We start from the raw sequence: 144,179 nt of genomic DNA, 5'->3' as shown, positions 1-144,179 counted from the left end.
CCCTTTGGTGTTGCAACACCATGGTGTCAAAGTTCATGCAACTGAGTTACCAAAATATTTTTTGGGGGAGAGGGACTATCTCATAATGTTTTAAGTAAGCTTATTATTTTGTGTTGGACTGCATTCATAACTATCCTGGGATGCATCCAGCCCATAAGCCACAGGCGGGACACAGCTGCAAGTTTAGACTATTCTTTTAGACCTGTTTGTCTCATATAGAAACATGAGGAAAGGAAATTTCTCAAGAAACCAAATGGCTACAGGGAACAAACCTCCAGCAATTGAGTCATAAAGACCCAGTTTTCAAAAAAGGACAATTTATCTCCATCTGTACCCCAGCAGCAAAAGATACCAAGTGGAAGCTCAGACCAAAGGCCAGCAGACATTTGAGAAAAGACTTAACAGGAAAAAGAGAGAGAGCACATTGTTGTGGAATATTAGTTTAAGATGTGTTACATTCATTTATGCTGCAGAATATTTGTTTAATGACGCAAAGATGAGTTGCATTCTTTTATGTTGCATTTGTTTAACTCTGTGAAGCTGTGTTACTTTGCCTGCCTAAAACACCTGATTGATCTAAAAGAGCTGAATGGCCCACAGCTAGGCAGGAGAGAGAAATAGGCAGCGCTGGAATGCAGAGGATAAATAGGAGGAGAAATCTAGGGAAGAAAGAGAAAGGAGGAGCAAGAAAAGGAAAAGAGGAGGATGCCAGGGTCAGCCACTCAGCCACACAGTCAGCCATGGAGTAAGAAGAATATATATATAAAGCCCAGAGGCAAAACATAGTTAAAGAGAAATGGGATAATTCAAGTTAAGAAAACTGGCTAGAAAGCAGTCAATCTAAGGCCAGGCATTCATAAGCAAGAGTAAGTCTCTGTGTATTTATTTGGCAGCTGAGTGAAGGGCCCCCCAAAGAGTAATTTTAAAAAAACTAACTACATTTTGGCACCCAGAATGGGGCCCAAATTTCCATATAGGGTCCTGAGAGAGCTTTAAAAAAAAAGTTCAGCTCCTTTAAGAAACTCTGCCATATAGCAGAGCACTTAAATGGCCTTTTTCATGCTAAGTAGAAACAAAAAAACTGAGTGAAAAACCACATACCTTGTTTTTAAGGTTTAGAGAAGTCAAGCTAGAACTAAGCTGAAGACTTCAGCTGGCCAGCCAGCTTTCATATTACCAGAAGGTGCTGCACAGGCTGTGGAAGGGGAAAATGCACCGCCATTCCTAAGCAGCTGTGAACTTTTTGAACTTCTATAGCAACCCACCAGGCACAGTGAGCCAACTCGTGCATGAGTGGCATGCCCATTGTGGGGGTAACCAGCTATGCTCTGCATTTGAGGCCGCTATTCCTCAGAGAAAGCCCACGTCTCAATACATGTTTAGGGAATACTGTCAATCCAGGCAAACATACATGTTTAGGGAAGCCACAGGTCCTGAGAGGAACTTACTACTGTTATTTAGTTAAATGGACCCAGCATCAAAATGTCTCCTAAACAGCTCTGCTGATACCCACAAGAACTTGCTACTCTTGGTCTGATTCAGAGAAGCATCTCTGCAGGAAATGGCAGTGGGTGCAGAGACTTATGGCTGCCTAAGCTGGGGGGATAAGTGACTGTTAAATAACAAGTCATACAGTGCCTTTTTAAGACTTGTGGAACATCACAGAAAGAAGGGGCTGGAAAAAATGGAAGAGCAGGAAAAAAGGGGGAAGGTGCTGTGACATGCTCTCCTCTGGGCATGGCATGGTCATTATTATCATGAACTCACACCAGCAAGAGTCACCTGCACTGGGCCTGCATGGGACCAGCTCTGTCAATGACCATCATGGATGGGACAGAGCTTCCTAAGCTCCTCTCCCTCCCTCCCTCCTGAACTGTTGGCTCCTGACAGGCTCTACTAGAGGGAGTCATTATCTTTAGTGTGTACCCTTGGTGGGGCCACCAGGCTCTAATGGATACTTCCAAGCCTATGGGGCACAAAAGAAAACAAAACAAACAAAAATGTGAATGTGGGAAAGGGGTCTGTGGGGAAGAAGAAGGAGGTTGTCAGGGGTAGGAGGGACATAAGAAAGGGTGGATGGTGAAAATAATTAGAATGCATTATATTAGCATGATGGAATTGTCAAAGAACAAATTTAATCACTTTAAAAATACTACCCTCTTCCAACTGAAAAAAAAATAAATAAACCACTAACATAGAGGATAGTTTTGCCTGCAAAACACAAATTTGTTGTCACAGGAGGTTTATGACTGCTTTTTTTTTTCAGATTAAATCATTCTAGAAGAACTAGAGATTTTGTTTACTTTGGCAAACTAGGATAAAACAAGCAATCCTCCAAAGTGTTCAAAATAAATTCTTTGTGGACAGAACTGACAGAGACTTGTGTTAACTGACCAGAGAAATTAAGTAATACATCCTAAGGGAGGAAGAGAAAAGCCACAAGTATTGCACAGACATATTTTCATAATAATTTAATGGATGGGGGGCAGGGGAATAAGAAACAGGACGATATTTTGTTTTCGATGACTCATTCATTATGCCCCGATGCTCAGGAATATGGGGTTAGCTGCTTTTTATAGAAATGGAATACATTTGAGGATTTTGTTTTATGTTAGTAGCTCCGAAAAATGGCTTCCTAGAACTTCATTTAGTAGCCGCCTTCGTAACCATGCCATCCATTGTTTTCAAACGCCAAGCCAGAGTTTGACCTCTCAATCCAAGAACCCTCTGAATACACTTAGCATGAAAGCCACAGATTAACCACAATGCAACGATAGGGGTGCTTTCAACACCCTATTTTTACCAACAGACGGGCCAAAACCAAACAGAGAAACTCTGGAGTTAAAGGATATCCTGAATCAAATGGAACTAACAAATGCCCGCAGGGCATCCCCCCTCAAACACTACAGAATACACATTATTCTCAACAGTCTATGGAACTTCCTTCAAAAATCAACCACATATTACAACACTTAGTTACTTTTCAATTGCTTTGACAAAACACCAGGACCAAAGTGACTTTACAAAATAAAGGTTTAATTTGGGGCTCACAGTTCCAGAGGGGTGGAGTCCATGCCCACCATGGTGAGGAGCGTGGCAGCAGGCAGGCAGACATGGACTAGAGTAACAGCTGAGAGCTCACATCTTGAAAAAACCACGAGGCAGAGGGCTTCTGAGTCAAGTCCTCACACTGCTTGGTGTCCCTACAGCCTCCTCGACAGCAGACCGCTGTTTTCTGTTTGACCTCTGGACCCAGCTCCCCTTAGTTCCTTTGTTCCTCTCTGGTGTTTCTTTGCAGGTATCTGTACTTGGCCTGCTAGCCAAACATGCACGCATGCACGCATGCACGCACGCACTCACGCGCACACACACACACCCTACACCTCAACATCCTGACTGTCTCCCAGACCCTTTAGCCTGAGCTGTGTGCATTCTCTCTCCTGACCTCTTGCCCCAGGGTGTCTGCTGCTGTATCAAGTGTTCCCCGCCTTGGAAAAAAGTGTCTGGGTTTCCACCCAAATGCTCAAACCCCGTATCAAGGAGTTAGCCCTGCTCCCTCCCTCTTCTCACTGTTTACATTGGATCAATTGCCAAGTTTTATCAGCCTGGCCTCCACCATCTATCTCTAAAGTTCTCTTCTGTGCCTTTAACTCCCCAGCCCCGTGCCAGGCTGGTATCATCCCTGCCCCAGAGCATTAGGAAGGGCTCTTTGATCTTCTGATATGATAACAGTGTTCAACCCCGCCCTTGTATACTGGACTGTTTACACTATGACAGAAGGATAAGGGCTGTCTTAGTTGATGCTTCACTTACAGTTACTAACCCCGCTTTTCCTACATTCGGTCCCCATCCCACTTCCTAACACAAGCCACACCTAACTCATAAATCTTTCATGGAACAAATCAAGGAACACAGATTTTTTCTTTTTTTAAATTCCTATCAACTAGTCTCTCATCTCAAACAAACACACCTTTACCTCAGCCCCAAATCCAAAAGCAAAGAAACATGCTACAAAGTGTTACATGGTCTACCTGCATTACAGTGTCATGTGGTCTAGCTGCTGTATCACAGTGTCACTAGTAGACATCATGAAGACCTCGGATCACAGAAGGAAATGCTGACAGGGAAACCATGTGACTTTCTGTGTAGTCAGTGTCTGTCACTGTGACACCCAAGATAAACTTATAAACAAGGAAAGGTCCAGCTGGGCTCATAGTCTCAGCCCATGATCTGTTTGTCCTATTGCCTTGGGCTGGTTCCGGCATATCACGGGTAGTGGTACATCATAAGTGCCACACATAACCAAGCAAAACCACTCTCCAGGAAGTGGAAGACAGAAGGGGGTCTTTCTTTAGTCCCTTCTAATGAATGACCCCAGTGGCCTAAAGGCCTCTGACTAGGACCCACCTCTTAAAGAAGGACACTGCCTCTCAGCAGCACGCCCCCCCCCCCCAGGAAGCAAATTATTAACAAATGGGTTTGGAGGGACACTTAAGGGTCAAACTGCAGCACTTGCCCCTGTCAGAAATGCAATGACTCTGGTCCTACACTGTCACAGACAGGACCTATTAATATAGCAATTAATAGACCTCTAATACAGTCTATATAAAATGATCTTACTGTCCTGACAGGTTTATTCATCTGATTTCCTCTAGAAGCCATGGCATTCTTCCTAGGTTACAACCTTAGTCCATGGGGAGCAGCAGAAAATGAGAGGCTTGGAAATAAAAAGCAGGTTCGTGTTATTTATTAAGTGGCACAAAGTTATTCGTTAAGCAGCACTGTTTACCATGCGAGAAAAGCCACGAGGTACAACAAAACCCACCATAAGAGTTTATTAAGGGAAGGGAACAGAAGGGGTGTGCATGGGCCTAAGGGATGACTGTTCAGGAAGAGAGGGGAGGAATAGGTGGAACCTGCTTTTATAGGTTCCCCACTGTACATGTGCATATGGGCTTAAGTAGCAATGCCACACATGCACATAGATTTCCCGACCACGCTGGGCCAAGATTACCTGATCACGCAGCACATGGATTACATAGGACGGAAGGCCCTGGGATGACTAAGCATCTTGCCCGGCTACTGGACAGCACGTGTGCGGTCATGTAGCTGGGGGTGTGGCTAGGAATTAGAACAGCTAGGACCCAGAGTTCTGTATGAGGTGAAGAACTAGACCGGGGTACTTATTGTTGTTAAACAGTGCGTGTGAGAGCCCGTGGTGGGTTTGGGCCCAGGTATCTTGTGGTGGATGAGGCACGTGGCAGCAGGGAGCAGTGGAAAGTTACTCAAGCCATAAAGTGTTGTTGGTTTGGGGGGCTGTTTTTGTTTTTGTTTTGTTTTGTTTTGTTTTTTGGCTCCTTTAGGAGGCCTGCCACCCAGCTCTCAAATAAATCACACATGAAGGCTTATTCTTACTTATGAATGTCCGGCCTTAGCTTGGCTTGTTTCTTGCCAGCTTTCCTTATCTTAGCTGTCTGGCCGAAACTCTTCAAGGAGCCATATCCCTTTTTTGTTGTTGTTGTTGTTCAGCTTTCTCAGGCTCTAGATGGATATTCGAGCCCCAAGCTGGTATGCCAAATTGTTGTTGTTTGTTTTTTGCTCTTTACTCTTTTGGGGGGCCTCCACCCAGCCACCCAGCTATAACGCAAGCCACGGAGTAAGAGAAAGATTTACAGAAGTAAAAGAACAGGAAAAGCCCAGAGGCAAACGGTAAATGGGATGATTTAAAGTTAAAAAAAAAAAAAAAACCTGGCAAGAAACAAGCCAAGCTAAGGCTGGGCATTCAGAAGTAAGAATAAGCCTCCATGTTTGATTTATTTGGGGGCTGGGTGGCGGGCCCCCCAAAAGAGTAAAGAGCAAAAAACAAACAGCAACAATGCAGACATGGCATCCATGTGGAAAGTTTTATTATTAAAGGGGGAGGGGAGAGAGAGAAGAGGGGAGAGAGAGAGAAAGAGAGGAAAAGAGGGAAAGCAGAGGTGTGCACTACCTCATGGTGAGAAAGGGAGGAAGAAGAAGGAAGAAGAAGGAAGGGTTTTTTTCTTAAAGGGGACTTCGCGTAAGATGACATCAGGATGCTTGGTGGGTCCCCAAGGGGCAGTTCAGAATGCTAACATTCACACTGGGAAAGAGCAAAATGTCTAGGTAAGGGAAGTAGTATGTGTTAGAGGAAAATAGTGCCTCACACTCCAGTAAGGTAAAAATCAGAATGTCAGACAACCACAAGTGTTGGAGAAGATGTGGGGAACTTGAAGCCCTGAGTCAAGCAGAGTCATGCTGCTGCTTTAGAAAATGGTCTAGCATTCCTGAAATGATTAGACTCTCAATTGTCATATGACCTAGCTACATGTACAAGAAAAATTAAAATAAGTCAATGTTTATATAATATTATGAATTAATTAGAAAACATTATTTATATAAAATTATCAAAGGTCCATCAATTGGGTGTATGTATTTTTTTAAATTTGATATATCCATATTGTGAAATATTACTTGACCATAAAAAGGAATAAAGTATTGTTATATGTTACAACAAGGAGGAATCTTGAAAACATCCAGATAAGAAACCAGTCACAAAAGGCCACATATTGCATAATTATATTCACATGAAAATCCATAATAGCCAAATACAGAGAGCCAGAATAGAGCAGTAGTTCTTAGGGATGAGCAGAGTAGGGGGTGATAGAATATGGAACTAAAGGGTACAGAATGTATCCTCAAGGTGACAAAAAAGTATATGTATACACACACACACACATATGGTGTACACACACACACACACACACACACACACACACACACACTAGGGTGGGAGTATGGACACATGTGCAAATACCCAGGGAGGCCAGAAGAGAGTGTCAGATCCCCTGGAGCTCAAGTTACAGATAGTTGTGAACTGCCCAACATGAGTGCTAGGAATTGAACTCAGGTCCTCTGGAAGAACAATCAGCATGCTTAACCACTGAGCCATCTTCCCAGTTCCTAAAAAAATGTCTTAAGTATGTTTATCTAAATAAAGTTTTGTTGTTGTTGTTGTTGTTGTTGTTTGTTAAATCAACAGAATGTGTTAGCTTGTTGTAATGGGGGATGAAGTGGAGGAATGGGTCCAAGACTATACCAAGGCAATCTGCTGGGTCAGCAGGAAAGGGCAGTATAATGACAGAGAAGGAAGCCAGGGAAAGGATGCTGGCTTAAATACTGTACCAGCTGTCACACATGTGGACTCTGCTGTCACTGAAGAATCCATGTGAATGAGTGAAGTGACCAGGTAACAAGGAATATGAGAATGCCCTTCTCACAGGCAGCCAGCGTGAACTGTGGTTTGTTTGAAAATTGGCAGAAAAACTACTTTGGGACCAGATCCGAGGGGCTGCCAATTCCACCCAACTTCAGAGCAGAAGAAAAGTTTTCGTTTTCCTTAGAAGGCTGGAGGGCAGTTCATTCACGACATGTTTCCGTTACTCCAAATCCCTGACCCCACAGGAATTCTGTCTGTGGTCCTGGCTGGCTCTTAACAATGTCTGCACTCCCGACCCACTTCAGCTAACTCAAACTTACTATCCTGCCTGTCAGCTCTGTCTGATACTTCTCAGAGTGATTTCAAATGTACATGTTCTCTTTCACTAATGTATCAAGTGTTTGAAATACTAGGAAGATCCACAACACGAACCCAACCAGACACAGTGTAAAACAGTGCAAGAGAGACCTTGGTGGGCTGGAGCCCAGGAGCCCCACAGTGGGTGAGGGAGACATGCCATGCAGGCATGGTGAGTGTGGTGGTCACAGCAGGTGGAAGCCTCAGGAAAGGTGTCATGCAGGTGTCACTCACGTGAAAAGTTTTATTCATAAAGGGGGAAGGGAGAAGGGAAGGGGGGAAGGAGAAGAAGAAGAAGAAGAAGAAGAAGAAGAAGAAGAAGAAGAAGAAGAAGAAGAAGAAGAAGAAGAAGAAGAAGAAGAAGAAGAAGAAAGAGAGAGAGAGAGAGAGAGAGAGAGAGAGAGAGAGAGAGAGAGAGAGAGAGAGAGAGAGAGAGAAGAGAGGGGGAAGGGGTTTTTCCCCCTTAAAGGGAGCTTTACATAGAATGACATTGTCAGGATCCTGAGTGGGCCAGGGTATTACCTGCTTATTGGCCTGTACTCCAAGAAGTGGGTCTGAATGCTAACACACAGCTTGGTCCATACCCCTCCAGATGTCTAGCCACCCATCCAAACTGCCTTTTGGGGGCCTTCAAATGCTTTGTAACACTGTTCTTTTTTATTCCAAGATATTTATATTTGTGGATCAATATCACAATTTTCTTCTGGAACTTCCTTCTCTCAGCTTTCAATTATGACACAAATCTAAGGGAAGCTGATAATTAATGGTACTCAAAAAGAAAATTAAACTACACTCCTTCTACTGTGCAGGTATATGGGGATTGAACTCCATTGACAGGCTTGGTGGCAGATACCTTTAGCTGCTGGACCATCACCAGCCCTCTGGAGTCTCTGCTCTCCAATGAAGGAAAGAAGCGCCATTTGGATGAGAGTAATCACTAAATGGCTTAAGTCTACAACCTGAAAAATTCAAACTCATATGACTTAAACTGCTCACTTGGCCTACTCCTTATTATGAAAGGCCCTCAAAGAGCAATACTAGTTAAGAAATTGGGAAGGACTAATAAGTGATCATCTGGAAAAACAGGGTGGAGGTAGAGAAAGAGGAGAGGCTAATGACCTGTAGGGACACTTTCAGGAAGAGGCTAGGTGCTGGAGTCCAGCTCCAGCAGGGCTCAGTCCCAAAGGGGAGGTGTGGAGTCAGGGAGGGAAGGAGACTGACGCCATCAGGATGGCTGCTGCTTTATTGAAAAAACGGCTACACCTTTTATACTCTGTAATTACACAAAGGAATAAATGGAATAGGAGAAAGTAGGCTTGTTAACTGGGGTGTGGTTTGTGATGGGAGTTGAGGAAGCTAGCATTGACCTTGACAAGTTAGTAGGCATCACAGTCACAAGTTAATGAAGGGCCACAAGTTCCTTTTGCCACAAGTTCCTCCAAGCCACTGGGAAATGGGAGCTTTTTTCTAAATGCCTGACCTCGGGGAAAGGAGTTTCTCAGGAGACCAGATACTCCATTTATAGAATGTTGCAGTTTTCTTTGTATGGCTTAGTTTATCCAAATAGCTAAAGCTTAAAGTGAGTGAAGAGGAAGCTAGACAAATACTACTGTGTAGCTGAAGTTTTCCTGCCTTGCCCACAGTCAGGACAAATCTTTGTCACCCGCCAGTCCCATAGCTGCTTAGACCCAACCAAGTAAACACAGAGACTTATATTGCTTACAAACTGTATGGCCGTGTCAGGCTTCTTGCTAACTGTTCTTATATCTTAAATTAATCCATTTCCAGAAATCTATACCTTGCCACGTGGCTCGTGGCTTACTGGCATCTTCACATGATGCTTGTCCTGACAGAGGCTGGCTGTGACTCCTTCTGCCTTCCTGTTCTTTCTTTTCTCCTCTCTGTTAGTCCCGCCTATACTTCCTGCCTAGCCACTGGCCAGTCAATATTTTATTTATTGACCAATCAGAGCAACAGATTTGCCATACAGAACATCTCACAGCACTACTGTGAAGACCAGTGCCTCCTACCTGAGTAGAATTTATAAATACTGATTATCAAATAGACCGTATTTATCAAGCATACGTTGCTTATCTAAATTTTCTAGCAACATGGTGCTAACTTGTGAGGGAGTAGGTAGAGTTATCATGATTTATGGTTCCACAGTGGTGGTGATTTTCCTCAAAGAATTACTTTGTTCGAAGAGGCTGCTGGTGTATACATCCACAGCCTCCACTGAAGCCCACACAAAATTCCCCAAAGGCAAGGCATGAGGGAACTCCCATAACACATGTGAGAATCATTAAAAATGAGAGTAAAAGGTGCTGAAGTGGTCTGCAGTGTCGAAATGCTGGAACTTTGTCAAGCAGTACTTCATCAAGTCATGTGGTCCATGCTCACTGGAAGTAGCATTCGACGGAGATAATAAGAGTTTCACTTAAGATATACCAACTGTTGTGAAATGGTGTGTGACTGGCCTTGGCGGGTTTCAGCCGAGGAGACACGCCATGCCGGTGGTGACCAAGGGGACTCAGCAGAAAGTTACTCCCACCGTGCAGACACATGTCCACATGCAAAGTTTATTGAGAATGGAGGGAGGGAGGGAGGGAGGGAAGGAGGGAGGGAGGGAGGGAGGGGGAGGGAGAGGGAGAGGGAGAGGGAGAGGGAGAGGGAGAGGGAGAGGGAGAGGGAGAGAGAGAGAGAGAGAGAGAGAGAGAGAGAGAGAGAGAGAGAGAGAGAGAGAGAGAGAGAGAGGTGCACACCTCATGGGAATAGAGAGAAAAGAGAGGCAGGGAGGAGGAGTTTTCTCTTAAAGTGGGCTTTATGTAAGATGATCCTCAGGACACTAGGTGGGCCAGGGTATTATCTGTTTATTGGCCAGGATTCTGAGAAGTGAGTCTGAATGCTGACATGAACCATCATGGAACTTGTCAATGGGACAGTGGTTTCACGCTCACCTATGCTGTCCTCTTCTGTGGCTCCTGAGGTCACAGGTAAAGTCCATCATGTGTTTTTTGTTATTTCTACAACTAATTTAATTTTAATTATACTGTCTTTAATTAGAGATGTTAAACTTTGAATGTGAAACATTTCCCCACAGGGTCATGTGTTTAAACAGTTGATCTCCAGCTTATGGTACTTTTTTTTTTTTGCGGTGTGGGGAGTAGCAAATTGTGAGCCCTTAGGAAGTAGTGCCTAGCTGAGAAAGTAAGTGACTAGGGCAGGTCTTGAGAGTCGTAGTCCAACCTGGCTTCTGGTCCAAGGTCTCTTTGCTTCCTGTTAGGCACCATGTAACCATGTTATTGTTACCTTTGAACTGTAAACCAGAATAAATTATTCTCTTCAGGAGCTTCTTTTATGCATTCTGTCACAGAAATGAGAAAAATGATCAATACAAAGATTCATATAGTTTTAGCTTTTATCCAAGGGGATGTCTACTCGGTTGGATTTCATACATACTTACTTAGATTATATTCTCTACCTCCCATACTAATAGTAGAATGTATTTACATTTCAATAATTTAAGGAATAATTTAGTTTATTTTCATGCTAATAAAATTCCGTTTTTATTTTGAGATGTTTGTGACAAATAAGAAAAGTCTCGCTGGGCAGTGGCACACGCCTTTAATCCCAGCACTCAGGAGGCAGAGGCAGACAGATCTCTGTGAGTTTGAGGCCAGCCTGGGCTACAAAGTGAGTTCCAGGAAAGGCGCAAAGCTACACAGAGAAACCCTGTCTCGAAAAACCAAAAAAAAAAAAAAAAAAAAAGAAAGAAACAAAGAAACAAAGAAACAAAGAAACAAAGAAAGAAAAGTCTCAGTCCTCTCCAACTCAAAGTCAAAATGAGCATATAGAATGATACATAATATATGTCACATCAAAGCAGGAATCTTTGACTGTGGACAAGTCAGGTTTCTATATTCTTTCCCCTGTAGCCCAGATTGAGATTTTTGCCACACCTAGAAGTAGAGCCTGTTGAAGGATATTGTTTTAAGATGTGTTACTTTTGTTTGTGTTATATTTGTTTAACTCTGTGAAGCCGTGATACTGTGCCTGTCTAACACAACTGATGGTCTAATAAAGAACTAAATGGCAAATAGCAAGGCAGGAGAAAGGATAGGCAGGGCTGCAGGCAGGGAGAATATATAAAAGAAAAAGTAGCCAGAGAAGGAGGAAGACTCCAGGGGCCAGCCACCTAGCTATAAAGCAAGTCACAGAGTAAGAGTAAAATTTACAGAAGCAAGCCCAGAGGCAAAAGACAGGCAGGTTAATTTAAAGATAAGGAAAACTGACAAGAAACAAGCCAAGCTAAGGCCGGGCATTTATAAGTAAGAATAAGCTTCTGTGTGTGATTTATTTGGGAGCTGGGGAGCAGACCCCAAAAAAGAGTAAAAAACAAACAACAAAAAGAGCCTCTACATGTGACATTTGAAGAAAGAGCCTCAGGGCCCCAAAGCAGATTTTCAGCTGTATACAGAACATGGGCCTCAGTCCCAGCTCTCCCCAACCTTGAATTCCCTTGTGGTGCCCACTGTACTCTTCTGGCTGCACTGTCATGGCCAATCCCACAACAAGAACATTGGACTCCAAGGACCACGTCTCCCGGATTTGCTGAAGGACTCTGCACTTGGCTGGTTCAGACCCAGCCAAGCCACCTGGAAGCAAGAGAGGTCAGCCGAGCTGGCTGAAAGAAGCAGAGAGCAGGCCAGTTGCCTGGAAGAAGCTCAGGTCAACTGAGCCACCTGCCAAAGGCACTCTCTGGCCATTTGAGCTGCCTTCAGGCTGTACAGTGAGTTCCAGTTTCCTAGTTTTTGTGAGCTGTCACCCATGCTGGGGTGGGATTTGGTGATGCAGCTGTCTATTTGAGTCCTACAGCTCCTCACCCACATTTCTGTAAGTAACCCCAATAAAACTCATTGATTCACTAAATTGGACTTCCTTCAGTAGTTTTCATACTTTGGTTTGTCATTGGTTCCCTTTCAGGGGTGAGTAGACCTTTATTCATGTCTCCCTATGAATAATGTCACACAACATGATTACATTGTCTAGTAAGGCTTCCTCTAACTCCTTCCTAAGAGTCCACTCTGCAAAATCCAGACTAAAGGTTTCTTAAGTAAGAACAAAAGTTCCCACTGAACAAAGCAAGCAGTCATATCCAAACCTTGTAGTGGGGCTAGGACCTCAGGGACTTCTGCTGTGTGGGCAGCATCTGTTCAGCCAACCCTCCCCCTTCAAAGGGAAAAATCTAGATTGGTCTTGCATCTTGCCATGTCCCCTTAGAAGCTGATCTTTAAAGCACGTGGATTTATCTCTTGCCTTTCACTCAGACCAAGAAACTCAAAGTGGAGGGGAGTCCTCAGGTCATTTTGTCCCCAATTCACAATGCTGGGACTGTTAAATGTGTTTGTGTTTTTTCTCATAAGGGACAGAGCAAGGAATGGTTCGAAGTCTTTAACCCTCATCTGGCATCTGGTGCCTGCTATGGAAACATTTGTGCAGTCGAGCATCCGGCCTCTGAACACCTACCAGAACACTTTCAGATGTGGCTTTATGAATAGAGCTTTGGGGGCAGAGTGGCACTGAGCCAGAAGGAAAGTTAAGTGAATCTATTAGAGCAAGTGCGGCAGTTTACAAGTAGATCGTTACCAGACTGATGTAACACAGTCACAGAGCCTTTGGCAATGAGGCCTGTGTTCAGATGTCACTCCCAGCACTACAATTGCTTTGCACACACAATATGGAGCTGGTTCACCTGTCAAAGGCTGAGTACTCTCCTTCCCCCGGAAGAAGAAAGTGCTGGGGTAGTTATCCTTGAAACAGGACCAGGGCCTTGTGTTTGAAAAAGGAGAACAGGATCACTCTTTGATGTCCATTGTTGTTACTCCTGGAACACTCTGGAATATCACTAGCCATGAGTCACTGGACCCTGGAAATCGTTTAGCATCGGCCACTACCCTCATCCCTAAGCGGAGGGGCCCATTCTTGATGTATGAACAAAACCCAAGGGGCAGTGGGTAGGTCTTACAGTGCTGCTGAATATTGTGGAAGCTTTCAGCTCTGCTACTTCCTAGTCTCTTTCTCTTGCTCCTCCCACTCCTACGTTACAGAAATGGAAGCTTTACTGAAGATTTCAGCACAGAGGAAGTAGTAAGAGATCAAGAGCATTCATCAAAACATCAGGCTGTTGGTGTGCCAAGGCACAGGCCCAAGACAGCCATTCAGATGTTTACAATCCAAGGTCTCTTTTACCATATTTCTTCTCCTTCTGAAGCTATAGCTCCTTTTCAGGGTTCTGTGCATGGAGTCCTTCCTTTGAAAGGATGTCTCTTCTTAACCAGAAAGAAAGAAATCAAGAAAACTAGCTCTGGGGAGGCTCACAGACGCTATCTAGTGAGACCTTACTCAGGGTCTGAGAATACCCAGCAGCGCTGCATAATGAGATGATTTTGCCAGGGTGTGTTTACCAAGTGTTTGGAGGGGTCTACACTTGCCTGTACAGTGTGCTTTGATCTTGCAAGGGGGAGGTCTTTTGCCTTTCCCCTTGGCATATTGTAAAAAAGCCCCTTTGAATAAAGCTTTAGGGATGGCTGGGTATTGACCCAAGGCCCTCCTGAAGCTATCCTGTATCTCTGTCTTTCTTATCATCTCTTTCTATCTTTCTACCTAATATTCCCTCATTCCTCTCTCCTCCACCCAAGAACCCTTCAAAAGGTGAGAGCAGGTCAGAGCTGGTCTCCCAGACTCTCCATAGCTCTGCTTGAATTAAACATCAATGGTTGAGTTAAAAACAGAGTGGTGTGGGATCCAGGGTACTGGTCTTAGAGAAAGGCCACAAAAGATGGGTCTACATACCCTAGTGAGGCCAATCTACTTCAGCTCACAACAACAAAGCAAGAGTTCAGAGGCCTCCAGCATACCACAGTTAGCTACTGACGGCCTGGGAAGGATGATACTGAGACCCGTTTGGTATTCTATGACTCATTAGCTAGTAAAATATTAAAGTAGAATTTTGAGCATGCCTCTGGCTCAGAGCCTCTAACATGCTCAGTTGTGACATTGCTGGTATTATCCAACTATGGAACAAAAGGATTTCTACATGACTTTGTGAAGTAGTCAATGTAGAGTCACTGAATTAACTTGTTGGTAACAAGATAATAGAATACTGACTGACAGCTACTCATGCATACTGGCGAATCAGAATGTTTATGAGCCAGAGTGAATCCTGGATGCCTCCTGTTGTATGAACTGTTCAGTTCTAATTGGGAGATGGCATCATGGGCTGCCCTTTGTCTCTCTAAAACTTGAAGTCCCAAACCCCAGTACCTCACAACTTAATTATATTTGGAAATAAGGTTGTTGCAGATATAATCAGTTAAAAGGGGGTCATCTTGGAGTAAAGTAGGCCCCCAAGCCAACATAACTGGTGATTATTAAAAAGGGGAAGTATGGAACTGGAGAGAAGGCTCAGCAGGTTAGAGCACCTGCTGCTCTTCTAGAGGACCTGAGTTCAAGTCCCAGCACCTACTTCGAGTAGCTCAGAATTGCCTGTAACTCCAGCTCAAGGGGTTCTGAAGCCTTCTTCTCCTGGCCACAGCAGGCACTGCTTTCATATGCACAAACCTGTCTACCCATGTCCAGACCCCTCCCACCATATACATAATTTAAAAATATTAAAATACGCCGGGCGGTGGTGGCGCACGCCTTTAATCCCAGCACTCGGGAGGCAGAGCCAGGCGGATCTCTGTGAGTTTGAGGCCAGCCTGGGCTACCAAGTGAGTCCCAGGAAAGGCGCAAAGCTACACAGAGAAACCCTGTCTCGAAAAACCAAAAAAAAAAAAAAAAAAAAAATTAAAATACAGTACTTTAAGGGGTAGTATAGACTAGGACAGCACATGAACCTGAAAAAGGATTGAGCAATGAATACACAAGCCAACAAACTGGTAGACACTATGGAGAGTTCTAGAACGGGACCAGGGGGGTATGGCCCAGCCAGTGCTTGGATGTTGAGCTTCTAAGTATTCTCCAGAACTGTAGGACAATGTCTGTTGCTGAAACAGCTTGTGTGTGGTACTTTGTTACAGTGTCTCTAGTGACCAAACCAGGAGGGCAGTCAGTTTTGGGGGTGGACCCAGCAGGGAGGAAGAACACTTAGGGGCTGGGGTGGCACCAGTGAGTATAAATCTACTCAGACTTTTACCTATCTATTTTGCCATCAATACAAGTTCTTACAAATGGTATATTAAGTATGTGGGGGAGAGTCCTGGGGGAGCTTAGGCAGAGTTTCTCTATTTCCCAGCTGCTGCTCCCAAATAAACTCATAGAAACTTAATATTAATTGTAAATGCTTGGCCCATAGCTCAGGCTTGTTACTAGCTAACTCTTACACTTTAAATTAAGCCATATTTTTTTTATCTACCCTCTGCAACATGGTGGTACCTTCTTTCAACACAGTACATTCATCTTGCTTCTCTCTGTGTCTGCTCTCGACTCCTCAGACTCTGCCCTTTCTCTTCCCAATATCTTTTGTGTCTTGCTGCCCTGCCTATACCTCCTGCCTAGGTACTGGCCAGTCAGCTCTTTTATTAAACCAATCAGAAGGCACCTTGGCAAAGGCATATCTTCACAATGTACAAAAAGATTATTCCAGGGCTGGAGAGATGGCTCAGTTGTTAAGAGCACTGGCTGCTCTTCCAGAGGACCCAGGTTCAATTCCTATCACCATGTGGCAATGCATAACTGTCTGTAACTCCAGTTTTAGGGGATCCAACAACTTGATGCAGGCAAAACATGAATGCACATGAAATAAAAATAAATTAATTAAAAAATTATTCCATAACAGGGAAGTCACAGCCTCTTACTTAAAAGGAAACAAAAGGAGAGAAGCCCCCATAGAGTTAAAGACTCCATCTACCTTAAACTGGGATCAGAGGACAGGAATTTTATTTGGGGTTCTACACTGTTTGTGAGTAACTCAAGGGCCATTCTTGATTGGACACCTACCACTTACAAGTTGCTTATTTAGCCTACACCATGACATTGAGAATAGACACCCAACACTGTATTTAGAGGAATTTACAGCTTGTTTGTTGAAACAAGATTGAGTACTTGAAGAGAAACCAATTAGATAAAGGAACTAGAACTTTGGTAAGATAACCAAATATAAACTACTACTGTCATTAAATTTAAGTAGTAGCTTAGATGACTAGGCCTGAAGGAAAGGCTCCTATCAGTACAGGAATTCTGCTGTAAGACACATGGTCCTGCCGGGCAGTGGTGGCGCACACCTTTAATCCCAGCACTTGGGAGGCAGAGGCAGGCGGATCTCTGTGAGTTCGAGGCCAGTCTGGGCTACAGAGTGAGTTCTAGGACAGGCTCCAAAGCTACACAGAGAAACCCTGTCTTGTAAAAAAGAATAGAAGAAGAAGAAGAAGAAGAAGAAGAAGAAGAAGAAGAAGAAGAAGAAGAAGAAGAAGAAGAAGAAGAAGAAGAAGAAGAAGAAGAAGAAGAAGAAACATGGTCCTGAAATGCTAGGACTAACAGTTTGCATCTCCTGTGTCAACTAGTTCCCCCAAGTGCTCAAAATGCTTGGGAGTTGTCAAATATAATAAATAAGCAGCAGTAGTCAGTCTAGAAAGGAGGCTCACTAAATTCTTCTCAGATATGAGAACTCAAGGAATCATGGGGCCTCAAGGTCGGGGAAGAGCAGCAGATAGAAACAGTACAATAAATGGAGAGATAAACCCAATGGGGCTTTAAAGAGAACGGTTCTTTTGAGAGTCTGGAGCGGAGTATCACAAAGAGTGAAGTGGTATGGGAAGAAGCAGGCAGAGGTGCCTTTCCCAGGACAGGATCTTTCTGGTTATAAAGCATGAGCAGCAACCAGCCCTCTTCTCGGCTCCCTTCCCCTCACTTGATTGGAACTGTCAGATGATCCTGGAGTTCTCTATAGAACCGCAGTGAAATCAAAGGTGTAGAAGCCTTGGGCTTCAAGATGGAGGCACACATATGTCATATGTGCACTGGAGAAGGGGGTGGTAAACACCAGGGCTTTCGGGAAGATTCAGGTCACCTGGGACTCTCAGAATTTATGATGCAGTCTTCCATATCAGGTTGTACATGGAACTTCTCTTGATGTGTACTTTGCTGACTGTGAAGTAAATTAAAACTCTAAGGAACACTTTGCAGTCCACTTTAACATTAGAAGGAAACCAGAGTGGGAGGGGCTTTAGGACATGGACAAAGGCCCTGGGTATACTTTTCAATCCTGTAAAATGTTCAAGTTTTGAAGCTGAATCAAAAGCAGTGTTAAATTATGGCAACATTTGCACATTGGGAATGAGTACCTAACTGTGTGATCCCACCCTGCAAATGCCACTTTGAAAGCTGCTAATAGACTTTGCAATGCACCTTTTCTTTGATAAGGCTGTATCATATGTAAATTTTTACATGCATCAGCTCTACAGGTAAAACTGAAGAAGGAAGAATGTAATTTTCATGAAAAATTTTTGATATGAAAAGAATCATTTATGTCTACAATAGGCTGGACTCACAGGGGTTTTCAGATTTGGTATCCCTATCATGGGATATGATTTTATTTTATTTTTAGCAGCAACTGTAGGTGTAGAATGACAGACATAACCGAATGTCTTAGTAAATGTAAATTTGAACATTAAGAAAAAAGTGAGAATGAGAGAGAGCTGCCATGATGGTGGGGAATGCAGAAAAGACCCTTTCGAGGCCAGCCTTCAGAACAATGTCCCAGAAGTCCTCTCATCCCTTTAACAATGGCAACATCAACAAGAGGATCTGACTTTCACAGCCTTTTAGGAGTGGTGGGGAGTTTCATATCAAATGATTTAGTTCAGCGTACTTACATGCCAAAGAGCCTGGAAGAGACTGGAAGAGCCAGGCATCATACTCTCAAGTTGGAGCGTAGCTGGCTTCTTAACTCTCTGCCCCAGAGAGAGCTGCCCAGACTGTGACTTGATTTGAGCTGTAGGATCTGGCCTAAAGGTTCAAGTCCATGTCCTAACTACAGTGAGCATGGTTTCCAGATGTGAGCTGAGAACTGACTCTTTCTCAAAGAACTGGAATTTCGCCCCATCCCTTCCCACTTATGCTTTTTAAGATCTCAACCTTGACAATTTTACCCATTGCCATTTGGTTTCTCTAAGACCTTGCTTGTGAATGCTAGAGTGGCCAGGCTATGTTTCATTAACCTCTCTGAAGCCCATTGAGTTTTCTTGCCTGCTGAGAGCATGTGGATGTATGTAGACCAGGCCCATAAATGTTGGTGGTGCATTTCTAGAAAAATCCAAAGGGAACTCTGCATGGTGAAGAGACCATGTCTGACTGACAGGGAGAGAAGGAAAGGGTGAGACTGAAACATAGCAATGACAGGTCTTCCCAGAAGGAGCAGAATCTGACAGGGACGCATCGGGACATGAGGCCTGCCAGGAACATGATGCACTTTTGAGCCCCTTAGGAGAAGGCATGCTCCAAACGGTCACTTGTGAGTGAGAATGTACATGGCTCCAGAGGCCAGGGCAGGTTCCAGTCTCACAGATGATTAAGCTGGGGAATCCTGAGGGATGGAAATATGGCCATGCAATTCTGGGAAGCAACTCCGACATCTGTTGCATGTGTTCCTGGGTTCAGCATGAAGTTGCGCCGAGCCAACTGGCAAACAATCGTTCTTCTCCCAGCCAGTTACATGAATCGTACAAATCCAAATTCACCTTGAATTCTCTCCTCCTTTGGGAAGTTATTTTTCTTTTTATTTATTCTTTGTGTCTTTCATACCATGTCTCCCGATCCCACCCATCTCTCCCCCACCCCAGAATAAAATAAAATAAAATTTACGTGAAAAAAGAAAAGAAAGTGTGTGTGTGGGGGGGAATCTCATCATGGAAGCTGGAGTGTGACACAGCAAACTCCTTTATCCATACATTTTTACATGCAGATGTTCATCGTAAAGAATCATTGGTCTGGTTCAAGACCCCTGGTCTCTGCTACGCCGATGCCGGGCCCTCACTGGGACTCTCCCTGGATATCCTGTTGCTCCCCCATGGGGTGGAGATCCTGCAGCCCCAGTTTCGCAGAATGGAACCCACCCTCATCCTCCACCTCTATGCTCCAGCAGATCACAGATGGGGTGGATGTTGGGGTGGGCCAACACATAACCCTGGTTCTGGGCCTAGATAGTTGCAGGGTTGGTCAGCCTGCCAGCTCTCCCCTGTCTTGGCCACCAGGGTGAGCTCTCCAGCACTGCCCCAGCTAGTTCACCCCTTGCAGCAATGAGCAAAGGGCAGGGGCAGTTCTCTGGCTTTCCTGTCTTCAGCGTCTCTCCTGTCCACATCTACACCTTCAGGGCCAGCTCTACTGTCTTGTCCAGGTGAGGTGTAAGGGCCACTCTCCCAAGTGCTGCAGTCAATGAGAGGCAAGGGACAGCATTCCGGATCTTATGACCTCAGGGTTAGCTCTTCCACCTTCCTCAGGTGTTGATGGGCAGGGGGTAGAGGGAGGGCATCTCTCCCCCTCCCATGCCACCACAAGACAGATGAGGAATGGGGACAGCTCTCCCATGCTCACAACTTTGGGGCTGGCTCACCCACACCTCTGCCGACTGGGTCGGCTCTATTGTGCTGCCCAGGTGAGGTGCAGGGTCCGCTTCCCCAAGTGCTGCAGCTGGTATGGGGGAGGGTCGGCTCCCTTGCCCACTACAGGTGGCAGGGTCGAGGGGGGAGGGCATCTTTCCCTCGCCCTCACCACCACATGGCAGGCGAGGGGGGTGTGGCCAGAGAGCCCACGCTCAGGGCTACCTCTGCCGACAGGGTCAGCTCTATGGTGCTGACCAGGGGAGGATCAGGGCCTGATTCCTGAGTGCTGCAGATGGTAAGGGGGAGGGTCGGCTCCCTTGTCTGTTGCAGGCGGTGAGGGGTGAGGAGTTGGGGGGGTCGCCTCTCCCCCACCCACACTGCTGCACGACAGATGAGTGGTGGGGACAGCTCTCCCACGCTCACGACTTCGGGGCTGGCTCACCCACACCCCCACTAACGGAGTTGACTCTTATGCTGCCCAGGTGAGGTGCAGGGCCTGTTCTCCCGAGTGTTGCAGCTGGTGGAGGTGTAGGGACAGCTCTCCCACTCTTATGACCTCAGGGTCAGCTCTCCCAGCTGCCTGAGGTGTTGTTGGGGGTGGCTGGGGGAGGGCCTCTCTCCCCTGCCCATGCCTGCCATATGGCAGATGAGGGGTGGGGCTAGGTCTCCCACTCTCACATTCTCAGGGTTGGCTCACCTGTCATCAGGGCCAGCTCCAACGTGCTGCCCAGACGAGGTGCAGAGCCCACTTTCCTGAATATTGCAGCTGGCGAAGGTCAGCTCCCTGGCCAGCTGGAGGTGGTAGGGGCAAGGGGGGAGGGCATCTTTCCTCATGCCCACCACCACACCACAGATGAGGGAGGCTGTATCAGCTACGCCCCTCTCACATCCTCAGGGCTGGCTCATCCACGCCCCTGTCTACAGGGTCAACTCTACTGTGGTGCCCAGGTGAGGTAGAGGGTCTGTTCTCCCAAGTACTACAGTTGGTGAGGGGCTGGGTCAGGTCTCCCACCTGCAGCAGCTGTTGAGGGGTGAAGGGAGGAGGGCATCTTTCCCTCACCCATGCCACCACATGGCAGATGAGAGGTGAGTGACCTGCTCTCCCATCCTCACCCACTCAGGGCCAGCTTGCCTATGCCTCTGCAAACAGGGTCAGCTCTATTATACTGGTGAGGTGTAGGGTCCTCTCTCCTGAGTGCTTCAGCCAGGGAGGGGTGGGGCCCTATCCTCTCTGCCTTCATCAGGGTCCAAGACCAAGTCATGGCCCTTGACAGCAGTCTAGACCCAGACATTGGCCCTAGGTGGCAGTAGGGGATCTGTGTCATCCAATCCCTCACCTCCCTTGCCTCTTGAAATCTACATCTCTCCTATGTGCATGACTCATTCTCTCTCTCTCTCTCTCTCTCTCTCTCTCTCTCTCTCTCTCTCTCTCTCTCTCTCCTGTATTCACTCACTCCTAGTTGAGTCCTGCCCCCACCTGCCGCATGACATGGCGGGGAGCTATTGCTATGTCATAGTCCGGGGCTAGAGTCCCCAGGTGGCTCCTAGTTGGATTCCGCCCCTGCCAGCCACATGGCATGGCAGGAAGCTGTTGCTCTTGCTGTGTCCTGGCCCAGGGCTAGCGGGAAGTTGTTTTTCTTACTGAGTTTTGTTTTCCTTCTACTTGAGCTTTTTTCCTAATCACTTTAAAGCTTGGATTTAGATAAATACTTTCAAAGAAAAATGCTAACACTGTAGATCTTGTGACTGTGGACGTCACAGTTTGGGGGTGTATGGAATAGAAATAGGATGCTATGTTGTTATTTATGACCATATTCAGTGTTTCGCTTTGCTGGGTATCTGTCTGCTGTTGGAGTAATGAGGGTTCTTTTCGGAAGGAAGTCTCACCTCATAGCCCAGACTATCCTGGAACCTCCTACTTAGCCCAGGTTGGCTTCAAACACCCAATCCTTGCACCTCAGCCTGCCACCACACCCAGCTACACTTGAATTTCATGGAGATGACACTTCCTCCTTTTCCCACTTGGTTTCTCAAAGTCCTTCTTGGTTGTGAAAAAGGCCTGGATCTTCCCCTGACCACGGGTGTCTTGGGGTACCACTGATGTAGTGGGAGCAATGCTAATCCCCTCTACCTCAGCTCCAGCCCTCTGACTCTGCTTCAGCCTCAGCTCAAAGTCCTTCACCAACTCTGTGGACCTTGACTTTCAGATGGGTGCTTTGCTTCCATAAACTAAGACCTATATATATAAGACCCTTCTTGTTTTGTTCCTAGTCTTAGAAGTGGAGTTTTACAATTTCTCTAAGGATTTTGACTGTTTGTGATTGTCTATGGCAAACAACATGCCTCAGTGTGGAGCCTTCCAAGGAGTATGCTGACTCGGGTGAATCCTTTCACACTGCCCCTACTAATTCAATGTTCTCAGTGTGTTTCTGTGAGGGGCAAATGATGCAGTCTCATTTCATTCCCAAGGGCACGATTTCCTGAAAACTCGGGCCAGTCACATAGGTCAATTAAAACATTGGTACACATGCCCACCAATAACAGAACTCTAAATGAAAGCCAAAGGACATAGAAGCATTTCTATGAAGAAAGAAGAGTACTTTCCTCCTGCTAGTTGATTTCTGTTTAGGTTGTTATGGATTTTTGATTTGTTCTAGTACGTGGTCTGTGGGCTTCCAGCCTGGTACCCAAGACAAGCAATGAGGAGGAGGAAGGTATACTACAGGGAAGAGCCAGGCTCTCCCGAAGGCCTTTGCTGTTTCTTGTGGACTAGTGCTTTCCAAATACTGTTGCACCCTATGCTTACTGAGGAGATTCAGTTTGCAGGATTAGGGATACTTTATATAAAGTCGTTACCTGACGGAAGAGCTGGGGGCCACTTTTGCAAGCTCTGTGGTGTCCTGCACAGAGCCCTGTATACAGACATTTCAGGAATGTGTGTCTGCTAAATTTAGATGAATTCTGAAAAGTTGCATGTGAATTCAATTTTAATAAGCTAAGCCATCATTTTAAAAAACATATGGAGAGCACATTTAAAAGAATACAATATGGAATCAATCCTCCAAAAGGAATACTTCCTGATTTATTTGTTTTGCAGTTAGAGCCTGGTTTGTCAGGCTTCTTTAAAGCTGAGTATGAAGGCCCTCCTCCACTCCTTACCTGATACATGAAGAGACTTAGTCCAGGACTAAGATGCCGAGGTCAATTAACCTTAGATTTTAGTACCTGAAATTTGGCCACGTCTCTGTTTTGATGTACAGATGAAGGAAAAGAATGCTTTCTTCAGCCTTCAAGTTTCTTGTGTACTTTGGACCCCTGTATCAGAAGACAGACTGATAACAGAAAGCAAATAGATTTATTATTAACCTATATATCATTGCTTGCAAGCAAAACATGCAGAAAAAAAAAACAGTTGAAAGGAAGTTGTCTTTTTACAGTGTCTTCAATTGAGAACAGTACTTTTTTTTAAATAAACGAGACAAAAGATTTTGAATCTCTAGTTGTGGTAATTTGTGGGAAGGCGAATAAATGGTAGAAAGCAGCCCAGGACTCTTTTTTAATTTTTTTTTTTCCAAATGCCGTTTATTGAAGGAGGGAGGAGGTCTTAAATACAGGCTTACTACACAATGAGAGAACCCCTGAGGGCAGAAGTTCGCTACTGATGTTTTACAATCTTGCATCTAAGCTGTTAACGCCCAATATGCAGGATACACAGACAAGGAACTTCCCTTAAGCATTCAGGAGGGTGGAACCCGGCAGGGAATTAGCATAGGGAGGATATTATTAAGGTCAAGGTCAGCAAGCAAGGCAACAGTTACCCAAAACGGGGGCCAGGGACCTACAAGTCTCCCCTTTTACTAAAAAATGAGCTTCTGACTTAGGTTGTGTGAGACATCAGCAGGTCACCTTACCTGTCATGGAGACACTTGCCCAGGCCACACAGGCGCTCTGCCTTAGGTTGGTGAGCGCCCCCCAGGCATTACCCGTCTCTGAATACTCATTATCATACAGGCTCAATCGTGTGTGAGCTGCAGTTAACTGCTGCCAAAGATCTCAAAGTGGCGCTGAAGCCCAGGACTCTTTTGTTTTTGTGAATCTGCCCCTTGACTACAGGCCATCACATAGAAGGCTAATGTAGGAGAAAATGCAGGTATGGCCTAGTGGCTAGCCTACCCAGCTCACTGCACTTCTAAATAAGAAGCATGGCTCACCATGCTCTTGAATATTCCCAGATGTCAGAACACAGAGTTCTGAAGTAGCTGGTGCCTGGCCAGCTGAGGAGTTGGCATTCTTTCACATCTCCTTCTATGTGCTTAGAGACCCTGGGTGTATGGTGCTCACTGTCCAACCAAGGTGATATGCTAACACTGGAGAGATGGCTCAGCACTTAAGAGCACTGGCTGTTCTTCCAAGGAACCCAGGTTCAATTCCCAGCAACCACATGGCCGCTCACAACTGCCTGTAACTCCAGTTCCAGGGGATCTGACTTTCTCACACAGCCATCCTCACATGGACATACTTGCAGGCAGAACATTGATGTACATAAAATTTTTTTAAATATGTGTGTGTGGTCTGAGGTGATATGCTAAGCAATCACAGTCCATGGGCTTCTACTATATAAGTGTCTGCTCACGTGCCGATCCTGTTCCCTGAAGCCATCTCCAGAGTGGTTCAACTCTTCACCCTTTCCTGACACACAGGCATTGTGGTCTTGTTGGGCGGTGCCCTGCAGCAACATCAGGGTAAAGGCTTTCCTGTGTCTACTCCCTAAGTCCTTCAAACACAACAGTCTCTTCACCTTCAAGTAGAACATTCAAGTCTCCCAAGAATAGGAAGTACAGTGGTTCTTCTTGGGTTTCATCTTCATTTATTCCTAACCAGCCCTCTACAGTGAATGCATTAGTCTGGAACAATTATTTATACCAAGTCAAATTCACCTCTCACATGAGCAAAGCTGTACCAGGATTCACTTGGCTGTTTGCTTTTTTTGTTTGTTTGTTTCTTTATTTATTTTTATTTATTTATTCTTTTATTTTTTGGTTTTTTTCGAGACAGAGTTTCCCCTGTGTAGCTTTGCGCCTTTCCTGGAACTCACTTTGTAGACCAGGCCTGCCTCTGCCTCCCGAGTACTGGGATTAAAGGTGTGCGCCACCACCGCCCGGCTGGCTGTTTGCTTTTAAATGTGTCTACTTCTTCATTACAAATTAAGTGCACTCTGCTGTTTGAAGACAAGGGTACTTGAGTATCCCTCCTGTGGGAGCCAATGGTAAAACAGATGCTATGTTCAACAGAAGAATCACAAAATCAATGCACTCCATGTGAGAAAATACTTGAGTTCTTTAGTTTTTATTTTTCATTATAAAGCAACTGCATCCTGGGCTTAGAGAGATAGCTCAGCAGTTAAGAGCATTTATTGCTCTTGCAGTGGATCTGGGTCTGGATCCCAGAACCCACATGGCTATGGTGGCTGTGGTGATTTGAAAAAAAATGGTCTCCAAAAGGAGTGACACAATTAGGAGATGTGGCCTTGTTGGAGTAGGTGTGGTCTTATTGGAGGAAGTGTGTCACTGGGGAGGTGGGCTTTGAGGTCTCATATATGCTCAATCCACACCCAGTGAGACAGACCGCTTCCTGTTGCCTGTTGAGTCAAGATGTAAGAACTCTCAGCTTCTTGTCCAGCACCATGTCTGCCTGCATGCTGCCTTGCCTCCTGTCATGATAATGGACTAAGCCTCTGAACTGTAAGTGAGCCCAATTAAATGTTTTTCTTTATAAGAGTTGCCATGGTCATGGTGTCTCTTCACAGTAATAGAAACCCGAACTAAGACAGTGGCTCACAAGTGCCTATAATTCAAGTTCCAAAGGATCTGACTCCCTCTTCTGGCCTCCACAGGCTCCTGCACATACATGGTATGCATGAACTCACACAGGCTCATACAAATAAATAAATAAATAAATAAATAATTTAAAATAGGCTTTATAAAAACATAGCTGCATTCAAGTACTCTGATGGGTTATGGCAATTTCTTGGATCCTTATACCGTTATAAGATCAAACAGTCTGCTGGTTCCTACACTGGTCCCTGAACAGTGCTAGGGTGTTGTTCGGTTTCTGGTGATTTCCATCTCTCAACCACCTCATTTAAATAATACCGTAGCTTTAATATTTGGATAGAAGTCACGTAATTATTAAAAATAAATTTATTATTCATTTATTTATTTATTTTTGTTTTTTTCAAGACAGTGTAGTTTTGATGCCTGTCCTGGATCTCGCTCTATAGACCAGGCTGGCCTCGAACTCACAGAGATCTGCCTGGCTTTGCCTCTCGAGTGCTGGAATTAAAGGTGTGCACCACCACCTCTACCCGGCTTTTTTTTGAAGGGGTGGTTAAATAATTTTTAAAAATTCAGAGAATCTTTATAAATTGCCCTCTGCAGATACATTAAAATGGGGTAAGGAGCATTACAGGTGTGTTTCTGGGTGTATATAGAGATGGAATTATAGATGAATGGTAACAAAGGGAGGAAGAAAAGAAAATCATACTATATATGCCTAAGGGGGCTCGTAAAGGTTAATTGTAAACATTCATAAATTTCAAGGCAACTGTGGGTTTGCAGAAGTACATAGTCTCTTGCACCCAGCACCCAGTTACCCCTATTGCTATTATAGTATTTTATAATCATCTAAACTACAAACACACTACAGTGCACTAGCATTAGAAAGGCCACATTTTGTTTGATTTTGACTTGATGCTCTTACTAACCCAGGATCCCTGTATGACCCCACAGCCCATTAAACCACTGTGGCTCCTTAGACTAGACTGTGGCTGCTTCTCTCATCTTCCTTGTTTTAGATAGTCTTGACAAGATTTTGAGCTCAAGGTAGGATGTCCTCAAATTGAGCTTCCCTTTCCCACCTCATGATTGGACTGGGTGGGTAGAGGTTGAGGTTTTTGGAAGGAATAACAGGAAAAACTTATTCTCATTGTTGGGGTAACTGAACCTCCACATGAAGCTTTCTGAAAGCTGGCAGGCTTAAGGACAAGGAAGCCTGCAGAAGGAAGACTTACTGGGTGTAGACTTATGGGAAGTCCTTGCTCCCCAGGCTCCTGCGCCAGGCAGAGATCTCACTGGAGCCAGCCTTCAGTATTCCAGCAGTAGCTGTCAGGGAGGACTCATTCCCGCTTCAGGGCTGCAGAAACAAGTCCTTCCCTGCAGCTACTTCCGGCCTCCACTGCCTGCTGCAGACTTCGGGCCTGAAGTTTTGGAAGCTTGGGCTTCAGACCTGCTACCGTCAGCAACTGTCAGACCTGCTCTGTAAAAGGTTGCTTTTCATTGGGTTTTGTTGTTTGTTTGTTTGTTTGTTGACTCTCACCGTATCTCTGGCTGGCCTTCAACTCATATGTAGACCAGCTTGGCCTTGAACTCAGGGAGATCTGCCTGTCTCTGTGTATGGAGTGCTAGGATTAAACACATGTGCCACCATGCCTTGCTTTCTCCTAGAGCTTTTGAGTTACAATATTTCCCAGAGCTACCAGGGCTCTGGCTAGCATCCTACTGCTAATAAAGAGTTGAAACCTGTTTCATTTAGATCCTGTACGGCAATTTGTTTTAAGTTGTTCTGTTGAAAGGTTAATTCTGAAATGACAAATAGAGAACTTTCTGTCTTGTCTTTGTTTTCTGTGCACTCCATTCTTGGGGAGGGTGGGACAACAACTTACCTGGAGACTGAAGACAATCTCCACCAACCGCTTCATTAGCATATCATACTCGGGGCCCTGGCCATCAACAGCCCCTGAGCTCCTGGCCTAGACTACACAGCTGAGCAGCTCCTGGCCTTGACCACACAGCAGAGCAGCTCCTGGCCTTGACCACACAGCTGAGCAGCTCCTGGCCTTGACCACACAGCTGAGCAGCTCCTGGCCTAGACCACACAGCTGAGCAGCTCCTGGCCTTGACCACACAGCTGAGCAGCTCCTGGCCTTGACCACACAGCTGAGCAGTGCTTGTCACATGTTTCCACTCATGTCCTTCTCCACGTGTGTCCTTTGGAAGGAAGTCACATTACGCAGCCTCAACTGAGGGGACAGAAAAATGATGCTTCATTTACTTGAGGAGGGGACGGGGCAGTATCTACACAATTCTACATGGAATTCTTTTTACAGATTTGCCAACTCTCACTTATGAGTCACTTATTTGTCAGTATGGACTTGAGAATATTAATTTAGTACTTTGGGGTAGCGTCCAATACTTACTTACTTATTTATTTATTTTACTGCTTTATTATTTTATTGTTTCAGTGTCTGCTATGGGGCACTCTTGGCATTGGCACTTGAGTCCCTTAGAAACACACCCATTGCTTTGTGATCTGAGCACATCCTTATTTTCTGAAAGCAGAAGATGCTCCAGGGTCATCCTGTATACCCCTGTCCGTATCCTAGAGTCTGTCATTTCCCCAAGGAGCCCTCTGCCCTTTTACTTGCTATTGGGATTTAGAAGCTGAGTGTGGGATGACCCCATGGCCCTGGGGTGTGGCACTTTCTTCCTTTAAGCCTTCTGAGACAATGGAGTAAAACACATGGGTGTATACTGATTTGTGTATAAACACATATCTATAAAATATCTCCTTGGTTCTGGCTGTATCTATATTAAGTGAAATACAAGTTGTACTATTTATTTTCAGTTCTATTTTCTAAATTTTTATTTATATACTCACATACATTTTTGTGACATCTAGCTTCCCCTTTCAACTTGTGAACTCTTGTCTGTTTATGCCCCCAACATCTCTTAAAATCAAACTTTTAACTATGTTTTGCATTTAAATTGTTATTTACTATAGCCATACCGATTATGTATGTATGTATGTATGTATGTATGTATGTATGTATGTATGTATGTATGTATGTATTAGAGAGCCTTAATCTATCTTCTGTAGCTATGACCATCCTGGCAGGAATAAAGATATTTTAAAGAGACACTGCATCCTTTCCTGTGACCAACAGACCATCAGAACAGTGGACTCCAGGAAGTCCCAGTTTCCCCAGACATGATACACTGGGAAGGGAAAGGTTGAAGCCTAGAGCCAGCCAAAGGTAGAGCTTGTGTGCAGAAGGGGGTTTATAACTGCTCAGGTCACCTTGCAGGAGGGACGGGCGACAGAGTAATGGTGGCCAGGGCCACACCTTGACCAAGACCCCGCTCAGTTGAACTCTTGCCTTCTATTTAAGGCTAAAGTGCACGTCAGGAGCCTAAAGATAGACTTGGGAAAATTGGAGCAGTGGAGAGACTTCTTTGTTCCCTTCCTGATGTGACATTGACGAAATGTCCTTTGCCTGCCTCTCACTATTGCTTGTTTAGCTAAGGAGAGTGACTGAGTCTGCTTTTCAGGGGCCTGACAGGGCTGAGGAGGAAGTAACTGCTGCAACATTGCTATCAGCCATCCCTGATTCTCATCCCCACTCCCTGCCTTCTCCTCTACATTTATTTATTCATTCATTTATGTATGCATGCATGCATCTATCTATCTATCTATCTATCTATCTATCTATCTATCTATCTATCTATCTATCTATCTATCTATCTATCTCTCTATCTAGTGTGTTGGGGGTAAGACACATGCCTTGGGACATGTGTGGAAGTCAGGAGACACTTACAGGACCCCTAGATTTGAATTCAGGTGCTTGGCAGCGAGCGCCCTTGCCTGCTAAGCCATCTCACGACACTATCAGACACTCTTGAATTAATTTTCAGGATCTCTGTTTCTCCCTGCCCCATGCTGTATTCATCTCAAGGCTAGATTTATCCGGGTTTCTCATCACCTCTCTTTTCCCTTTCCTGCCTCCTCTCTCCTCCCCTGTTCTCTTTTGTGGCTCTGCTATGGTATGTTTTTCTTATTCATCTCTTTTGAGTTCTACAGGTCCTTTTATCCCTTTGTCTTAAATGTTTAACTATCGCTGTCAATTCTTAAGTTCTTAGAGAAATCAACGTATCTTAATTCCCTTTGAAATGACAGATGATTTTTGCAGTTTTTGAGTTCATTTGTGTGTGTCTTTCAGTGCAGTTTGCTCTTCTCTGCTTTCTTCCCTTTGGTGGTAGAATCTACATGCTCTATCTTAATAGTCCTTTATTATCAGCCACCAGTCAAGGGTGAAGAGGGGTGGGGAGGTCATAAAGTAGCCCTCAGCATTGTTTCAGGTTAATAGCATCAAGACTAAGGAAATGAGGGGGTGATCACTGTTGCTGGGGTTCAAGGGGCAAGGTGTGGCCTAGGCTTTGAAGCCTGGGCTCTTGGTAAGTGGAGAGCTCTCAGATTCCCCTGGTCTCAGCTGATGATGGTGACAGCCAGCAGAGCCCACAGGCAGCTTCGCTTTCCTATGCGGTGGGGAGCTTTGCCTAGGAACATTCTCTTCTTCTCCCCTTCACAAGCTGGGTTCTTAGGACTGACCACAATAAGCAGAAATCTTCCTAGATAGGCCTCTTCATAATGTAAAAGTTCATTTCACAGAAATGCTTGCTGTCAATATCTTAGAAAACAGGGTTACCTTTCGTTTTCCCTGACTTTGATTTCACAGTATTTCAAGTACCCTTTGGAGTTTGTGGCCTGGGCTGTTGGCCACGTCTTTATGTAACGGAAGATGGAAAGGTTATTTGTTTTTGTTTTTTCAGCATTTTTTTGGGGGGGGAGCAGGGTCTTTGTTTCTGTTCTATGATATATAGATTTCTGGGAGTTTTAAGGACTGTGGTATAAAATGCTTTATTGGATTATATTTCACTGGAACAGCCAAGGGCTTTCTAAGTCATCCGTCCCTGACCCCTTCTATAAACTGGCAAAGTTGGACAACTCAACACCGATGAGTGTGGTTTACAAGTAGTCAGCATTAGAGGGTCCCTCTGCTCAAAACGCCCAACATCAGGCCCATTTTCAGGGTCTACCTATCCCTCCCTCTCTATAGCCCTGTTTACCCATCTGCTCTCTTCTGTCCAGGGGAGCTAATGTATGTGGAGCCTTGAAGTAGGTGGGTGACTTTGCTTTTTGATATTACACAAATTTCACTTCGTGAATGTGGCTTAAACAAGGGGAATGGAGGATGGAAAGATGACTCAGTGGTTCCAATGCTTCCTGCTCTTCCGGGTGACCTGAGTTCAGTTCCCAGCACCATATCAGGCAGCTCACAACCTCCTACAGGAGCAGATCAAGCTCCAGGGAATCTTCTAGCCCCCAAGGGCACCTGAATGCATACATTGTGAACACACACACACACACACACACACACACACACACACACACACACACACACAATTAAAATAAATAAAAATAAATCTTTAACAGGGGAAATGGGCTGTTTATAAAAACCACTATCACACCGTTTCTATTTGACAGCCAATACTGATTCCAGGGCTGACAAATGATCATCAGGCCAGAGATGAGTAGGGCAGCATCCTGCTTGTGTTGTGCATGGAAATCGAATGCCCGCCTTTGTTGTTTATTTTTGCTTTTTTGAGACAGGGTCTTAGAGGCTCAGGCTGACCTTAAACCGTCTAGGTAGCCAAAGCTACTCTTGAACTACTGATCCTCCTGCCTCCACCCAGTAAGTGCTGGGATTACAAACCTGCACATGAAGTTTGTATTCCCATGCTCTTGCTCTGTGAGCTAATTCTGTGGACAGGCAGCATGGCTTGTGAGTTAGCAAATCCCCTTTCGAGAGTATTTTCATCCTCACCTAAGCAGCCACAGAGTATAACAAGACCACTCCACTTTCATTCAGCAACGTTATTCTTTATTGAGCAATGGGCCCATGTGTACACTCCTCAGAAATTTTAAGGGAAATGTAATAGCATTTGCTTGGACCAGTGAGCCATGAATACACTTCGAGGTTTCACATCAAGAACTTCATTTGTATTTACTGAAACTGGAAAGTCACAAAGGAACCTTTGAGGCAGGCATGCTTTGGAAAACATTCTAAGGTTTGCACAATCATGTAAAATTAATTTTAAGAGAAATGGGGTAGATAAAGCCAGCATACTGTGTTAGATCAAAAACCCTGGCAATATGTCAGAGAGTCTATTTTATTTCTTTATAGGTCACGGCTAAGCACTGAATATTCAGCTTCCTTGACAAACATCAGCTTCCTTGACAAACAGACTTCAGTTCCTGCAGCAAAATTCCTGTTTGACTTCTTATCATCCTGCTCATCTTTAAGCCTGCAGCAAGCGGCAGCAGCACTTTAAAAGTGGAATTGAGCCGTGTGAGTGGCTGCATGCCTGTGATCTGAGAATTTAGGAGGCGAAGGCAGAATTAGCCACTCAAGGCCGGCCTGGCCACTTGGGAAACCTATCTCTAGCTAACTAAATGAATAAATGAATAAACGAATTTCTCAAGTGACTCTGGAAATGGTGATGGGATGATATGTCCGAGATCCCATCACCCACAACCATGCCAGACTGTCGCTGTCTCAGCTAAGCAATCACATCTGCAACGTGTGCAAAGTAGAGAGATCCCTGCCATCTCCAAATCTGCTTGAGCTTCAAGTCTACTGCAACCGGATGTAATGTATTCTTGATCTTCAGAACAGGACACAGGCAGCGTGGGCTCACTGTGAATATAATCGAGAATGACTTCTGCTTTCTAATGCGATCTGGCTGTCTACACTCTAAAAATAACTTTGCGTCTTGAACCTTCCACGCTTTGTTTAGGGCACTAGACAGTGCTTAAGGGCGGAAGGATTGGTGAGTGTCTGATAGTTGCTGTTTCTACAAGAAACCAGAATCAACACACCATATCTTTCGGAAATGACATCCAATGAGAGCCTCTGTGGGCAGCTTTCTAGGGGCAGGCCCCAGCCATGAGCATAGGGCCAGTTCCTTGGGGGTCAGGGGGGTGGAGTGAAGAGTGGAGGGTTGGGGTGGGGGTGGCAGATGATGCCAAAGCCTCCACTTTCTTTAGCCTCCACTTAGGGGGACTGTCTCATATGTATCACTAATAATTCTTCAGCCAACTGTTTTGAAGTCTGGGAAGGAGTGTCTCTTCTGCTTCCATGTGAACATGAAAGCACCAATAAAAACCGCCAGGAAGTGGAGGGTGCACTACAAAGAAGGCCTCAGACATAAGCACTTAAGTCCCTGCCTCCTGAAACAAAAATATCTTGACTGGGAAAACAGTGTGATCCTAATTACCGGGTGGTGGTAGGCAGCCCTCCCCAGCCTTGTGGAGGGCTGGAAAGGGGTAAAGAGTGGTCTTAGCAACCTCAAAAATTCAGGAGCATTATTAGTAAAGTAAGGAAGGCACTTGAAGAGAATGTTTCAGGCAGAATAAACCCTTCAAAATGAAAAAGTCTTTCCTAGCCCATGTATGGAATTGCTGAAGCAGCAGTACATACCTGAAAGACAAAATGAATCAACAAAAACCCCATTTCCCTGCACACTGCAAACATGCTTGGCACTGCACTGAGCACTTTATGTGGATTAGTGTGTGATGGAGGTAAACACATACCACTGACATTCTCACTTCAGACAAGAAAACCCAGGCTAAGGAGGATTGGTTTACAAAGGACCCATGCTAGGATTAGAAAGTAGACAATGAATGTTCTATTGCTGTGAAGAGACACCATGACTACGGCAACTCTTACGAAGCAAAGCGTTTAATTGGGGCTGGCTTACAGTTCAGAGGTTTAGTCCATTGTCATCAAGATGGGAAGCATGGCAGTATGCATACAGACATGGTACTAGAGAACTAGCCTGAGTTCTACATCTGAATCCGCTGGCAGCAGGAGAGAGCCACTGGGCCTGGCTTGAGCATGTAAAAGCCCAAAGCCCACCCCCCATGACACACTTCCTCCAAGGTCACACCTCCTCCAACAAGACCACACCACCTATACCACTCCCTAACGACCAAGCATTCAAATCTGAGCCTGTGTGGGCCATTCCTATTCAAATCACCACAGTAGAGCATTTGAGTCTTCAGGCCATATACCTCACGAGGCAAGGTGCATAATGTTCTTTTTAAGCTTTGCCTTGGCTCATTTTACAATGTGAAGGGAGCGGGAAGGTGGGTGGTTGAAACGGAAGAGGTCAGTGAGGTTTTGACTTATGTGAACTCTATCAAACTCTTATGGAGTCATCTGTGATAGAAGCTAATTCTGACACAGAATGTTTATCTCCTAAATCCCGTGGTGTTACATGGGTAGTAACCTAGTAGACACCTTTACTCTTCTTCATCAACATGTTGTCAGGTTTATGTCCAATCCTAGAGAGAGGGACTGATTCTTAATGTCTGGCTTTGAGTCTTATCCAGTGAGCTGTTAAGTCAGCCACTCATTCTTCTACCCTGTGGTACCTGGGACCTGTGCAGTCTACTTACTGGGGACATGGGATCATATAATGGCTACTGATTTAGCTATTGATTTAACCCTCTGCCCCATCATTTCCCACATGCACCATTTCCATCTTACTACTGACTACTGCCAGGTCTGCCTATCTTCGTGATCTGTCAGCTTGACAAAATCCAGCTGTTCTGGATACACAGCACTTGCCACAGTCATGGCCCAGATGCCCAAAAGAACGGTTTTCCCCAGGACATGCTATTTCCCTCTGTCAACTGCATATGGTTACAAAATCCTAAACGGGATTCTCCCACCGGGGCAAGCCCACAAACACGACACAGTATCTTCTCCCATCTCTGGCAGCTCTGACAACACTGGGGGCTCAGAGAGTACACAAGGAAGAAGCCATTGCAGCTGCATGGCCCCGGCACACGGCTGATACTCCCAGTGACACGCCACTGGACAGAACTTCTTTTCCCTTTAACAGTGGGTTATCAACTGCGTCTTAGTTAGGGGGTGGGACTTTGTACCCACTTCCCTTCGCTGTGCTAAGGTTTCTGTCTGGCTTGAACTTGTGCAGGTCTTGTGGGTGCTGTCAATCTTTATGAGTTCGTGTATTACCTTCTCTGATGTGCCTAGAAGACTCTGTTGCCTTGGCGTCATCTACCATAAAAATAAAGGAATAAAAATCAACAACTTTCCTTGACCACTAGAGGCCACTGTCCTCACAGCTTCTCTCACCCTACCAAAGGGCCTGGGAAGACTCTAAATCGTTCATAACTTTTCATCAGCAAAGTTAATCTCTCCTTCCTCTCACACCTTTTGTGTGAACAGAACATGCATTATTAGAGCAAAAAATAACTAAAAATAAAATGCAAACCAAGGAAGTGAGGCATGGCTGCGTGTAACCCTAGCACTGGAGGTGGTAGAACAGGTGGATCTTGAGGGCTGTCAGCAAGACTAGCTAGGATGGTAAGCTGCTAGTTAGTGGGAGACCTTTTCTCAAAGCAGTGAGGCAGTGATGAAGATACACACCTGACGTACCACGGTGGCCTCTAAATGCATGTACACCTACACACCTGTAGACATGTGCTGCAGACACACAGACACACACAATGCATTTGCCAGATCAACAATGTGTGTGTATATGTGTACATGTGTATTAATCTCTCTCTCTCTCTCTCTCTCTCTCTCTCTCTCTCTCTCTCTCTCTCTCTCTCTCTCTGTTTTATTAATCTCCTTTAACAGATATCATACTGACACAGTTGTTACAATTGGACTGCAACCTGAAATTTGTAGTAGTACGCTGTCATCTTCCAGGGCCTAGATGTAGGAAACAGATCCATCAATTACATGGGAACATGGACTTCCAACTCACAAGCAGTCTCTAAAACAGCACTCACACTGATTCCCAAGAACAGTTCGAAGGTGGGACCACAGGTCTGTTTCTTTAGCCATGTATGGCCAAGTATTTTTAAAGTTATGTGAAGAATTTCCTCTCTAGGCAGTAATATTACCAGCCCACTGCATAAGTCAGTTTATGTGGTTCAATTTCAACTTTTAGGAATTTTTAATAATATATAAACCATATAAAACTATATGAATTATATAAAATGGTTTCAAAATAGTGTACTTTGATAAAGTTTCCCTGTATTCCCAATTTTCTGCCCTGTTTCTTACTAACTATGCATGACTTAGTTTGCATTTAAAAAGGGTAAATACACTAACTCAGTTTCCTTTTTTTTTTATTAGACAACTGATATGATGGTTAATTTTGTGTCAACCCGACTAAGCCATGGAATATCCAGATATCTGATCAAACATTTTGGGTATCTGCATGGTGTTATGGGGGGAGGGACTAACATTTAAGTTGGCAGAGAAGTAAATGAGTGTCTGTAATGTACATGTGGCTCATCCCATCCGTAGCTCTGACAAGAACACAGCTTACCTGCCTGGCCCCTAGGAAGGGATGTCCTCTGGTCTCACTGCCCTTTCCTTTCTTAGGATGAAAACTGAAGCCGCAGCAGCTCTTCCTGAGTCATGTGTCTAGTTGATGCTGCAGAGATCTTGAGATCTGTCACTCTTTCCAACATCAAGTAACTCAACTCCTTACAATAACCAGTCAACAGTCCTACACACGGTTTTTCTCAAGAGCCCTTAGACACATGTAACATGCCACAAATCTACTTCCCTATCTTCTTTTCCCCCCAAGTAGTATATTCTAAAGACTATTTTTTGGAGCTATTGACCCTCTGGCTCTCTCTGGCAGCGCCACAGGACTGTATGGTATGGATGTAACAAGTCCTTCCAGTCAATCCTTAACAGACACTGGGTCATTCCAGTCTTTTGCTATTACAACTAGTAGGGCAGTTACTATACCTTAACCATTTTCTGGAAGATAAAAAATTAGTTAATTTCATGTGCTATTTTGTTTGGTGGAAAATTAATGTAATAAACACCTTTATACTAAAAGAAATCAGCCAGGAGTTGTGGGACACTGTAGTCTCAGCACATGGGAAGCTGAGACAGGAGAATCATGAAGGTCAACACTGGAAACACACAGATCCTATTTTTAAAGTAAAACAAAAGATAGGAAGGAATCCTACATGAATACAGAATCACCAAAGGGTGTTACAAGGTATGTTTGCATATGTTTATTTTTCATTAAAATTTTCTACAGAACTTGATAAATTCTTTTAAAAATATTAGGGTAAATCATATCCCAGGTATCAATATGAGCAATCTCTTATTTCCTACAATCATCTCTACCACTGGCTGTAGGAAAACGCTGCTAAATTTTGCCAAGATGATGTGAATAACACCTAATTGTTCTTTTAGCCGGGTTCCCTGATTACCAGTGAGGTCAAGCATCACTATGGATTTACTGAGTACTGATATTATTGACTTGTTTTGCTTACCAATAGTGTCATCTTGGTATGTCGGTCTACCAACCCTTTTTTAAAATTTATACCAACTACTTTGTGGGCCCACAGAATGTATTTTAATTCTTACAATATACTTGGGTCCATTCTTCTTGAACATTTTACGTATTTAAGACTTGAAGAATCTGTTAAAAAACTATAGTATAGATTTGTTTACCCTGATACTCCATACATAAAGCTGCATTAAAATATAAGTATTTAAAGCTTTACTCCCCAACTTTGATACTGTTAAATTGTCAAGATTATTTTGAGTAAAAACTTTGTATTAGTATTAAGACCAAAGCATGCCAATAAACTTACATAACAATCTGGCTAAACACCTCATTTAGCTAATTAATTCCCCAATATACTAAAATGTTTTTTCCTTAGAAAAAGATTTCCTTGAATCATGTTTCAATAGACTAATTGTTATTTAGGTCCGCTGCAAGGCTCTAAAATTCACCCCTGCACAGTGAGTTTCCCTCAGCTTCCTCCCTGGCTGCACCTACTCATGAACAGACGATCTCATGTCTTTATTTGACCATGTATTTTGGTGGTATACATGTTTCAGATGATAATGGTAAGGAGGGAAGAGAAATACATCTTTTGAAATCTTTCATGTATGAAAACATTTATTATAAGCTCATATGTAACTGAAAATCTGACTGGCACAGAATTGTGCTAAAATTTTTTCTTCAGAATTTAAAGTCATTTCTCCTTGCAGTTTATAAATTTTTTTTATTGCATATATGACTTTTTTCTTATCCTTACCTCCTCACAGACTCTAGAATGTTTGGTTATTATGATCTGAATGTGTCCTTGCCCAATGATGAACCAAGCCACACCTCAATCCCCAATGATCATAATAATATAGAAAATGGCCCCTTTAAGACGTAACTGGGTCCTAGAAATGAAGTTCTCATGAATAATGCCTTTAGGAGTACTCATGGAAGGCCAGCAGGATGGCTTACGGAATAAAGGCACTTGCCTGAGTTCAATCCTGAAACCCACACAGTGGAAGGAGAGAACCAACTCACCCAAGTTGTCCTCTGATCTCCAGAGATGTATTGCAATGCACGTGTATATGCACGCATGCACACGCACGCACGCACGTACATTTCCAATGAAGCTTTGTCTGCCCTCTCCCACCATGTGAAGACACAGCAAGTAGGCCCCTCCATTAGGAATGTGACCTTACCTAACAACAAATATGCTGAAGGCTTGACCTTGAATGGAAACTTCCAGACCTATTAAAAACAACTGTCACTTGTTTATAAACTACTCATAGTTTTTTATAGCAGCTGGAAGAGAGTAAGACACTGCTAAAACCTCTAATGTTGAAATCCTAATTCCCAACACAAAAGTACAAAGGAGGCCTTTAAGAGGTAATTATGTCATGGGGATAGGGCCCTTATGAATGTTATTAGTGTCTTCAAGAGGTCCCAGAGAGCTAGCTAGTCCATTCTGTCTTCTAAGGACACAACTAAGAGGTGTTTGGACCAAAAAACCAGGCCTTTGCCATACAAAAATCTGCTGATTTCTTGACCTGAAAATTTCTCAGTCTCCAGAACAGTGAGAAATAAATTTCTGCCATTTATAATCTACCCAATGTATGCTATTTTATTACATAACATCAGCCCAACTAGAGCATTAGTATTAGTCTTTTTCACTATGTATTCTGTTGGTCCTTCAACCCCTACAACTCAAGCAAATATTAAGAAAAATGGATGATGGGGGATACATGCTAAATTCTCCCCTATGTTTTCTGATTCCTCAACCTATAGAACTTCATGGAATGATTCTCTGATTTTACTTTTTACTTTCTAAATGTCTTTTTATTTACATTTCTAGAAATTGTCTGAACTTTATCTTCTAATCCTCCCATTAAATATTCAATTTTATAATATTTAAAAATATATCCAATAACTGTGCTTGGCATGGTAGCACATGCCAGCAATCTCAGCACCAGGGAGGTAGAGGCAGGAGGATCAAGAGTTCAAAGTCATCTTCAGAAACTTTGAGGCCAGACACAATTTGTATGCATCTAGTAATTTCTTTACTTCCCAAAATGTTTTAAATATAGGTTTAAAAAAAATTTACTGTGGTTGGTTGTTGCTACAAATGACTCCTAATCTGTGGGAGTTATTGAGAAATACTTTTACAGTATCATGGGAACTGTCTCCCTGACGTGTAGAAAAGGAGAAACATTTATTCCATCCTCACGTTTCTCATGTCCTTTGCCCTCCACCTCAGAACTGCACATGGTGAACACTAAGAGGGCTCCTACACTATTCCATCTGGTGTGGACAGGGACATCCTAGGGAAGGCAGGCAGTGATATGGAGGGAGAGATCCAAGGCAATGCCCAGCTGTAGTCCAGTGCGGCTGGTCAAGACAACAAAGAACTGGTTCCTAGGGCAGCAGCTAGAGTATGTGGCCGAGAGTACTTCTGCAGTGAAACACAGTGGGATCTAATATACTGGACATGGTGAGAACTTTTTCGTTTTTTAAATGTTTAACCTTTAAGCTTGGTTATGTTGTTTGCCTTGGCTTCTAACTTTCAATGTTCTCAGTTATCAACGGCCCAGTGATGTGGGGTTATCTGCTTGACAGAAGGGGCCTAAAGACCCAACAAGAAGTATGGGAAGAGGATTTTCCATTGTACAGCTTTAGTGGAGTATGGCATGGCTGGCTCACACTAATGAGAAACTCTTAATAATTGTAGGTCTTAAGCCAAGTGCGGTGACGCATGCTTGGAATTCCAGCATGCAGGAGAATCAGAATTCTAAGCCAGCAGGCCAGCTAGCGCTACAGAGAGACCTGGATCAAAACAACAATGCACACATGCAGGTCTTTTCTCTTGTGCTAGCCACCCTAGGCAGAACAGTATCTTCCCAGCAAGGCTAGAGTTGAGGGAGATGTAGGTCTGGCTGGCCTGAAGCCCCACCATTTAGCTGGTCTTTAGGGTCCTCTGGCTAGTTCAGTGCTTGGTCCTGAGTCATGCCTGTCCTTGAAGTCTCTTGCAGAAAGGACAGGCAACAGGGGATCTGAAAGTCAATTTTTTTTTTTTTAGACCTATAGAAGTAATTCAGTTCTAAGTGCTACTATTACCTCCAGCTCCTAAAAAGGAGGGGCTCTTTAGTGTAAGCCCACAGACTTTCAAGACTTTTTTTTCTTACAGTGTTCTTAGAGTAAAATTCATATATAAAACAAATCTGAAGAAGTGCTTCAAAGAAAACATGTCTGAGAAGAACAACTATATGGAAAACCATGGTCTAACTTAAGAAGGAACCCTCAGTTCCTGAGGTAAGACCACAGAAGAAAATGTGGGCCAATGACAAGAAGTTAGGACACATGCCAGAACTTAAAAGGCAGAACCAATCAAGATTCAACAGTTACTTTAGCTGTGATCTGAGAACGCTAACTGGAATCCTGACGTCACTGGTCACCATCTGGGCAAGAATGAGGCAAAGAGCTTAAGGCAAGGCTATTTATAGGAAATTCAAACAGTTCTTGAACATTTTTGACCAAGATACGCCATCTCGCACTGCAAGTCTCATCAGACAGAATAATCACGCTGAGACACACCACTCAGTCTGGGACACAAACAGCTTCCGAATGACTCAGTGAGCTTCTGAGGAATAAAAGCCTGAGTATAAATTGAAAAAGTCAACACTGACAGTTGTTTAACAGTGGTAAAATATACTTTTATTTGCTTTGTTGAATCAGAAGGTTGTAAAAAAAATTATTGCTAAAGTAGATACCAAGCAAAACAGAAGGTACTTTAGAAGTCCAGTTACCTTGGAGTTTATTTAAACTAAGGAAAAGGTCATGTTTTCATGCAATACATACTTGGTTCTTTAAATAACAATTGTGACAAACAGCAGGAAGAATTAGAGAATGCTGCACTTGTGATCCATACAAAACATCAACATTTTGGGTTGTACATAATTAAAGAAACATCTCACTTTTCGAAATACTGTAATAGCCAATATATAGAGGCATGCCTTTATGTGGGCATAGGAATGCAATTTAGAAAAGAAAAAAAAAATCACACGGGAACTATTCAATTTCTTTAAAATCACTGAGCAAGAAAAGCAACATTGAACTTTCATACTGAGTTTATGCAGCTTCTATACAGTACCTTGACTTCAATCCAAGAGCCAAGTTAAGACTCTTCTATTTTTGGTAAACAACTGCATGGTAAACTTAGATGACTTTCCCTCTGGATTTTACCTGGGAGTGGCCTTTTTAATATTTTATTTAAAAGAGGGCAGGTTTGGCACTTTTATACTGATGTCACCAATGTTAATATTTCTTGGGATCTCAGGAAGATTCATATTCTTTACAGCTGATACAGCACGGGCTGGAGCTCCTGCTAAGCCAGCCTGTATACAGAAGCAAATAAAAGAAAAAGAAAATGTACAACTCAGGTGTGGCTCATTACAAACAAACTTAGCAACGGAAGACAATGATAAAAGGTTTTCACATAACAAGCTTAGAGACCAGATGGTAGTTTGAGTCAGTATGAGATGATTACTTTGAAATACTAATCTATAAAGAGAAAACAGTTGACACATTAGAAAATACAGTGAATACATGCAATAACAATGTAAAGAAAGATTTAAGTACGAGTTATGTATGCTACCCAGATACCACACACAATGTTCAAATAAAACCTAAATTTTAGCTACAATTTAACAGACATGAGTTTTGAGGAGTGATTTATATTAGTTTCCTTATTAAACATCTTTTGAAACAATCATGACAGGTTGTTTTTATTTTAAAATGGAAATTATCGTCAACATATGTTTGTGAAATAAAAGCACTAGTAATTATTTAGCTTCTTCATTCAGGGCTAAGCCCTTACATTTCAAAACAATGAAATTGGCCTTAATACTGCTGGGACTCTTCCAAACTCTAAAACATTAAAAAAAAAATTACACCTTTAGGGAAGCCTTAGTCCAAAAAGAGTAATTCTGCCCAAAGCTGAAACTGCATGGAGACTCTCCCAAGCAAGCCAGTAGTGGAAATCTAGTGATTAAGCATGCTTTGTCCTCTGAATTAGACTCAACAATACATGCTGAGTTTCAACCACACAAACTTGGAGAAAAAAACAGTATATATAAAGAAATGAATTTCAAATTTCCAGTTATCACCTTTAGTGCTTTGGCTTCCTCTAGTAGAAACATTTATAATTTGTCAAATAATTTAGACAAAAAGTGTTAGAAACTACACTTAAAAATGAAAGAAAAATACATATATAATGTTTTGAGTTCTATTAATAGGCTTCACTGTCAAGCTTTAACATACAGCAATAAGATTTCATTGTTTTTAAAAATTCAGACTATATAAAAAGCAAAGCCAACAAATATATCTGAGTTCAGTGGCATTGTTTCACACAAAACAAACAAACAACCCTTCTCCTTTGCTCAATTACATATATGAAAAAGACAATATCCATGAAATCAGAAGCAGTAGTTTTAAAGTCCCTTTTCGTAATTTACATTTTTTCTTCCGTAATCCTACCTCTTTTAATTAAAATAATAATAATAATAAAGCTGTTGTTACCTGAGAAAAATCTTGACTGATACAAAATAGGCCAGTGTAAACTATTTGCTGAATAAAGGATACAAACATTGTTAAGCAATAAAATAAAAGCCATGGATTATCAATTTAGGATTGGAAATAGGAAAATTAGTAAAACTGTACTAATAATTAATAGATATGGTCTATACAGGCAATGATATGGGTGAAAATGGATAAAGGCTCCATACCCAAGTCCACACAGGCTGGGAGAATTCCATTTCCAGAATTGAATGGAGGTTGTTTTTGATGCAAAATTAAAAATTTGACTGACTTCTTCATTTGTACCTACCTGAAACAATGAAGTTTATGGTGTACCCCACTTCTTTCTCACCCTCCAAAAGTGTTAAAGATACAACTGAATATCTTATCTTCAGAATGATATAGCTGAATATATATCATATTCAAAAGGATCTTTAATTTGGTAATTTCAAGTAAAAGTCTTAGCTATCAAAATTTAGAATGACTGAGGATCAAAGAAGAATCCAGTTCAAAGAGATTTGCCACCCTGTAAATTTTCTTTTCCCAAAAGTATGTTGTCTGCAAGGGATCAGAAATTATTTTACAGTTGTAGATATCTGGAACTATCATAATTTTTCCAGGAAAAGGATTTGGTAAATTTTCAAATTCCAAGATCAATTTGCTACTATTTTAGCATTTGAATTTCCATAAAGGATTACATACAAAAAACTTAACTATGGAAAAGTATTTGAATCTAAGTATTTTAAAGGCTATAAATTATTAAAAGGCTTTATTATTGTGAAAAAGCATGTGTCTTTTTACTGATTTTATATTTTACCTTTATAAACAGGAAACCTATTTTTTCAGTATTAATACCGGGAAGCCTTGTTTTCTATAACACCATGTGTACAGCTAACTAAGCTCAGGCAAGGAAAAGAAAAACATTGCATTTCATTTCATTAAACTGTTTCTGTGACCAAAGATGGTGTCAACTCTTAGCTGCTAAAGAAAATATATAAAGTCATCACAGGAACTGATTTCAATGGCATTTATGTGCCACATCCTTACTGTGCAAAACCAGAAGCTTCTAAGTACAACCATCTACATCTCATCTAAACATATGCAGCAAGCTGTAGACATGCAGAGGATGGGGTTATTTAGAACACGCAGATGAATTCGAGAATCAAATTATTTCTCAAGCATGTTCACTGCTTTTGTGTAGTATGTATATCAAGAGAGGAAGTAGTGATAAACCATGAAATATGTGTCTTAATTTTAATTGTGCCAATATTTAAAGAGAACAGACTCTGTAGAATATATGAAGAAAAATAGGACTACTGATCACCACACAAAGCTGACATGAGCTATAGATGTCTGAATATAAACCATGACTTAAACAAAAAGACTGTGTTACTCACAGAACATCAAAACAGAAAATAAATTTCATTTTCAGACGTCCATGACTGTCAAGTCTGAAACATGTTTACTAAAACATAAAATGTGGAAAAGGTAATTTCCCATTAGGAAATCCATTTTCTGACACGGGTGAAAGTAATTTTCATCTTGCTTAAGAATTTTTTTCTTTTGGAAGATGTACTCAAACATATGTATAACTTTTACTAACAACTTTTCCAACAGTAACATTTATAGAAATAAAGTTTACCTCACTTTTTAGTGGTATATAGATATGTATAATTTTAAAATGTAAAAATAAGCTATTCTTGACAGTACAGTATAGCTTGTGAAGATTTAAGACTGCATAGTGGACACAGAGCAAAAATAGGAAGAATGGAGTTCTACTGGAGAAATAACTTGTTTCCGTCTGTTACACTCGCGCACTACCGTGGCGGCAGCTAAGCAGCGGCCACTCCACTAACAAAAACAAATACATGGATCCAAAGCAGCTAAGAGTATGAACTGGATGACAGAATGAAGTACCATAGAGAAAAGAATGGTCATGTTTTCTCTCCCATGAGATTAAATAAATTAACAGAATTAAGAGAAAGAAAACAAAATGAAGTCTGCAGGTATACCAAAATGAGGCCAAACAGATAGAAGACTTGTACAGACATACTCTTGGAAATTTCAAGCACCTGAATCACAAAGATAGTAATGGATGGATATGATTTGTTTTTGGTTTTGTTTTTAAATTGCCAGACCCAAAAATAAACAAAATATGTGCAAGCAAAACTGAAAAAGCAGCATTGCTAAAATATATTTGAAATAACCTGAAACTTCCTTCTCCTCATGCAGTTATCAATTTTCTTGAGAAACAGAAATTAATAGTTCATGTACTTATTATTTCATAATGTATAAAATACCATACTACCATCTTAAAATATTTTCTTCAAGCTTGCAATATAGCATTGTAAGATGGTAGCTGGAATAATCTACACAAACTAAAGTCTTTCTTTACCCTTCTTTCTGGAAAATGCTACATGAACATTCATAATTTTGATCAAACAGCCAAATCAAATAAGACCAACATTAATAAACATGGTACTAAATGGTTTCAGACTCAAAATCATTAACAAAATAATTACATGTTTTAAGTTCATGTTTTTCAGTAAAACAGAAAATCCCAAATTTTTTTATTTCTTAATGGAGGCAGATTAACTTTTAATTTGGGAATTTATATAGCCTTGTCCTTCCAGGGCACAGTGGCACACACCTGTAGTCCCAGAACTCAGATACAAGTCAGCCTGAGCTATATAGCCAGACTGTGTCACCAAAAAAAAAAAAAAAAAAAAAAAAAAACCCAAAACAAAACAAAAAACAAACAAGCAAGACAAAACAGGCTTGTTTCTTGTTTTGAAAGCAGTGCTTAACATCACAATTACAAACACAAATTTAGTGAATTTTCAATGTTCAAAAACTTTTAAGTCCTTAAAAAATTAACATATGTCATCTTCAGTTTTGGCTTTAATTTCTCTCTCTGTTTTGTTCTTATTCTCTTAGTGAGACAGGATCTCACTAAGTAGCCCTGGATAGCCCGGGGGTGGGGGAGATTCTCTGTTAAGAGCAGGCTTGCCCTGAACTCCACCTGCTTCTGCCTCCCAAATGCTGGGAATAAAGGTGCGTGCCACCATGTCTGGCCCCATAGTTTTAATACCCAACACAGGATTTGCGTGGGTGAAATAAATACAGCAGACTAATAACATTCGTGGGTTGATTATAGGTAGTTTTGACCAGTTTTGACCATAGCACATGACCTCAGGGGTCCTCATAGTAATTTTGTAAAAATACAAAATAAATGTCCCTATCAAATTAAGGACAAGGCTATCAACTCATGTGCTGACCTTTCCACATCTGTATCTTAGGGCCACTTTTCTAGTCTCTACTCTTTTGAAACAGGTATCTGATTTTTTTTTTTAAACTCAATTACTAGTTTTAGGGATAGAAGTTAAAATACCTAAGTGGTTATTGGCTCTTTTGCTAGAAAATAGTTTAATACAATTAATTACGAGAACATAGAAATTGCTGGTGATCTCAATCAATGAAGTAAATGAGGTCATATATTTTCCACACCAGAAAATAATACTTGGAGACCGGGACCAAAAGTTGTATCTGAGCTTCGTAATAGCCCATAATTTCAGAATAAGATATAAATTATAGTTGTTATAAATCTATTACTATGCATCACTACTTCTCAAACCCATCCAGAGTAATAATGTCTTGGCTAAAAAGCAGTGCTGGCCTCTCAGGAAGACATTTCTAGTTATTCAGGACAGGTAATGACTGTTAGCTTGGAGGGCATTTTATCTACCACAGGACTCAGTAAATTATTTTGATTTGGAAATTTTCAATTGGAAGTTTAGAACCATTTTGATTTTTTTCCTGACATGATTTTGTTTAAAAAAAAAACAAAAAACAAAAAACAAAAAACAAAACTTGCTTAAGAGCATCATCATAAAGCTTTTTAAACAGTAATTCATTGTTAATTTATAGTGTGAAACAAGAACAATCAAAGGTGTGTATGTGTGTTTTAGGGTGGATGGGTGAGTATGGAGAGTTGTAGATCTGTGTGAGTGTGTGTGTGTGTGTGTGTGTGTGTGTGTGTGTGTGTGTGTGTGTGTGTGTGTGTGTGTTAGGGTGGATGGGTGAGTGGGGGGGTTATAGGTGTGTGTGTGTGCATGTTTTAGGGTTGGTGGGTGAGTATGGGGGTTATAGGTGTGTATGTGTGTATGGCATAAACAAGAAAAAATAGTTTTATAAACTTAGTTTTTAAAAAAAAAAAAAAACGTTTCCAATAGGCTTTAAAACACAATATATTTCAATGTCTGGAATTTTGGTATATGTGTTTTTATTTTTAGAGCACTTCGTTCATCTTTTAAAAGTTTGGTCTTTTTGTTAGCCACTGCTAATATGAACCTGTAGATCAAAACGGTAAAAGCAATTCTGTTAAGATTTTGGAACTGAAAACCATTTTAGGAGGAAAGGATACTATTTAACAGTCATTACTCTAAACCTTCACTGCTTCCCACTTTCTATGGAAAACTCAAAAGGTTTGGCTTTTGGTTCTCAAACTCATAGCTTCCAAAGCCCAGCAGGTAATTTTATGTTAGAACCTTAATGTAGAGATTATTTTTAAAAAATACAGGCATATCAATATATACTGCCAGAGTTAAACTGAGATTGGTTCTGCTAGTGGGATGCTAAAAATTAACTTTATATATAAAGTAAATTGTCATTTCTACAAATGCAATTTTTCAATTAAATGACCATGTTTTTATAAACAAACGAACAAAGAATTAAACTTTCTTTCACAATGCAGGCAGACAGAACAGAACAGACATGACACCAATGATGCACTAGGAAATACACTAGGTCCAATAAAAGATGGAGGAGCTACAGAGAAACTAGAATGGAAAATAGCTACAGGGACTATATGGGTTCATTAACACAAAGAATTTTTGAGTCTGGCCTAAAAAATAATTGCCTTCGACATCATTTTGCTTTCCCTTTGTTAAGTACGTTTTCTCAAAGTCAGCAATACCTTGTCTACCTGTCCTGTCTGGGAGACTGAAAGATAAAGGTCTGTAAGAGAGAAGAATGGAAAGAGCTAGAAAGATCAGGATGTTCAGGAAAAAAGGAGGACTGACTTAAAAAGTAGTGACTAAATTCAGACCCATTTATCCACCTTAAGAATAACAAGAAATACATAATTCCAACAAGTCTCCCCAGCCCACCCCTCTACCACACCCAGAATTCCTTTTATTCCCTGGCAGGTTGCTGGGTGCCTCTCAAATTTCCCCAATCCCCACCAATATCCCAGCTTAAACCCTTCTCTCCCCAAATTCCAAAGAGACAATAAACCATTTTTTTCCTCTCAACCCACAATAGATGAAATACACTGTCATGACTTTGCCTCTCTCCTTCAGGATCAGATAGACTTGTCCTTCTACTGTCTAGGCGCTGGGAATTAAACTGGTCACTCTCTTCAATCACTGGAAATGCATTATCTTAAAGTCCCTGTACTTGATTTCTGACAGGTGACCTAAATAAATTCATATTTCAAAAACCATATCTTAATTATATTCAGGATAGTTTTCAAAAGCTAGAAGATAATCCTAAAATAGTTCACATGAATTATTAAAATATGATCAGTTCTTTTTAACCAATCTGAATTTTAGTTAATTCTTCCTTGTTATTTTTGTTTTATAATAATTTAACTGAAATTTACTAAAAAATTAATACTTTGCTCTCTAAATAATTTTGGATTTGTCTGTAGAGCCACCTGGCTGGTTAGGTCTAAATACCTGAAGTTAACTAAAAAAATTAAAGCATATGAAGATTTCAATTTTAGTGTGTGGTCTTCCAAACATTGAAAAATAGTTAATGACAACTTAATATAATTTTAACACAATTTCAAGAAATAGGATGTCAAATGTAGAGAAACAAATGATAATGTAGTGTGGTGGTTTAATCCTTATCTGATTAAAATTTATCTTCTTACAAAGTACACACACACAGAAAAAAAATAATTTGGCAGCAGATAACAGCTGATTATACATATTAAAACACAGCCAGTGGATGACCATTAGAAATATTCACCAATATTCTAAATTTTTAAAGATGATTATGTCTGTAAGAGAGTATCTCTGCATAGTAATTTTATAAAACCATAGCATTCCCATCAAAAATGTAAATTCTGCATCTTGTCACTCTCCATAGCTAAGAAAAACTGTCTTATTAATATAGTCTACTGGAAAATCAAAAACCAAACACCCCAAATGTACTTCTTATTCATGACTTTTGCAAATACTATATAAAACACTATGTAGAACAAAAGTAAACAGGAAACAAAAAAAGAAAGAAAAAGGAGGAAAAGGAGGGACCACCGCTAACAGGAAATGAATTCCTAAAGTGTGAAAAACCAATCACGTGACCAGTATATGTTATTATTAGAGATTATTACAGAGTTCACAAATTAACCCTGTATTTTAGACCAACTACTGATGCATTATATTACTGTGGCTTGGCATTTAAGCCCTAATTAAAAGCCACTTACACAGTTTTGTGAAGCAATGTTGAACAATTTGCATACATTTCAAGTCAACATTTTAAAACTTTTAAATGACACATTCAAGTTAATAATAATGTTACAAATAAATACAGTGAATAACACTGATCTTTTCCTTGGCCTAAAACAAAACTGCCTCTAATAATCCACTGCATGTTGTCTGCTTTCCAAGCCAGCAATGTAAAACCAGGTGGCAGAGCACACACGCTACAGCTCCTTTCCAAGTCCTCACTACTCTGCATCACCACCACAAGCCCCTCCCTCCTCTGGCAAACCAACAGGGATGGCAAATAGATAAAGAGAGAGGGAAGACCACCTTTACTTTAAAATATAAGGAGCTTCATCTGTTTCTCATTCATATTTTGCATTTTCTTCAATTAAAATGAGCATCAAATTGTATCAAACTGAACTTTAAATATCAACAAGATATTTTCAGAACTCACCTGTTGTAAATTAATTTAGTAATAGTAACATCACTCCTTTTATAGTAATATTGACTTGAAACTGACCAAATATTTGAACTTCTACTAATAATTCTTTTTGTTTTGTTTTTGTTGTTTTGTTTTCCAATCTGAGTTATAAAATATAAGAGTATCCTTAAAGGCTGGGCATGGTAAACATGCCTTGAAATCCCAATACCCAAGAGACAGAGACAGGTGAATCTCTGTGAGCACCAGGCCAGCCTGGGAAACATAGTGAGACTGTGTCTCCAAAAAAAAAAAAAAAAAGCCAAAACCAAAAACCAAAAGAGTGTCTTTAAATAAGTAAAATGCTGAATAAGTTATCAAGTCTGCTCATCTTTCTGCATGTATGTTGTAAGATATGTGAACTTGAATGATCCAGGCACAGCACGTGTCGCTGATCTGAAGCCTCATTCTTGAAAGAAGAATGAATAAAACTCTAAAGTAGGGTTTCACACAGCACAAAGTGTAAATGTTACTCAACCTATTCTGACGTTGACTCTAACAGCACAGAGTTGGCCACAAATAACACGTTTCCATTATAGAATACAGTAAAATTTATGTGTTAATGAATAAAATATGTAATTAACTTGATATTTAGCTTTTTGGAAGGATCAAAAAAGAGTAAGGTACTGAATCTCTTTTTCTCAACGTGTAGATTGACTAAACATCTATTTATTACAAAAGAAGACTTCCTCAGAAGAATTCTACTTCCTCTCCTTTCCCCCCTCCAGAAAAAGTTTAAAACTGCATCTGAAGGCACGCTACCATTGTGATTAAAAGAATACATAAAGCTGTTTGGGGGTTGGCAGTCTTGGGAGATTTTGACATAAAATGTGCACACTCGTTTACTGAAACTGAATGGCACTCCGGCTGTGCCTAAAGGTTGATACTGCAGACCAACAGTGAAGGCTACAAAGTCATGCATAAACAGCTCACGGTCGTGCTCAGAACCTTCACTAACTAAAGCATCCACCAGTCTTACCTCAGATTTCTCCAGCTTATTTTGTGCATCAATTTGTGTAACAATCTCATTCATGTTGGTCTCCAATACCATCCCTCCCATCACCATTTCTGCAAGAATATTGTGAACCTAAAAGAAAAAAATAATAAAAACAGACAATTCACTACAAAAAGTTTCACTATTTCTGTAATTTTTGTTTTAAAATCTGCTGTAATAATTTGCAATCATACTCCACTTTCATCAGTACTATGAAACTTCAGGCAATTATACAACCTATGTAGGTATTAAGTTTAACAAGTTGAAAACAGAGATAATATTAGTTCTCCACAAGATTACTGAAAGGATTGGATTAGACAATCTATAAAAGTAACCAAACTAAGTAAGTGATAAATATTAACTACTGAATTCTCTCTCATCTACATTTTTATTTTTTTTGGAAGTTTCATTTACCTGCAATCAATTTTGATCCAAAAATATTAGGTGGAAAACTCACAGAAATAAACAATGCATAAGCTCTAAATGCATGTTTTACTCCACTCTATCCAGAATGTGAATCATTATAAGCTCCTCCTCCCAGGCTCCTCTAACAGGGCATAACAAACCCAGTCCCTCAAGGTGGAAGACTGGCCAGGCCCTGCCCTACAGATAAACAGCCCAAGATCAATCAGGCCACCCTGGAAAGCTCTGCCGCCCTAGAAACCCTATATAAAGCTTGCCTCTTGCTCGGCTCTTCGATGCTTCTCACAAGAGCAGAGGCAGCCCCCCTCTAGTGTCCTTCCCAATAAATCTCTCGGATAAGGTTTATTGTGCAGTGTGACTTGGTGGTATCCTTTGACTCACAAGTGCCAGGATACCTTTCTCTTCAGAGCTGTGCCACTTCCACTGGCGAAACCTTTCCCCTCAGAGCTGCAACACTTATAATCACCCCCTTCTCAAAAATAACAACAGGGACTAGAGGACAGCTCAGAGACTAAGAGCACTGGCTGCTCTTTTGGAGGATCCAGGTTCAACCCTCAGCTCCCACATTTCAGCTCACAACTGTCAGTAACTCCAGCTCCAAGAGATCCAATCAGACACCCTCTTTTGGCTTCTGCAGGTACCATACATGCACATAGTGCACAGACATAAATGCAGACAAAACATCCATACACATAAAATAACAAATAAATAAATAGAAAAATTTAAACAAATAAACCAGAAAAAAAAAAAAAACATCAGGTTACTTAATTAACACAGAAAACCAGTCTGCACCCATTGGGAATTCTTCTCTTATATATCATTATCTCCAAACATGCCAACAACTTTGATTATACAATTTCCTTCTCACCTTCTGCTTTTAATAGCCACCAACTCTGACCAATTCTTTCTTTAGTCTCCCTTGGTGAAATTTCCTTCTGACTATTCCAACAAGCTCTTAGTTCATTTGTTCACTTGTTTTAAATCTCAATGCATACAAAACTAATTTCCATGCTGCAGGAAAAAAAATGTCTTCCTTCAAACACACACAAACAAAACACTTCCAAGAGAAACTTGTCTAAAACATTAAACAGCTTCAGAATAAAGTCCAAAATTCAAGGCAGTAATAGCTCTTCAAAAATCAGTCTTCTTGATTAACACCAATCCCTCTTTAAAGAACAGCCTGTATTTTATTTTTGCAAATATGGTTCTCTGCTTTTCTAGCCTCCTTTTCTGTCCATGGAACATTTATTCATTGTTATTATTCAGTTTAAATGTAATTTCCTCCAATCACAGACACCCAGGCAGAGGCAACCATGTTTCCACCAATACCCTGCCCATACCATTTTCTCTTCTAGTATGATCTCTTCTAGCATGAAGTCTCACTATTTCCTTCCAAGCACAGTGGCCTGGCTCATGGTAAAAATAATTTAACAGAATAAAAATCACTGCTCATTAAATGGCATTTTACTCTGATAAGTGCAAATTAATATTTTTCCTAAATAAAAAGCTTAAAATACTTGACAATATAGAAAATAGTACCTTGTCTACATGGAATATTAAATCCAGTTCACAGACATTTTCAAAACATTTGTCTAATGTTTCCACAAATACCTATGGAAAAAGAAAAAGATATTTTTGAAAAGTATGTACATTCATTCAAACTTCTTATCTATAAGGCAGATAATCCTTAATATATATATATATATATATATATATATATATATATATAACAAAAAGTAAATGTTACTTTCAGATAAACTACATTTTAGTATATAAAATAAACTTCTGAAAATTACTAAAATTAAATAGGATCAACACCATTACTTATTAAAATACACTTAAATATTCAAATAAGGTTTCTTCAGGAAAGTGTTTGAATAAAAGCTCATCAGAGAGTTATAATGGACAGAGTCCACATTTCCTTCACATCTAGTGTGGCCAGTCATTTTTAATTACAAAATTACTATAACTAACCAACCCCTAGATATTACTTAGAGAAAGAACAAGACTTCATTACCAAATTGAACTGAGTCTCAATAACTTGTATGTCTTTTTGAAGAGTTACCTTAGTAGGCATAGGTTCAAACAAATGCACACACATATCCCAAATGACCTGGTTCAGGACTTGCCTTTGGTCAGGTCCTAAGAACTAAGCTCTGGCTTTCTAGAATATTCTGTCTGATAATAAGTGTTTCTGAACACACATGGTATTTGGGCCTTACCTTATTGACTGGATTCATCTGAGCAGATTATCAGTCTATGTTAGTAATATGTTTTATGGACAACAATTGCCTTTTTTCTGGGGGGGGGGTCTTTATCTTACATAACCAAGGTCAGTCACATACGCACTATATACTCATGTGACTGAGCTCTAATAAAAATTCAATACCCAAGCTAGGATGAACTTCTCTGAATTAAAATATTCCACCACATATTCCTGAGGAGTTGAGTGTCCTGTGACTTCCATAGGAAGAGACCTAATAGCTTACAACTGGTTCTTCCAAATAAAATTTCTCACCATGTGTCTCTGCTTATTTTACTCCACACCATTTCACTGCATAAATCCTAACCATGAGTATATTACAGATCTGAGTCCTGTTAAAATCAGTAACCGTCTTCAATTTCATCTTGCAGTTTCACAAGTACTGAACTACCATTTATACCCTTCTCAGAAGCAGCCTTCACAAAACAGTGACCACACTATTTATCCTACATACTAAAGCAATGCCAAGAACAAAGGCGACAGCTATAAACACTACCACTTAAAATAGTATTCACTATTATTTTACAATACACTTGCATTCTGGAACTGCAACCATAAATGAGAAAACCTCAGGGAAACTCAAGCATAGTGTTGCCCGATTCACAGGTGATTATGTGGGGCCAAGAGCTCTCAAGAGCAGCCCCTTGATGTAGCCCCCTCCAAACTCAGGGCAATTAATACAGATTCACAGTGCGATGTGTCATACAGAATAACCTATATGTTATTTCTGTCGGGAGGACTACCCTCTCCTTTTTTCTATTCTCCTTTCTATGCACAGAACATTTGCTCGTTCTTTAAGATCCAATTTAAATACAATTTTCTCCAATCACATGTGGAGTATACTTGTGTGTGTGTGTGACAACTTTCCACTCATCCTCCTAAATAGTGACCACAAGTTTTAAAGTCCAAGTTTTCTGCTTTTTTCTTTTACAGTTTGCTGCTATTAGCAGGTCTCAGTTTAAGAAATCATCACTTACAACAAGGTCAGGAAAACTTTTCTCCCAGAAGAAAACAAAATCTTTTTTTTTTTTTCTTTTCCACGTTTTTTATCAACTCTATCTGGAACTGGTTTTTGTGTGTCTCTGCTAATCCTAAATCAATAGTAGACTTATGAATCAGAACAATGTTTTCAATGGTCCGGTATGCTTATGCCTACCTTAGCCAGTTCTGTGGCTTTAACTTACGTGCTGAAGTCATCCTGTTTTTAGTACCAAAAAGAGTAACTACCCTGCTGAGAATGCTATGCAAATAGCTTCCCTTCACTTACATGTTCTTACAAAAGATTGGAAGAACCTACTTACTGTGCAAATTATATTGGGTGAAAAAGACAAAGTAGCTGAGACACTATGTGAACCACTGGAGAACTTAACCACAATGACATAAAAAACTGCCTGTCTGCACAGGCAGTGTGGTATCGTGAAGACGAAGCTTTGAAATCATTATGATCTGGCTTCAAATTTTCACTCTGCTGCTACCCAGCTTTATGGCCTTCTGCATCATTTAACCTCTTTCTGGTCTCAGAACTATAACATGATGGTAGGTCGTACTTTCTGGATTATTGACAAGTTTTTGTTAAACCACTTGACTGTAATATTCATAGCATAGTTCCCAAACGCAAGCAAACAAATGATAGCCAACACTGTGCACCTGGATAGATATACAAACACAGGATGATGCTAAAATTAAAAGAGTGTAACACGAATCTTGAAAGGTCTTATTAATAAAAACAAACCTGGAGCCAGGTATTGGGATGAATGCTGAAAGATCAGAGAAGCAGAACAAGCCACAGCTAACCTCACCTTCCCAACTTCTCAGCCTATCCTGTTTCCTCAAACTGGAAACCTCTGAGTCATCATCCGAATGGATCTCACCTGAACTGCTGCTAAAAGCCTAAAAGCTAAAAAGCCTCTAGTTCCTGGTCCTCATGCCTTATATATCTTTCTGCTTCCTGCCATCACTTCCTGGGATTAAAAGTCTGTGTCACCATGCCTGGCTGTTTCCAGTATGGCCCTGAACTCACAGAGATCTGGATGGATCTCTGACTCCCAAGTGATAGGATTAAAGGCGTGTGTGCCACCATTTTCTGCCCTCTATGTCTGTCTAGTGACTGTTCTGTTCTCTGACCCCAGTTAAGTTTATTAGAGTGCACAATATACTGGGGGACACAATATCACCACAAAAGAGTAACAGAAAAGTCTAATTCTGCTGGTAAATACTGATAGAACAAGACAAGATAACTAATGCTCCAGTTCCCAAGACTTCAGAATTTTCTTGTTAATTTAACTATATGCTAACTGGCCTGGCAGAAATGAAACATTCTAAAGAGACACTTTGTATTTCTGAATTTAACAGACTATTGAAACAATGGACCCAAAGAAATGGGAATTTCTCTAGCAATCTCATGTTCAGAGAAGGAAAAGGCAACAACCAGAGTGGGAGCTTGTCTCCCAAAAAGAGATTTCACCCAGTTCTAACAGCATATGAAACCACCTTACAGGGTGAGACTGAAGTCCAGGCAAGAATGAGTTAACTGTGAGCAGGACCACACCTTGACTACAGCTACTTAGGTGTTCATATCCTTTGCCTCTATTTAAACCCTGGTCTATTTCTGATTTGGAGGGGTTCACATCTTTTTGTCCTTCTTTCTTCCCAATGTAGCCACATTGAATACATTCTTCTCTACTTTACACCTTTAATTGGCTTTCTGAGACTAGGTGGCCAGACCTGATTTAGGGCACAGATTGTGATTCTCATGTCTGATAAAAGTATCAGCTCCGAAAATCTCAGAAAACAGATGAACACCAACAACAACTATATAGTTATAATGACTATATAGTCAGTTTATAAAACTAATTCTTAAGATTTACATATAAGCCATTCAAGCATTAAGAGTGACTAGAAAAATTCAGAACCTCTTCAAAAAACAATTCACCAATTTTCTTTTCATTCAGCAAAATTTATTTATATAATTAGAAAACCCAGAGCACAAAAGTTATATTCTATCACACAAGCATAAATCTCTCTGCAAAAATACACAAAGATTGTTTTATTTCTTGGAGGTTCTGGATCACAAATAATAATAAAAGTACCATCCTATTATAATTTCCCAAGAATAATTTTTTAATAAAATCAGGACCTAGAAGTAATATGATAAACAGCACCCCCTTGTGTCTCACTTTTTTAAAAAAGGTATAAAGTTTAGAGCTAGTGTCTTACATGGCAAGAATATAAAACCCAAGACTTAACCTCTGCCTTTAAGGAATTCAAAGGCTACTAGGAGATAAATTGCTTTTACTTTACTAAAAGATATTTTAACTTAAAAAAATATCAAATTAGTACTCAGACAGTTTAATGATGATAGACATAATCAGGAAAGTGACACATCCACATATAAACAGGGCCCCATTTCTCTTCTTACAAGAACATCCTTGTTTCATCTTTAATAAAAAAAAAAAAATCTGCGAGTCTATATCATACACAGGCTAAGAAGAAGCTACTACAAGACAGCTTAGTCTTCAGAGACTTAAACTCTCCCACCATCTCCCTACAAAGGGATCTGTCCTAAGAAATGTTATTAGACGATTTGTCACTGTGCAAACATCACATAATGTACTTATACAGAAATGGCATAGCCCACCACACTTAGGTTGTATTATACACAGAGATAATGCAAACTACTATTCCTAGTGCTCTGATGAAGGACCACTTAAGATTAGGGGCTGAGAACGCAGCTCAGTTGGCGAAGTGCTTGCTTAGCATGCACAATGCCCTGGGTTTGACTTACAGCACTGGATACACTGGGTGTGGTGGTATACCTCCATAATTCCAGCAATCTGGAGACAGAAGCAGAAAATCAGAAGTCCAGGGTCATCCTTGGCTATACAGTGAGCACAAGATAGCCTGGGATACATGAGACCCAGTAAAAACAGAAAACCCAACAAGAACAAAGGCCCCTTAGATCAAGCAGAAAAGAAAGTAATGCAGTTAAGGGATATAGTAAATAGTAAACTTGTAAGGTTGGTGCTGATGGGACACAGCATACTGTTTTAGAGTAAACTCACAAAAGAAACAGATAAGGGTGGACTGTAAAACAATAAAAAAGTATGGTGTGATATGCTCAACCAGTCACATAGCTGTTACTGAGTGTCCTAGTAGCTCTGCCAACTCCACATAGTCTAGAGACATCCGAGAAGACTCTCAACTGACGAACTGCTGGGTCAGACTGGCCTGTGCACATGTCTGGGGGGGGGGGGGGTTCAACTGCTAATTGCTATAGGAAGGCCCAGTCTACTGTGGGCAGGACCATTCTCTGGGAAGGTGGGAAAAGTAACTAAGCATGAGCATGTGAGCAAGACAGCAAGCAGTGATCCTCCATGGTTTCTGATTCAAGTTCCCGCTATCTCGAGTTCCCCCAGATAGGCTGTCACTTGTAAGCGAATATAAACCGTAACCTCCCTTAGTTGTTCTTAGTTGTTTTGCTTTTGATCAGAGTGCTTCAGCAACAGAGAGAAACTTACTGTTGGGTACACACACACACACACACACACACACACACTCTCTCTCTCTCTCTCTCTCTCTCTCTCTCTCTCTCTCTCTCTCTCTCTCTCTCTCGCATGCGCGCACGCACGTGCGCACGCGCGCGCACACACACACACACACACACACACACACACACACACACACACGCATATATATTTTGGTTTTTCAAGACAGGGTTTCTGTGTAGCCCTGGCCGTCCTCAAACTCAGAAGTCTGCCTTGCCTCTGCCTCTGCCTCTTCTGAGATTAAAGACTTTCACCGCCACTGTTCGGCACTATCGGGTATATTTATACCTGTGTGCTATACACAGGTAATGCAGGTAGCCCCTTTACAACAGCATCACCACAAACATGATAAGGTTTATGATTTCACTGAGTGACAGGGACTTTTTAAAATCCATTATGGGACAACTGTCATGCATTCAGTGGAAATGATGTTGTGTGGCTCCTAAGTGCACTTAAGAACACAAGCATTAGCATGTCTATACTCAAAACTCAGCCTTGCCTCAACTCAGAAATTTGGAGCAGTCTACCTAGCACCAAGCCTCAGTTTCTCCATCCAGACATAATAACGATTCCTATGTTATAAGGCTGTCATAATAATAAAATGAGTAACTATCAAGTACTTAGAATGTCTCATGAAAGAAAGCACTGCACACCTTGGCTATTGGTAAAATACACACAGATAAGTAAATACAAACGTGCTCAAGGAAAGATAAAAACAAACGTCACACAACATTCCCAAGCAATAGCACTTATGTGGCAGACCTCTTAGGATTTCTAGGCTAAGAAAGGATTTTCTGTCTGCATTTAGGAACTTTTGTTAAAATCCATGAGGAATGGATCCAACTGGTTTGGATTATAAATAATGAAGTAAAAAAGTTAAATTGACATGTTATGCAGTAAAAAGGGATAGGTGTTAGCACATGCCTATAACCATAGCACTCAGGAAGCTGGAGGAGAATTGTCAAGAGTTTAAGGCCAGTATGAAATACACAGTGAATTCCAAGCTAGCTGGGCTACTGTGTGAGACCCTGTTTTAAAACAACACAAAAGTAGACTAAGGAGACATGAAGACTACAGACACAGCCTGAGTCTACCTCTGGGGAAAAAAAAAAAAAACATTAAAAATACGACTGGCAAATTGTAAACAAGGTATACAGATTTCACAAAGTAGTGTATCTATGTTCATTTCCTTATTTTGTGACAGTTTCTTTTTACTTTTTGAGACATTGTCTGTTCTACAGCCAAGATGCTGTCCTAGAACTCAAAATTCCTGCCTGGTCTCCAGAGAATCAGGATTTCAGGAACAGGCTAATGACTCCAACTCCCTAATCTTAATAATTATACTGTATTTATGGAAGATGTTAAATTCAGGAGGTCTGAGTCAACATACATGGTATATAAGAATTCTCTGTACTATGTAGGACACTTTTTGCAAGTATAAAATAATTTCAACTTTTTAAAAAACATCTTTACAAGGTCAGCAAGATGGCTCAGGGGTACAGATGCTCTCATAAACCAAGTCTGATGGCCTGAGCTCCACCCAGGGAACCACAGGGAGAAGGAGAAAATCCCTGCAAGTTGTCCTCTGACCTCTAGACACATGCCACAGCATGCACACACCTGCTACTATGTGCAGGTACAGACAGTCAATAAATGGAAAAATAGTTTCTGAATTTTTAGAAAAATTTTTTTAATTATGCTCAAAGAGCACTCTCCTCTACATCCAATTCTTACCTTAAAAACCAACCATTCTATACCAGGAAGCAACAAGTTTACCTTATGTCCAAATCAACAACAAAAGTAATAAAAGCTCGTGTTTTTCTGAAATTTTCATTGAATAAAAAAAAATAAACTTTGGTAGTTTCCAGCCCCAAAATGTCTTGCCTAAGTGCTTCAGTTACTGGAAGTAGTAATGATGGATGTTTTATAGTCTATACTCCATGCAGGCTACTTATATTCAGTACCTCTAGTATAAAATTCAGCAAGAGAGATATGTGCTTAGGCAGTTATAGAAAAGAAATCTGTAAAAAAAAAAAAAATTGAAGCTAAGTAATTTACTCAAAGTTACACAACTGTTGCATTAGCTAAGACCTAAATTCATACTACTCCACTGTGACTCTATCAATCTGATGGTCTGACATCTTCCAAGGGATCGAGGTAGCAACACAGTACGTAGATTAGGGAAGTAGACATCATCAATCTCAACAGGTGAAATATAAAATCTAAGTGATCATTACATTTCTAACTACTGAAAAATATACATTTCAACTGTGAAAACAAGACAGGAAAGAGATTTAAGGAATCTGAGCAATTCTAACTTAATGTGTTTATAAAAACATCTTCTGGTTTACACACACACACACATACATATTTCACTCATATTCTTACAAACATATGCATACATACGCATACATGCACACATATACATATTTTCACTAAAAATGGAAAGCTTAAACTATTTTGACTAACAATGTAGAAGGCAAAATTTTCCTGAAACGGTTCCTGAAACATCCCCTCTAGACTGCTCAGAATGGAAGCCTGCAGGCCAGTGTTCCCTGTCTCCATAAGGAAATGTATGGGAACTTACCTTCCCATGTGACCAGAGGTTGATTTCAGCTCAACAGAGGACTGCAACTATCCACAGTGCTTTGATACCGGGTAGTTGGTTTTTCCCAATCTTTTAACAAGTGGATTCTAAACCTGGATAGGCCTAGCTTTCAAGAGCGTATCTGTTACCCACTAACAAGAATGCTTTCAAGCCACCCTCACTATAAAAGAGGAAAATGATGGAGGCAGGGATGGCTCCATTAGCACATGGCAAAAGGCAATTCCATAGGTCAGTAACATTCACTTCAGTGTAATTCACTATAGGATAAAGGGAAGGTTAGAAGATCTTTTTCAGCTCAGTATTCTTTGCTTATCAATTGCACCAATTAAGCCTACTATTTCTAAAAATTTTTTTATTTTTAACTGTGTGTGTGTGTGCGCGCGCACACGTGTGTGAGTGTGTGTGTGAGTACGGTGCCTGAAGAGGCTAGAAGAGAGTGTCCAATTCCCTGGAGCTGAAGTCACAGGCAGTTTTAAGCCATCTGATGTGTGCATTGAGAACTGAACTTGGCTCCTCTGTAGGACTAGTACATGTTTTTAACCGCTGAACATCTCTTCAGCTAAGCCCTTCTTATGATGTATGTCACCTTGTAAAATTCATTCCAAGACCTTTCCAGCCTCCGTCTCGGACCCGGCAGCCGCCACGATGTTGATGCCCAAGAAGAACCGGATTGCCATCTATGAACTCCTTTTCAAGGAAAGAGTGATGGTTGCCAAGAAGGATGTCCATATGCCCAAACACCCCGAGCTGGCCGACAAGAACGTGCCCAACCTTCATGTAATGAAAGCAATGCAGTCTCTGAAATCCCGAGGCTATATGAAGGAGCAGTTTGCCTGGAGACACTTCTATTGGTACCTTACGAACGAGGGCATCCAGTATCTCCGTGATTACCTCCACCTCCCTCCGGAGATCGTGCCCGCCACCCTGCGCTGCAGCCATCCTGAAACTGGAAGGCCTCGGCCCAAAGGTCCAGAGGGTGAGCGACCCGCAAGGTTCACCAGAGGGGAGGCAGACAGAGACACCTACAGAAAGAGTGCTGTGCCCCCTGGTGCCGACAAGAAAGCTGAGGCGGAGACAGGCTCGGCCACTGAATTCCAGTTTAGAGGAGGCTTTGGTCGTGGATGTGGGCAGCCACCTCAGTGAACTTGAAGATTGTAATGTTTTGATTAAACTTTAAAGAAAAATGCAAAAAAAAAAATTCATTCCAAGACATTATACAGCATATAGCATTTATACATAAAGATGTATAAATGTTTCTAAAAATAAGACAGAAAAAAGAATTATCAATTCAGTTTGTGTATTAAGTCGGCCTTTATATTCCTTTCTTATAAACATATGATTTGATGAAAAGTTAACTGAAACATCACAGGCATTATACAGAATATCTTTTCAATGTTCACACCTATTTGGCATTATTATTTGCACCATGAGAAGAAAATTAGGGTCAAAGGTTGTACACCTAGTACACGGCAGAGCCTGAACTTTAAACACAAGATACCACACTGCTTGAACGCACTGACCTTTCTAACCACCCGATCAGCTCTATAAGCAGCATCTTCAAAAGAAGTACATTTTATAGACAAAAAAAAAAAATCTAAGATCTATAGAGATTAAGTAACTGCATGAATACTATACTAATTTAACACAGCATCCACAGTGAAATGACCTCACAAAAGCTAGTCTAGCAGTGCTGTGATCGCAGCCAATATTACACATGGAGCTTTAAATTAAACACACATCCCAACACCATGGTTCTTCCTAACTAAACTCAATTTTTCCACTACAAATGAACCAGGTCAATGCTGTGGTAACTGCTAAATGCAATACAGAAAACCACAGCAGAAATGTAGAATTATTCATTATCATGCTTCCATTATCTGTGTGGCATAATACACAAATTGAGGATACTATGACTGCTTATAAATAACTCAAACGACCCACATTAATATTTAATGAACTTGTTCTCACTGTGTAAATATTTTAACATTTCCAATATACACATGCAGCAACAGAAAAGACTCTTAAGGCCAGCTATTACATATCAAGTCATCACATTAGAATAGTATATATCAAGAATAGAAAAGAGGCCTGGCATGGGGGTGCACGCCTTTAATCCTATCATCCAGGAAGCAAAGGAGGATCTCTGTGAGTTTGAGGCCAGTCTGGACTAATAGAGAGACTGTCTCAAAAACAAACAAACAAACAAAGATTTAAAAAGAAATAAAAAAGGCTACTCTTTCTATCCACTTAGGAGCAATTAAAACAAAGAAATAGAAGCTATTGTCCAAGTGAGTGACATAATGGCATCAACTCCACAGAGTGTATTCAAATGCTTCTTCCAGATTTTACACAACACATAAAGGCAAACACAAGCATACTTTAAGAACACCAAATCTTCACACACTATGTGCTTTTCAATGATTATTTGAATAGTATTCTTTTTAATACTTGAAACATCAAAATTACAAGTATATGCTTATAAAGAGATATTCTGATGTTTTCTTTATCCTCTATGAACATGCAAAAACAAGTGGGTCTCTCAGCTCTTCTAGGGTTCTCATTTTCTACTTTTGATTTTTTTTTTTACATTAGAGTTGTAGTCTTACAACCAGAGGGTGAAAACAATCAAGAAAATCAGTTCTAAATAAGCTCTGAATAGCTGTTTGATGAAACAGAAGCAAAAACGATGAGCTCCTCAACTCATCTTTGTTCACTCAACCACGTTATCATGGCAACTGGCTCACACATGTTCAGTGCCCCCTCTTAAGCAATAAAACAACTGGGAACCAAGAGCAAAGACACGAACATGTTCAAGGTAATGACAGACTCACTACCTGTTAGGTAAATTACACAACTTTTCTTTTTTTGGTAACACAGTAAGCTGACCTGTAATATGCCAAAGGTCTTATAAAAATAGCTCTAGCTTTTTTTTCTTTAGAATTTTATTTTTATTTTTGTATATTTTACTTTATTTTGTATCTGAGTGTGTATTTGTGTGGGTACCTGAGGAGGCAAGAAGAGGATGTTGGACCCCTTTGAGGTAGAGTTACAGGCAGCCGTGTGCCACTGAAGGTGGGTGCTAGGAACTGAACTGAGTCCTCTGCAAGAGTACCTTTTAACTACCAAGCCATCTCTCTAGTTCCTCTAAGTCTGCTTTTATAATAAGCAAAATGATACAACTCTCCTGAAATACTCTTCTGCACTTTATCTAAAATAAAACAAATTATCAGGGTGGAACATGGTTAGCACATGTAAGGCTCTGGGTTTAATCAATCTCATTCTCTCTCTCTCTCACACACACACACACACACACACACACTTCAAATCCCATCACCACTAAAGTTACTAATGTTTGAGCAATCAAGCCAAAAACATTAGCAAAACACAACAGACATTTTCCTTTTCCGAAAGCACCTGACAGAATGACTTTAGTTCTGACGTACAATTCTTGTCCTCTGACAGTTCCTCCTCTAACTCCCTTCCAAGACGCAACAGCTGTTCTGTAGATGGGCCACAACATCAAAACCTAAAGCATACAAGCACAGAGTACTTCTTTACCACTAAGCAAATTCACATCCACTTTAATCTTTCTCAATAAAGCAGACTGAATCTTAAAGGAGTTCCTTCTCTTGTTAACTCTAGAGACTCTAATGAATGGCTAGCTTAGGTAAATAAAAACCAATACTTTAAATGTGGCATGTGTTTACCATTCTCTTCAGTCATGGACAGCCAACAGAGAAACAGAAAGCACAGACAATTATTTTCTACAGAAATACAAAGTTTTAGAATAAAACTATAATTGTATATCAAATAAATTAGTAAGTGTAATAATGAACTCAGTTAGAAGGTAATGCAAAATATAGCCCTGATCAGTCCTTCTCTGTTACCAAGCCATATAAAACCAAAATCTGTCTTTTCTTTCTTTACTAGGAAAGTACACAGGGAAGCAAAATGGTGATTCTTCAGTGGTCCTCAGAGCTAAAAGGACAAACAACCAAGCATCTGAAGTCAGTTATTGCAAGCTTAAATTTTCTTTGAAATCTCTGCTTAGAGCTTTAAATGTTATTTTAAAATTATATTCAACTTTATCCTATAGGTTTATCTTAAAATATCATTTTTTTCACCACCACCACCAATTAAGGAAGAAAGGAATGAGGGGAGAAGGGAGAAACAGACACACAGTAAATGCTTACCATGATTACTTTGTGATTTCATGTAACTGATACCTGCCAAAATACTCAAAACTCAGTGCAAGAAATTACAGATCTGGGAGCTGGAGAGATAGATCAGTAGTTAAGAACATGTAAGGCTCTTTCAGAAAACCTTAGTACAGTTCTCAGAATCTACACTGGGCAGCTCCCAAGTGCCTGTGACTCCAGTTCCAGATGTTCCAACACTCTTTTGGCTTCCTTGGGTACTCATATGCACATGCACAGACAAATACATAAAAATAAAATCTTAAAATCTTAAAACAAACAAAAAAGAATTACAGACTTGTCAAGTATGGTAGTGCACACCTTTAATCCCAGCACCCATGAGGCAGATCTCTGCGAGTTCGAGTCCAGCCTGACCTACCTAATAAGTATGAGGCCAGCCAAGACTACATAATGAGAACCTGTCTTAAAACAAACAAACAAACAAACAAAAACCCAGAATTACAGGTTTAAGAATAAAGTAATATACTTATAGCTCCACTATCATTTATTGTTTTTACTTATTAACAGTTACAATACCAAAAGCTTTAGTCTTCCCACTTATATTTCTAAGATTGGCCATTCAGTAATTTCTCATTTAAAATCCAGGGATGCTTCCTTCCTGCAGATTTAAAAATCCGTAACTCAACTGAAAAAGAAATCTTTTACATGCAGCTTTTCCCAGCTTACAACTTACTGATGCCACATCTCTGTGTACTATTCAGATAGAAATCAAACAAACAAACAAATTCTGTGTATTTCCTCTTGATAATCTTGATCCGATACAATTACTTGCATCACTTACATTTAAATTTTTAGGAATTATTCACTAGTGTGTGTCCGCCCGCCTGCCCGCCCGAGCCCACCCACATGGGTATATGGGGTTAGAGGACAACTTCATGGATGTGGGTCTTTCCACTTTGGGTCTGTCCAGCAAGCTTGTACGCCAAGTGCTTCTACCTGCTCTCTGGCCCACAACTACCTTTTTAAAGTTAAAGTTTTCTTCTTCTTCTTTCTTTAGCTTTTAGAGATGGTACTGCATATAAACTGAAAACATAAAAGTCCTCAGTACATATAGAGGGCTTAATGACTCTCACAAATTAGCACATTAAGCAGAACTCAGATAAGAAAATGTCAATAGCATATAGTGATAGTTATATTTTATTTTCTATATAACTATTCTAATTAGCCTTTGGGCTTTATTGTCAGTTATTTTATGCTATATACTGTATGTGGGCATTAAATTCATTCATTTATTCACTCATCAAACAATTATTGCTTGAAGACCTACTATTTCTTATATAAATCAAAAATAACGCAATGCAATATATAGTTCTGGTAGATAAGCCAATAAATAACATAATTATGTCAACCATACGGCATATAAAACGGTAACAGGTGCTATGGAAAAAAAATACAGCAGATGGATGTTAGAAATATAGAGGGGATTTTTAAAAAGCATGGCTGGAGATTTCCATATTGAAAAGGTAGTATCTAGGTCAAAATCTGGAAGAATGACATGGAGCCAGCCAAGTGGGTATCAAATGAAAGGACACTCCAGGTACAGAAGTCAGCAAGAACCAACTGTGAAAAAGAAGTATGCCTGTTACATCAGCAAGAGGCTAAGCACATGAGAAGGGGGCAGAAGGAAGATAAGCAATGGGGGCAGGGTGGGTGTTAGAACACACAGGCTCCAGGGTAGCCTCTAACAAATGGGCAAATGTGGCTTTTACTCTAGTCAAGAGGAGGTTAGGAAGAGTCTAGAATAAAAGGTGTGATATGCGGCATACTGCAATGGCTGCTGGCTGATGTACTTAGTAAAGACCCAAAAGAGTGGAAGCAGGGAGACCAGCCAGGGAACTGCCACAATACAGGTAAGTGTGGTAGCTTGGACAGGTGGTAACAGTGAAGAAGGTAGGTAGCAAGTGGTCAGACAAAGATTGACTTCAGATGGAGGCAGGGCACAGAGAATGAGACCTTAGGACAAGAAAGTACTCAGGTTCTGCCTCCTGCACGGGAAGAGTAAAGCTGTTACTAACAATAAAACAAACACTACAGGAAATACAGATTTCAGATCTACCTCAGATTGGAACACAGGAAGCTTGAGATCTTCATATAATACTCAAGTGGAGACGTCCAGCAGAAAATTGGGCTTCACAGTCAGTTATTCAAAGGAAAGATCTGGGCTAAAGATTAAATTTGGTACCATCAATACACAGATAGTATTTGGATCAAATCACCTTAGCAAAGGAATAAAGCAACAAAAAGAAGATACTCAAGACAGAACCCTCGGACATTATTAACAACTAGAGGTAGGTGAGATGGAGAGGCCCCAATGAAGTAACTAAAGGTGCAGGACAAAAACCAGTGAAGAAAACTATCCTCAAAATCAAGTAGAGAAAGTACTCATCAAGAGTGAAGCATCTGAATCAAGACTGCTAAGACCTTTGCAATTCAGCAACAAAAGTGCAGGGGGGCAAAGGGGTTTCAGATCTACCTTTTTTTTTTTTTTTAACAAAATATTTTGCTGTCAAAGGAGAGAGAAAAATTAAATCAGTGACAGAAGGGGAGTAAAGGTGAGAGAGCACAGTGTTGGCTGAGGGAACAATTTAGAAGAGAGGATAAAATGATACGAGGAGGGAGGGGGTGCTGGAGCAAGAGGAAGTGAAAACTACTATAAAAGGAGCACAGTGAGGGTCGCCCTTATAGAACACACACAGACAGGTAGGTAGATAGCAAGAGCTTGCCAACGTTCTCTTCTGACTGCTTCTATTTTGTTAGTGCTCTAGGAAGTGAGGTCTAGCTAGTTCTGAGGAAGTGACGTTAGGGTGAAAAAAAATGGACCACAGAGATGAACTATATGATCAGTGGACAGCACTGCTCACTTTCCTCTACATACTTTCACACATGTGAGCACAGGCCAGGAGTTAAGTGCATAGAAGGCTATGCACACTGTGACTACCCATGGAATCTAAACTGAATAAAGACAAGAGAGACCCAGGTCTGTAGTCGGAGCTTTTCTGTGTCCCGGCCTGCTGGCGGTCTGGACAAATCTTTCCCACTCACATCCCCCAAGTAAGCACACAGAGGTGTATATTAATTATAACTGCATGGCCATGACTCAAGCCTTTTGCTAGCTAGCTTTCACATCTTAAATTAGCCCATAACTATTAATCTATGTATCGCCACATGTTCCGTGGCTTTACCTGCGTCCCATTACATGTTGCTCCTTGGGCGGCTGCCTGGTGTCTCCGCCTTCTTTCTGTCTCTCCCTGTGAATTTCCCACCTGCCTCTAAGCTGCCTTGCCATAGGCCAAATAGCTTTATTTATCAACCAATCAGAGCAACACATATTCACAGTGTACAGAAAGACATTCCCCCATCACAGGTAGGATCAGCAAGAATGACAAATATGTCAGATGGACCTAGAGTAAGAGAAACAGAAACATGGAAAGATATGAAGACGGCTGAGAAGAAACTGAAACTGAGATAACAGTCTGATTTGCAGTTTGTATAAAAACGAGGTCTACATATGAACAGAAAGCTAGGGCAGAAGGCAAATTCTGAAGGGGTGTCGTTCCAGGTTTGAAGACACGGGGCTACTGAATGCTATACATGTGAGCACCAAGTCCCCAAGAACTTTCACACATGCAGTCTTGGACTATCTTTTCAAATCTGTCACACTGACAAACAGCCTTGGAAAAATAGTGTCTTCCTCCAGAGGAAAGGACAAGTTTACCTTTTCCCTTAAAGAGAATCTCATCCTCCCCAGAGCAGATATGATTTACCCATTATAAAGAATTTCAGCTCCCTAAGCCGGGGAATCCCCCACCTGTGTGATGAGCAGGCATCACCTAGCTTCTTCACAGCCAGCCAGTTTTGAGACTCTCACTAGTTCTGAGACTGAGAACTAGTACAGGCAAATATTAGTATGGTTTGGGGTGTTTTGTGGATAATGCTTTTGCTGTTAATAATTCTAGAAGTCTCTGTCTCCACTTCTGCCGCCATCCTTTAAACTAGGTTAACTTATCAGTTTGCAACTGGAGGAAAATCTCCAACACTTGTCAGTTGTTGACAAAATCCTCAAGGCATGGGAGGTACAACGAGATAAATACAACTAAATATGTAGGAGGAAGACTAGTCTGATAACAGGAGATGGAATCTAGAGACATTTTAAAAGAAAATATGCTGGAAGAAACAAATACAACATCTCTAGGCTCAACAATATGAAAAAGCAAACAAACACACGCATGCACGCATGCATGCACGCGCATGCACACAAGCACACACACACAACCTATTACTTGTGAAGGTTGAAGGCAATGACGAAGAAGCAAGATTGAACTTCAAGAATTGAAGCAGTGTTAACAGATGAGGTTCAACCATCAGCATTCTTACTACTGACCTTGAGTTCTATGGACATTACAAAAGCTTTTCGGGAGACTAGGAATGTGAAGTCTTTAGGGTCAGATTTGGACATACGCAGAAACACTCACAATCTTGGGCTCCTTGCAGTAACTCACAGGAACAGAAAAGGCGTGATGAAATTAGTTGTAATTAGTCCTCATCAGATTAGTTTCTATATCCCTTGACATGGTTTGAACTGGATCATGGGGGCACTGTCTTTCTAGGTGAATAAATCTTCTTACAAGTTCATAGCTAACCAGTCTATCAGGAAGTGGACCTAGCTGGAGGAAGGGGCCACTGGAGGTGTCTTTGAAATGTCTATCTTGTCCCTGGCCCTTTTGCTTCCCAGCTGCCATGAGGACAACAGGGTTCCTCTGCCATGCTCTTCCACTACGCTACTGCTTTGCCATGGACTTCGATGCAGTGGGATCAGCTGGCAGACTGAAACTTCCAGAACTATGAAGCAAAATAAATCTTTCCTCTAACATGATTTATGTCAGGCAATATGCCACAGCATACCATCTAGTATCAACTATGGAACACTTCTTATCAAACAAAATATTTTCACCAAATTTTAATCTTAAGTTTATAAAAATATAATAAAAAAAACTAATTAAAGGTAGTTAAGATGCAACTGTTAACTTACTTGAATTAGATCTAAAATGCCAAGCTCACTTTCTGAGGAATCCACACAGAAGACAAAATATAGTGTTGCATAATGTCTATAAATCAGTTTGTTGTCAGATCCTCCAATTAATCTAAATGACAAAACAAAATAATTAAAATGGTGTAGGGAACAAAATACAGAACATTTCATTAGCTCAAGCAAATTTGCATTTGTTAAAACCTTTTATAAAACAAAATGCAACAATGGCATAGCATTCAAGTAAACTTCAGAAGTTAAGTAAATTAAGACAGCAATATTGTAGTCTTCAGAAATGTCAAGTAAAAGAAGCCAGTACTTAATTTTAGTTAGTTATTCATTTAAGTATTCACTGGGTAAGTACGGTGTGCCAGGCACTGATAGCACAAGAGAGACAAGAAAGTTAATAGGTAAGGGAAGGTGTCACACAGAGAACCAAGGCAGGTCCTGACATACCCCTTCTGAATGGACACTGAGAAAGAAAGTAATAGTTAGGCTGACATCTAATCATTAGGGGTGGGCCACGGAAAAATGAAGAGAGGAGCACCTTGGAGTAAGGTAGCAATGGCTGAAAAGAGTCTTTCATCAAGACAATATGCACTTTCAAGGAGACAGGAGGCCAGTAGACAAGAGTAGATTAGTAAACAATGAGGCTAAAGGAACAGGCAAAAGCCAGATCACAGAGTATGTGCAAGTGCTTTTGCTTACAAGATATAACTTCATAGGTCACAGTAAAATACACAGCTTAAGACTGATTATTAGCTAGAAGAAAAAAAAGATTATTTCTTAAGTTTTAGACAGATGCTCTTTAAAAATATTGTTCTCAAATCGAAATGTAAGAACACTGGGCTAATGAATACTCAATTCTTCCATCAAAAAACTTTTATTCGTATTGATTAGAATTCAGCAGTTTTAAAAGAATTTAGGAATCATCTGAGGCATCTTATATATTTCCAAATACACTGTAGCTGTATAATAGTCGAGTTTATAATACCAAATTTACCTTCTCAAGACCACTTCAACATTAACATAATTTAAAACTAGGCTACATACAATCAGAACTAAGAGAGCATATTCACAACAATATAGGGTGTGGCATTTTTCTTATTCCATAAATATAACACTAACCTTACAAGCTCTATAGAAACCACTTCTCTAAGTACATACTACTTCCTTGTCCTGTAAGAGCAAAAATAAATAATCTTGTGGGGGTGGGGGGTGGGATGAAGGATTCTTACTATGCTGTTACTTGTCTAGAGAGGATTTAACTTCAAAGTCTGTATGTGCACTTCAAACATTCTGAAATTGGTTATGACAACAGTCACAATTGTTCCCTGAAGGGGTGAAATAAGCACCTCAGCAATTTCACTATAGCTTGTCTTTTGTTTTGTTTTAAAGACCATGCTTCTGAAAAATGTGTTATAAAGTAAATTAATGCTCAGAGAAACTAAGGACCTCTACAAGGCAAGTCCACAGTTGGCTTTGAAAATACAACTTCACTTTAAACAAGTCTAATACTGATACAAACTCTTGTATGAAGCCTTAGTTAGGGTTTCTATTGCTATGATGAAACACCATGACCAAAAAACAAGCAGGGGAGGAAAGGGTTAACTTGGCTTCCCTTTTCACATAGAAGTCCATCACTGAAGGAAGCAGGACAGGAACTCAAACAGGGCAGGATCCTGGAGGCAGGAGCTGATGCAGGGGCCATGGAGGGGTGCTGCTGACTGACTTGCTCCAAATGGCTTGCTCAGCCTGCTTTCTTATAGAGCCCAGAATGACCAGCCCAGGGATGGTACCACACTGGGCCTCCCACTGATCACTAATGAAGAAAATAACTTACAGCTGGACCTGATGGAGGCATTTTCTCAACTGAGGCTCCCTCCTCTCTGATGTCAAATTAACAAAAAAAAAAAAAAAAAAAAAAAAAAACTAGACAGTACAGAGGTAAAATACAGTATGTAAAATTTTATAAACAGAAAGTCCTAATTTTTGATATCTTCTTAGACCTAATATTTCATTTTAGAGGAGAAAATGAAGTTCCAAGGATTTGAACAATCTGACCCAGGGAACTGACTAGCCAGGTTCAAAACCAGAACAAGGACAGATGAGCAGGATGAGCAGCCTCATCTCTGGCACAGTAACCACTTCCCATTTTTATATGGTTAGGAAAAAATCTCAATCCAAAGCATAATTCCTATCCAAACAGGGCCCTTTCTATCACTCTGGTCCTCACCACTCTACCTGTGCAATGCACTACGTGAGGGGGAGTCTGTGAGATAAGGTAAAGGGCTAAGAGAAAGAAGCAATAGCTGTGGCAAAGACGACTAGATTCCTACAGAGGCTGAACAGAAGCAGAACAAGTCGTTGTCTTGGTCATTAAGTTAGAGTCTGGAGGGGTTAACACCAAAACCTACAAATTATAAATATGCATTACATGTTGAAGTACAGCATGATAGAACATTTTAAAATGTAACTAAAGACGAGTTGGCTGCTGATATGCAAGTAAACTTCCCACATGATTAAAAAAAAGCGTATGGTCAGACAAAAATGGGTTCTGTTGCCTGACATATAATAACAATATGCATCTTACCATTCATGAGGCTTTTCTGATACTTAGTTTAATTCCCAATGAGAAAATATTAAGTGTATTAATCATATAACTGGGGAAAAAGTATTTATGGAAATATTTGAAGGTAAACTGCTTTCAATAGAATCCATTCATCTAAAGTATTTATTTAGAGTTTGGGATGCACATCAGTAGGAAAACACTTTCCTAGCATGCACAAAGCCTTGGGTTTAATTCCCAATGCTGCAAACAATGAAAAAGAAAAAGAAGTATTTACAGTATTTGTTTAGTTTGCAAGCTAATTTTTTCATTTTAAAAATAGAAACATCTACTAGCTGAATCTATACTAGGGTTATATTAGGTACATAGATAGATTTGAAAAACAGACTTGGACTTTGTTTATAATAAAACAAAGGATATGATCTGAATTTTTATGTGCATTCACCCTAGGAATCCTATAGCCATTGGAAAGAATGATGTTTCAGACGTTTTAAACATCTATTCCGTTTATTTATTTGTGGATGTGGGTGTGGGTGTGGATGTAGGTATGTCAAATGACAACTTGTTGGAGTACGTTCTCTCCTTCTACTACGTGGGTCCTAGGGATCGGATTCCGGTCGTCAGGTTTGGCAGCTAGCAACTTTCCTAGATAAATTCCATTTCTCCAGATAGATTCATAGGCAAAATTTTACAAAATACTAATTAAAAAAAGCAACATGCAAATGAACATTGTGATCTCCTAAGTAAAATATTTTAAGGCTATATTTTTATATGTCAGTAAATATAAAATACACTTTCTGGAAGGATACACAAAAAACTGGGGGAAAAGATTAAGGCTGGGAGAGGGAAATTTTTAGAAAGACTGAGTATGTTAAAAAGTGTATAGATCAGTTATGCCTAACAGTGATAGCAATTAATTTACCTAATTTAATTAATTATGAGGAATTTTCATCATAAATTGGTTAGTAGTATATACTTTTATCACACACTAGAAATTAGAAATACCCATGAAATGCTTTACTTACAATCCTCCTTCTAGGAAATTACAAACATTCTCATCTCGCTTAGACACCAAATGGAAAGTCTCCCTGATGATTTGCTGTTGCGTATCTTCACTCTGAGAAAGGAGAATTCATGTGCATTAGGATCAAGTTTACAGGTGCAACAGCATTTTAAGACATTTTGAAAATAAAAGATAGTAATTTTAATCTGGAAAAACAAAAGGGAAGGGTCCTTGGAAATCAGAGACAGATTACAGAAGCAAAACCCCACATAGTTTGATGAAAAAGAGGAAAATCCACTATCGTTTACCACTACCATGAAAGAACCGGAACACTCAGACACACCGGGGAAAGAGGAAAGCAGACACAGGCTAGTACCGGAGACCGATGCTTTACAAACGGCTAAACTAAGCCGGGAAATAACATTAGACTAACTCATGGAGCCAGAGTTAAGTATATTTGAGTGCAGGGACAAGAGAGAAGCTTGGTTTACAGATAAAATGAACCTTGATGGAACACAAATTGAGGTTAATGAGTCCATCTTACTCATCTTTATGTAAATAAGACCCCAAACCAAGAATTGGTTCAGTAGATATTTTCTAAACTCAACCAAGCAATTCCTATCCCAGTAAAAAAGAACTAGCTTCCCAAGTCATTAAAAATGTGAGCAAAATTATGAAGAGAAACCTCACAAGAAAGGAAATACGATGGTCCACAAACAATACAAAGATGCTAAGGCTCCAAGTAGTCGGTGACATCAGTTAAAGGAACAACGGTAACACTTCAGGAGCCACACTGGCACAGGTGTAACACTCAACACAACTTCAGGGCAGAGAAATGCCCGGCCCGCCAGTGCACGGGTAAGCAGCACTAACAGTTCACAAGTTTCATTCATCAACACTTGTACTCCTCATACGCTGCTGACCCCTACGAATCCAGTGTTTTGAGGTTAAAAAAAAATTGTCAGCAATGGCATACATATAACAAACTCTTAATATATACAACAGGAAAGCGCTTATAAAATGGCCTTTTAAAAGCTGAAGTATGGGGAGGCAGAGGCAGGAGGATCTCGGTGAGTTTGAGGCCAGCCTAGTCTACAGAGTAAGTTCCAGGACAGCCAGGTCTACACAGAGAAACCCTGTCTCGGGGGAAAAAAAAAAAAAAAAAAAAAAAAAAAAAAAAGAGCTGAAGTAATCCATATATCCTCCATTCCCAGAATGGATAAACTATGATATATTCTTACCCTTCACCATTTACATTTCCAAATCATAATGTGAAAAGTAAAAGTGCCTTGATTCAATCTGTCGCAACAGCAAGAGGCAGACTGGGGGGCTACAATGCACGGCTTATTCTGTGGAAGTCTGGGGGCTACAAGCCCAAAAATCAAGATCCCAGCTGTCATTTCCGGTGCACGGTTCTCCTCCTAGCCTGTGGGTGAGCTCTTTCTCACTGGGTCCTCATGTGGCAGAGAAAGAGAGCAGAAGCAAGCTCTCCAGCACCTCTTGGGAAGACACTACTCCCACCAGAGGGCTCCACTCTCACGCCCTCATCTAAACTCAATACTTCCCAAACTCCAGATACCATTCCATTGAGGCTGGAGCTCCAACATGGGAATCTGGGAGAGACACACTTCAATCCACAGCTGAAACAGAAAGGGCAAGGAGCACAATGATACATAATCATTCCATTAGGATAAAATTCAAATCCAAGCAAAACTAAACATTGCTTAATGACACATATATTGCAAGTCACAGAAACAAAATATTGCCAGCAATAGTGGCACACACCTGTAATCCAAGTATGTAGGAGGCTGAAGCAAGAGGGTTCCAATTTCAAGGTAACCCTGGACTACATGGAAAGTCAGATGATAGCCTGGCTACAGAGTGAGACTTTGAGCCAAAGAAAAACATAATTAAACTATAAGAAAACCAAAAGGATGAATAGCAAATATTAAAGGATTGGTTTCACAAAAATTATATTCTCTAATCACATTACAACTAGGTAGAAAAAAGTCAACAGTTAAATGCAAATTATTTTAGTTTTCAATCAAACTTTTAATGAAAAGATCATTAACAGTTTCTCATCTCTGTACATAAAGACTCAAGCTTCTGAACAGAGAGACCGGTCCTGGGTAAATGATTCCTCTATGACACTGGAAGGCTGCACAGCTGCAGCTCCAACCTAAAGTTAAGCTCGGTGTGCCTCCCTCCATCCCTCCCCTGCTCTGGGAAGGGTGGCAAAGTAGGACATGATCCCTTTTCCAACTCCAGTGAAATGAAATAGATATTCTTCTGCAGGTACTTGCAGATGGAAGGAACCCAGCCTGGCCCCCTGGGGCTCCTGCAAGCGGGGGGCGGGGAGTCCTAGGATCTCTCTTTGACCCAAGAGAAGTCTGTTATTCAGTATTTTCAGATCAATATATTACAGCAATAAATAGCAAGGTGGGGTAAAGGGATTTCCTGGTAGAAAGTTTAAGTAAGTGACACCCCCACTTCCTAGAGAGCATCCTAGGAAGAGAGTTTTGGGTATCCTTAGTTTCCACAGCCCCCAACCACCTCCAGTTTATGAGGTCAGACTGAGACTTTGGACAGATCCTTCTCCATCCCTCATTCCTAGCATCCACTGCACAGGTTCATCAACGCTAACCCCATCATGGCTGGTGAAAGGAAGACCTTGGTCACTGGAGCACAAAAGGGCTTGAGAGTCTGTCTGCTCTAAAAACAGGCTCTTAAATTTTTTTTTAAATCACCAATATGAATCCAAACTGGCAATTAATACACAAAATTCCCCTCCATAGCATAAACATCCTCCAAATTTACTTTGGACCTACCTGTGGAGTTTGCTCACCTGCGGTTTCTCCCCACCCACACATCAGCCACAGTGAATGCTCACTGCTCCCTCCAGTCCCCTGCCTCTGTCTTGAAACACCTTGCTCATCCCACTTGCTACTAGTACCTCTTTAAGTCTCAGCTAAACACCAGGACTCTGTGCACTCTTCTTTTGACTCTCAGGAGAAAAAAAAAAAAAGCTGTCCTTCCTACCTCCATGCTCCTTGGTACCATTTCTACTCCTGTTACATACTTAAAACAACATACTTGAACTTCCTTCATAGACTCCAAATTCTAACAGCAGGGTCTGAGCTCTGTATATGAAACACTCAGGAGAGATGTATACTATGAAACAAGTAAAATTCAGAAATTAAGGATATCATGAAAATTGTAACACAAGAAAAACTAGAAAAAAAAAACTTCAGGAAAATGCCTACACAAGAGAGGAGGCATAGAAGAAAAGAGAACATTTTAAGAATGTACAATAGTCCAGAAGAATGAAGGATTACAGACTCAGAATAGAGAGAAGGACTGGGGATTTAGGTAACTCGGTGACAGCCTTTGCTTAGCACAATCAAGGGCCCTGGGCTTAATTCCTGCATCAAAACAGAATACAAAGAAACCAAGAAATGGTTACAGTAGACAATGAGAGCTTCTAGAACGAAAGACCTGATGGAGCACCCCACGCTATGGATGTGAACAGTCTCACAGCAAGGAGCTCTGAGACTTCAGAAACAGGAGTTGTCTATACATCCCGGTAAATCAGTAAAATCCTCATACACACAAAGGGAGGAGCCAGACTTGCTGCAGACTTTTTGAAAGCCAACCCTGGAAACAGAAAGGTGGCACAGTCTGCAGTCATGGAAGAAGTACTTCTGACCTGGAATTCTAAATCTCAATCAATGTACTTACACTAAGACTTTCAGAACATCGAGGTCTCATAAAATCTACTTCTTGTTACATTTTCCCCAAGAAGTCCCTGGCTCCACCATGATAAGGCAACAAAGATCTTCAAGCAATTGAAGATCTGACATAGAGAACAGGCAAGAGAAATCCCTCAGATAATAAAGTCCAAACACGACTGCCAAGCAACTGGTGCAAACTGGTCCTAGTCAAAAGGTTCCCAAAGAGATTTCTTAACGAACAGGAAACTGGCAGAGACACATATTAGAGATAAGTAAATTTTAAAAAGCTAGCTCAACAGGAAAGCAGTTATCTTTAAGGAAGATAAAATGTCAGAAGGGGAAAAAAACAAAGCAAAATTTACAACATGGCTCAGCTGAAGATAGTTTACATAAAAAACTAATAATGAGCACTGAGGAGTGATGTAATCCGAAGTATGAAATAGCTTTGAGGGACTGAGACTCGGATGTTCTAAGTCAGAACTAAATAATTATTTCCAATAACAAAAACAAATAGATCATGAAATGTCTACAAAAGAAAACTTAGCCAAAAGCACATTACTTACACAATGCTGTGAAACCAGATAAAGGTAGTCGCCTTGGAAAGGAGACATAGGAAAGGCTTTTTACTTTTGAAATTATAATTTGATTACAACATTTCTTCCTTCCCTTTCCTCCCTCCAAACCTTCCCATATACCTCTCCCAGCTCTGCTTCAAATTCAGTCTTTTTTTTTAAACTGTTATTGCATGCATATACGCATATGTATATACACACACGTATTTCTAAATATAACCTGTTCAGTTGGTCTAATGCTACCTGTATGTGTGTTTTCAGGGCTGACCATTTGCTACTGGACAACTGGTGCGCTCTTCCCTGTGGAAGGCTCTTTCCTGCTATCAGTTTGCCTCCACTGCTTATAGTCCTTTCTGTAAGGCTGAGACCTCATGGGTCTGCCCAGTCTGGCAGTTCACTGGTGTCATCCTTCAGTTCACATCTGCACAAGCATGTTGGTGAGACTTTATGGGTGTAGCTTCTGATATTATTAAGAAACACAATCTCACAGCAAACTCCCTGATGCCCTGGCTCTTACAATCTTTCTGAAATGTTCCCTGAACCTTAAGAGTGGGGAGCCCACTGGAACTGGGCTCCACAACTCCCCATTTTGAATGGTTGTGGTTTTCTGTAATGGTCTCTGTCTGCTTACAAAGAGAAGTTTTCTGGATAAAGACTACACTTACCTGTAGTTGTAAGGACAAATGTTTCTAGACTGCTGCTAGAGATTATGCTGGTCTAGTAAATTAGTGGTTATAGACTCGCTTCCAATAACCATGAGTTCAGGAGAAATAAGCAGTTAGCTAGGTTTCCAGCATCAGGCATGGTCTCCCTCCTGTTGAGCAGGATTTCATTAGTTTAGTTTAATTAGAGAACTGTTGGCTACTACCAAGGTATGTGTACCACTATTGTACCCTTTGACACACGGTTTTTCACTGAACATGGAGCTTCCTGTAGCAACTGGAATGGCTGGCCAGCAAGTCCTAGAGATCTTCTTGGTTTGGGATATTTCTTTGGTGCTGGGATTGGAGGCACATAGGGGACATGGTTTTCACACAAATACTCAGGATCTGAAGCTGGCTTCTCATGCTTGCATGGCAACCATTATATCTACTGAGCTACCTCCACAGCCCTACTGTGTTCTTAAATTACAGTAATTCCTATTCATTAACACATGTGGTGGTCATTTTTAAGCTTTTTTAGATTTATTTCGTTTTATGTGTACTAGTATATCACATTCAAGCAGTGCCTGTGGAGGCCAAAAGAAGGCGCCGGATCCTCTAGAATAGGAATTACTGAAGGCTGTGAGTCACCAAGTAATGCTGGGAAACACACTCAGGTCCTCTGGAAGAGTAGTACAAGCTCTCAGCTGCTGAACCACCTCTTCAGCCTTAACAATAAGATTCTTCTTAAACAGTCGACAATAGACCCTTAGTTTGCTCATCATAATCAACACACACTCCTGTTTCCAGCTTTCTGACAATACCACTTCATCTGTTTCCAAGCTTGGATCCTGATGAAAGAAAGCTATTATTGGTTTTGTTTGGGTAGGTCTAGCCAGATTGTTGGGTTTTTTTTGTTTGTTTGTTTGTTTTTGTTTTGTTTTTTGAGGGGACAGGGCAGGGGACAAACTCTAGGTTACAGGAACTAACCATTTGGACTGAACTGTCAGGGGGGAAAAAATCAGCCTTCGGATAACTAATTTTTGTGTCATTAAGCAAATGAAGAAGCACTCTGTAAGGTGTCACTGACTTGGCTGAATCTATGCTGGAATCCATCTACTACGCTATACTACTCACCCTGTAGCAACTGTTCAGAAGCCTCTGTATCAATCACATAAGACCCAGGTTAAGTGCTCCCAAAGAATTTTAACCAATGCTAAAGGAAAACAAATCATATGAAAAGGCTGGAGAGATGAGATGGCTCAGTGGTTAAAAGCACTTGTTGGTCTTGTAGAGGCCGAGGTTCAGTTCCCAGAACCCACGTGGGAGTTTTTAACCATCTCTAACACCAGTCCCAAAGGATCTGATGCCACCTTCTGACCTCCTTAGATAGCAAGCACGCACATGGTGCATATACACAGATGTAGACAAAACAATTCTACACATAAAATGAATCTTTAAAAAATATTTTAAAATGAAATCATATGGAATTTTTTCTTTAAAAAGTTGAAATATGGGGCTGGAGATATGGCTCAGAGGTTAAGAGCACCGACTGCTCCTCCAGAGGTCCTGAGTTCAATTCCCAGCACCCACATGGTGGCTCACAACCATCTGTAATGAGATCTGGCGCCCTTTTCTGTATACATAATAAATAAATCTTAAAAATATTTTAAAAAAAAAAAAAGTTGAAATATGTAATAATATGTATTGATACCACATTACTCAGAACTGTTGATAACTGTACCTTTTTAAATTTCATTTTGCTTTGAATTTTGAAACAGGGTCTCACTACGTTGTCTAGGCTTGTTTCCAAACCACGGGCTTAAGTGCTCTACCTGCCTCAGTTTCCCTAGTAGTTGTGAGTACTGGGAACGCAACTGGGTGCCACACCTGGCTAATAAGTACCTGGGAGTTTAGCTAAGTAGTACAGCATACTCTAGCATACATAAGGTTCTGGGTTTCATCCCCAGCACTGGGAAAAAGTAAGAGATGAAAAAGAAAATGCATTTAATTATCCTACCTGCCATATTGTCAAAAGTCACTAAAAAGGAAACCAATAAACATAGATAAAACTTCTTAAAGATGTTTTAAAAAAAAAAAACTACACATTCAAAACTTCATATTTTAAGGATTTAAAGAACAGAGTACCTTCTAGTGCCTGAAGTTGTTAAATGGGCTAATACTTAAACACAACTTACAACTATATTGGAGTCACACGTATTTTACAGTTTAGAAGTGTTACTGCTTGTACTTTAAATGTGTGGTAATCTTTAGTATATGTGGAAACAAGGACAACAACTCATATTTCTACTTTATTAGCATGACTCACTAAGGAATATATTATGGTTTACCAATAACATAGAAATCATATAGCCCAAGGAGGTTTTGTTGTTGCTTTTATGTTTAATAGCTATGTAAAAATACATTTGGTTTAAATGTTAGTAATATACAAATAATTTCTAAGTAACTATTAAGACTAAAAGTTACTGTTGCCAGATTGCTGTGGCTAAGCATTATATGACAGAGAATATGCACACACACAAATTCTGAACTTCTGCAATGACACTCTCAAGGAGACAGCAGGAAAAACAAAAAAGGAAGCACTCAGCCCACCCATTCTTAGTATCTGGCTCTACCGGAATGAGCCAGATTTTAGCTCAGCAAAGACTTGCAAAACACGTGTTACTTCACATCTCACAAACAACACCAACTGAGAAGCATGACCTAGGCTACTACAACACAAAATCTACAGTACAAAGGGGTAGAGATGACCACGTGAATGTTATGTCCTGAGGAAGCCTAAATGAAGAGTGAAAACCCATCATAGAGGGGAAGCATGTCAAAGTTAAGCAATTTTCAAACTGTTAGTATTAACCATAAATGTTGAACTTAAACCTCAGCATCCTGTCAGGATCCAGAACCATTGGCCTAGAAATATCCCTAAATATTGCTTAACTTATTTAACTCAAAACCAATCTTACTGGATATATCATTTTTAAATAAAGAAAAATTTTTAATTTATTTGTGTGAGGGAGATACCAAAGGCACAACATGAAAGAGGGCTCTTTCCTTCCATTACAATGGGTCCTGGGGATGAAACTCAGGTCACTGCCGATAAATTAAATGCCTTACCCAGTGAGCCATCCTGACAGACCTGATGAGTACTTCTTAAGAGACTTCTTTCAACTTTACACAGGACTGGATGAAGTAGCAGCTATTCCACTATTACTTTTGTGCTAAAGATGTAGATTCTGAAAAATCTCTACTTAATGAAGAATTTTTTTTTTTTTTTTTTTTTTTTGGTTTTTCGAGACAAGGTTTCTCTGTGTAGCTTTGCGCCTTTCCTGGAGCTCACTTGGTAGCCCAGGCTGGCCTCGAACTCACAAAGATTCACCTGGCTCTGCCTCCCGAGTGCTGGGATTAAAGGCGCGCGCCACCACCGCCCGGCGAAGAACTAAATTTTAACAGTTGAAAGGGAATTTAACAATCGATTTTAATCCAAATTTTATCCCAAAGCTAGATTCCAAAGAAATGCATTTAACACCAATCCATTAGGAATTTACTACAGTTTACTGCAGCTAGAGAGAGTTTTGGTTAAGAGTGCTTACTGCTCTTGCAAAGGGATAAAGTTTGGTCCCCAGCACCTACTTCAGGCAGCTCACAACCAGCTGAAATTCCAGTTCCAGGGGATCCCACTCCTTCTGGCCTCTGCTGCAACCTATATGCACGCGGTACACATAGGCACATAAACACAATTAAAAACTAATTTTTAAAAAAGTTCCGTACATTAAAGACTCAATGTTGACTGCTGGAGGTGACACAAATATGCTTAAATCATAACTTCCAACAAAAATTCTATAGGATGTCCCAAGGACTTGTGGGCTGTGAAACAGAATACCACACCCTAAAAATAAAGTTCTAAGACAAGAGCAGCAGCAGGGGAAATCCCTTCAGAAAACATGGACGTAGTGTCCGGGCTAAGAACACAGACTCAATTTGGGGCATGTCACAAGGACAAGACAGGAGTTTCAGGCAATGCAAAAGGGCTCCACTTGGGTGACCTACACAACAAATGTCATTTCCAACCATGCCTCCCTGACAGTCTCCACTGGGGTGACCTACACAACAAATGTCATCTCCAACCATGCCTCCCTGACAGTCTCCACTGGGGTGACCTACACAACAAATGTCATTTCCAACCATGCCTCCCTGACAGTCTCCACTGGGGTGACCTACACAACAAATGTCATCTCCAACCATGCCTCCCTGACAGTCTCCACTGGGGTGACCTACACAACAAATGTCATCTCCAACCATGCCTCCCTGACAGTCTCCACTGGGGTGACCTACACAACAAATGTCATCTCCAACCATGCCTCCCTGACAGTCTCCACTGGGGTGACCTACACAACAAATGTCATCTCCAACCATGCCTCCCTGACAGTCTCCACTTGCGATGCTTGTATTCTTGATGTTCATTCTCCAAACATTCAACCTCCCCATCCATCCGGGCACTCAGGTATCTCTGCCTGGATTGTCTTTCCCCTAGGTATCTCTCTGCAAAGTTGCTTTTCTTACCACAGTCAATACTGCACTGAAACACTGCTTCCTGGTGAGAATGTCACTGGCGGCGGTATTTTAAGTTATCACCCTCACGCTCCCTACTTTGCCTTGCTTTAGTTTTCCACACCATATATTAATATTAATACCTGTGATATCATGTAGGCCATTTATTAGCCATGTCTACACTCCCCCTACAAGTAAGCAGGAAGTAGATGTGTTTCTCCATTTACAGTGCCTGCATGTGGCAGACATGAAGTAAAGATTTGGTGACAAGCAGACAATGGAATAAATGAGTGGAAAAACAGTATCTGCCCTCACAAGGGTTATGGTCTAGTGCAAGAAGCAAAGAAATAAATTACTTTCAATTATTTCTGAAAGACAACTTAGCACATGGTTGGGAAAATCCAATGTGTAACCACTGACCCAGAGAAACAGCTTCTGGATCACCACCTTCTTTCCATACAGCCAGCATCCTTTGAAACACATCCAGTCTCAGCCTCCAGCTGCACGGTCACTCAAGGACCAAGAGTGCCACCACAGCGGCTTCAGCTGCACAACTGTTCCCACAGTGGCCTTCACTGCCACCGACAATGAAAGGTCAGAGACAGTTCTACTCCCACTGCTGGACAAGAGGAAGTTGTATTTCTAGATTTCCAAGTTAAAGCCACATTCCATATGGTTTAAGTCTACCTATAGTAGTGATGACTATGAAATCATGGATTAGCCAAGGGACCTATAATGTTTAATAATTAATTTTATAATACCAGGGATTGAAGCCAGGACCTTGTGGACACGAGACACACTCTCACTAGCCCACCTTTTACTTTTTATGTTGAGACAGAGTCTCGCTAAATGGCACAGGCTGGCCTTGATCTCAGTAGCCCAGGTCTTGAACTTCCAATGCTCCTGTCTCAGCTTCCTGAGTAGCTGGACTTACAGGCCTTTACTACCAGGCCAGACAAATTACTAAATTTAAATGTAGGGGAAAAAACCAAAACTCTTTAATGCAGTTTCACTCTTGGAACATACCTTTTCTACACAGCAAACGGACTCAACAAGGGCTAGTTAACATTTTAGACAATCAGGTAATGTCAAGCTAACGCATTGTCTTCCTCAGAAGGAACAACTAGAATTTTATTTTGGATTCAAGAATAATCTAGCCGGGCGGTGGTGGCACACGCCTTTAATCCCAGCACTCGGGAGGCAGAGCCAGGCGGATCTCCATGAGTTCAAGGCCAGCCTGGGCTACCAAGTGAGTTCCAGGAAAGGCACAAAGCTACACAGAGAAACTCTTGTCTCGAAAAACCAATAATAATAATCATCATCATCATCATCATCATCATCATCATCTAGGCTTTTTAAACAGACCATTAGCGTTTAAGTTATACTACACTAAAAGCTGCACAAAAAAGTGGAGCAAAGTGTTCTTTATCATCAGGGAAAGCAAAGCAACTTAAGGAAAGGAAGCAGCTCATTTCTCACTTCAACCAACACCTCCACAGACTGCATTATCACTTTAGGCAAACTGACATTTTCACGTTTCATTTTTAATGGCAGGAATAATTTCCATCTGGGGCCATGCGCATCAAGGGTTGGTGTTGGCACATCTTCAACACTAAATTCTAAGTCCATGTCTGCTGTAAGCAAAAAACGCCCCAAGACAACACAACAGCTACGGAGCTCACATTCACCTTACAAACGACAGCTCAGTCTATGACCTAGCCTGAGTTCTGCCCTCGGGGAAGGCATAGGAGCCTACTACCTCTCCTCAATCCTTTACAAACTGTCTTCACGACTTTAAAGTTATCTGTTCCTAGCAATATTAAACAATGTTCACAGTTCTAGAAGAGAACTTTCACAGATGCTATTTCGTTTAAACTAAAACTCAGGGCAAATGAATGCCCCTATGTTTTGATCGGGGGAAAAAAAGAAAAGAAAAGAAAAGTCACATCAAAATGAAATCGTTAACTCCGAAACACAGAATCCCTTTCTGGATGGGTCAACGACTTAGGCTGCCAGTTATTTCAAGAGTAAATCCAGGCAGTAGGTTTAAAAAGTCCACTAGCAACGTCAGGTCCCCACTGAATTTTTTTTTTTTCAACAGCCACCTTGGAAGTCATACGGGGCTTCTTCAGATGCTTCCATATGGAATCACACTGGACGGACCGTCCGGCCAGGGCGTGCGGCGAGCCAAAGTTGCTGAGCTCGGAGAGGATTAGGGCGGACACAGCGGCCCATCTGTCCCCCCCGGGCGACAGAAAAAGCAGTCCACCTGGACCCGGGCTGGGCGACAGGGAAATGGGACTCGGGGAGCCGGGCTGCGGGCGCTCGACAGGAAGCAGCGGCGCTGCCGCGGCGTGGGGCTGGAGGGGCCGGGCAGGTGGGCAGCGCCCCTCGCGGCGGCACAAACCGCCTCGCCCACAGACGGCGAGCCGCCGGCGGGGAGTGGCAAGCGGCTCCCACCGGCCGGGCTGACAGGCAGCGGGGGCCAAGAGTCGGACGCGGGGAGGGCCGCGGCGTCGCGAGGGTCGCTCTGGGGGAAGCCTGCTGGGCGCTGCCCGGCGCCGGCGCTCGCCCTCCTTCCCCCCCCCCAACCCCGGGGGTCCGCGGCACGGGGGGCGATACTCACGTAGGGCTGGTAGAACTTGGAGAGCCGCGGCTTCCCGTGGTTGTTGAAGATGAGGATGGCCTTGATCATGGCTGGGCCGGGGCCGACCGGGTGGGCGCTGGGGCCAGGGCGGGGGCGGGCGCGCGAGCCTCCTCGCCTCCGGGAGCTTGCTGCCACTGCTTCCCCCACCCGCCCCCTCCCGCGCACGCGCGCGGGCGCGCTCCCGCGCCGCGGGGCGGGGCCTGGGGGCGGGGCCGGCCACAAGGAAACGGAAGCGGCCCCGGGCCGGAACCAACTCGCCGGAGGGGGCGGGGGGTGTCCCGGTTCAGCGGGTGGCGCACGGAGGCTCGTCTCGGAAGCATTCCGGAAGCTCGCTGCGGCTAGACGGCACTCGTTGCTCCCTTAAGCATTGTGTTTCCAACGGAGCGTCTGCGCGTGATGCTCTCCAGACGCCCCGAAGTTCGCTGTTGGCTCGGGCTCCCCCCACATACACCCGGCGCCTGCTTTGCGACGCTCCGGGGAGCGAGGCCCAGCCTCTGCGCCGCTGCGTCACTTCCGCCGTCGACTCTCAGCGGGCGAGATGGCGGAAGGTCCCGAGGCTGTGCTTCAGCTCCCTTCCTCGGCGGCCGCGGCCGGTGGCGAGAGCCTTTCGGAGCTCTCCCCCGAAACAGCCACCCCGGAGCCCCCATCTTCGGCCGCAGTCTCGCCGGGGACGGAGGAGCCTCCTGGTGACACCAAGAAAAAAAGTAATGTCAACATCCGTTTGTGGGCGGAGGCTGGAGGTTTAATAGCGTTCCTAAGAGTGACAGCCCATCAAGCAGCAAAAGCGAGAGAAGGGCGCGCCCCAGAGGTGCGCCTCTGGAAACCGAGCACAAGTACTTCCTGGTGCTCACGCCTTTTGCGTGCCTAGGTGACCCGGGTGGTACCCGGGTTCGCCATCCTTCGCACCTTTTACAGCGTCTGGTCTTTGAGCATTTTGAAGGTGGGAGCGGAGCGAGATCTCGGTAGCTCCAGGTACTTAACGCAAGAGTACTTACTGGAATAAAAATTTAAGGTGACAGCAAAAGTGCGTTACAATCCACGAATTCTGACGAGTTCGCTATTGGCGTCCCCCTCCAGCTGAATATGAGTTCATTCTTTAGAACAAAAAACCTGGAGCTTCAGATACTGTAAAGAATGCTGAGGACAAACTAAAGGCATAGGTGTTGCCGTTTTATTAACTTTTTATTTATTTGGGATGGGGACCGTTCCTCTGTGCGACATTGAATTTCTTTAACTTGTTGCCCTCAACCTCTGTGTTGCCTTAGGGATGTGTTTGCCACTGGAAAGTAAGGAAGTTCAGGTTAACTTGCCCCGAACACTGTAAAGTTAGAATTGACTATAAGAAAAACCAGCGAATAAACATGTATCAGTGGAAAAGATGGACCTTGTCCTCATGTTCTCCTTTCTGGAGTCATAAACTGTAGATCCAGTTGTGTGTTCTGCTCCTTAATCTCACCAATTTGTTGATGCTGCATGGGAGGAGAATTGTCTCCCAGCACTGCTCCAGGGGTTTGCAGGTGTATGTAGCTCAGCATTAGAATACTACAAAAGGTCCAGGGGTTCAACTCCCAGCTCATCAAGAAAGAAAAAACAGACTGACTCTGCGTTGGAAGGGAATCTGCCATGTATATATGCTGTACTGAGTATTTGAACAGATAACCACTGTCAATTTAGGGGGGAAAAAATCCTAACATTTTTTTTCTTCCAGTTAGCCGTATCCAGCTGACTTTCAAAGGTTTCCTTTAAGATGGAAGCACCAGGCTGAGAGTGGTGACATGCACTTTTAATCCCAGCACTCAGAAGCCTGAGGCAAGCAGATCTCTGTGAGTTCAAGACCAGCCCGGGCCAAAAATAAAAACAAAAGAATTCTGTTTAAGTCAAAGCTTTAGTCCTTCACACTGATGATTGCTGTACAAAAAACAAACAAACAAAAAAAACTAGAAATGGCCCATAATCCAAGATACTGCCTGAGGTGACTGTTTATTTGGGTCTCCATATTTTCTTTTCTTTTTGACAAATATCTTTTTGTAGACAATTTGATGATGAGATATTTCACATTTCCACTGTAATTTACAGAAGGATTGCTGAAACAGGTTATTGGCTGGCCCTGGTGGCACAGTATTACAGGCTTCCCCGGCCAAACTTTTGAATGCCCATGCTAAGGTCTTACTTTGCAAAAGATTTCGATTGCTGTGTATATTAACTGTTCTCCAGGTGACTCCAATGTGTAGTCAGGGTTCTGAGTAACTTGCTGGTAAGCAAGTCATTTTGGGAATTAAGACTGCAGCTGTAATTACTATATAATTACTATAAATTACTACATCTCTAGCTTCTTGCCCTCTGGCTCTTCTTTCTTTAGTAGTAGTACAACTCAGTGCCTAATTGCTGCCTAGTTATTGATTGCTCCAGGGGGTTGAGGGAACTGGGGAGGAAGGTATGAAAGATAGGCTAACCAAAATCACCTTTATGCCTTCCTCACTCAGTCTTATTCCCAAATTAACTGAAAGGACACTTACAGAGTTCTTTTCCAGGAAGATAAGCTGCATCGTATGTTCTAGATGCCTGTATTTCATTTCAGGAAGAAACTGGATCTCCTGGAACTCAGGCTGTAGACCAGGCTAGCCTCAAATTCCCAGAAATTTGCCTGCCTTTGCCTCTGCTTCCTGAGTGCTAGAATTAAAGGTGTATATTGCCACACCTGGTGTCAGGAGGAAACTAAACTTGAATAAATTGATCCCAACTTTGAATACCAAACAAATGGGGCAAGAGTGTGATAGCCACTTTTGGGGCAGCTTTGGTCGTAGGTGTCTCTTGAGGGAATTAACCTTCATTAAAGAGCTCAGTCTTGGTTCACATATCTGTGTTTTGAATCCTTGAAATGTTACTTCTCCCCTTGAAACTTCTTTGGGGCCCCTGATTGTATTTTTTTTTAAGGTTATAGTTTTGGGGTTTTTGTTTTGTTTTTTCACTAAAAAGTTAAGTATAGAAAATTTCATGTTTACAAAAAGCCATATGTCACTACTATGAAGTAACATTTTGATGTATCCTCTATATTATTGTGAATGTGTGTGTGATACTTTCTTAATGAAGTTGGGGTTATATACACAGTCTATTTTGCACCTTTTGTCAACTTCTTAAACTATTAACTGCTTTTATAATGTGTTTTTTGAACAGCTATTTAATAATCTTAAGGTTCTATTAGTACAAGTTATGCTCTGGGTACTGTTTACATTAACTGACTTACTCCTCTTATCAACCCTCTGAGGTAGGTGCTGTTACAGGGATTTGAGAATGAAAGATTGCCGTGCTTATAGATCTACAAGAGACAGAACCATCATTTGGACCCAGATTGGAATAATGTGTCATTTTTCTATAAAGTCTGCCATAAAACATATTTCATTTAATCCCTTCTACATATATGTGTTGAATATGTAAATTTACTGCTTTTTTCCTATAAAAATAAATGCTTTGATGGTGACATCCTTCTACATGAATCTTTATAAATCTCAAGGTTTTTTAGATTTTAAGTAGTATATTACTGAGTCAAGGTGTATCTTCAAGTATCGGATAGGTATTACCATATTGCTTTCCAGAAAGCTATGCCATGTTAAAGTGGCAAGAGCAGCATTCCTGGCACTGCCACCCTATTACCACCAGTTTGGTAGGTGAAAAATGTATGAGTTTTTTAGTTGACTGTTTGGGCATTGTTTTATATCATGGGCCAGATTGATTTCTTATCTTTAGAATTCTGTTATGTCAAAATGTTAATCCCTTAGGAAGAACTTTGTACGGTCAAGAAGGAAAATAGTGGAGAAGAGTCTAATATCTTTATATCTCCAACATAGCTCCAGAATAATAATTACATAAAACATGTAGATAAAAAGTTTGTGTTCTGAACTGTTTCACATCACATTCTCATCAGATGTTTCAATATTTTTTTTTTTAAGTTGATATCCTGCTAAAGGCTGTAGGAGATACCCCTATCATGAAAACAAAGAAATGGGCTGTAGAGCGAACCCGAACCATCCAAGGACTCATTGACTTCATCAAAAAGTTCCTTAAACTTGTGGCCTCAGAACAGTTGGTATGAAAACAATATTGATTGTTTGCCTATAAAAATTCACAACAGGTCCTAGGCAACCATGAGTAACACATGTACATACAAAGCTACACATTGCTTTTGTTACATGTACTTTATCAGAAGATTCTTTGAAGCGCTCTGAATTGAAATGAGTTTAGATTCACTTTGCTTTCTAATATAGTTGTTTTTTATTATGTTTATCTCTGGTGGGCGTTGGAATGTGCATGCAATGGTCAGAGAGCAATGCTTGGGAGTGGATTCTCCGTCCACCATGTACCTGGAAATTATCTCAGGTCATCAGTTTGGCAGGAAGTGTGCTTACCCCAAGCCCTTAACATCATGTATATTATTACTGTTAGTTCTTTCCTAAAGCATGATCTTAATCAGTCTTACCAGTAAAAACCAGGAGTCAAATATCGAGGAAATAACCAAAAGATCAGAGAAGCAAAGGAACAGCCACTAGTGACTTCTTACCTCTCTGGATCCTCAGACTGAAAGGGCTGGAGATCCTGTCTCCACTGCCTTATATTCCTGTCTCTACCTGCCTTATATTCTTGTCTCTACCTGCCTTATATTCCTGTCTCTACCTGCCTTATATTCCTGGGCCGTGATTATTTAAAGGTGTGAGCCATCACCACCCTGCTTCTGTAGTTAACTCCTGGCTAGCTCTGCCCTCTGATCTGCAGACAAACTTTGTCAGAACACAAACAAAATATCACACAACACATTCTAGTTTGTTTTTGTATTTTTTTAAAGCCTGGTGTTTTTAGTTACTTTCCTCAAAATACCACTGAATATCCATGTAGAAATATGTCATAGAACATTATATTCTCCATACATTGATAAGTTTGGCATTTAATTTACTTTGATTCCGTATTGCTTTTGTCCCATTGTTCTTGTGGTAAGCAGTATCTCTTTCATATATTATGAAAGAACTAAGAGGCAAATACCTATTTCCTGGTATACAATGTACTCACTCCATTTGGGTTTTAGTTGTGATAAGGAATTTGTTTCTTTGAAGAGCCTCGGGTGTCAGGCTTCAGTTGCCTTCCATCGTTTTTTTGGGGATGGTTTTATTGGCTCACCAAGTAGGCTAGCCTGGCTAGCCAGCAGGTCCCAGGGGTGCCCCGTCTCTATCTCCCCTAAAGCTCACCAAGTAGGCTAGCCTAGCTAGCCAGCGGGTGCCAGGGAATATCCCCCCCCCAGTCTCTGTCTCCCCTAAAGCTCACCAAGTAGGCTAGCCAGCAGGTCCCAGGGGACACCCCCGCCCCAAGTCTCTATCTCCCCTAAAGCTCACCAAGTAAGCTAGCCTGGCTAGCCAGCAGGTCCCAGGGGTCCCCCGTCTCTATCTCCCCATTGCTGGGATTACAAGCAAGTCCTGCCATTGCCTAGCTTTTTGTGGAGTCTATGAGGGGTAGAACTCGGGTCTTCACACCTGCATATCAAGCACTTTACCAGCTGAGCTGTCTCCACATTTACCAAGGGATACATGTTGAGGAGTGTATTATTAGATAGTTTTGTTCTTGTGTAAACATTCTAGAGTATGGTTACACAAGTTAAAATAGCACATCACATTACGAGGACCATGATCATGTATGCAGTCCCTCTTAACGAAATCATCACTAAAGTGCACAGCTGCGCTTGGCATTATGTGCTGTTCGGGGTGTGTTTTATCTTTGAGTACCCCATGAGATACAGATACTGTTATTTTCAGTATCGTTCATATACATAGGATAGACCAGGAAATGTTACTTGTATTTAGGGCCAGGACTCTTAACTGTCTAATTCAGTACTGAAGGGAAAAAACTTAACCAATATTTACTGTTGTGTAAATAATTCCTGTTGACTAGCTGTTCTCATATTGTTTCTTTAAAAAAAAAAAAAAAAAAAAAGAGAGAGAGAGAGACAAGATTGGTAAGCCTAGAATATTTTGTCCTTAGATGTGGAGATGGATGTTGAATGTTACCTGCCGATTTTCTATTTCTAAGAAGTTGATCAGAAGCCTCTCTGGCACTATGACTTTAATATCTTTAGGAATTTTTTAAACGCTAGAAATATTTTAATTTAAAACAGATTAAAATTGGAACAATGAATTCTTTTATTCTGCGAGTAATTTAATACTAATAGTGTCCAGCTTCAAACTCAGTACCCCTGAAATTTTTCAAAAGTAGTAAAGGTCAAAAGAAAAAAGAAAAATGTGTGTAACATACCCAAGAAAAATACCCAATATCAAATGTATTGATTTTTACCTGCATATGTGAAATTATTAGAAGAAATTAGAAGTCTTGTATTATGACTCACTTCTTTTGGGGTAGTCTCACTATGTAGCCCAGGCTGACCTTGAACTCATGGGCAAGCCTACACACACCTGCTGGGATTACAATTAGGAGCTACTATGCCTAAGAGGCATTTTGTTAATGTAGTGTTTTGAATAGCCTTCCAAAAACTATTTGTGAAAAACTATTTAAAATGTATTTATTTAGGGAACTGGCTCAGTCTATAAAGTGTCTTCCAATCACAAAGATAAAGACCCCCAACACCTACATAAACTCAGGGCCCTGTGCTAGTATATGTAACCCCAGTGCCTAGTGGGAGAAATGGGCAGATTCTGGATCTCACTGACCAGCCGGACGAGCCATTAGATTAGCTCCAGACTCAGAGAGAGGCTCTGTCTCAAAAAAATAAGGCAAGAGAGCCATCAAGGACACCCACCCAGTGTTGACCTCTGGCGCGCGCGCGCACACACACACACACACACACACACACACACACACACACACACACGTACTATTTGAAAGTGTCTTAGTTATAAAAAGGATACCATTTTGAATCCATTCTTTTTTTCTTCCCTATAGTTTATTTATGTGAATCAATCCTTTGCCCCTTCCCCAGACCAAGAAGTTGGAACTCTGTATGAGGTAAGTAAACCCCCCCCCCATCATGTCTATTATATAGTCTAGATTATTAATTCACATCTTTAAGAAATAGCATGCCATCTTAAATTATCGATGGGAGAAGAGAACCTTGTTCTCTTAGATCATGAACACATTTAACATAGTAAGAGCTTAATAAGTTAAGCAACAGTCAAGGGATAAGTTTCATTTAAAAGTCATCATTTGTTTTTCTTAGAAATTTTGTCTAATCTGTATCACTTCTGCATTGTTCATTTCCATCTGTAATTGTGATCTGACTCTAAAAAATTGATAAAACTGCACTAGATGACCTTATTCAACAGTGCTGCTTCATGGCAGCTTCATGGCAATAATCATTAATAGATACACCAGCACTGCCAAGAAAGAGCTGAAAATACCTTAGGATCAGAGCTATCAGGATATGTAAGCCCATACCCAAGGTACCCTGGTTTTGTTGACCATGTATAAATTACTGAGATGTGTAATAGAAAGAGGCATCTTTTGAAAAAGGTGGTATGTTACAGAACTCTTCCTTAATCTAAAACAAGCAGTGTTTAATATGGTGTCTTCTCTCTTTGCAGTGTTTCGGCAGTGATGGTAAACTGGTCCTACATTACTGCAAATCGCAGGCGTGGGGATGAGCCGCAGATGAACAACTTGATATCTTCACAGAGGAAAAGGCTCAGAGAAGTGTTGATGCTGTGGGCAGAGGCTTAGTGGCTATCCAGTACTCAGCATGAATCTGCCTTGAATTGTGCTTATGTATAAGAAAACATCATAGAGTAAATGGACTAAAAAATGAGATTTTACCACCATAAAATCATGAAAGATTAGTTACCCTCACACATTCCTGTTTCAGATCTGCCTCCAAGGTTAGGAAGGGGACTAGAACTCTGTCTGTTGTGGTTTTCAGGATGACTGAAGTTCTTTACTTGTGGAGTTGGCACTGTGTTGTTTCCATGGTAAAAACTAATTCACTGAAGAGTTTGTATTTTGAGGTAGGTTTTTTTTTTGTTTTTTTTTTAACTTATTCAGGGAACCTCTTGTTTGTTTAGAATATGGAATGTTTACATTTATTTGTGTTGCCTTTGGAAACCAAGTGCACTGACTTGTCTCCATGTCTTAAGTTGTCCAGTAGAGGGCAGCCCAGTTGGCAAAAAGGTTTGACAGTTTTGACATCTTTGCCAGGTGATTGGAGGCTATTGAACCTAAGTTCTAGTTAATGTGTAATCAGGAAAGCAACTATGTTGACAGACTGGAAGAGCTGGAGGATGCGCAGAGTTTAAAATTAATCATGCCGGGAAACAATGTTACGGATTGTGAGCAAATGAGTCCTCACTGCTTTTCAGTCTATCATTTAGGATTCTGGAGCTTCAGCTGGGTATCGTGATCCACACTTGTAATTTCAGTGCTCAGGAAGCCTGGGAAGGAGAGGGATCAGGAATTCAAAACCAGACTGGACTGCAAAGAACTTATCGCAGACAGATTCTTCCCCCATCCATTGTGTTCCCACTGTCAGTTACCAGTGTCAAAGGAACTGACTTAGTAAACCAGCAGCGGTGTCAGGCTTTCATTCATCCCAACCTTCATTTGTAATCTGTGTGTTTTTAAAAGTTTGTGTTTTTGCTGTGCTGGAGATCAGCACCTTGTTGCCCTCGAGGCCAGAGCTCTGCACAGCTGTGTCTCCAGCACTTGCTAAGTGTTTCATACTATGTTGTCCAGATTGAAAGCATTCAAAGACAGTGTTTTAAAATAGCATCCAATTTTATGCATATTTCGTGCCATCACAGAAAAGAGTTTGACTGTCATTGGGATCATAGACTGGTTATTGCCTGAAGTGAAACTTAACTTCTTTTTATATGTGCCGTATTTGTTATATTTTGTTTGTTTTGTTGTTGTTTGGGCTCTGCCTAGACTGGAACTCACAGAGATCTGTGTGCCTACCTCTGCTTCCTGAGTGCTGAGATTAAAGGTATGGACCACCTCTCCCAACTCCATATGTGTCTAAATGTATTCCAGCCAGAAGTAGACATGGTAGTGCACACTTATGTGCACTAGCTCTCACGAAGCTGACAGTTTAGTCAGCTACAGGATGAGACCATCTCAACAAAACAGGAAATTAATCCTTCCCTCCCCTCAAAAAAAAGCATCCCAATAATTTAAATGTCTAAATAGATTACAGGATTTGAAGTATGTCAGAATTCCAAGGGTTTGCTTTCAAAAGTGATGATAGAAATGTGTTTTTTTATCCAAAAAAAAAGACTTGATCTATGCTCTTTTCGTTTGTTTTTTGAGACAGGCTGTGTAACTCAGGCTGACCTCCTCAGGCCTCTGGGTGCCAGGCTTATGTGTGCACCATTGCACCTGGCTCGTTTTTAACTCTTAAATTCTCGAATGTGCTTTACAGTAGTCCTCAGCCATGTGAGCCACAGGAGATGCTGCGTAATAACACAGCACAGTGCTGTTCACTTCTTGTTTCTGCTCAAGAATGTGAGTTCCAGGTGTCCCCTTTATGAGCGTCGCCTTGGAGGGAGTTAATACAGGTAACAGTTCACAGAGGAGTGATAGTGAGTTATACAAAATGTAGGCTCAGGAAGACACCTGACATTCTGAAAGCCGGCAAGTACTGACTTAGGAGCACAGTCCTTTGGATAGGGAAGAGATGTGCTTTACCTTTGCCCACTACGAGGTTGCTGAAAGAACACAACGGTAGATATTTAACAGGGAAATGTGTTGAATTTACTGTTTGCTGAAGTTCCAGATGACAGAGTGCTTATTACCTCTATGAAATCAAAAATACTTGAGTTTCAATTTGTCATTTTTTATCAAAATAATTTATTGCCATATTAAATCAAGTTAACTAAATATGTATACCTTATTTTCTTCCCCCAGTAGCTTTGAGGACTCTGTAGGGATTTATCCTTTATCAAACTGTTTTACACTGTCTGTTGGTCTTTGCCCAAATGACTTTCGTCACTGATGTTTTAGTACTTGGAAGGTGGGAGCCCAGGAGTAATGAGGTGACTAGACAGTTTCAGATATCTCAAGTGCCATTGAAATCTAGGAGGAAAGGGGAGTGAACCCTCAGTTTATATTTTCAGTTTTCTATGTGTGGGATGAGTGTAGTAATGTCACACTTTATCTCCCTGTGCAGAAAGGTACAGAAGCATGCCAAGTATATATGACACCAGGTATATGCATATATTCCACTCCTGTCCTTAAAGTTATTTATGGCAAGGATTTCATAGTGAATTTTCAAATATTTAGAACATACAACAAGTTAAAGAGTGATTTGTTGCTAATGAAAGTAAGATTGAATTCTTCCTGAAGTCTGATTTTTAGAAGTTTTAACCTTAAAGGGTTTCTAACTGTCATGTTCTCTAACCACATAAGAAGACTGAAAATTGTAAGCTCTGCCCTCAGATTACATGACTTCAGTCAACCAGTTGACTTGTGTTTAACTCCAGCAGAGGGTAACATTGCATACTGCAGGAGTATGGAAATGAAAGTCGCTAGTTGTGAAGCCCCCATTTTATTTTCCAGTAATGTAATATGTTGGGTAAGCTTTGGGCAGGAAGAAAGCCAGCTGCAGGCCACTTAATGACAGGGGAACGTTGAGAAAACCCTCTCAAGGGTTTGTCTTACTAATGCTCCCTACAGTATGTTGTAGCCTCCACTGGATTAGGTATTTTTTGGTTTGCCTGGTCTTTCTTTGTTCCTAGGTTCCTCCGGGGATCCACTAACACTTTCACTCCTTCCAGCCGACTCTTTGAGGGTCTGATTGGGATCTTGAACTCTTCCTGAAAGCGTGTGTGAGTGACTCAGGAGCTCCCCGCTCCTCCTAAGAACACTTAGGAGAGCCATGACTGTGACAGCACTTAGCTGCATCTGCCATGCATGCACCCATCACTCCGTGGTTATGAGGCCTGGAAGTGGGATCGGGGGTGGGGTTTGGTTATTTCTTTTCAGTGACTGAATTAAGAGTGACGTAATTTCAGAAGCAGCAAAGAAGGACAGCTGTAGCTTCCGTACAGCAGAAGGTAACAAACACTTGCAACGTATGGAGAGGTTAATGCTCTTAATATATGGATTCATTTTGGCTAAGGCAAACACAGATCAGCAAAAAGAAAGCACAGGGCCTGGGCTAGATCTCTAATACTTGGGTTCATCTCTAGCACCCCAAATTAAAAATGGCTAGTAAGTGTGGAAAGACCTTGGGTGATTTAAAAAAAAAAAAATCTAAATAAAACTTCAGATGCTAATCATTACCTCTTAGTAATTAAAAACAAATTTTGACATGGTAGTGAGAAGTAAGTCTTGCTGTTCTTGGTGGGTGGAATATGGGTCTGTGCTTCAGTTTTTTAGGGAGTTAAGGTGGCAGTATCCAGAAAACCCTGATATGAAGTGTTAGCTGTGATCCATGACACTTGTAATGGAGTAAGCAGACTTTCCTATTTATTTAAGTCTTAAGGGTTTGGGGTGTTGGGTTTTTTGTTTTTGCTTTGTTGTCTTTTTTTTTTTTTTTTTTTCTTGTTTAGGAAATAATGGAAAGTGAAAAAAAAAAACATTGAACAACACTGGCTTTACTTGTTTTCTTAGTTTTCATGCCTGAAAGATCAAAGGTGAAAGACCATGAGGAGACTCTTAGAATTTAACTCCCAAAGTTCCTCTTACATCATAGGAAATGAACATGAATCCTGACATTGGTTACTTCAAGTCTCGGGGAAGCGCTGTCCAGTTTGAAATGGGTGTTTTTACAGAACGGTCCTGTAACAAGCTGGTCTGCATACCTCGCTCTCCCATATTTTTCCAGGTGCTGCATCTGGATTCACAAAGCAGGCCATTCCTCCTTTCTCCAAGTCCAGCCTTTTAGTCTCTTCACATCTTTACTCATCTTCCAAACCAGTTCATCTGTCTGAAGATCCTGACAGCTTTACCCTTAGAACTTGTTAGAGCCCAGCCATTGTCTCTTCTAGCTCCTCTACCCCTGCCAAGTCCAGTGATTGGATCTGCAGCCCTCCTCCTTTCTCCACAGTCTGCCAGTCACATCCAGGCTATGCTCGAAATTCAGACATTAAGGTTGTATCCGTCCCAAGGAATTTTGTACTTAGAGTTTCCTCCACATGGAAGTGTCTCCAAGACAAACACACTTGGCCTCTCTGGCTCCTGCTCAGACTCACATTTAAGGCCATCTTCCCCTGAACACCCTCTAAACTGGGAGCTCCTGCTCCCCAGCATCCCCTGCTCTCCGTGTCCGCTGTGTAAGTGTGCGGCCGTATCTGCCCACCTCTCCTCCTGCATTGCTGTCAACCTCCCTTAGACCACAAGCCATGTGAGGACAGTGACTTAAAACATGGGGAGTTTGGATTGTGTGAACAAGCTTGCCTCGGTACATGCCTTTTTAATGTTTTCCATTCATGGCTAGACAAATTATTTCCTGAACTCTAATACTTTTAGCTCCTTTCTCTCTGCTGTCCGAATTCCAGTATCTTACAAAGCTACAATCATTACCTTAGCAAATCAGTATAGTAGATCTTGACTTATGCTTATATAAATAAAAATAATGCCAGTAACTATCACAAGATGAGTTATAATATACAACTCTTAGGAAGAATTCTGTTGCCTTTTACTAAATTTGAGCTCAGAAATCCAGGATCCCCAAAGGAAAACCAACAATTGGATCGTTTTAACCACTTACCCAGGTTTCTTACCACCTTTTGCACATACTTCCCAGCATGCACAAAGCACAGTGTGCTCGGTATTGATGGAGGTGGAGAAAGTTGCCAGTCATGATAACCTATGTCTGTCTATAGTCACATCTAATGGGAAGCTGGTGATTGCCAGGGCACATGTGGAAGTCAGAGAACTTTGAGGAGACAGTTCTCTTAATTCCTTCTTTCCCTGGGTTCCAAGGATCAAACGCAGGCCTCCAGGCTTGCATGATGAGCACCTGTATCAGCTAAGCCATCTCACCAGCCCTGCAAGATACTTTTAACAGGAAATAATAAGTGAAAGATTTTTTTTCTCCCAATCCCGATTCCTGATTGGTTTATAAGGAGCTCTGAATCCTGGTGTGGAGCCACATACCTTTAATCCCAGCACTTGGGAGGCAGAGATGGACATCTGTGAGTTCAAGGCCTGCCTCGTCTACATAGTGAGACCCCCTCAGAAGAAGAAACAGCTCTGAGAATGACTGAAGGAAGGAGTTGGCACTGCCAGGTTGGGTGTTTGAGCCCACCTGCCTCTATGCAGAAACAACCTCTGGGCTTTGAACATATGCTCCAGAGGATCTCGTGAAACACTGCATTTGAGGGGCCAACAGGTTTTAAGAGGGTGTGCTGGTCATAGAAAATCAGGGAGATGTGCGAGTGTGTAGACGGGCAATAAAGTCATGAACAGATGTAAAGGAGAATGTGTGTGACTTCAGAAAGACCTTTGAAAGTGAGAGGAAACTAGGAAAATGGATAATAAAATGCAGAGGTTATCAATTTAGACTTCAAATAGTAAAGCAAGAGACTCAAAGACAGACTGGCAAGAATAAGTAAGTTTTGAGTAAGCTATAAAACTACAGATTAATTTGACCCCAGATGCTTTACTAACCACCTTCCAGAAAACCCCACAAAGCTGTTTGGTGTGTGTGTTTTGTTTGCTTTGGTTTTTCTGCTTTTTGTGATGTGTTTTGTTTGCTTGTTTGGGCTGTGGGACACATGTCCACAAACAGCAATTGGGCCAACTCAGCCAGCTAAGTGCTAGGACTACAGGTGGGAGCCACAGGACCTAGCCTGTCTCCCAAAGCCACGGTTTTCCTTAACATACGTGTGATGTGATAACATTAAACAGGGGTGTTCCAAAATAAAACTATGCCGTTCAAGTCAATGTCATGTTATGTATGCACAATGTCAGGGGTGGGGGGTACGGAAGTCAATACCTTTAGTAATCCAAATCATTTATAATGGAAAGAAGGAATATATACTTTGAGGTGTGTCTGTTAGGCTGTGTCTGTTCCTTTTTCAATCGTGTGTAACCCCTGCTGTTCCCAGAGCATGCTAGGTGCCAGCAGGTAGAACTGTTTTCTGTAGATATGTGCCTAGAATTGAAGGATTTGAGTTACCCAATTACAATCTTTTAAGTGACTGCACAGTGCCAACCACCACCACCCAAGCCCAGCCCTAGCAAAACGCCCATCTCTTAGCATCTTAGGCTCTTTGCACTGGATATATTTTACCAGGCAATGTTTAAGATCAAAGTACCTGGTCTTACTAAGAATTCAAATATTCATTGTCAAAATTTACCCACAATACACTACTGCACATTTTCATTTAAAAGGGAGAAAAAAAAACAGCATTCTGGAGGCTGAGACAGGCGGATCTTGGAGTTGAAGGCCAGCCTGGTCTACAGCCAGCCAGCGCTGTGGAGTGACTCAAAGCCAAGATTAATTATCACCTAGCCTGGGGCCTGTATATGGACCGTTTAGCTTCACAGAACAGGCACTCTGGCCTGGGAATGGATCCCATCATTAATCTACCCAAGCACCAAAGCTGCATTTGGAATCATTTCCTCAGTAACACCACTCCCACCCACCAGAGATCTAAAATGCACAGGCATACATTGTAAACCAAGCCCGGGAAGGGATGGGATGGGCGGCCAAAATGCACCGCTAAGGCGGGGGGAGAAATTGCCCAAAGCTCACCACAGCTATAGAGCGGGGGCAACAGTGGGGTTTCTGAGAGGGCTGGCCCGCACAGGCAACCGGGTCCTGTGCCAGGGCCTTCCCTCTGGCGCTCTCCCATCTCCAGCCCCTTTTTTCTCCGCCTCACTCCACCCCCTGAAGGCGGTTGGTACGTTCTGGATGACTCGAAGAGCTTAAAAAGGGCCCGGGAGGGCGGATCCCGCAGATTTGGTCTTGTTCGGTGCGGTGCACTAGACTGGTCTTCAGTGACTCCTAGACTTGAGTCTCGATACCCTTGCGAGAGCTTTTAGTGCAGCGGGATCCCGGGCGTTCCGGGTCCTGGGTGTGTCGGCTGTCCAGCCTGCAGCCGGGGTCCTCCGCAGCCGGTCTGGAGGGACGCACCACAGCCCTGCGGGGATGGAACGGACCGAGCTGCTGAAGCCACGGACCCTGGCCGACCTCATCCGCATCCTGCATGAGCTCTTCTCGGGCGACGAGGTCAACGTGGAGGAGGTGCAGGCTGTGCTGGAAGCTTACGAGAGCAATCCTGCCGAGTGGGCTTTGTACGCCAAATTCGACCAGTACAGGTGAGCGTGCCCAGGCTTCTGCAAAGCTAGGTCCCCACAGTTGAAAGGGAGCCCCCGCCCCCCGCACCACTCAGGTTTTCTGCTCTCCGTCTCCCGCAAAACCCCTCCACCCTCGCCCCCAGCCTCCAACACAGCGACACCACACCACACCTCCGCAGCCGTCTCTGGCACAGCACCACGGGACCCCTCTGCCACCTGGCACGCTCAAGCTCCCCGCCCAGCAGCCTCCTGCGACTGACCGCAGACGATCGGAGGGCGCCCCAGGAGATCACCCTACCAACCATCAAGAAAAGCGGGGTGGTGGGAGACACAACCCCAAGTCAGTCCCCCGTCACCAACAACCCTGGAACGCTTTAGTGTAAAACATCGGGCGGCTTTTGCGAGCTGGTGCCATCCAGTTCTTCCAAGCCATTCACCACCCGGACTGAGGGTTGGCTCGCCCACTGTCCGATTTTGTAAATTGGGCACACCGCTGCTTTTGCCGCCACCCAAGCCTTTAGCCTCCCCTCTCCCTTGCTTCCCAGAATCTGGAAGGGAAAACTAAATAAAGACCACTTCTTTCCGGACCTGCTGGAGGGAGGTGTCCGGCAGGCTAGGACCTTTGGAAGCCTTGACTTAGGGATTAACTCTGCGCGATCGTCAGCACTCCGGGGCCAGAGGTTTTTGTGTGGAAGAAGGAGCAAGCTTCAGTGCTTGTGGCTGATAGATTGGCTAGTGAGAGGAAGCTGGCTGGAGGAAAGGATGACAGAGAATGGGACTTTTCCTCGGAAGTCGTCTCTCCTTAACATGTAACATGTACAATAAAGTTCTGCCAGCAAGGACCGTTTTAACTGTATTTTGGAACTTCAAGTAGTAAAAACCAAGGACAAGTAGGGTGGCATTTTGTGTTTGGGAAGTGGTCTTAAGCAGTCGCCTTTGATTCTGGACACTCAGTTCTGGGCTGGGTCCTGCAAGGGTACCCCTGTCATGTCTGCTTAAATGCTGGCAAGTAATTGCCAGTTTGTGGGCCAAGTGCTCCTCCAGTCACTTCACACAGTACTGAAACAAAAGCTGTTCTTATTTCAATGTTACAAGCAAAGACCAGCAGGAAAGGAGTTGGGTAGCCTACACTGTGATGATATATTGTGTACCTCAATAAAGCTTACCTGGGGATCAGAGGACAGAGCCAGGCACTAGATTAGACATAGAGATCAGACAGTGGTGGCACACACCCTTAATCCTATCACTCGGGAGTCAGAGATCCGTCTGGATTTCTGTGAGTTCAAGTCCACACTGGGCTACATTAGAGAAACAGAACCCGGCAGTGGTGACACATGCCTTTAATCCCAGGAAGTAACATGGCAGGACACAGAAAGGTATATAAGGCACGAGGAAACAGGAACTCAATCTCTTGAGGCTGAGGCTGAGGCGTTCATAGCGCTAAGCTAGTGGTTGGCTATTCTGCTTCTCTGATCTTTCAGCTTTCACCCCAGCATCTGGCTCTGGGTTTGTTATTATAAGACCTTTTAAGATTCGTGTTACAGCACACAAGGTGTGCTTCCCCATTATTGTCTGGGAGCCTGCAGTGAACAAGGCCATCCGCAGCTCCTTTGGCCTGAAAAACTTACATAGCTCCATATATGTAGATGTATAAAATAAAAATCAAATATTTGCTGAAAATCAACCATATTTTTCTAATTTGACATACATATAATTTTATCATTTATTAAAGAGTAAAGGAAATATGCATACTCATGAGGTAGATTGCTTGTTTATCTTTTACATAAAGAAATCTTGGTTGCATTATTTGTTAGTTTGATTTTACATTTGAAGGAAAGATTATTAAGCATGAAAAATAACTGATGCTTGCCCTTGGGAAATGGGGGTAGGCAAACCTCAGCTGCGCTGTGAGTTCACAGCCTGGGCTACGTGAAAACTCCACACCAGCACCATGGCACACACATGCCCAAACACACACATAACATACACAACAATAACAAGTGTAAAAAACATTGCTATGGAGTCGCGCGATGCCACAGGCACGTGCTTCCAGTTACCAATTTATTGCACAATACATTTTATTAGGAATTAATTTTTGGCTGTACATTCAGAAATCTTATACTGTTCCAATTTTCTATGATCCCACATTCCACTGTGCAATGCAATGTGCAATTTAAGAAGCTGGGCTGTAAACCACCATGCAACTTCCTCTAGGCCTGGGACAAATTCTTTTGTTACAGCAGCATGGGAGACATAGCATTGTCCGAGTGAAATTAACCAGGTCTGGTGCGACAGCTCCTGCCCTCTAGAACAATAGCATTGCCCGGGATTTCTCCCTTGATCCAAGGCACAGCTCATTAAGATAAGGGTGAAGTCCTGGGTGGGACACGGGTGGACTATAGAGAGAATAAGAAGAGAGGGAGACAGACGTGAATTCTATAGCATTGTCCTTGGTGCCCAAAAGGATTCCGATCTGTGATCTGGGGTTTGGGAGCAGGGCTATGGGTATTTCAGTATATACAGACAGTGAGTTCTCTGGAGAAGTGGAGTGTGAATACAGGAACCCTGTTTACTGTGGTTTAAAGGCTGTGTGTACAGCTCCTTCCTAGGTCATAAGAATTAAAGTATAAGGGGAGACTAACAGCTAAAAGGAAAATAATAGTGCTTGGCTACTCACTAGAGACCCATGTCCTGCAAGCATCCGGCCCTGAGCCTGGGGGATGGTAAGAAGGACAGGACGAGAGGACAGCTGCATGGAGAGCCTGAGTTAACAGATGACTGAGTAAACAAACATCACCAAAACGAATGGACACAACCCTTCCTTACCCGTGACATCGGCAGTCGGAAACGAATGTCACAACTGTCGGACATTGCCGACAACAGAACCATGTGGACCAAATTACTGCTTAAGAGTTCGTGTGTCCCTTAGGATAGCTGTTTGGGTTTTGACTTTTTTTTTCTTGTAAATTATCATCGTAAAAGGTTTAGTATTCTGACCTAATGTAGCCTTGGTTCTGGTATTTACTTCAACCCCCTGCTTATTTGTGCAGAACTTTTCCTGATGAGTGCTTTTGAATGTGTTTGTATTAGGGCAGAGTTCTAGAACAGTCCTTTAATGAAACTTCGGTCCTCAAAGCCTAGAAGGGAAAAAAAGCCCCAAACAATAGCAACATTCTTTTCTGGAGTAATAATGAACTTTCTAAATACCTTCCGTGAGAATGCTACTTTTTATTAGTTTGAGACTGATAAGCATGGAGAAATATGAAATTTGGATTACTTTTTCCCCTCTTATCTTTTCATGCTGGTGGTAAAGACTGAGCAGATACCTCAGTAAAGTCAGCAAATCAAAATACAGAAAGGTCTTGTCATTCTGTCTAGACCAGGAAAAGTACACAATGCAGAAAAGTCAGAGATGAGCCGTGAAAAAGTTCTCATTTGTTCTGGGCTCTGAATGTGAACACTATGTTCGGGTTTTATCGGGGTAGAATTTGGGGTGGGATTCCTGCTTCTATGCCCAGTAGGGTAGGTCGTCCACTGTGAAAGACTGAGAGCAGCTAGGCCTTCACCCGGCATCTGCCATTCCTGGGAATCTATCTGGAGGCTAAGTACTGCTCTCTTTAAATAATGCCTCCCTTGTTTAAAAAAAACAAAAACAAAAACAAAAAAAATGCATACTGAAGCGGCTCACAGCTTGTTTGGGCTAAAGGAAGAAAGCTGGTGCTCATTTTTAGATGGCTTTGTGAACAAAACCGAACTATAGATTTAATTCAGGAATACACGTTAACATTAAATGAGTCTGAACTATTGATAACAAGAGAAAAGAGGGTTAGCATAAGAGCTTTTATGGCTCCATGTTCTGTCTTTTCCTTGACAGTTTTTGTTGTTGTTTATTTTTTGGGTTTTGGGGTTTTTTTTTTTGTTTTGTTTTGTTTTTGTTTTTCTGAGACAGGGTTTCTCTGTAACCGCCCTGCCTGTCCTGGAACTCAACTTTGTAGACCAGGCTGCCCTCAAACTCACAGAGATCCACCTGCCTCTGCCTCCCAAGTGCTGGGATCAAAGGTGTGCGCCACCACACCTGGCTCCTTGACGGTTTTTGAAAAGATGAAAATTTGTTTAGTTTGGTTTTAGGTGTTCTTGTTGCTTTTTTTTGTTTTGTTTTGATTTTACATTTCCCTTATTCTTGTTTTGTTTTTAAAAGAACAAACCCCAAGGCCTACAAATGGCTACTTAACTTTTACATTTGAATGAAAGATTATAAAACAGAAAAAAAAAGTAAGGCTGAGCATAAGTGATGCTTGGAATCCCAGAACTTGGGAGGTGGAGGTAGGGGGACCAGGAGTTTAAAGTCATCCTCAGCTGCACTGTGATTCACAGCCTGGACTACGTGAGACCCTTGTTTAAAATGATAATAATCATAAATAAAATAGTAGTAAAATATTTTTCTATTTTAAAATAGTAAGTAAAATCATAGTAAATGATACTTTTTCTAGTGCTTATCTCAGCAGTCAGATGCAAACCAGCATATGTTTGTCTTTTTAGGTACACTCGAAATCTTGTGGATCAAGGAAATGGGAAGTTTAATCTGATGATTCTGTGCTGGGGTGAAGGACATGGCAGGTAATACACCAGCTCCCACACTCCAGACATTCCCTGCGGGTGTTCCTCCCTCGGGGCTCCTCCCACCATTGGAGTTCCTCCCACCTCAGAGCTCCTCCCACCCTCGGGCTCCGCCCACCCTCGGGGATTCTTTCCTACTTTTCTTTGATACATCTGTGGTTTGGCTGGGCATGGTGGCACACACGTTTAATCCCAACATAAGAACAGAGGCAGGTGGATATCTGAGAGTTCGAGGTAGTTACCAAAAGCCATTGGTCACTACTATGAAGTAACATTTTGGTGTGTACGCTATACTAAAGTGAATATGTGTTTGTGATACTTTGTCACCGAAGTTGAGGTATACTCTCTACTAAAGTGAATATGTGTGATACTTTGTCACCGAAGTTGCGGTTAGATACACATTGTTTTCTATTTTGCACATTTTATCAGCTTCTTAAACTGTTAACTTTTTTTGATGTTTTTAAACAGGTATTTAATAATCTCAAGGTTCAATAGTATTAAGTTATGGTGTACACAGTGAGTTCTAGGACAGTCTGGGCTACGTAGTGAGACTCTGTCTCAAAATAAATATTTTAAAAATAGATCTGTGTTTTGCAATGCTCAGAATCAGATGCACATCTCATGTTACTAAGAGAGCACTCTACGGTCTAACACGAACTACACCCCAGTCCCATTCTAGGTAGTTCTTAGCACCTGCCCAGCATGTGAACAGTAAGAGTGCCAGGTTGCCACCAACTTCACAAAAAACTAGCAATTCACAGTTTAGAGTTCTTTGTTTACATTGTCCACTGACCTCAGCATGGAGTTTGTCTGGGGGTGGGGGGAGTCAGGCATGTACTGTGTACATTAAAATCACACCCACCACACCCACACCCCCCCAGCCAGCATATGGCTCCGTGAATAAATGTGCTTGCCACCAAGCTTGATGATTCTCTTCAATTACTGGAATCCAGAGAGAAAACCAACTCTTACAAGTTGTGCACACACACACACACACACACACACACACACACACACACACAGAGAGAGAGAGAGAGAGAGAGAGAGAGAGAGAGAGAGAGAATCAAGAAATAAACAAATAAATAAAAAATGTAAAATAATGAAAAAAAATGCCTCCACCCCAAGTGAGTAGTAATTCAAAGGAGGCGAATAGTTACCTTAATTCAACTGCTCTGTCTCTTATGGAGTTAAATTGTTTTGGGAACTCTGCTTAACCCTGACCTTTGACCTTTGCGATATGTGAGATGTGTCAACAAACTGTGGGACCAAAGACCAAACTGGCAAGATTTGGAGCTAGAAAAACATGTCACAAATTCAGGAAACTTCTGTCTACCTCTAGTTAATTGTTCAGCTCCTTTACCAGGAAGGCAATTTACACCAACCCCAATACTTGTAAAATGTGTTTCCTTGTCTTTAGTTTGTACATTTGTTACTAACTGAATAATTCTGTATTTTTAAACAGATCTCTCAGGTTTTTTGTCAAAAAAATAACCAGACCCATTTTTTGGTGAGAGAAAAGAAATGCAAAATCACAAGTCTTTTGGGTGTGAGATCTATGGGGACATGGCTTGATGAAATGGGGTAGCTGTCAGTCATTCTCTCGGTAGTTTTTAAAAACAGATTAGCAGGGTTGGGGTTAGAGTCTGTGGACTCAGGAAACAGTTCCTTTTATGATACATTGAAACATTAACAGAATTCAACGGGATAGAAATGCTAAAAATTATATACGTTTATATGTTTTAATCAACCTGGTCACTGTGATGATGACTTTATATACCTAACTACTCTTTGCTCTAAGATCACATGAGTAAATTCCTTTTCACTTAATATGCAGTTTGCTTCCTCCCACCAATATCGGAAGATCATCACAGGTAGGCCACTCTAAGATTATCATAAGTAAAAGCTACTCCTGTAAGACGGTAACACTATGTATACCTTACATCATCATTTCAGGGTGACAAGTATGTATATGCACACACATACATTCTCCCACCCACACAAAGAAGAAAAGAGGAAAAGCCTATGGGAAAAAACACAAACTATTAAATGATTCCACTGTGGTACAATTAGTAAAAATTACTGTATTTGTTCTTTCAAAACTTTCTTTAATGAACCCTTTCTCCTGTGTGCATATGCGTGTGTGTGTGTGTGTGTGTGTGTGTGTGTGTGTGTGTGCGCGCGCGCGCATGCTAGTACATCATACACAAGCATGTATGCATGTGTGCGTGATGCCAGAGATAAAAATCCAGGACCTCATATATTATACAAGCACTCTTCCACTTCTAATGTTCTTTCATTATCAAGTTCTAGCACAGTTGAGATGAGTTATTAAATGCTGCACTTTTCTGGGCATGGTGTCATGTCTGTGATCCCATCAATCCTGTATTCCTCCCTTCTGAGAGGAAGTCATGAATTCTAGCCCAGTCCTACCTGCATGATGGGGTCTGTCTCAAAGACAACCATAAGCAAAACAAAAAGACAAAAACAAAAACAAGCAGACAATCAAAAAACTGTGTTGGGGGAAAAAATAAAAGGAAAAGTTTCTGGGTTTGTTTTGTTGCCAGATTACAGTTACAACATTTTCAAAAACATAAGCTGCTCCTTAGCGGGAGCTTACATCTAATCTGTAAATTACATACCTTGACATGGATGACGTGTAGTTATTGTGCCCAGAACAATGATGCTGAACTGTAAACTGATAGATGTAAAACATGGCAACTGAAACAAATTAGGTCCTGAGAGCTTCTTGACCGTGTATCCATTTCAGCTCAGTCCATGGGGGTACTGGACCAACCACTGAGTTCATTTGTCATTTTGTGCATATATAGCAGTATTCACGATCACACGGACTCCCACTGCTTTTTGAAGATGCTGCAAGGAAACCTAAAGGAGACATTGTTTGCCTGGCCTGACAAAAAATCGAATGAGATGATCAAGAAGTCAGAAAGAACCCTGAGGGAAAACCAGTGTGCCTACATTAACGGTAACACCCTATTCTGTGTCTATGAGCGCATAGGAAAAGCGGAACTCTTATCTGTGCATGTTAATGGAAAATAGTTGGAATATGGCCTAAACACAATGGGTTTCTAAGGCTTTAAAGCAGGGTTGGAATCATTCATTCAAAACATATGCATGAAGATTGTCGTTTACCTGCCAAAACTTAGAACAGAGATAGTGGGATATGAATTTATACAAAACAGTTGGGTCTACATGAGAAATGTATAGTGTGTTTGTATTAGAAAATGCAAAGACATGTTCTGGAAGTGATTAAGAACATTGGCTAGTGCCCATTTTTCTAAACTGCATACAGCATACCTAAAAGACTTTTCTCAAGGGAAATTTTGCAATATATACTGTTGGGTAATGACTTATAGATACCTTACCAAGAATTTGTTCTTTCCCTAATGTCTGCTGGAAGAGCCAAATGCTCCCCAGGAGAGGCACTGAATTTACTTCTATTTCTAAAAAGGATCATAACTTTCCAAAAGCTCATTAAAACATATGAGAGTCATAATTTTGTTCTCATTTATAGATGAGATTGCCAGAACATATGAAGATTAAATAACTTGTCCAGAGTCACTCAGCTTCTAAACATTGAGCCAGTATTTGAATCCATGCAGTTTGAGCCCAAACATATGCTTTTAATCAGGATGCTGTCCTGCTTATATAAAATAGAATATTACAGTTTTTTTTCCCTGGCAAGCACACCACCTTCTTCATATATCTTAAAGTCTAGTGTTGGCCTTGCTACTTGGCTCAGATTTATTAGATTATTAGTTTAGGAATGCAAATCGCTTACAAAGATCAGATTGTATGGGAAATGTTTTCTCTTGTGCTCACCTCACACGAGTGTGTGGGTTTCCTCTGCAGACATTTCGTTTTCTCAGATATTTGAGGGTTGCTATATAGAAGGTACATCAGCTCTCTAAGAACAGACTTGTCACTGATACCAGAGCATGGTAAAGCTAAAAGCCTCTTAGGATAATTACTTTCAGCTGGAATCAGAGTCCTTGAGAACACACATTCCATCTGGAAAAGAGCTTTGGGGGTGGGGGGGCGGGGAGGGAGGGCAGCTCAAGTGCAGAAGCCTGGAGCAACCACGGGCACAGTGAAGGTGGATGCAGACCAGGGACAAAAGGTTTTGGTGAGGATCCGATGAACACTAAAGGGACAGCCGTGGCCACCAACCCCAGTGAGAGAGTCCTGATGCTTTTTCCATAAAAGTGTGAGATTCTGATTTTTAAGCCAGGCAGTGGTGGCACACACCTTTAATCCCAGCACTAGGGAGGCAGAGCCAGGCAGATCTCTGTGAGTTCGAGGCCAGCCTGGTCTACAGAGCGAGATCCAGGACAGGCTCCAAAACTACACAGAAAAACCCTGTCTTGAAAAAAATAAATAAAAAAAAAAAATGTGATTTTTAAGTGCCGGGCGGTGGTGGCACACGCCTTTAATCCCAGCACTCGGGAGGCAGAGCCAGGCGGATCTCTATGAGTTCGAGGCCAGCCTGGACTACCAAGTGAGTCCCAGGAAAGGCGCAAAGCTACACAGAGAAACCCTGTCTTGAAAAACAAAAACAAACAAAAACAAATGTGATTTTTAATGTTAATTTTTACCAATTGGTAAAACGTGGGGTGAGCCATACTGAATATTTTTGTAGAATAATTACTAGAATCTGTTAAAAGCTTCCCAACCTCTGATTTTCACAGATTAGGGGTGGACATGGATATGATCAGGGGGAGGTTCCCAGTCCAGGGAAGGGCACAGTCCTTGCAGAGAATGGAAACTTGAGGAATGGGGGCCACTGGAATGAAGAAGGAAGATAGAGTGGACAGGAGGTATGAGGAGACTGTAAACACGATTAAGACACAAGCCTCCAGGAGCAGGAGAAAGATGAGCCCCGCTCCCCCCAGCAGAGCTGTACTTGGGAATCTCTTTACCCATTTGGTAGCAACATACAACATAGTGTGGGGGCGAGAGGAGAGCTGAACAGAGGCCCAGGAGCCTGCTTCAATTGGGAAAAGGTCAACAGGACCTTGGTAAAAACCACCAAGAAAGGTCTAGTATGACGGTAACAGAAGGTGTACAGACACATAAGGGAGACAAAGGCAAAGATTAAAGTGCTGAGACTATGAACTTGAGGCCCAGGTATGGACCTTGGGCTCTTCTAAAGGATGGGTCGCTTGATCTGAGGGCCTTTGACTCCGGGATTGCCCATCATGAGCTGGTGGGTATGTTCCCCTACAGTTAGAAAAGCCAAACAGTATTTGTATGAAGAACATTCAGTAAGCACTGAGTGCTCATTCAAAATTGTGCATAAACAGGTGCTAGATCATCTTGGTTTTATTAATGCAAAGTGTTAGCATGCCACGTAACTCCAGCATTCAAGAGGCTGAAGCAGGAGGATTTTTTTATTTTTTATTTTTTTGTAAGTTTGAAGCAAGCCTGGACTACATAGTGAGTTCAGTGTCAGCCTTGAAGACACAGAGAAATCCAGAAGAGAACATTGGGCCAGGCATAGTGGCACATGCCTCTAATCCCAGCACTAAGGAGGCAAAGGCAGGTGGATCTCGGTTACTTCAAGGCCAGCCTGATCTACAGTGTGAATTCCAAGACAGCTAGAGTTACACAGTGAGACCCTGTCTTGAAAAAACAAAACAAAACAACAACAAAAAAAAAAACAGTAAGAGGGGGAAGGGGCAGAGAGGGGGGATTAGTTTGTTTGTTTGTTTTTTTAAATCTTCCTGGACATAGTTCTCCCTGTCTAGATGGGTTATCTCTAAGCCAGGACTCACTGTCAACCTACGAGTACCCTGGATGTTATCTAAGCCTTCCCTTTGCTTTTTCCTATGTTGGAGTTTATTCCCTGAACTCATGTTTTCTTTGTTCTTGGTTCACAGTCTTGTTTGGGTAAGCATGTCTTCAGGTGTCTCTTTATGAAAGGAGTCATGGACGGTCAATTTTTGAGACTTCCTAATATCTAAAAAAGAAACAAAAACAAAAAAAACGTATATTCAAATCTTATAACTTGATAGATAAATCAGCTGGATTTGGATTGTGACCTGTCAATCATTGTCCCTTAGAAGTCTGTATCTTGATCTTTTAGTATATCCTGCTCCTGTTCCTGTTGAAAGTCATGGTCATTCTGTTGCTTAACTCTTTCTCTAAAAGATCTTCTGGAAATGTCTGGAATCTTCTGGTGTGGTGCCTGCATGCTGTCCCATGGTGCCTCACAGTAATAAGGTCACCTAAGGACTCATTGTTCTGCTGGGTGCCTGGTTACCTTCAGCTTGGACACTTGTGCCCATCAATCCACAAAATATTTTCATGTCGTGCCTGTGGGTCATGTTTCTGAAAGGCCTCTTGTTTGGATATTAAGCTCCCTGAACATGTCCTTTGATCTTTTTCTCTTTGCTATTATTTTAATCTTTGTCCTTTGATTCTTTGAATCTACCTCCACTTTTTCTGCCAGCCCTTCTGTTCAGGTTTTGTTTTATTTGGCAATCCTCCTGCCTCTGCTTCTTGAGCATTTCTTACAGGCATGCACCACCACATCCAGCTCTCTTCCTACTTTGAGAAGCCTTTTTGAGTGTGTAGTTCAGCTGGTAGGGTGTTTGCCCAGCATCATGCACAAAGTCCTGGGTTCAATCCCTAGTCCCACATAAAGAAAACCACCCCGAACTTGGGAGGTGGAGAAAGTTGGATCAGAAGTTCAAGGTGACCCTGGGTTGCATGAGATCATCTCTCAAAGAATAAATAAATAAAAACAAAAATTGTTTTGATTCCTGCTCCCCGCTGGGTATTTTGTCTCAGGAAGAATGCTAAGAATAGACTTTCCCAGGTCTTCTCAGTGTCGTGTTTCAACTTGCTTTTCCAGGCTGCTCAGGCCGCCCTCTGTCTTCTGTACTAGAGGCTACCTCAGTTGTGTGCTCATGTGTAAAATCCAGGGACAAAAAAGTTCACTGGTGGCTTTGTACACAGGATGGGGCTTGTTGACAGGATCTCTCTCTGAGGGTCAGGCAGGGCCCTTTAGCAGAGAGGTGCGGGAGGCAGGATGGGGAAGGGCTTGTCTATGAGCTGGTGAGACTCCTTACAGAGTCGCTTCCATCTCTGCCTGGAGAAAGAAGTCTTGGATGACGCTGGCAGGTCAGGAAAGCAAGACCCTTGCCATTCACACGTGATTCTTGTTTCATTCACTTGCGTTTAACCTGGTATCCACCAGTCCTGAGTTCAGCCATGGTGCTCTTTTGAGCTCTGTCTTCTCCTGGGGTGGGAAGCATGGAGGGGAGGGGAATGGTGAAAGGGAATTTGAGACCCTACTTCCTAAACAGCCTGTCAACCAGTCAGCATGTTTAGTCCGTCGTGCTTGGGACTGTCAATTCCTGAGCTATCTGAGAGTTTCGAAATAGAGTTTCTTTCTTGGTTTTTCCCCTGAATAGTTTAGGACTTTGTTTTCTTTCTTTTTTTTTTCTTTTTCTTTTTTAAATGAAACTACCTTTTAAGCTTTCAAGTTCTTATAAATGTTTTCTTTCTCACTATATTGTATCTAGTTTTAGTTTCGCTGCAATGTGAAGCCATTTGAAGTAAGGATGCCTGCATGGCCCTTACTACCCATAACAAGCAAATTAATTCTAATGTGTATTCATTCCATATTCATCAATATCAGTGAAAGATTGTGGGTGGTTAAGAAACGTTTTACCTTCAGCTGCCACCTTGACTCCTTTGTTGTTTCCTGTCCTCTTTGGTCTGGTCAGATTCCATCGGATTACATCGAGTAGAGAATGTCAGCCACACAGAGCCCGCCGTGAGCCTTCACTTGTACAGTCCACCTTTCGATACATGCCATGCCTTTGATCAAAGAACGGGGCATAAAAACAAGGTCACCATGACATTCCACAGCAAATTTGGAATCAGGACTCCATTTGTAAGTATAGTTTCCTGGGTTCAAATGACTTAGAAGGGGCTGCAGAGATGGTTCGGATGTTAAGAGCACTTGTTGCTCTTGTAGAGGACCCAGATTCAGTTCCCAAGATCCACATGGGTTCCACATCATTCTTAACTCCAACTCTAGGGGGATCTAGTGCCAGTGCCCTCTTATAACCTCCATGGGTAGGCACGCACATTGTGCACATACGTACATGTAGGCAAAACACTCATACACATAAACCTTTTTTAAAATGCATGACTTAGAGGTTGGCAATAGTGTGTTGCATGTAGGCTTTTATTGCCCTAAGTTGATTTAATGTGCTGGAGAGATGGCTCAGGAGCTCTTGGTTCTTGCAGAGAACCCGTATTTGGTTCCCAGGATTTATTCCCAGAAACTTACAACTGCCTTTAACGCCAGGTCCAGGGAGATCAATGCCCCTGGCTAACTTGGGCACCTGTACTCACATGTACATAAGTACACATTATTTTAAAAATAATAAGCATTATTTAAATATCATAAATCTAAGATACTCTTGAATGAAATCTCAAGGTAAAAGTCCAGTCTATCCTTATTATTTCTTAAACATTGGAGATAATTTTTTTTAATTAAATTAAATGCAAAGACTTGTTTCTTGAGAAACTTCCATGTGCATGCTCATTCCTAAAGAAAATGTTTTCTCCACTTGAGAAATAAGACTGAAGTCTTTATTGGCCTGTTTCCCACTTAAAATATTTATAGGTCGAGTTTACTGAGACATCAATAAATTGCATTTGCTGAGACTGTTCTGAAGTCTGTTTTGACTGTCACATGTGCTAGCTAGTTCATTGAGATGTGATGTTCTTTAGATCACAAATATATTGAGATATTCTATATGCTAAGACATCATTCTTGAAGGACAAGCATTTCCCCCCATAAGGCAACCAATATTACTATGGTAGAACAGTCTTCTGCTGTTGGTGAAATAAATTGGGATGGTCTTCATTTAGTCATGAGTGAAGTACATGGGAACTTATCAAGAAATAGTACATGGAAACAGGCTGCCATAATCCTCAGGTAACTTACTGTCTTGTTTTACCTTTGTCTTCCATGTTTGGAACTCTAAAAGATAATCCTATCATAAAAAGAAAGCCATAAGGCTCCACTGCCATGGCCGGGCTTTCAAATTCTGCTTAAGAAACAAGACCACTTAGAGCAGTGGTTCTCAACCCCCCAATGCTGCAACCCTTTAATACACTTCCTCATGTTGTAGTAACCCCCAACCATAAAAATATTTAGTTGCTACTTCATAGCTGTAATAAGCTGCTGTTATGAATCATAATGTAAATATCTGTGTTTTCCGACAGTCTTTGGGGCATTACAACCCACATGTTAAGAACCACTTACTTAGCACAAGCCTTCATGCCTTCTGCAGAAATTCTTACACAGCTTTCTCTTTTCCTTCCTTACAGCCAACTGCAGGCTCCCTGGAGAACAACTAAGGCATACCAAGTCCTGCAAAGTTTTGCTTCTGGGTCCTCTGAAAGTTTACTTTGGGCAGAGAGGTCACCCACCATTTGCTGTCCAGTAACAGTTTCAACAAGCCCGTGCTCGGTTCTCCTGCACAGTGGGCACTAAGGAGGTAGAGGGTGTCCTGAGCTACGCAGGAGAAAAATCCCACTAAAGAAAAATCTCGCATGATTTGTAATGGCCGAATCACATTGTTGCGGGTTCTTCTGTCCTCTAATCAATGGAAACTCTACTGGGGGCGGGGGTTCACTGGGGGCGCCTCAGCCTTTGGTAACTCTCTGGTCTCAGAACTGTAATAATCAAGTTAAAAGTCAGAAACTACAAACTATCAAATGTCTGTTTTGATATACCTGGAAGACTAAATGCAGAAATCCTTAATATGCTTTGTATGTTCTTAGTATCTGACAGGAATTTTTTTAATCTGGATTTTATTTTTCCAAGCCTATTTGACAAAGTCCTATCCTATGGAGAATAGGGAAGCACATAGAAGTTTGCTCCTTGCTAGTGACCAGCAATGGTTTAGAAATACGCATGTACCCAGACCTCCTGCAAACAAAAAAACTGAAACTGTGTGTAATGTGTCCCCCTTTGTACTGCCACCAAAATTGCCAAACAACTTTAATAAAATTGGATTTGAGAAGAAGCAGACGTTGCTTTTTGAACCATATGATAAAAATCATCATATAAATGATGGTTTCTTAGATTTAGATAAAACACCAAAGCAATGTCAAAGATTCTTTGGTTTGGGAGAAGGTTAGTGTGTGTGTGTGTGTATGTGTGTGTGTGTGTGTGTGTGTGTGTGTGTGTGTGTGTGTGTGTGTGTGTGTTGCTAGCAATCAAATACTTCACCACTGAGGTATACTCCCATCCCAAAAGATGTTCTTATGATAAAGGACTGTGAAAGCCAAGGAGCTACATTCAACAGCAACTTGGGGGTTCTATTTTCACTAATTGAATACCAACACAGGGGCGTTCTTGCCTGAACATTGCATGTGTGTCTTTGTTTGTGTGTGTTCAAATGTGACTTTGTAGCCAACACTTAAACAGTAAAAACATTATAGAAGAAGATCGAGTCTTAACATCTTAAACCTTGAAGTTGTCTGGCAACATTCGGCTGTATTTTCAGCTAGGGGCTCCTCCTGAAGAGGTCATCACTCCAGCCTACTACAGCTCCAACTCACCTGTTTCTATTTATGTTACCCTGATTGTTTACATATGCATTTAAGTTTGCTACATCAGGTTTGAACAATCCTCTTAGGGATGTCTCTTATCCTCTTGGAGTAGGCATCTTGGGACCCAGTTGGGAAGTAAAGTCTTTTCTGGAAATAGTTTCTAGACCTGTCATCTCAGATGTGCTTACAAAAACTTCTCATCTTTGAGGTGGCTATTAATGCTTCTTGAGTGCTTACTCCATAGTAAAGATTATTCAGTTACTTGGACATAACAATTCATTCTGGAAAGCAAGCCTAATAAATTAGATGCTATTATTTTTCCCCTGTGACTACAGTATGCCACAGATTTAGCCTAAACAATGCCGATTTACAGTTTGCTATCAGCTCTGTCATAGAAGTCTAACAGTTTTGCTGTGCTAATCAGGACTTCGCCCCTTTCTGTAGTTTCTGAGTAGGATCTGTTGTTGGATTTTCCCAGCCTCTTGATTCTGCCCCTTTCCATTTCCAGACCCAGCAAAATGGCAGGTTCACTGGGGGGGGGGCGCTACTCACACCCCCACATTTCCCCAGAGTGCTCTTGAATGAGAGTTGTAGGGAATATTAGATAGAAGGATTTAGAGTGTGGAGATAAAAGGATAGAAAATACAGGATAACATCAAGAGGACCTGGAACCTATTCCAATGGGCCCTGACTATCTCTGCCCTAGGGTATCTATAGAGATGCCAAGGGGTGGAGCAAAAGACCTCCCCCTCAGCACCGCCAAGTGCAGACCATCTCAGACATGTGCACTTAGGCCCATGGTCTAATCATCCCCTCTATGCAGACCTGCTGGGTGAAGCCACGAGGAACCTGAAAACGGGCTCCCACAGTTCATCTCTACACACCATCACTTCCATTACCTTCCACTTCTGTTTTCTACTTTGAGGGACTCTATGGTTGGATAATGTCTCCATCTCAAGGTTGTGCCCTTAATCATCTCTCTTGCCACAGACAGTAACATTAATAGGCCATTAGGATGTTAGTGTCTTTGGCAGGGAGCCTTCGCGTCTATCCCAATCTGTTCCCTGGCCCCCTCGGTGAGCCCAGCCTACCTCACACACTAGACACAGTCTGTATGGGTTCTGGGAATTGAACTCAGGTTGTCTGGCTTGACTGCTAAAAAGCGGGATGAAGGTGCAAAGCCTTGTGGGCTAATGAGATGGCTTAGTAGTTAACAGTGCATGTCTGGGGCAAATGTTGATAGAACTGTTTGGGAAGGATTAGGAGGTGTGACCTTGTTGGAAGAAGTATGGCACCAGGACTGGTCTTCGTGCTTTCAAAAGCCACATCATTGCCGGTTAGTTCTCTCTCTGCCTCGTGCTTGTGGAACCGATGTGAGCTCTTAGCGGCTGTTCCAGGACCATTCCCGCCTGCCTGTTACCACACTCTTCACCATGATGATCTGGAACCAGGAGCCTTCGAATTAAATGCTTTCCTTTACAAGTTGCCTTGTGTTTATCACGGCAATAGTAAAGTAATAAGACACTGTGAGAACCTAATCATCTTAATTTAATCCCTGGGACCCACAGTGGAAGGAGAGAACTGGTTCCCAAAAGTTGTCCTCTGACCTCCACACATATAACATGGAGCATGCACGCACACACAAATAAATATAAATAAAATTAAAGGGGGGATAGGATTCAAAAGTCAGGTCACCTGAACACCACCACAGGACTCAGTGTCTCCCCACTCACCTGAGTACTCTCCATGCCGCCCTCTCTGTCAGCAAGGACCCTTTCTCTCTGCTCTCTACGTGTACGGCTCATCACACCCTTCAAATTTCAGCTCAAATGTGGGGTGCTGTGTGCGCCTGTCATCTCTGGACTGGGGAGGCTGAAGCAAGAGGACGCAGAGCTCCAGCTTAGTCTGGGATTGGTAAGAAGACCGAGTCTCAAAATGAAACAAAATTACAGAGCAAACAAATAAGCAAAAGTTCCACTGATTTAGGCTGCCATTCCCCCCTCCCAGAGAGGAGTTCTCCATTCACCCTACCAACAGCTCAGTCTCCAGACGCTGTCTGTCCAGCTCCACAGAGCCACTCTTCGGAGTGGCTGTCCCTGGTCCTCACTCATCTGTCGTCATGGAGATCTTGCTGACAGGACAGAAGCTCCTTGGGGAGACTGATTTCCTTTACTGCTGGATTCGGAGTAAGAAGACACACAGTAGCTGCTCGGTATTTTTTTTTTTTTTTTTTTTTTTTGGTTTTTCGAGACAGGGTTTCTCTGTGTAGCTTTGCGCCTTTCCTGGAACTCACTTGGTAGCCCAGGCTGGCCTCGAACTCACAGAGATCCGCCTGCCTCTGCCTCCCGAGTGCTGGGATTAAAGGCGTGCGCCACCACCGCCCGGCTAGCTGCTCGGTATTTAAGAGCTGCATAGAATAAACTCCATTTCCTCCTCACACAGTAAATGGACATTCATGTATCCCGATGGTACATTCTTCCCTGTGACCCACCAAATTAAATGAACAATGTTATTTCTGTTAAATATGTCAATTCCAGGGATTTTTTTTTTAATAAACTGATTTTCGTTAAGGTAAGATCTATGTCCAGTGAATCATCTTTTGGTATGGGTTCATCAATCACACATTTAAACAATTAAGCTGATGAACCTTAAAGGGACTTTGAATATGATTCATGGGAGAAGGAAGTGTTAATTATCCTATCTGGTGTCTTTTGATGTTTGAGAATCTTGGATGCAGAAGAAAAAGAACACCAGAAAGAAACCACCCACAATTTGTACATAACTTCAGAAAGAACTTGTGGTTCCTCAAGTTCTTGGGAGCCCTAGACAAAGATCTGGTTTGGGATGGGTATGGTGGCATATGGCTATATCATCTCAAGCACTTGGGGTGGGATGGAGACAGAGGGATCAGTTCAACATCTTCTTCTGTTACATAGTGAGTTGGAGGCCAGCCTGGGCCAGACTCTTTCTCAAAACACTACACATGAAAGTGGGCATGGTAGTCCACACATTTAAACCTAGTACTCAGGAGGCAAGAAGTGGGTGGATCTCTGTGAGTTCAAAGCCAGTCTGGTCTACAAAGTGATTTCCAGCTAGGGCTATGAAGTGAGATCTTATCTAAAAAAAAAAAAAAAAACCACTCAAACCCCACAAATGAAGTAATTCTCTATATGAGCAATATGCAAGCCATGACTCATGGGAAATAATGGCTATTGGGCTTCGTTTTATGAAATTAAGATGGCATTAACATGAGCAAGAAAGGCCAACAGTTAACATCTCTTTGTTCACATGGCTTTGTTGGCTATCACTGGCTAGCCTAGAACTCACTTAGTAGACCTGCCTGGCTCTTAACTCATAGAAATCTATCTTCCTCTTCCTCCCAAGTGCTGAGATTAAAGGTATGCATCTCCATACCCTGTACAAAACACAGTATTTTTCTAGGTATCCCACACTGGCCTTGAACTCACCACACACCGGTTTCTAACTCCCTAAAGCTGGAATTGCAACTCAAGCATGGCTAATTACACTTTCTGTTCAGTGCTGAGGAGCCATCCTAGGGCCTTGCACATGCTAGCAAGTGCTCTACCACTGAGCCATATCCCTAGCCTGTTCCGGGTTACAGTGGGGTTTCTAGAAAACATCAGAAGCATGAGCTACCTCATCTGAGACATGCCCACACATTTCATAAAGATATGTCCTCTCTGTCTCTAAGGAAACCTCAGACATTCATAACTTTTTATCTAACTGGCAGGTGTTTAGAGAAAAAAAAATACATGGAAAAATGACGTAAGCCAGCCACAGGGAGACAAATACTGTCGAGTCTTGTATTTGAAGTCTCTGGGATATGCACATTCACGGAAACAAAGTAGAAGAGAGGTTATTGGAGACCAGAGTGAGGAGGACTAAAGATTTATCGTTGAAATGATAACAGAGGTTTGTGTCGGCATTGATGAAATGTTTGGATATCGATGGTGGCGGCTGGTACACAGCCCTGAGAATGCATTTAATGCCACAGAACATGAGCATGGGTGAATGTTTAGAAGAAAAAATATTTTCTCATCACAGTTGTTTCGAATTTTATATTTTGGAGAAAAAAAAAAGTACGCCTGCATGTGTTGGAATGATTAGGACACAATGACGATCAGTAATGAAAAGATGTAGAAGGGACAGGGTGGGATCTTGTACCTTCCAGCTACCAGGTGTTCCGTTTCCCCCTTTAGAGGCAGCCAGCATACCATTTCATGTGTTTGTGTATTTCTTTCCTCCAATTTTTACAAACAAGTTCGTGTTCTGGAGCCAATGCTGGTCACCCACAAGCTCTTTCCACTTCAGGGTCCACCACGTGCACGTTAGTTCACGAATCTTGCACTGATGGACTTTCACTCTTGGATATTTTCAGACCTTTTACCACTGCACACGATTCTGCAATGACTACAGGGAAGGCAATGCCATTTTACAAATACCGCTTGGTATATTTCTGCACTGAGGGTCCAGTGTGATGAAAGGCCCCAGGAAGCGGAGTGGTGGCCGACGGTTGTAGCAGCTTGCCCTGGCTGGAAGGCTCCCCTGTGGTGCAGAACCTGTCTCTTGAAGTCCCCACTGGTCAGTTCAGCCATTTCCCTCTGTTCGCTGGCTAACTGAGGCCATGCAGAGCTCCAACGCTCTCAGAAGTCTGTCACTCACATGGAGGTTATCTATTACAATCAAGAGAGCCTTGGAGAAGCCCAGTGTTGGTCATGGTCAACTTAGAATTCTGCTCTATTCCCCCCCCCCAATGTTGAAGCATCCTTTGTGTTTGCTCTTGTGTTTTAGTGTTGAACCTTTAAGTGGCTGAAGGTATGACAAGCCCACATGAAAACACACCCCATGTGATGTTTATGGAGAGGCTTTTGGTTTCTTTATTTACTTATTTGATTGTAGCTAGAGTTTTCCTGCCTGGCCCATAGTCAGGACAAATCTCTCTCACCCACCAGTCCCACAGCCGCTCAGACCCAACCAAGTAAACACAGAGACTTATATTGCTTACAAACTGTATGGCCATGGCAGGCTTCTTGCTAACTGTTCTTATATCTTAAATTAACCCATTTCTATAAATCTATACCTTGCCATGTGGCTCATGGCTTACGGGCATCTTCACATGCACCTTGTCATGGTGGCGTCTGGCAGTGTCTCTGACTCAGCCTTCCACTTCCCCAAATTCTTCTCCTCCTTGTCCCGCCTATACTTCCTCCTGCCTGACTACTGGCCAATCAGTGTTTTATTTACTAACCAATCAGAACAACACATTTGCCATACAGAACATCCCACAGCATTTGATTTCTTTTTTGAGGTAGTATCTCAGTGGGCCTGCAAACTGGCCTCAAGCTTGAAGTGACCCTCACGCCCTTTCCTCTCAAGTGCTGGGATGTAAGGTGTACCTCACCATGCCTGGCTAGCTTATTTTTATGCTACCTTTTGGAGTGCTAGGGATCAGACCCAGGGCCTCACTCAAGCCAGCAAATGCTGTTTTCTGACACTGCAGACCTGGTTTGCTTATTTACTTATTTCGTTTCCCGAGACTGAGTCTCACACTGTAGCCCAGATTATCCTGGAACTTACTATGTATCCCAGGCTGACCTTGAACTCAGCAATTCTCCTGCCCGAGCCTCACAAGTGCTGGGATTACAGCTATGCGCCACCATACTCAGTATATTTTTTAAGTAATTCACAGGGACATAAAGCAATTACATAAAACTGGCTCTCCCTCTGTAGTCTGAAGGGTCTCCTTACACAAGTTTAGGAGGGGTTGTTCAACTGTCAAACAACTGGAGCCGACTAGCCACATACCAGAGTGACAGGTTTAATGCTTACAAAGAAGTACAACCAGAACAACCCCTTAAGAATAAAGAGGTTCTTCAGAGCTGGAAAGTAGTCCAAAGCAACTGGAGGCAGATAGCCCTCCATGCCCAGAGCCCTGACAGGCATGATTAAAAGTGTCTTCAGTTGGGGCTGGAGAGATGGCTCAGAGGTTAAGAGCACTGGCTGCTCTTCCAGTAAGCCCTGAGTTCAATTCCCACCAACCACACGGTGTCTCACAACCATCTATAATGAGATCTGGTCCCCTTTTCTGGCATTCACCAAACATGCAGGCAGAACACTGTGTACATAATAAATAAGTAAATAAACCTTTTTTTTTTTTTAAAAAAAGTGTCTTCAGTCCCAGAAAGAAATTGGTATGATTATAATGCATTTATACAGAATTCTCCTGACCAGATATCTGAGAGCATAAATCTCAGTACTCATTAAATTGTGAAGGTGAAATGTACGTGGGTGAGGGTCAGTCAAACAGGCATAGTGGCAGATAAAGAAGCTGAGGGCATCAGGGTTAACCTATTTAAGCAGTGCCGTGCAGTCATGGGCTCACACAGTTCCTAGGGGTTTATATTCAGAAAATTTGCAAGCAAATCAGCAGATAAAATATTGGCCATAATAGGTGCTGAGCATGGTGGCACTCACCTTTAATCCCAGCACTGGGGAGACAGAGGCAGGCAGATCTCTGAAAGTTCGAGGCCAGCCTGGGCTATGTATTGGGGACAACCAGGACTACAAGTGAAGCCCTGTCTTGAAAACAAAACAAGTAAACAAACAAACAAAACAAATAGGTAAATAAATAAAAATAAAGTGGGCCGTCACAGGAGCATTCATACCATGGAAACTTGTCAGCACCATAAATTGAGGTATTTTTCTTCCCCTAAAGAGCTTATTGTTAACATTCATCAACAGAGCACTATATCCAAGCTCACGAACAACACAAAGGCAAGACTTCTCACCTGGACCACTGAAACCTGCGCCTTGAGCCTTCCATGTCCAGTTGGCAAACACTCATTTGTATCTTGTTTCAGCTGGTTTAAAAAAGTAGATGCTTAGCCTTCCAGAGCTTTCTCCCTGTATTTTCCCTTCCTCATTCCTATGTGAGGACAACACCTTTGTGATCTTGTCCCTAGGGACTAAAGTGACATCAAGCCAGCCTCTCTGGCCCCTTTCTGCATAATGTGATTGAAAAGATTATGGTGTTCAGGTAGGAAGCTTGGGAGGGTGAGGGGAAGGCTTCTGAAGGCCTTTGTGGATCCTAAGTAAACGGAAAGGGGTGTGTGTGTGTGTGTGTGTGTGTGTGTGTGTGTGTGTGTGTACTGGGTGTGTAGTATGTGTAATGTGTATGTACAGTGTGTGTGTGTTTGTAGTATGTGTATGTATGTGTGTATAGTGTTTATTTGTGTAGTGTGTGTGGTGTGGTGTGTGTGTGTGTATGTGAGTGTGTGTGTGTGGTGTGTACTGGGTGTGCAGTATGTGTAGTGTGTATGTACAGTGTGTGTATGTTTGTAGTATGTGTGTGTATAGCGTGTGTGTATGTGAGTGTGTGTGTGTGAATGTGTGTGTGTGTGTGTACTGGGTGTGCAGTATGTGTAGTGTGTATGTACAGTATGTGTATATTTGTAGTATGTGTGTGTATAGTGTGTGTGTGTGTGTGTGTGTACTGGGTGTATAGTATGTGTAATGTGTATGTACAGTGTGTGTGTGTTTGTAGAATGTGTATGTATGTGTGTGTAGTGTTTATTTGTGTAGTTTGTGTGGTGTGATGTATGTGTGTATATGTGAGTGTGTGTGTGTGTGTGTGTGTGTGTGTGTGTGTGTACTGGGTGTGCAGTATGTGTAGTGTGTATGTACAGTGTGTGTATGTTTGTAGTATGTGTGTGTATAGCGTGTGTGTATGTGAGTGTGTGTGTGTGAGTGTGTGTGTGTGTGTGTGTGTGTACTGGGTGTGCAGTATATGTAGTGTGTATGTACAGTATGTGTATATTTGTAGTATGTATGTGTATAGTGTGTGTATGTGAGTGTGTGTGTGAGTGTGTGTGTGAGTGTGAGTGTGTGTGTGTGTGAGTGTGTGTGTGTGTGTGTGTGTGTTGTGTGTGTGTGTGTGTGTTTGCATGTGGCGGACAGGGACCTATGATCCATCCTATTAAGCATTTTGGAAAGGGTAGAAGGAAGGCTGGTCTCTGGGACCAGTTTGTTCTAGCCTCATCACAAAGCAAAATCCCTCAAGAAATAAGACAGATTTAAGCAATAAGCAAACTGGTAATTATCGAGATGAATCAAAACCAAAGGTATTTTCTGAACTTTTTCAACATTATACTTATAGGCTTCCTCAATTGTTGCTTAATCCGAAGGAGGAAAGGCACTTCCTCAAATAAAACTGAAAATAGGGTTTCCCACCAGCCTGGTAGATACTGAATTGGCATGGAAATTAATTAGACTCACAAAATGAAATTGTACAGCTCCTAGTAGTGGTGAATACCCTGGCTGCCGCAGGCTACATTCAGACTCATAAACTAGTACTTCATCTCACGCAAGGTCAGGAATCTACAGAGAACACTTGAGTTTCTAAGTCAGAAAAGGTCCAAACCATGAGCAGACACATACAGACAGATGATGCAAGAACACAGGCAAAGTTATTTGGGATCAGGTGAGCCCTGATGTGTTATAGATCTGGAAAACGCACCCTGTTCTGCCCTCTTCTGCAGACAAGCATGCCTGTGTTATATATAGCGAGTTCTGCAAAATGACCATTCTGGGTCTTTTCCGGCAACAGGCACTCGCAGAGATACAAAATGTACATCATCAAAAACACCATAGTTAAAGGCTTCCTATAAACAGACTCTAAACATAGATGTCTTCAAGTCAGGAAATGAATATGTGTAGTGGGATACCCTGGTATTTTAGTAACTTTGATTATAATTATATAAAAAAAAAAAACCTTGGAGAAAATCTGAATCACACGTTGTTAGTACCTTTACTTTTGGGAAAAACTAGTCTTGGGAAGCATTTTCTGACTTACAGAAAGATTTCTTTACTTTTATTTTTTTAATGTGTATGAGTGTTGCGTCTGTATGTGTGTATGTGTTCTGTGTGTGTGTACACCACAGATGCCAGAAGAGGGTGTCAGATCTCCTGGGGTGGGAGTTACTGGTGGTTGTGAACTGCCATGTCAGTGCTGGGAACTGAATCCGGGTTCTCTGCAAGAGCAGCCAGTGCTCTTCCCTGCGGAGCCTCCTCTCCAGCTCTGCCAGGTACATATTGAAAACATAATTATAAATCAAGAGAGCAGGAGGGCTCGGTGCCGATGTTCACATAAGCCATGGATGATCATATGAATTGGATTTATATCTCTCCAGATCTCCCCCCCCCCTGCCCCGCCTCTTGGTTTTTTGAGACAGGGTTTCTCTGTGTGTAACAGTCGTGGCTGTCCTGGAACTCACTCTGTAGACCAGGCTGGTCTCAAACTCACAGAGATCTGCCTGCTACTGTCTCCTGAGTGCTGGGATAAAAGGTGTGTGCCACCACTCCCGGTGATTTCCTATTGCTTTAATATAAATTATGTGTCTGTAGATTTCTTATTAGCATAGTACAGTATAGTACAGTATAGATTACTTTTCTCTTTACGGACTGTGTATGTCCCAGCTGAGTCCAAGGAGACCAGTTCTAGAGTCTTACAGTAGAGACAAGAGCCCCCTTATAGAAGAGACCACAGAGAGGAATGTGGCTGGCTGAGAACATTCCTTTCTTGGTATTTTCAAGAATGGAGAAGGCAAACTTTGGGAAGGCATTGATGTTGGATTGTTTTCTTTATGAATATCCTGTCAAGATCAAAGGACCAGACCATATGAGGGTGGATGGAGGAAGAAGGGGTCAGCAGATTTCTCATCAACACCCATTTCCTATCAGTCGTTCCGGAAGGAGGCAGATTCCGGCTGAGTGGAGGGAGAAGAAGCAGCCACAGAAGGAAAAGAGAAGAAAATTCACTCCTCTTTACAAGAGGTGTAAAATGCTCTCCCATTGTATGTCTGTTGCCATAGAAAGCACTAACCAAAACCCAGTTGGGGAGGAAAGGGTTTATTTCTGCTGACATTTTATACTCCCTCAGTGAGGGAAGCCAGGCAGGAACTGTAGCAGAGACCATGGAGAAACACTGTTAACTGCCTTGCTCTCCATGGCTTGCTCAGCTTGCTTTTGTATACAACCAAGAACGACCTCCCCAAGAGTAGCATCACCCATAGTGAGCTGCAACCCCCTGACACACACACATACACACATCAGTCATGAATCTGTGTACAGGCCAGTCTGATGGAGGCATTTTCTCAATTGAGGTCTCCTCTTGGAAGATATGTCTAAGTTTGTGTCAAGTTAAGAAAAAGCTAACCAATACAGATGTGGAGTGGGAACCTTAGCAAAAACTATCAGAGCTGTTTCCTGTCACACAGAGGGGACGAGAGGCCTTTTCATAGACCCTGGAGCAGTCCCGAGCCTAAGGTCTCAGAGAATCCACATCTAAACCTACTATGAGTTTGTTCTGTTCAAAGTCCATCTCATTGTGTTTCGTGACATATAGTTCATTTCAGCTTAGTACTTGACGGACTGTGGGGACTCAATGGAAGACTGGGTTGGTCCCCTGGAGGAGCCATGGTGTTCTTTCCCTGAGGCCAGAAGTGGAGATACAGTGATGGACCAATGAGCAGCCATGTCGTGAAGCTTGGCAGCAGGGTTAGGCTGGTGTCAGCAGGGTTAGGCTGGTGTCAGCAGGGTTAGGCTGGTGTCAGCAGGGTTAGGCTGGTGTCAGCAGGGTTAGGCTGGTGGCAGCAGGGTTAGGCTGGTGGCAGCAGGGTTAGGCTGGTGGTGATAGGGTTAGGCTAGTGTCAGCAGGGTTAGGCTGGTGGTGATAGGGTTAGGCTGGTGGCAGCAGGGTTAGGCTAGGCAACAAAATGGAAGAAAGGCTAGTTGGCATGTATGTGAGGCATTTTCAAAACCACCCGGGGGTTTCTTTGTGAGCCCGTGGAGTTCAGGCCACGCCATGCTCTCATTCACACTTGTCGTGTGAGCCACTGTCAAGCTGTGTCTTGCCTGAGGCCATTCATTTTCCCAGTGACATCTGACTCCGGTTTAAGTTCAGATGGAGAGGCAGGATGACTCCACCCCCGTTGTGCACATGCACACCACCGCCAGTCTGTCCAGTGTCACCCACGGGTCAGAGACTGATAAGTGACTTGTTCCTCAAGATAAAAAGGTACCATTGACAAACTCATCGAAGCCATCTAGGTGCCCGAGTTAGCAGAAGTATGTTAAAACCGAAGATATGAGAACTTACTGAGCACAGCGGGGTGATGAAGGGTGTAACACCCTCGTCTGTGCCCCAGAAAGAAGAGGGTACCTAACTCAGCAAGGGTCACAATCTCAGCAGCTTGTCATTCGACCACCCGGTGTAAGCATCAAGGGACCAATCGGAAGGGAATGCCCAACCAGCCCCAAGCCATTTCAGCTTGACTTTTAACAGCATTGTGTTTAGGGCCGTACTAACTGACCACAAAACAACCAAATCCATGCCCACTGGTCTTATGGAACTCACCTCCCCACACTTCTGGGGTTCCGAGTTAGGAGCAAACTGAGAGATAATGATAGAAGCCAGACAGAATTGAAAATATCCCCCTGGGTGTGATGGCGTCCTCCTGCAATCCCAGTGTCTTAGAGTTACTATTGCTGTGATGAAACAGCGTGACCAAAAGCAACTTGTGGAGGGAACGGTGTATTCGGCTTACATACCCTGAGTCAGTCTACCGAGGAAAGCTGAGGCAAGACCTCAGCCCAGTGGGAACCCGGAGACAGGAGCTGATGCAGAGGCCAAGGAGGAGTGCTGTTTCCTGGCTCGCCCCCTCCTCACCTGCTTTCTAATACAATCCAAAACTACCAGTCCAGGGACAGCACCATCCACCATGGGCTGGGCCCTCCTCCATCAGTCACTAATTAAGAAAATGCCCTACAGGCTTGTCTACAGCCCAGTCTTATGGAGGCATTTTCTCAGTGGAGGTTCCCTCCTTTCTGATGACTCTAGCTTCTGTCAAGTTGACATAAAAGTAGCCATCACACCCAGCTATTAGGATGATAGACACGCAAGGATTGCATGTGAGTTTGGGAGTTGAGATAAGCCTGGGCAAGATAGGGAGACGCCCATCTAAAAAAAAACGAAACAACAAAGGAATCTTGTTTTCTAATGGTCACCTCTGTTACCATTGGTGAATGTGGCTTCAGAATCTCAGCCAAGTGTGGTTTACTAATCTGTTACTTTTCAGTTAGACATAGTCACCTAGACATTGGCTTATCAGGATCACTGGTGGCTTCCTGCCTCACCTTCTCCCCATCACACCACTGTCTCCAGGCACAAAGCCCTTGCTGAAAGAGAGAGAGAGAGCGCATCTCCACTCACTCTAACTTTTTTCTCTAAAACTCACTAATCAAACTACACCTTCCTCCACATGAATGAGGAACATGGAAAAACACCAGCCACGTGAGTGCAGCTGATCAATTATGAAGACGGAAATTTCTCACCTGTGTCCATACTATTATTAAATATTGTCCTTATTGTTTGTCCTTTGCCTTGGCCTAAGCAAAACTTCTTATGAAACCCCATAATTATATATTTTCTAATATATGTGTGAAATTATTCATCAGTGGACTGCTTAAAATAACTTCACACATACAATAAGATACAAACTCATACTTGGAGGTGTGATGTTGTGAGAATCTGGTAACGCAAGATGAGTAAACTCCAACAGAAACTGAGCTGCAGGGAGCCAGGAACTAGCAATCTTACTGTTATCATGGAGTTTCCTGTGTCTTCCAATAGTTGCAGCATTCTGCACAGGATTCATGAGTCCAGCGTGCCCATTAGTTATTTTTGCCTTGCAGTGACGGAATGCCAAGCATAAACAACCTGAGTGAGAAATGATTGGTTTGGGTCATGGTTTCAGAGCATTCCGTCCAAGATCCCTTAGTCTCAGGCATTTGACAGGATGTCCTGGCCATGGGAACAAACGAAGAGTGTGTGGAAGAGGTTGAACTTCGCCGGCTTCTTGGTAAACAGGGAACAGAGAGAAGGAGGCACTAGGAACGAGCAGGAATGGACAAGGTGCCAAGGACACGTGCTGGTGACCTACTTCCTCAGCTAGATGCCATGTTCCATCTTTCATCACTCCCAGTTAATATCATACTATAAACACATTAAGCATGAGCCCACTCATTAGGTCGGCTCCCTCACCAGCTAATGGTCTGGAAACATCCTCCCAGCCAGAGGTAAGCTATACTAATCCCATAAGCATTTCTTAATCCCGTCACATTAGCAGTCAAGAGCAATGGCGACAGTTCTGGGGCTAGATGCTTAGGAGTAACTCCTGTTATGCTGTGAGCTGTGGAGGCAAATGTTGCCCTACCGTTCACTTTCCTCAGCTTTGGTGACAGCCGTGACTGTCGGGGTTTCTTTCTCTCTCTCTCCTTCCTTAGCTTCTAAGAGCTCACTGTAGAGAAGTCAAAGCCTTGGGCCAGCCACAGGGTGGTCTCAGACACACAGCAAGGTGAGGGTTCTAGTGTTTGGGTTTGCTCATAGTGCCTTTCACAACACCGCAGAGTCAGTAAAGAATTAGGCCCTTACCTTTTCTTTTTCCTTTTTGTTTTTTTAAGACAGGGTTTGTCTGTGTAGCCCTGGCTGTCCTGGAACTCTCTCTGTAGGCCAGACTGGCCTGGAACTCACAGATCCACCTGCCTCTGACTCCCAAGTGCTGGAATTAAAGATGTGCACCACCACCACCACCCAGTGAAACCGTTACTTTTTGAGACAGGGTTTCAGTGTACGCCAAGCTGGCCTCAAACTCACTCAGTAGCAAAGGAAGACAGGACATGGCACTTTTGATCCTACCTCCTGAGTGCTGAGATAAGAGACTTGACCTACTAAACCGGGTCATTTATGCAGCTCTGGGGATGAAATCCAGGTGACCAGATGACTTTGTAATAACGTTGTGCATGCTGAGCCCTCCACCAACTGAGTTACGTCCCCAGACAACACATCAGACTCTCTTTCAAATGCTTTATATCAGCACGTGTTAACTTTTTTAAATAATGGGTTTCACTGTAACATGTTCATATACATATATAATGAGTTTTGATCCTATGCACCCCCTATCACTGTCTCTTGTCCCCTGCCCTCTCCATGGATCTTCCTCCTCTTTCCAACTAGTCCCCCTTTTACTTTCATGTCTTTTTGTGTGTACATGTAGTGTGTGTGTGTGTGTGTGTAGCAAGTGTGTGCAGGAACATACATGTGTATGTGTACATTCATGTGGAGGCCAGAGGTCCATACTAGGTGTTTTCTGCATCCCTCAGTGCCCGTGTTTTTTTGGGGGGTGGGGGGTAGGCAGTACTGGGAATTGAACTCTTGGCCCATGAGCATGATGAGGAGGTGCTCTACCATTGAACGACACCCCATCTCTCCCACCTTATCTTTTGATAGACAGGGTCTCTCGTGGAACACAACACTCACTGATTGGACAGACTGGCCGGCCAGTGAGTCCCTTGACTTATCTGTCTTCTTGCTTCCTGTGCTGGAGATCCAAACTCAGGTCCTCATGCTTACAGAGAAAGCCCTTTACGGACTAAGCCATCCTCTCTGTCTGTGTCTCTTTTTGTTTGCCGTTGGTCACCCAAGGAGCTACATTAGTGTCGTTTACAAGACCATGGGTGGAGGGTTGTTTACGGGAGCAAAAACCCCCTGCCCGAGGCTACACCACTGAAGAAAATGTCTCTCCCTCCCTGAATCAACCACTAACCACATATAAACCCTCAGAGAAGGGTAGGGCCTTGGGAACCCCTTCCCTGACCATGAGGTTCTGAGGTTGGGGTGCACATCTTAGAACCATTTTCTTCTGTGCTTTGAGAGCATAAAATAGAAAAAGGAGAGCACACAGTTTCTCCCTAAAATCCCACACCCTTGTATTCCGTCTGTGCCTCTTCGATTCCTCGCAACTGCTTCTCCAGAAGAAAGGGAGAGCGGGCTGTGGTCGCCTGGCTGCCACCGGTGTGAAGCAGTTATGGCAGCAGCAGGCGGTTTTCCTGTCTACCACTGGCCTTTCTCCGCCACATCGGAAGTTGTCTCAAAGGGCACTGGCGGAAGTGAGGGCAGAGCTTTGTTACCGCAACAGCCAGAGCCACACAAAAAAAACTTTGTAATTTGGAATATTGTGCCGTCTTCATTGTCACTTAAAATGTGAGTGTAGATGAATTTCTAAACAGTCTCATTAAATAAGAAACACAGAGTCAAATACAGAGGTAATAATAGCTGAAGAGATCAGAGGAAGAGCCACGACTACCTTATCTAACCACCTCGCCGCTGTCGCTTCCCCAGAGAGAGTTTCTTTCCATCTAACTTGTGATTTTATTGCCTTCCTGTTCTGCTTTCTCATTGGATCTAAGCCCAGCCACATGACTTGCTCGTCACTGCCTGTCCATACAGACCTCCAGGTCTCTATGGTTGGTACTGGGATTAAAGGCTCATGTCACCTCACTTGGCTGTGGCCTTGACCACACAGAGACTCTGCCTGCCATGTGATTGGATTAAGGGTGTGTGCTACCACCGCCTGACTTCCATTTATGGCTGACTCACTGGGTGACCTCTGATCTCCAGGCAAACTTTATTTATTAACATACAAATAAAATCACATTTCAGCACAGTTAAAATATCACCACCTGTGAGAGTGGGTGTGTGTGTGTGGGGGGGTGTCTCACTAAGTATCCCAGGCTGACCTTGAACTCACCTCCCTCTGTCTCAGTCTCTCAGATGTTAGAATTACAGGCTTGTGTCACTACACCCAACTCCAGCTTAAAGTTTTAGTGTGGCCAGCGAGGTTGGGTGTTGGGCTTGTTGTTTTGGTTCGGGATGGTGCTGGGGAATTGAACTCAGTCCTCATCCCTTACCGAGTTAACTCCCCAGCCTCTACCGTGCTTTTAGAAGAAGTTAAAAGCCAGGGCCAGCACGGCAGCGATTCACTGGGTGAAACCATCTGTTGCAAAAACCCGACACCACCTGCGTGACCCTCCCCAACCTCCTAGCATCCTAGACACACCCAATAGGAACGGAACGAAATTAAAACGATAAATGCAAAGCCAAGTGGCAGCAGTTACACAGACGGTACCTGGCAGACACACCCTGATGAAAGCTACGTCTTTGGGGCCGTGTCATACAGGCTGCCGTGGGAGGGCGGAGCCCCCATTGGTCAAGTAGAAGAAGGAAACCGTTTCCTAGACCCATCCCCCAGAGGCCCTGGTGCTACAGGAGGCTGGAGGAAAGATAACCTTCCCCCCAAGACCCGGAACATTCTGGCGCTACAGGTCTACGGAGCTGCCCTGACGCAACACCACGCATCACCGTGCTGGGGAGCCGCTTTTGCTATGGTGTACATTTTTTTTTGTTTTTCGAGACAGGGTTTCTCTGTGTAGCTTTGCGCCTTTCCTGGAACTCACTTGGTAGTCCAGGCTGGCCTCGAACTCACAGAGATCTGCCTCCCTCTGCCTCCCGAGTGCTGGGATTAAAGGCGTGCGCCACCACCGCCCGCTATGGTGTACATTTGACACTAATTTCTGTGTCTCCTTCGATACTGTCTCCTGACTTCTGGCCATCACAGCGCTCTGCTGGGAAGAGCAACAAGAACTACTCAACCAAGGACCCGGGCTCTCGCTTTACTTCAGCACTAACTTGTACTGCAATATCATCGTACTTCTGTGGAATTGTGGCTTCCCCGCTCACCATTCAGTTAAAGAGTTAAAAATCAATTGATCTCCACCGAATTCCACGACTCCTAAATCTGCCATAGACCAGGATGGGCTCAAGAAGTCCTCCTGCCTTACCTTCTGAGGTAACTGGGACTGCAGGTGTGTATAGCCATGCTTACAGTTTTTAAAGGGGCTTCAGGAAATCTTCAGTGTGTCGCTTAATGAAGATCAAATATAGTCATACTGGCATGAATGTACTTCACACATGCTGTTTGTAAATTCTCCAGGATGGTGGTTGGAATTGTATTTCAAGCAACTCCATTATAAATACTTTTTAAAGATTTAAAAAGAATTGTGTGTGAGAGAGAGCATGTGTGTGCATATGCACATGTGTGTGTAGGTTTCTGTACATGAATTCAGCACCTAGGGGGGCCAGAAGACGGTGTCACATCACCCAAAGCTGGAGTTAACAGGCGGTTGTAGGCTGCCTAATATAGGTGCTGGGAATCAAACTTGGGCCCTCTGGAAAAGCAATAATTGCTCTTAACCACTGAGTCCATAAATAACGTTAAAACTTCTATGGTTTCCACTACAGAAAAATAATTCGTTCCCCAAACCTGCATTCAATAGCTGCAGTGAAGCGGAGGAGACCACAGCTATTGTGTTAACTGGAGAATCCTGTCCAGGGAAGCTAGGTAGAACAGCTGGGCAGAGCATCTGGGCAGAGCAGCTAGGCAGAGCAGCTGGGCAGAGCAGCTGGGCAGGGCAACTAGGCATAGCAGTTGGGCAGAGCAGCCAGGTAGAACAGCTGGGCAGGGCAACTAGGCAGAGCAGCTGGGCAGAACAGCTGGGCAGAGAACCTGGGCAGAGCAGTTGGGCAGAACAGCTGGGCAGAGAACCTGGGCAGAGCAGCTGGGCAGAACAGCTGGGCAGAGAACCTGGGCAGAACAGCTGGGCAGAGAACCTGGGCAGAGAACCTGGGCAGAGAACCTGGGCAGAGAACCTGGGCAGAACAGCTGGGCAGAAGCTCTTTGACTCTGGGGATGAACTGGTAAAAGTGTGCTCCATACAGCGCCTGGCTTACAAAGCAGTGAGATGGAATATCACATAGAGGACGGCTGTTGGAACACCCCTCTCTGCCCACAATGCCTACACTACTCCAAGCCCCTGGAGGGAAGCTACCACCAGTGGCTGCCAAACCCACAGGCATGCATACACAGTGCCAGGCTACAAAGATAAGCACACAATCATGGGCCATTAGCCATCTGAGGAGAGGAACACTGGAAGAGACATGGGGCTTAGTGGATGATAAACAAGAAACAAAATCAACATTTGAAGAAACAGTCAAGGCAAGTGTGGGAGCCCGTTTTCGGGTTCCTCGTGGCTTTACCCAGCAGGTCCACATAGAGGATGATTAGGACCACCGGCTTGAGTGCAGGTGTCTAAGATGGTCTGCACTTGGCTGTGCTGGAGGGGAGGTCTTTTGCTCCACCCCTTGGCGTCTCTATAAATACCCTGGGGCAGAGACAGTCCGGCCCCGTTGGAAAAAGTTCCAGGCCCTCTCGAGGCTATCCTTTATTTTCTACCTGTTTATCTCCACAAGATTCTCTGCAATAAATCCTTCTATCTAATATTTCCTGCTGCCCACACTCAAGAAAACTCTGGGGAACTATGGGGTTGGTGGGTAAACGCCCCACAGGCAAGCAAAGAAGACTCCAGATGATAAATATTTTCAGTGTGATAGGACAATATTGATATATTCATATATAACAAGATAAAATTATTTTTAGTTGTCATCTTTTTGTTTTCTTTATTGTAGGAACTTTAAAAGCTCAACATAAGAACCTAATATAGGAATGGACAAATTAGAAGAGTAAAAACTGACTATAAAACCTAGATAGAGAAATTTCTAATAGTCTGGCATAATCCAGAAGCTCTCCTGTTTAGGTCAGAGAAGGAATAAAAAGAAGTTGGAAAGGACACAGAGAGAGGGAAATGAGAAGGGAGAAAGAACAGGGAAGAGGAGGGAGGAAGCAGGGGTAACACCCAGACACACACACATACACACATACACCCAGACACACACATATACACATACACACACACACACACACGTATACACATATACACACATACACACACATATATACACACACACATATACACACACACATATACACACACGTACATACACACATACACATACATACATACACATATACATATACACATGCACATTATATATACACTTATACAGACACATACACACATATACACTTATACACACACATACATACACACATACACACACACACACCCTCAGGATAATGAAAGGAAGGAAGAGAATAAATGAAAGAGAAAGGGGGTGAGAGTAAAGAAAGGAGGGAAGGAAGGAACAGTCAGGTAAATCAAAGGAAGGACAGATTTGGCTTCCCTGGAGAAAGACAGGAGTCTGCAGACGAGGGAGCTGAACTGGGTGTGGTCGTATGTGCCTGTAATTGCAGCAACTGGAGGTAGAAGCAAGAACGCCAGGAATTCAAGACCATCCTCAGCTACATAGACAGCTTAACGCCAGCCAGATATCTAAGACCTGTCTCAAATATGTGTGTGTGTGTGTGTGTATGTGTGAGTGTGTGTATGTGTGAGTGTGTGTGTATGTGTGTGTGTGTATGTATGTGTGTGAGTGTGTGTATGTGTGTGCATGTATGAGTGTGTATGTATGTGTGAGTGTGTGAGTGAGTGTGTGAGTGTATGTGTGAGTGTGAGTGTGTGCGTGTTATATAAAATAAATTATCCTTTAAGCTGTTTGTGTAGGGTATTTTGGCACAATAATGCAAATGTAACACACCATGCCCTTGGATTTCCAGAACTGTAAGCTAAACAAACTTTTTTCCTTTATAAAGTTGCTCGGTCATGGACATGTCATTATAGTCATGAGGAAATGTACTGATTCGTGAGCTATATCTCTTGTCGCTGCTGTGTATCATTCTGTCTTCAGAGGAAAACCAGCTTTGAACTGAAATGCATTCAGGACCGGCAGGGCAGGGAGGCAGAAAGGATCTGGGTTTCTGATGATATGTTGGGGCTGACAAACCAACCCACCGGAAGCCTCCTGTGCCTTTGGAATTCCAGCGGTGACCTAGAACTTTCCTTAGTGTTTCGTAGCACTTTGAAACGCAGTTTTGATCCCTTGCAGCCCAATGCATCATCCTAACTGGTGCAGTAGCAACTGCAGCGCTGTCGGGGACAGAGAAAAGTAGCCGAGCAACGTAAACACTTACAAACAGGGAAGTGTTTGAATAAATCAACGGCGACATAGCTGAGGTCGGCAAGCAAGGGAGGTGGTGAGCCCGGAACCCTATTTGATGTGAGTCATGCATGTGCTCCCCCTCCCCCTCGGCAAGAATGCACTCTGGCTGACTTGCTTCATTACCTGCACATACTGTGAGCACACACCCCTCTCCAAACAGTGCACCTCGCAACTTCGGAACCCCCTCAACACCCCACCTATACTGGGCTCCGCATACGCCTGTCTCTGAACAGTAGTACAGATTTCTCCGCCCTTAGTAATAATCAGATTTAGGAAGCTTCTGTTCTGCTGTTGTCCCAGTGCATCCTGGCCGAAGTACAGCAGGGCCCATTTGGCCTGAACTCGCTTGGAGTGCATAGTCGTAGGGCAAATAGTGTTCTTCAAGTGGACTTTGAGGGAAAATGCTCTATTTACCATCCTATGCCTGTCCATCGTGGGGTGTGTATGATTACAATCAGATGCATTATGGGAAGGATATGCACAGTAGAAAAAATGAATATATAATGTAATTTATCAGTCAAAAATAGAGAACGACCCAAGCCATGCCCTTTAGTAATCATTCTCTCCTTCCTTTAGAGCCCATAAAAAGAGACCCAGGCTATGTGTAGCCTGAGACCTTCACTGACTTTCACTCATGTGGCCTGCTGTCAATCTTGATAATCTGCACTACCCCTTCACTCTGAACAACATCATTGAAAATCTGTGTGAGCCTTTTCTTTCAATCCTTTGAGTAAGACAGAAAGAACCTGGATTCATCTGGCTGGGATCCCAGACACCCATAAACATATTCATACTGTAGAATATTATGCAGACAATGGAATAAACAAATTGAATCTCTGTGCATGGATTTTCAAGACATTGATACTTGAGTATCACATTAAATATATATGTTGGGTTTCAGCCATAGTTTCTGATTCTTAAGTCCTTCCCTCAACGCAGGTCACAGAAACTCCCACGCTCCCTTCCTTGCCAGTAGCTGAGCACAAAGAAGCTCTCAGACCTCTCCCGGCTGATCAAGACCCTAAGGCCTTCCTCATTCTTAGAAGGGTTCTGCCCCATACCTTAGAGAGAGGAATGCTACATGGAGAGGCCAGGGAAGATACTCGGCGGGCCTTGCTTGGTTTCCACATCCAGTGTAGTAACTATCATGCCCGTGCTAGGAGATCTCCATAAAAACCCGGAAGAGAAGCCAACTTCCAGATAGCCAAGCACTTGGAACTTCCTGGGAAGGATGCGCAAGCTCGGTGGCCCTCCCTCCACGTGCCCCCTCTCCATCTGTATCCTCTGCACACCCCGTACACCTGACCAGTGAATATGCCTAAGTGTTCACTGAGCTCTGTGACCCATGTGAGCAAGTATTTCAGGAATCCCAGTTGGCAGGGGTGGGGCGGGTGGACCATCCAGGGCTTATAACTGACATAAAGAGTAGACAGGAGGCCGCCTTGGGGAATGAGGTTTGACTTATTGGACCTGGTGTTATCTCGAAGAAGCAAGTGTTAGAAGTGAATTGGATTCTATGACATCTACCTGGTATCTGTTACTGGGGAAAAAAATGTTTACTTGCCTGCTTGGTGTGTGGGGAAAACTGTTTCTGGTGTCTGAGGCTTTCTGTGCTGTGGGAGTGGAGTAGGAGAAACTGAAAGTTGGGGCTGGTTTTTCCTTTATATCTTCAGAATGAATAAAAGGAGACAACACACACTGATGCTCTAACACTTAACTGCCAAAACCAGAACTGGAAAGACGCTCAGCTCCAGGAAAGAAAGTGGCAGTGTGGGGCAGGAAGAGAAGGAGTGTTGTTTCTGCTTTATTTATCCGTATTTATTGACTAATGTGTGAGGGAAGCCATGTCTATCTTGTGCTTACAAAGGGGAACTGGCAGCTCATTAACTCAGCAGAGCTGTGTGGTTGGTCTTGCAATTTTATCCTTTTTTGGGGGGGGGGGTTCGAGACAGGGTTTCTCTGTGTAGCTTTGGTGCCTGTCCTGGAACTCGCTTTGTAGACCAGGCTAGCCTCAAACTCACAGAGATCCACCTGCCTCTGCCTCCCAAGTGCTGGGGTTAAAGGCATGCGCCACCACCGACCAGCTGCAATTTTATTCTTTTTCACTATTGTTACTGCCAATCCCACAAGTCTGTAGGAAGAAATTATTTTCTCATTTACGTTGACAAATGGTGGCCCAGGATCTCGAAGATCTTTAATATAGTTGAAATTTCACTAATGCTTGTACACAAAAGAAAGACTCTACAGCCTGAATACCTGGCTTTTATGTCTATTTAGGGAACAGGGTCTCATGTGGCCCAGGCTGGCTCCATCTCACTCTGTAGCTGAGGATGACCTTGAACTTCTTATTCACCTGTCTTCACCTCCCTTGCATGCCATCACACTGGCTTTATAGATCTGCTATTAGAGAGAAAGCCCAGGGCTTTGTGCATGCTAGGTGAGCGCTTTCCCAACAGGGTATCTCAACCCTTTAATATTTTTTTTAACTTTTTTTTAATAAAATGTTTTATCAATTCTACTGTTGTATGAAACACAGGGAAGACACCTGGCCAATCAACCCATGGAAAGGGGCTTATCAAATTTTGAGTCTAAGAACATACTAATGTTCCTTTGTCGTGTCTACAGTAATTGTGTATGATTCAAGCAGTCAGGTAGCCTTTGCTGGTTGAGAACCTGCTATGGAGCTGAGACTGGCCTTGAACTCATGATCCTTCTGTCTCCAACTCCAGGTGCTGGGGTTACAGATGTATACCATCGGGTCCAGTTTTGATTCTGTTTGTTGAGGCATGGCCTTCAGCTCACAATCCTCCTGTCTCAGCCTCCTGAGTGTTGTAGAATATTAATTTTAAATGTGTTAAGTTTGTTTATGCTGTGGAACATTTGTTTATGGATGCAAAGATATGTTGCATTCTTTTATGTTGCATTTGTTTAACTCTGTGAAGCTGTGTTACTGTGCCTGCCTAAAACACCTGATTGGTCTAATAAAGAGCTGAACTGCCAATAGTGAAGCAGGAGAAAGGATAGGTGGGGCTGGCAAGCAGAGACAATAAATAGGAAAAGTCTGGGAAGAAAAGACTGAGGAGGAAGAGGACATCAGAGGCCAGCCCCCAGCTACACAGCCAGCCATGGAGTAAGAAGTAAAGAAAGGTATACAGAATAGAGAAACATAAAAGCCCAGAGGCAAAAGATAGATGGGATAATATAAGTTAAGAAGCTGGCTAGAAACAAGCCAAGCTAACACTGGACTTTCATAAGTAAAAATAAGCCTCCATGTGTGATTTATTGGGGAGCTGGGTGGTGGGCCCCCAAACAGCCAAAAAAGTAAAAAAAAAAAAAAAATCAACCAACAACACCTGAGTGCTAGTATTCCAGGTGTGCACCATCACACCTAGCATATTGGCTTTGACCTTAGTGTGTAACACCTCAAGTCAACACAGATGTGTCTTTGGTACCTACCACGTCTTTTACCAGTTGAATGTGAATAAAACCAGAAAACATCATAAACTGAAGTTTTACTGGGAAACATTATTGGAGCAAGCTGAATGTCTCTAGCTGACTCCAGGAAGAGGTCAGGTTCCCTTGACACTGGTGGGGCTCTTTGCTAAATCTTACAGCTGTTTAAATACTGGTCACCATTGCAATAGGTGTGACGTTTCCATCCACTGGGAATGCCTAAGGCACTGAGCACCTCCCTAAAGGCACCACAAGACATGAGGACACATGCCTAAAATCTCAGCAAGTCAGGAGGTGGAAGATAGAGGATCAGGATTCGAGGTCACACTAAGTAAGGTACCATAGTGAGTTTGAAACCAGCCTGGACCACATGAGATGCTGACTTAAAAAAATAAAGACATCACAATAGCCTTGCTTCAGCATAGGAAATCTGTTTACATGCCCGTTGATCCTGCTAGGTTGTTTCCCTACCACCACCCAAAACCCAAAACTCTCACTCATTCATCTATCTTTTTATCTACTCTTTCATCCAGTGAAGGTTTGTATTTTGTTAGGATAGCTCATTTCGTGTATCAACCCATTTAGACTGTGATACCAAATACTTCAACAAAAAAAACCTCATCTGTGACAAGAGTACGTCAGTGTCTGAGCATTTACCCAGCATGCAACAAGGCCTGCCTGGATTCAATGCCCAACACTGAAAATAGCAATAAAAATCTAATCGTTGACATGGATGGGTAGATGTGACTAACATTTACAAACAGATAGCCTTAAACCAAGAAGGTTATCCTCAATAACTGGCAGCCATGAGTCTCATCCAAGGACCGAAAGGTCTTCTAAGCTAAATTTATTTACCAAAGAAGAAGCCATGACATTGTGGACTCCAGCTTCAGGTCCCACTGGGAGCATTGAGTCTGTGGGCAAATCCCATGCATCTTGAACTTTCCAAACATACCAGCACAAGTGTGTAAGCCAATCCCCGTCACAGTCTGATCAACTAGATGAATTCTGGGGCCAGCAAAGCACTGAGCCCCCTATAGCATAAATATATTGATATTTCCATGGCTTGGCATACAAAGGTTTATGGCTTTAGATAAGTGTATGAGTGGGATGGTGAATTTGCAGATGCCATGGTGCACTCTTCTAAATTTTAATATCACTTCTCTGAAAAAAAATATTCTTTCAGTTTCAGAGCATAAAGCAAATATCGCATTATTAAGTGAGATAACCATGTTTGGGTGACTTTCAGAGAACTTTAGCTAGAGTGAAATTGAGAGTTCAGACAACCTCCCCTCCAGCTGCAGGAACACACATCCTTGGTACAATAACCGTAGCTTGGGTGCACACATGCTCCCTAAACAAAAGGGGGAGAGACTCTCAGCCCTTGGTTTCTAACTCTGCTTCAAGTCGGTTTTAAAATTTCACCTCACTTCCACATTTCAACTTTGTAAAATACCCAGGCTTCTGCCCCACTCCTGGAAGTCACCCAAACAATTCGCCATGGATTATTGTCACCTGGGGATCGAGACCCTGCAGTAAGGACTTGTTAAAGGTACACATTCCTAGGTCTCAGCCCAAATTTACTGGAGCAGAAACTTTCCAAGAGAACCCAAATCAGCATTTTAAATATGTCGTCTGGTAGTTCTGTTTAAAAAAAAAAAAAAAAAAAAAGATTTATCGTTTTATTTATTTATTTATTTATTTATTTATTTATTTATTTATTTGTGTGTGTGTGTGTATGTGTGTGTGTGTATGCCACCCCGTGGAGGTGCTGGGAAACCAACTCTTTAACACGTGGTCATCTCTCCTAATGATTCTCAAAGTTGAACAACACTGTAAGTGTGTGTTGGAATGTGTGTGTGTCTAGTTGTACACTTGCCACAGCACTTGTGCAGAGGTCAGAGAACAACTTGCAGGAGTTGGTTCTCTCCCTCCATCTTGGGTTCGGGATATCAGGCTCTGGTCATCAGGCTTGGCAGCCACTGCCTTTATCTGATGAGACTTCCTGCCAGTCCTGTCCATTTTTATAATAAAAACCCAAAACACAATTTCATTTTCTTTTTGTTTGCTTTTAAATATACATCTAGGGTTGGGGATTTAGCTCTAGCAAGCACAAGGCCCTGGGTTCGATCCTCAGCTCCAAAAAACAAAACAAAACAAAAACAAAAACAAAAACAAAAAATATACATCTATCACTCTCACAGCATGCAACTTTTAACTGGGCGTGAATTGCACACACCTTTAATCCTAGCATTCAGAGGCAGAGACAGGCAGATTTCTGTGGGTTTGAGGTCATTCTGCTCTATATATCGAGCTTCAGGATAACCAGAGCTACATAGAGAAGCCCTGTTGCAAAAACAAAACAACAACAACAACAAAAAAAACATGCAGTGTGTGTTGTGTGTGATTGGGCATACCTGTAATCCCAGCACTCAGGAGGCTGAGGCAAGTTTATGAGTCTTAGTCCAGCCTGAACTACATAGTGAGAAATAACAATAATAAATTATATTATGATTGTTAATAAATAATATTATTACTATTAAATTTTACAATTAAATTTTACAATCTAGCACTTCTTTAACATACGGGCACAGGAGTCCCCCAGATTCTCCAAGTCATTTTCATTGAATCCGTGAGATCAAAGCTACTTTTACAATAACACTGAGATGTTCCTTGGGTTTTAAACCTCTTTCTTTCATGAGTGTTAGTGGAATTTTCCAAAGGCTAAATGACACGGAGATCACAGGAAATCAACTGCAGAAGCAGCTGGGGACCTGACTTCTCTGAGGCATGAGAGGGGTCTGAAGTGGTGAAGAAATGCCTCCTCCTCACTGCCTACTCTTCACATTTAGAAGACACAGTCATGCATTAAAAGATGTTACGTTAACATGCTTAAAGATAAATTAGTAAGTGCACTTTTTGAGTATAGTCTTAATTTCTAAATAGTGGATAATGATAGATAAAAACCCACCTACAGCCGGGCGTTGGTGGCGCACGCCTTTAATCCCAGCACTCGGGAGGCAGAGCCAGGCGGATCTCTGTGAGTTCGAGGCCAGCCTGGGCTACCAAGTGAGCTCCAGGAAAGGCGCAAAGCTACACAGAGAAACCCTGTCTCGAAAAACAAAACAAAACAAAACAAAACAAAAAAACTACAAATGAGCTGTCTAGAGTATTCAGTAATTTTCAGTAGGGATGTTGTCATGAGTCAGAAGTTTGAGAAGTGTTCCAAAGTTATTTTCCATCTTAAAAGAATGCTAGAAGATCTCAATGGGAACTCTTTTCTGGCCATTTTACTAACACGTTCTGAACCATTTTATTTCAGATGGAACAACTGGTTTACTAGGTGAGCAAATACACCACCGTTAGATGGACCTTGGTGGAGTTTTTTGACTATTCAAGAGGAAGCAGTGAAGGTTTCCATGAAGACCAAGTGAAAAAGGAGAAAAACAAGCTCTCAGAATTCCATCCAAGTAGCCAAGTCTACTCACCACTGAAATAGGAACAGATGGGGTGTTATTAAAACAAAGATGTTTCAGGCGAGCCTAACATGACCATGAAGACAGCATTGTGTTTGAAGCAAGCATTCCTGGAATCTAGATGTCCTCTCTTGTTTTCTGTTTTATCTTGGGGCGATCAAACCTCTCAGAATGTCTGTCTTCACATTTGGGTTTGTATTGGAATTCAACATTCATCCATTATTCATCCTTTCTTTTATTCACCAAATATTTATTAAGCATTTCCTTTGTTCCTGACACATCATTACGTACTGGGAATTCAGAAGGCAATAACTCTGTGTCTGGTTGAAGGCATAAATGATTTTTGAGGCGATGAACATATGAAAATATATTCATTGTTGAAGTTACTTTGACCAAAATAACTGTCCACTTTCACAACCTTGCTCTTTCCCCAGATTATTATTTCTTCATAGCACTTATCATCACACACTATGCCATCCTATTTATCTGGGGAGGGGCAGTGCTGTTATCTCACTTAACTACGTCTCAAAGAACAGTAATTCCTTTTTTCACAGCATATGAACACTGAATGGCATTGGTTGAGTGAATGTATCTTTCTTTATTGTTGTTTTGCATAAATTCATAAGAAGAAAGAAAGACAAGACAAATATATAAAAACACCTTCTGTGAGTCTAAGGGAAGAGCTGCTTAGCATGTCCCTGTGTTACTTCATGACCCAAGCAATACGACCTTCTCTACAGACACACGGTTGTAGTGTGAGAAACCTCTAAACTGTCATACAACAGCCTTGATAGGAGAATTGGGACTGTGCTTAATGTACGCTGAGTCCTTCCTAAGTGAAACATTTGATGTGGCATGTCATCTACAAGCAACCTCACCAGGTAGACAACACTGTTAGTCACCACTTCACCAGTGAGGACACTGGTACTCAGAAGGGTCATGGGACTTGCTCAGAGGTGTAGAGCCAGTAGTCATGGCAACAAAAAATGAACTGTTTATCAACATTTCCAGCAGATTATCATGCATGTTGAGGCTTCAGATGCACTGTTCTACGTAAGTGACGTCATCACTGTCACTGCTTTCCAAAACACCAGATCTTTCC

The 144,179-nt window shown here is 42.3% G+C and overlaps 3 protein-coding genes and 1 pseudogene across 9 annotated transcripts; 3 read left to right on the top strand and 1 right to left on the bottom strand.

Moving 5' to 3' along the window:
* Positions 1–23,498: 23,498 nt before the first annotated feature.
* Positions 23,499–85,978, bottom strand: Ap3s1 (adaptor related protein complex 3 subunit sigma 1). Of its 7 annotated transcripts, none has more exons than XM_076555220.1 (7): positions 85,751–85,976; positions 73,637–73,728; positions 70,046–70,157; positions 52,924–52,995; positions 50,947–51,054; positions 43,208–43,308; positions 41,680–41,818 (listed from the first exon to the last, which is right to left on the bottom strand). In XM_076555220.1, exons 1-7 carry the CDS (start codon positions 85,817–85,819, stop codon positions 41,809–41,811), a joined length of 564 nt encoding a protein of 187 aa, XP_076411335.1. In that variant the 5' UTR covers positions 85,820–85,976; the 3' UTR covers positions 41,680–41,808. The 7 variants fall into 7 exon arrangements, with proteins under 7 accessions (XP_076411338.1, XP_076411333.1, XP_076411334.1 ...); XM_076555221.1 differs by lacking the exon at positions 43,208–43,308 and adding an exon at positions 47,974–48,014 and having other exon boundaries at positions 85,751–85,967; XM_076555222.1 differs by lacking the exon at positions 41,680–41,818 and adding an exon at positions 47,974–48,014 and having other exon boundaries at positions 43,232–43,308; positions 85,751–85,968.
* LOC143269583 (small ribosomal subunit protein eS10 pseudogene) lies at positions 61,411–61,997 on the top strand (annotated as a pseudogene).
* Positions 85,979–86,016: 38 nt separating the features above from the next.
* Atg12 (autophagy related 12) lies at positions 86,017–95,629 on the top strand. Its single transcript, XM_006977658.4, has 4 exons — positions 86,017–86,475; positions 89,719–89,855; positions 92,708–92,770; positions 93,346–95,629. The coding sequence occupies exons 1-4, from the start codon at positions 86,310–86,312 to the stop codon at positions 93,403–93,405; spliced, it is 426 nt and encodes a 141-aa protein (XP_006977720.1). The 5' UTR covers positions 86,017–86,309; the 3' UTR covers positions 93,406–95,629.
* A 4,799-nt stretch (positions 95,630–100,428) lies between these two features.
* Positions 100,429–115,689, top strand: Cdo1 (cysteine dioxygenase type 1). Its single transcript, XM_006977659.4, has 5 exons — positions 100,429–101,020; positions 105,539–105,616; positions 108,445–108,599; positions 113,368–113,537; positions 114,989–115,689. Exons 1-5 carry the CDS (start codon positions 100,851–100,853, stop codon positions 115,016–115,018), a joined length of 603 nt encoding a protein of 200 aa, XP_006977721.1. The 5' UTR covers positions 100,429–100,850; the 3' UTR covers positions 115,019–115,689.
* The last annotated feature ends 28,490 nt before the right edge of the window (positions 115,690–144,179 follow it).

The sequence above is a fragment of the Peromyscus maniculatus genome, chromosome 19 (genome assembly GCF_049852395.1).
Source record: "Peromyscus maniculatus bairdii isolate BWxNUB_F1_BW_parent chromosome 19, HU_Pman_BW_mat_3.1, whole genome shotgun sequence".
In the NCBI taxonomy this organism is placed as follows: Eukaryota; Metazoa; Chordata; class Mammalia; order Rodentia; family Cricetidae; genus Peromyscus; species Peromyscus maniculatus.
This window is presented reverse-complemented; position numbering and strand designations above follow the sequence as displayed.

What these genes read in the sequence shown, in the direction of transcription:
- Cdo1 (XM_006977659.4), top strand. Translation starts at nt 100,851, where the DNA reads ATGGAACGGACCGAGCTGCTGAAGCCACGGACCCTGGCCGACCTCATC. An exon ending in TGGGGTGAAGGACATGGCAG is followed by an intron (nt 105,617 to 108,444) that starts GTAATACACCAG and finishes GTGCATATATAG; the next exon opens with CAGTATTCACGATCACACGG. An exon ending in CCAGTGTGCCTACATTAACG is followed by an intron (nt 108,600 to 113,367) that starts GTAACACCCTAT and finishes TGGTCTGGTCAG; the next exon opens with ATTCCATCGGATTACATCGA.
- Atg12 (XM_006977658.4), top strand. Translation starts at nt 86,310, where the DNA reads ATGGCGGAAGGTCCCGAGGCTGTGCTTCAGCTCCCTTCCTCGGCGGCC. An exon ending in TTGTGGCCTCAGAACAGTTG is followed by an intron (nt 89,856 to 92,707) that starts GTATGAAAACAA and finishes TCTTCCCTATAG; the next exon opens with TTTATTTATGTGAATCAATC. An exon ending in AAGTTGGAACTCTGTATGAG is followed by an intron (nt 92,771 to 93,345) that starts GTAAGTAAACCC and finishes CTCTCTTTGCAG; the next exon opens with TGTTTCGGCAGTGATGGTAA.
- Ap3s1 (XM_076555218.1), bottom strand. Translation starts at nt 85,819, where the DNA reads ATGATCAAGGCCATCCTCATCTTCAACAACCACGGGAAGCCGCGGCTC. An exon ending in CCAAGTTCTACCAGCCCTAC is followed by an intron (nt 73,729 to 85,750) that starts GTGAGTATCGCC and finishes CTCCTTTCTCAG; the next exon opens with AGTGAAGATACGCAACAGCA. An exon ending in AATTTCCTAGAAGGAGGATT is followed by an intron (nt 70,158 to 73,636) that starts GTAAGTAAAGCA and finishes TTTGTCATTTAG; the next exon opens with ATTAATTGGAGGATCTGACA.